This window comes from Macaca thibetana, chromosome 13 (genome assembly GCF_024542745.1).
Source record: "Macaca thibetana thibetana isolate TM-01 chromosome 13, ASM2454274v1, whole genome shotgun sequence".
NCBI classification, from domain to species: Eukaryota; Metazoa; Chordata; class Mammalia; order Primates; family Cercopithecidae; genus Macaca; species Macaca thibetana.
In genome coordinates, this window is record NC_065590.1 from 31,404,854 (window position 1) to 31,549,032 (window position 144,179).

At 41.5% G+C, this 144,179-nt stretch overlaps 1 protein-coding gene and 1 non-coding gene across 6 annotated transcripts; one reads left to right on the forward strand and one right to left on the reverse strand.

The window, feature by feature from the left end:
* Positions 1 to 39,339: 39,339 nt before the first annotated feature.
* On the forward strand, positions 39,340 to 108,000 carry EVA1A (eva-1 homolog A, regulator of programmed cell death). 5 transcript variants are annotated; one of them, XM_050754321.1, is made up of 4 exons: positions 39,340 to 39,427; positions 78,818 to 78,940; positions 83,069 to 83,221; positions 106,712 to 108,000. In XM_050754321.1, the coding sequence occupies exons 1-4, from the start codon at positions 39,394 to 39,396 to the stop codon at positions 107,083 to 107,085; spliced, it is 684 nt and encodes a 227-aa protein (XP_050610278.1). In that variant the 5' UTR covers positions 39,340 to 39,393; the 3' UTR covers positions 107,086 to 108,000. The 5 variants fall into 5 exon arrangements, with proteins under 5 accessions (XP_050610278.1, XP_050610281.1, XP_050610283.1 ...); XM_050754324.1 differs by lacking the exon at positions 39,340 to 39,427 and adding an exon at positions 39,540 to 40,004; XM_050754325.1 differs by lacking the exon at positions 39,340 to 39,427 and adding an exon at positions 67,309 to 67,389.
* A 2,610-nt stretch (positions 108,001 to 110,610) lies between these two features.
* On the reverse strand, positions 110,611 to 110,745 carry LOC126934581 (small nucleolar RNA U109). The gene has a single exon (XR_007719039.1). It is a non-coding gene; the product is annotated as a small nucleolar RNA U109 (small nucleolar RNA).
* Between the last annotated feature and the right edge of the window lie 33,434 nt (positions 110,746 to 144,179).

The window sequence follows — 144,179 nt, forward strand, 5'->3', positions numbered from 1 at the left end:
CAAATGAGGTCACGTTTACAGGTTAGGCTTCAACACATCTTTTGGGGCAATTCGACACCTAATAACAGTTTAGAGTTTGAGTTTGAAGGGACATGGGACCTTTGGGGGAAGATGTTCAGGAGGCCTTGGATAGATGGGGTAGAGGGCTCAAGGGACAGGTCTGGGCTGCATAGCTTTAGGATCTAAAAGCAAGGAGATACAGCATGGGGTACTCACAGCAAGTAGGCGAGTGACCTGAGAAGAGAAGTCTTGAGGAAGGTCGTGGGTAAGAATCCCACACAGGGAGTGACTGAAGGAAGGGTCAGAGTATGTGTGTCTGCCAAGAACCCTGTGTGCATGGCTGTCACTGAGCCAGCCTGCATCCCTCCTTTCCTGAGAGCTGACCTTTGCCCCTTAGAGCCCCAGACGCTGTGTTTTCTGGTTCTTCCACATGTGAATTCCTCCCTTAATATTTGACACTGCTTCTGTTCCTTGTTCAGCAAGCAGTGGAGACCTGCAGCCACCTCTCAGAGTCAGCAGGGCTATTACAAGATGTTGGGGCCAGCCGCCTCCTTAAACTCAGCACTACAGTACAGCATTGATAAAGCAAACAAGGCGAGCTTGTTTGTACTTTGTATTTCTTCAGAAATGAGCTGGCAGTTTTGTAATAACACTGAGGAATTACACTTTAGTGCATTACCAAACTATTCCTGCATGTCCATACAAGTGTTGTCCACAGAGTACACATCTTCCCCGTCCTATCCCATACCCCTGTCCCCAAGATAGTCTGTTAAGCCCGCTTTCAAGTATCAGAGAAAGCCACAGATTCTATCTAGAAGGTGAAATGGGAGGTCAAAGCAGACCAGAATGAGTCAGCCAAAAGCCTCTATACCCATGCCTCTGAAAGGGGTGCCTTTCAAGTAGGGTAGAGCAATGGAACATGTTCTCCCTGAGGGCAGGATGCTTGGCTGGCTAGCTCGCTACTGTAGCCTCAGCACATTCAGCATCTGGTGGACTCATGGTAGACACTCAACAAATCTGTCCAGGCTCTGGGTGGCATAGGATATGAGATGTTTGTCCACACTGGGCTCAGAAAATGACTGACCAGTGATGCCTGGCTAATGTGGGATTCCCACTCTGATGCTTGGAGAGCAGGAGTGAAATGCTAACTCTGTCATCTTTTCTTTTATCTGGGGGTGTGGAGGGGGCAGTGGTCAGTGGCCAGGCCTACTGCAGTATGGCAGTTCTGAGCCTCCTACTGCTTGCTCCCACAAGGTCCACTCTCTCTGCCTCTGGGAAGTGAAGAGCAAACCATGGTCAGGGTGAATGTTGCATTACAGCTTAGTAAAAACAATGGCTAATATTTATCAAGTGCCTGTTAGGGAGTAGGCTCTATGCATCTTATATGCATATCTCAGGTAACCCTTGGTACAACTCTATGAGGTAAATTCTATTTCTATCACCATTTTTAATTTAATTTAATTTTATTTATTTGTTTAATTTTATTTTTTTGAGACAGAGTCTTGCTCTGTTGCCCAGGCTGTAGTGCAGTGGCACAATCTCAGCTCACTACAGCATCTGTCTCTCAGGTTCCAGCAATTCTCCTACCTCAACCTCCCAAGTAGCTGGGACTATAAGCATGTGCCACTGCACTTTGCTAATTTTTGTATTTTTAGTAGAGATAGGGTTTCCCCATGTTAGCCAGATTGGTCTTGAACTCGTGACCTCAGGTGATCTGCCCTCCTCAGCCTCCCAAAGTGCTGGGATTACAGGTGTGAGCCACCGCAGTCAGCTATTTTTATTCTTGAGATGGAGTCTTGCTCTGTCGCCCAGGCTGGAGTGCAGTGGCACCATCTTGGCTCTTTGTAACCTCTGCCTCCCAGGTTCAAGCAATTCTCCTGCCTCAGCCTCCTGAGTAGCTGGGATTACAGGTGCCTGCCACCATGCCCAGCTAATTTTTGTATTTTTAGTAGAGATGGGGTTTCACCATACTGGCCAGGATCTCGAACTCCTGACCTCAAGTGATCTGCCCACCTGGGCCTCCCAAAGTCCTGGGATTACAGGCATGAGTCCCTGTGCCCGACCTTCTATTACCATTTTAAAAATGGAAAAAATGAAATTTAAAAAGGGAAGTCACTCTATACCAGGTTTCACAGCTAGAATGTGATGGTGCAGGTGTTTGAACCCAGATTGTCTGGATCTAGAGCCCACTCATTGAACCCTTTCATTGCGCTTGTGAGCTGTGTTGATCTCTTTTTGAAATCACCTCCACTGGTTACAAGTTTTGCTTATGAGTTATTGCCCATGAGAAAGGGCAAGAATGATGTGGAAGGTTAGGAAACCTCAGGGCAGGTGTTGTCAGGTTCCAGGAATTAGAAGACGACTTTGGCTTCGTGAGGAAAAACAGCAGTGAGTTTGGAGGGAAATGCGGAGGATCCTGGGTACCTAGCGTTGTTGCTGCCCGGGAGCTCTGTGTGTCTGGCTGGCTGAGATCAGCTGTCACCATGTACAAGCCTACAAAGGATGTGGACTCACAGACTGGGCTTGTCAGTCAGCAAATTATACATCAGAACTAGTGATTCACAGCCTTTGAAGATTGGTGGGGACCTCAAAGATAATCCAGTTTGACTCTGATTTCACAGGTGAGAAGCCTGAGGCCCACAGGTCAGAGCAGGGATTACGGTGGATTAAAGATGACAGCCAATTGGCCCAGGCACACAAGGCTGCCCTGTATGGTGGGCGTCCTGTAGCGTCTCGGTTGGCTTGGAGGACCTGGGGCTTATAATTGGGCGCCAGGGTTGGGGCTGGCTGCTTCTGCATGGCGCTGCAGCCTTGGAGAGTTGGCTGGTAATTGGAGGGCAGCGAGCAGGCATTCTGGTGGGCTTAGCGAAAGGAGGGCGGGGGTCATGGAGCGCAGGGCGTTCCTGAAGCCGGCCTGGACGGCTTGCACTGCTAGGAAGAGGGACCCCCCACGACGAGGCCATCTCCTTGGCCCATGGTCCTACTTGTACTTCATGTGCCGGTTCTGGAACCAGATTTTGATGTGGTGCTGGCTGTGGTACAGCAGGTTGGCCATCTCCAGTCGCGAGGCCCGCGCAGGCTGCATGGAAGTGGAACTCGCTGTCCAGCTCCACCCACTGCGCGCTCCTGGAACTCCCTGGAACTCCTGTCTTCCTCGCCGCCGCCGCCCCCTGCTGGATGCAAAGGGCAGGGTTGGGAAGGGGAAAAGTCAAAGAGAATAACTGAGGGAGGGGCGGGAAGACGGGGAAAGGTGACTGGAAAACAAAAAAGGTGACCGAAAATGCCTTGACATTTCTCTCATTTAGTGGTGGGAACTACATCCCTCCCGCACCACTTCGCCCCACCCCACCCCACCCCACTCCGATTCTGGACAGGCTCTGTAATTGCTTGGCCTGCCTAAGTGACACTGTGCCAGTTTCCAGCCTCAGGCCTTACGGGACCAGCGGCTTCCACTTCCTGCTCTGGGAACCTGGACTCTCGGAACCCAAATGCCATACTGCAAGGAAGCTTCAGCAGCCTCAGAGACACACGTGGGAAGGAGTTACGGTCCCTGGTCAGCAGCCTCTGCGGACAGTCAGCATTTTGGAGCCAAATAGGAAGAGGATCCTCCAGCTCCATTCAAGACTTCCTTATTGGAAACACATGGAACAAGAACAGCTGTCTGCTCTGAGTTCTCCCCAATATGCAAATTAATGAGCAAACTAGATGTTTGTTGCTATGTGAAGCCACTGAGTTTTGGGATGGTTTTCTACACAACACTAGGTAACCAGAACAGGGACCGAGTTGTGGGCATTCTGACTCTCAGCCAGCGTTTCTTTCACTCTATTTTGCTGGAGCTCAGTGGTTCCCTGTGAGTCTCCTGGTCACTCATCGCTCTGTGAGGTTGGACATGCTGGTAAATCACCCTGCATGAGGATGGGTGGATGACTCAATGTCTTCAGCAGAAGTCACCAAACCTAATGATCATGAGAATCCCTGGAGTGGGAAGTAAGAGGTGTCCTCTACTCAACCAACTCTCTAACTCATCTACAATGTAATTCAATTTTGACGCTAACCACCTGGAGTGAGCATCAGGCAACACAGGGTTAAGGTCTCAGTCCCACAAGACTGCTCTCACTTAAGGTGCCAGTTACAAGTATCAAGCCCCCAAAGTTATCAAATTGGCCATGAACTTGGGGGTTTTCATAACCTCTCCCCATCCAAGTTTTGATAATTTGTTAGGACAACTCACAGAACTCAGAAAAATGTTATACTTACTATTGAAGTTGATTATAAAGGATACAAATGAACAGCTAGATGAAGAGGTACATAGCACAAGGTTTGGGATGGTCCTAAGTGCGAGAGCCTTTGGGGATGTGTTTGCCAATTTGGAAGCTCTCTGAGCCTCATCTTTTAGGATATTTTTTTTTTTTAATGGAGGTTCTGTTACAAGGGCATAATTGATTAAATTATTGGCCATTTGTAATTTGACTCAATTTCCAGCTCCTCTCCCCTCCCGGGAGGTTCAAGAGTGGAACTGAAAGTTTCAACCCTCCACTCACATGGCTGATCTCCCTGGAACCCAAGAGAAGTTATCTCAGGCCCACCATGAGTCACCTCATTAATATAGACTCAGATATGTTTGAAAAGAGTGTGTCATAAATAATGAGACATCCCTAACGCTTCTATCAGTCAGAAAATTCCAAGTGTATTAGAAGCTCAGTGCCAGAAATGGGGGACAAGGACCGAATAAGCCTTTTTATTTTACTACGGAGGATTAAGTATGTAGATTCTTGGGACCTATTCCAACTGTATATTGAATTAAAATTCTTAGGAGTAAGACTCAGACATCTCTGTTTTTTCTTTCTTTTTTTTTCCCCCTGCTGGTTTGTTGATCTTGGACATTTCTAGTTTCTAAAGCATCCCCAGTGATTCTGATGACCAGCTAGCTTTTAAAACTACTGATCATGAATCATTTGTGAGGAATTTGGAGAAACATCCCAGCATCACCTACATGCACAGATTATTCTAAACTAGACATTACTGGATTTTTCCACTTATGTTAAGTTTCTTGGGCAGGATGAGTTTTTTCTACTTCTTGGTTAAGCCAACCTGAGGCCTCCAGGTTCTCTCCAGACCTGTGCTTCAACTTGGTGTTGGCTTGGGATCCTCAATGTAGATGTCTCTGATGCCCCTGGGCCAGGCTAATGTGAGTTATTAATGTTGTTTGCCAACTATTTATAGCTTTTCCTTCTTCTGGGCACATGGTAGAATTGCACTTTCTTGCATCCTGTGATTAAGTAGGACCATATACCTAGCTCTGGCCAATGATCAGAAGTGATGTGTGTCACTTCTGGGCCAGAACATTTCATTACCAGTGCAAGATCCTCCAGAATTCTCCTTCTTTCTATCTGGATGGTGGGAGTGGCAACTTTCTGAATGGCAGTTGCTCTGTTAGTATGTGTTCATGAGTGACTGTGATGTACAGGACCTCCTTACTGACTTACGATGGACATGCAATAAAGAGATTTTTATTGTTTGAAGCCACTGAGATTTGGGGGATGTTTGTTGTGGTAGTGTAGTCTAGTCTAGCCTGATTGATCTAGGCAGAGATTGCAGGCTTATGCCTCTGAAGTTTTCTCACTCTTTTGTGGCTTTGGGATTAGGATCATGCCTCTTACCCAATTTGAATTGTTTTTTTCTACTTCAAAGACTTATTAATGACAAAATTCTCTCCTTATTAATGCAGGAATTAGCACTTTTACCCCCACTAAACTTGTCAGGAGCCTGTCAGTATTCTCAGAACAGCCAGTAACTGTTGAGAAAATGATGCTATCAGTTGAATGGTGGTGGCTTTTGTTTGCTTATCATATGCAACTCATATTTATGAATGCTGGGACATAAACTAACAAAGAAAATTCTAGTTAACAATGTTTAAAATACTTCATGGAGTATTGTCTTTTTACAGGGCTGTCTTATAGACATGCTTCACAATTTTTCTGAAAAGCCAGTGGTGTGAGATAATCTCTCAGGGAAATTAGTGTCATTTTCCTACACTCAGTAAAGGTGGTATCTATTAAAACTGTTTTTTAGAGATTATTTTTCTCTCTTATTTTAGTACAGAAATCAAGACCCCTGGTAATCAAAGAGAGGAAGCACTGCGTTACCTCCCGAGTCAGCACATAGATGGGGCTGCATCTATGCAGCGGCGACTTGTCATTGATTGCCATTCTTTTCCTTGGGGGAAGAACATAAACTTTCTTTATGGCTGCTTTCTTTCATCTTTTATGCAAAAATAGCCACCAGTGCTTCTTGTGTTGGTATCCTGGGTGGTAAGTTTTCTTTATTCAGTTTATAGGTAATTATTTCTGTATTAGATCAATCATTTAATTTTATTTCTACATTTAGAAGTTTTTACCTTTTGTACAAGTAATATGTGTATACATTCTGTTTATAAATAATTCAAATACGGCAAATAATGCTGAAATCCCGTTTGCCACTTCTCATTTTCCTCTCCAGGGTGAATTGCATATGTGTATCCTTTCAAATTTTTACATACATATTTACATGCACATGTGTACTCGTGAAATTTTAACATTTTTATGTTTTAATTTTTCACACAAATGGAATTGATTGTATGTACTATTCTAAAATGGCTTTATTCAGTTAATAACATATCTTAGAGAGTTTTCCATATCAGTATAAATGAAAAAAACTCATTTTTTCTGTTTATTTTCTATAATATGGATGTGCCATACTATTTAATAATTACCCTACTAACAGACACTAAGGTTGTTTCTAAGATTTTATTATTACAATAATGTGGTCACGAATATTTTTATACACATGACTCTGTGTACATATGTGAATGTTTCTCTAGAATTGATACAGAGCAATGAAATGGCTTTGTCAAAGAATCTAAAACTTTAATTTTAGCAGATATTTTCCAATCTCCCTCCAAATTGTCTGAATCGTTATGTAACAACTATTTCCCCTTATTTTTGCCATCATTTTATATTAAGAAACATTTAACTCAAAGGTAAAAATATTTCATTTCAATTTTCACTTCTTCAGTTAGTAGAGAGGTTAAACTATTTTTATATTTTTATTTCTATTAATTATTTATTTAGAATATTTGTCTATTTTCCTATTGCATTGTTTGTCTCCTCCTCATTCTCCTCCTCTGTCTCCTTCTTCTTGACTTAAATAACAAACTTTTATTTCTCACTGTTCTGGAGGCTGGAATGTTTGAGATTAGAGTGCCAGCATGGTTGGCTTCTGATGAGGGCTCTCTTCCTGACTTACAGATGGCTGTCCTCTCACTGTATTCTAACATGGTGGAGACGGCTTTTTCTTTTTGACTTATTGGAATTATTTTTATATCCTGCATACTATTCCTTTCATATTCATTGCAAATATTTTCTCTGAATATGTCTCCTTTAACTTTGTCTTGTGGTTGTTTTTTCTACTTGACTTATTACCTCTGTTTTCCATTAGTCAGATTCATCTATTCATTGAGTTTGAGAGTGCCTCTTTTTAATGGTGCTAGCTTTTCTCAAATGTTTAATGATTTGTGATTGCAAGTGATTTTTTGTATTTGTTTTTTCCTGTTAATTGCTATTCATTCATTATGTACTCACAAGTGTACATAGGATAGGGTGAGAGGCAGGAGAGAGAGGCATTCTGTGATGCTGCACTGATACTTCATGTGTGTAGTGAGCCTAGGGAAGGGCCAATGACTGCCAGCGATGTTGCTTTGATAGTTAGACTGCTTCTTATCCAAATGCACATACTCAGTGCTCATCTCTAAGGCAAACAGCTCTGTTGCCTAATTGCCTTGGGCAACTGACAACCCTGTAAGTATGAGAAGGAAGGGTGGGAAGGTGGGAAGGTGGGAAGGTGGAAGGAGAGGAGGATTCCATATACCTGGTGGCTCTTTCTGTGGGGCCTTAAATAATCAGCCTGTTAGTGATTCCAGTATACCCTTGTCCTGTGAGTAACTGCTCCTTCCTGGTAGGGTATGCCCAGTAGAGTTATCTCACCTGTTGTATTTGCCTTCTCCTGTGTGCATGTTGCTTGTGGTTTTCTTCTTCATTCTAATTCTATATGTGTTCTATGTTTTAGTGATATTTTTCCTGATTTTTGGTCCACTGAGAGTACATCTTATTTCCCAGAGTAAGTTATCCTTTGTAAGAAGTTGGGGTGAAGAAAGAGGTTGCCACATGTGATCTGTCAGCCATCTTGAACCAGAAGCTCAGAAGTCATCCTACCTGATTTATATTGCACTGTTCAGTCAGATACTTCTGAAATATTAAACACTTCTCTTGGACAAGAAAGAGCAGAAGGAGATTGGAGGGTTTGCCTCATTAATGTAAATATCCTCATCCAGGCCACTTGTCATCAGTCCATCTAGGCTGGACTGATTATTTACTTACACTAAAGGGGGTAAATAAAAGGAGGAAAACCAGACAAAGTAAAAAAAAAAAATCCATCTTCAAATTTATCTCTGACAGTATCGTCTACTGGAATTTCCCTAAGGCCCCCATCCTGCCTTGCTTATAAGCTGCATTTATCTATTGTGTCTGAATATAATTTGCATATTCATGTCTGAGTCAATTTTCAAGTTGCAACACTTCCATAGCCTTCATTCACTAATGATTCCTCTGGGAACAAAACTGTCCTTTAACAAACCTGGCTGTTAAGTGGAAACAAACAAGTCATAAATCACACAGAGCAGGTTTGGCTTGTGGCTTATGGCTCAGGGGCAGTATTTTTGTAAGTTGCTCATGCCCCTGACAAATATGTGCCCTTGCAACGTCTCCTTGACCAGACCTTGCTGCATGGGGGTAGGGTAAATCCTGTTCATGGCTGTGGGCCTTGGCGAGCAGTCCTTAATTTCTCCTTTGTCTTTTACTTACTGTGATGGGGTCCAAGGTCTCTATTTTCTGATCCTGCCTATGAGAATGGGAAAAGATAAACAATATTTACTCTATATCTTGGTCAATGTGTTATTTGATCCTGGGGTAATTTCTAGTGGGCTCCCCTTCTCCCTGATAATATATACAATACCTTGGAAAAACTTAGTTTACATGCCACAGGTGAGCCACACCAAATAAAAGAACCGGCACGTACATTTATATCAACAAAGAATATGAGCGACCCCAACTTCCATTGATCTTCTATTCAGGAATTTTCTCCTGTGGATGTTTATATCTATTTTCTCACATGGTTAGATAAGGTAAGCAAGACTGAATTTTTTTCAGGACTATACTTTCATCGGTGCTAACTTAAGGAATACTTCAATAACTTGAACCAGAAAATAGAAGTTTATTTTATTTAATGTAGTCAGAAGAGGTTTACTTTGTTCTCAGATCAATGATTTCGGAAAATGAATATGCCCGAGAAACCTCATCCATCAGCCTACCAATGACTGAAAGAATTGTATATCTTTAATGGTGTGAAAAAACATCTGAACACATTAACCTTGAAATTATGAGGGAAAAGTAAAAAAGATCTCTAATTTTATTTTCAGCACAAAGACAGAATAGAAAGACCTCTAATTTATTGAAGGAAGTTAAGGTATTTAGATTCAAACTGGGCATATTTTTCTTTATCAAACTGCCCTGAGTTCATTGGAAATACAGATTTGTGGAAATTGTAGATATTTCCTGGAAATGAAGTCACTGTAAAAGAGCATCCCAGAATTTTTTTTAAAAATGTATATGAATCATTCTTTAATTTTGTGTAGCTGCTTTTGGAATGGAAACCTCCGGATATTCAGAACTGCTGAACATTAACTTGAGCAGTGTGGATGTTTGCATTAGAAGTACTTTGTATGCACTCTACTATAAAGACACATGCACACATACGTTTATTGCAGCACTCTTCACAATAACAAAGGCTTGGAACCAACCCAAATGCCCATCAATGATAGACTGGATAAAGAAAATGTGGCACATATATACCACAGAATACTATGCAGCCATAAAAAAGATGAGTTCGTGTCCTTTGCAGGTACATGGATGAAGTTAGAAACCTTCGTTCTCAGCAAACTAGCACAGGAACAGAAATCCAAACACTCCATGTTCTCACTCATAAATGGGAGCTGAACAATGAGAACACGTGGACACAGGGAGGGGAACATCACACACTGGGGCCTGTTGGGGTGTAGCGAGCTAGGGGAGGGATAGCATTAGAAGAAATACCTAATGTAGACGACGGGTTGATGGGTGCAGCAAACCACCATGGCATGTGTATACCTATGTCACAAACCTGCACGTTCTGCACATGTATCCCAGAACTGGAAGTATATATATATATATATGTATATATACTTTGTCTACACCAAGAGCATACACACACACACACACACACACACGTACTTTGTATGCACCGAGAGCTCACATGCCTGAAGTTTTGGGACGAGGATATAGATACTAGACTAAATTGTGCATATATTCCATAGTTTTAATAATGACTTAGCTTGTTGATATCAGTTCTATAATTAACAACACCAAAGCTGAATTGAGACTGGTACCAGGCCTATGAATGTTTTGTAGAAGCAACATTTATTAAAATGTGCTTTGATCTGCTTTGGTATTGGAGCTAACAAATTTATGTTTCTAGCTAGCACACAGACCTCAGTAAAACTTATGAACAGTACACACACACATATGGCCCATCACTGGAAAAACGAAATGCCCAACTGGATAGGGTATCTTTGAAAGGTTTCTGACTCATGGCTGATCTCTGCAGCCATATTAGGATTTCTAAATACCCAGGACCATTTGGAAGATGGGCACAGGTCCTGGTACCATTTGGCCATACCACCCTTTCCCTATCTAAATAAGATAATGCTCTTTCATCTGTGCATGAGGTTCTGTTTTCATCAGCATTCTCTAAGGAACCCTCATGGGGAGGGAGTGACTGGCTCATTCAGGTAAAGCCTCTTCTGGATACAGTTGCAATCCTTGCATACTTTGTGTTCTGTTTTGCCTTTGACATTACAGCTCTCTGACTTGAATTTTCTCTGCTCTGTATTTGACCATTACATGAAGCATTTTTGGTGATGAGACATAAATCTTTATGCTGGATAAATGCCATCTGCCACTATATACTTTTCAGGTTGGATTATTGCCACGCTTCTTTTAGAATATTTGCCTGCCTAAGATATAATTTTGGTTTATTGTCCAAAGTCTGGAACAGATTCTAATCCTTCTCCCTCTGGTTTGTTTTCCATCTTTTTGTGTAGTACACTTATCTCTAGTTGAGATATCTTTGGCATCCTCCTCTATCTTGCCTCTTAAGTCATTGTGACTGCTTAGAAGCACCGAGAGTTTCTTTCCAGGACTAATAGATTTAGCTATATCCTATGTTCTTAAAAAAAATCCTTCTGAGTTATTTTATGTTGTGCAATCTTATGGCTTTCATTCTCAGCCTTTTAACGTTGTATAGTTAGTCAAAGTCTGGGGGAGAGAGGATAGGTTTTGACCCCTAACTATTTACATGATGAAACTAGCTCAAATACTTTTAAGGATTTTTTTTTTTGATTATCAAAGTAATATATGCTTGCTAGAGAAAACTAGAAAATACAGAAAAAGAAAAAAGAGAAAGAAACAAAATCCAGAGATAATACACATTATTTCTGAGTATGTTGTTTTCTTTTTCTTTCTTTCTTTCTTTCTTTCTTTCTTTCTTTCTTTCTTTCTTTCTTTCTTTCTTTCTTTCTTTTTCTTTCTTTCTTTCTTTCTTTCTTTTTTTTTTTTTTTGAGGCGGAGTCTTACTCTGTGACCAGGTTGGAGTGCAGTGGTGTGATCTCAGCTCACTGCAACCTCCGCCTCCCGGGTTCAAGAGATTCTCGTGCCTCAGCCTCCCGAGAGCTGGGACTCCAGGCTCGTGCCACTAATTTTTGTATTTTTATTAGAGACGGGGTTTCACCATGTTGGCCAGGATGGTCTCCATCTCTTGACCTCGTGATCCACTTGATCTTTTTTTTTTTCTATTCATTTAAGTAGTACAGCAATTTGGGCTACATTCAGATTTGTATTCTGCTTTTAAATTTCATATTATATCATAATCATTTCCTCATGTTCATATCAACTTTATAAACATCTGTAATGGCTTTAAGACATTTAATCATAGAGATGTACCATGATATAACTACTCATATATTGTTGAATATTTTGCTTCCAAATTTTTACTAGAGTACATAATGATGTAACATCTTTGTATGTATGGCTTTTTAAAATGTTTTAAAAATTAGTTTCCTAAGTTGGTGATTTGTTGACTAGAACTTGACTAGAAACTTCAGAAGTATCATCAACATAAAGTTCAAATATTTAAAAGATAAAAACAGAAAAATCTGAATAAATGTATTACATAATCATGGCACATTTATCAAAACTAAGAAATTGACATTGGTACCATACACTGACTAAAGTAGAAACTTTTTTCAGATTTCCCAGTTTTTCCCTCATATCATTTTCTTCTCTTCTAGGATGCAATCCATTATACCATATTGCATTTAAGATTCAACTTTTAGAGCCTGGTGACAAATAGTTTATTCAGAAAGGCTGCTGAGTTGTGCATTTTCTGTGTTTTTGCATAGCTAACAATGTCTTTCTCATACCTTATAAATGGCACCCATTTTGTGGGTGGATTCTTGAGTCACAATTTTCCCTCTGTGTTATGTTTTTAAATATTTTAACATCACAATCATGTTCCTTAAACCTTTATTTTTATTCAGTCTAATCATTCTGAGTCCCTTGGATATTTTCTTTATGATTCAGTTCCTCATATAATCTGGATCCTCCTGTGGTATTTGAAACCTTCACAAATCTGCTTGTGCCTGGTGGAATCTCACTGGTGGTTTGTTGCTGAGATCTGGATTCAACACTCCGGAAGTCTCACTAATACAGAGTACATGAGAATTCCCGCTGCCTATTCAATACTTGACTTCCATCATCAACACTTGGATTTTTGACACAACTCATGACTATAGTACCTCCTTAGCAGCTGTATTTCTCTATTGACTCACACTGATGAGTGAAGAAACCTTAGACTTTACAATGGTTTGTGGCTCTCCAAAGCTCAGTCTTACTCAACAAAATCTTATTCCTTGGTACTTAATTTCTGTCAGGTAAAGAGTAAATTAAATTAAAATGTTCTCTTTAGGGGAGGTGATAATGAAAGTTATACAGTTACTGTCTTCCACAGAATACAGATTATCTCAGTCTGACGATATAATTCTATGGAGGTTTAAATGTTTATGTATCTTTATTATGAATTGATCTAAACCATCAATAAAAAATAAACATATTAAACAAAGGAGCACCTTGGTTATAAACAACTCGGCCACCCTTAAGACTGACACAGTGGTAGTGGCTTTATATGATTATTCACAGACTGAAAGATTTCTCCTCATAAACTACAATATCATTCTGAGTATAAAAATGTGATATAATGAGAGATCTGCTAAGGCCTGCCTAATTTGAAAACTCACACACTTAACCACTTGAATAGTATCTCTCATTTACATTTCTATTTCCACATTCACTAATATGTTCTAGGCTCCATCTAATTGGCATGTAATTACTGGGATTCACTTTTTCCTATTTGAAAATTTGGTTATTTTATCAATCTTTACTTTTTCTCGGGAATTACTGACTACTTCCTTAATCACATTCTGCAAGTTCCTTCAGCAAACTGGCATGGTATACATTTGAGCCTGGAAAATTAACTTCACTTAATTGATATCAGCTTACCACTGCCAGCACAATTATAGTTAGAACTTAGTATAGAAAGAATTTGGGAACCATCCAGATTAGGTAATTAAGTCCCTTGGGAGACTGAGCATTTACTGGAGAAATAAACCCCTCCTTACTAATCCTGACTCCGAGGGAATTCAGCCAGGTGGATGCATGCTGTAGTTTAGGAATTAGTATGGCTGCAAATTTTATGCACCACTGGGCTATTTCCTGTATGCATCCCTGGTCGGATTTTCCTAAATTTTGCCCATGGGTTGACCTAGACATGGTTAGCACGTGAGTTAGGAAGACTCTAAAGGAAAGAAGACTCCTTTAAGGCAGCTGATGAAGGCAGGTTGGCAGCATTTGACATTGCTCTTCCAGAGTGGGGGTGTTCTAATCAACTCAAGGCCACTAATTCCATCATGGCTGTTTTCTGAAACCCTGGGACTTCTAGATGGGCTTAGCCTCAGTGTTTGGTGCTATTCTCTTTGACGCGTAGCACATCTCAGACATAAGAAAACATTAAAACATCTTTATGTTTTCACATGTTTTGATAGAAAGGGAAATATCCCTTTGATTTCTTTCTTTTTTTTCTTTTTCTTTTTAATTTCTATTGGTACATACAAGCTGTATATATTTAGGGGTAAATGAGATATTTTAATACAGGTATACAATGCATAATAATCACATCAGGATAAATGAGGTATCCATTACCTCAAGCATCTCTTTCTTTGTGTTACAAACATTCCAATTATACTCTTTTAGTTATTTTTAAATGTACAATACATTATTGTTGACTATAATCACCCTGTTGAGCTATCAAATACTAGATCTTGTCAATTCTATCTAACTATATTTTTGCACAGATTAACTATCCATACTTCCTCCCCAACCCCCACTACCTTTCCCAGCCTCTGATAACCATCATTATACTCTCTATCTCAAGGAGTTAAATTGTTTTCTTTTTTAGCTCCCACAAAGGAGTGAGAACATGTGAAATTTGTCTTTCTGTTCCCAGCTTATTTCACTTAATGTCCTCCCGTTCCATCCATGCGGTTGCAAATGACAAGATCTGATATTTATTATGGCTAATTAGCACACCATTCTGTATGCGTACCACATTTTCTTTATCCGTTCATCTGTTGATGGAGGTTTAGCTTGATTCCAAATCTTGGCTATTGTGAATAGTATTGCAATAACCATGGTAGTGCAGATATCTCTTTGATATAATAATTTTCTTTCTTTTGAGTATATACCTAGTAGCAGAATTGCTGAACCATATGGTAGTTCCATTTTTGAGGAATCTCCATAATGTTCTCCATAGTGGCTGTACCAATTACATTCCCAGCAGCAGTGTATGAGTGTTCCTTCATCCACATTCTCAACAGCATTTGTTATTGCCAGTCTTTGCCATTGGCTTTTTGGATAAAAACCATTTTGACTGGGATGAAATGATATTTCATTGTAGTTTTGATTTGCATTCCTCTGATGATCAATGATGTTGAGCACATTTTCATATATCTGTTTGCCATGTGTATGTCTTCTTTTGAGAAATGTCTATTCAGATCTTTTGCCCATTTTTAATTGGATTATTAGACATTTTTCTATAGAGTTGTTTAACTCCTTATATATTTTGGTTATTAAACACTTGTCAGACAGTTTGCAAATATTTTCTCCCATGCTGTGCGTTATTTCTTCAAATTGTTGTTTTCTTTGCTGTGTGGAAGTGTTTAGATGTATGTGATCCCACTCGTTCATTTTTTATTTGCTTGCCTGTGCTTATGGGTTACTCAAGAAACCGTTGCCCAGGCCAATGTCCTGGAGTATTGCCTCAGTGTTTTCTTTTAGCAGTTTTATTGTTTGAGCTCTTATATTTAAGTCTTTAATTCATTTTGATTTAATTTTTGCATATGACAAAATAGGAGTCTGGTTTTATTCTTCTGCATGGGATATCCAGTTTTCTAGCACCATTTATTGAAGAGATTATCTTTTCCCCAATGTATGTTCTTGAAACCTTTGTCAAAAATGACTTCACTGCAGATGTGTGGATTTATTTCTGGGTTTTCTGTCCTGATGTGTCTGTTTTTATGCCAGCACTATACTGTTTCTGTTACATAGCTCTATAGCGTTATTTGAAGTCTGGTAATGTGATTCCTTCAGTTTGTTCTTTTTGCTCAGGATGGCTTTGGCTATTCTGGGTCTTTCGTGGTTCCACATAAAAATTTTAGGATTACTTTTTCTATTTCTGTGAATAATGTCTTTGGCATTTTGATAGGGATTGCATTGAATCTGTAGATTGCTGTGAGTAGTATGGATATTTAAACAATATTGATTCTTCCAATCAATGCATATTAATATATTTCCATTTTTTGTGTCCTCTTCAACTTCTTGTATCACCATTTCATAGTTTTCATTGTAGAACTATTTTATTTCTTTGGCTAAGTTTATTTCTAGGTATCTTATTTTATTTGCAGCTATTTTAAATGGGATTACTTTCTTGACTTATATTCAGATTGTTTGCTGTTGGCATATAGAAATGCGACTGATTTTTCTATGTTGATTTTGTATCCTGCAACTTTACTGAATTTTGTTTATCAGTTCTAATAGTTGTTTGGTGGAGTCTTTAGGTTTTTTCAAGTATAAGATTGTATCATCTGTAAATAAGGATAATTTGGTTTCTTTCTTTTCAATTTGGGTGCCCTTTATTTCTTTCTCTTGTCTGATTGCTCTAGCTAGGACTTCCAGTATTATGTTGAAAAACAGTGGTGAAAGTAGACATCTTGTCTTGTTCCAGGTCTTAGAGGAAAGGCTTTCAGTTTTTTCCCATGGGTCTGTCATATACATCTTGTCTTGTATTGAGGTATGTTCTTTCTCTACCTATTTTTCGAGGATTGGGTTTTTATCATAAAAGAATGTTGAATTTTATCAAATACCTTTTCAGCATCAATTGAAATGATCATATGATTTTTGTCCTTCATTCTGTTGATATGATGACACTGATTGATTCACATATGTTGAACCTTCCTTGCATACCAGTGATAAATCCAACTTGGTCATGATGAATGATCTTTTTAATGTGTTATTGAATTCAGTTTGTATTTTGTTAAGGATTTCTGCATTCATGTTTATTAGGGATATTGGCCTGTATTTTCTTTTTTCTTTTTTGATATGTCTTTGTCTGTTTTGATATCAGGGTAATACTGGTCTTACAGAATGAGTTTGGAAGTATTCCCTCTTCCTCAGAATAGTTTGAGTCAAATTGATTAATTCTTTAAATGTTTAGTAAAATCCAGCAGTGAAATAATTGAATCCTAGGCTTTTCTTTGCTGGAAAACTTTTTATTATGGCTTGGATTTCATTACTTGCTATCAGTCTATTCAGGTGTTTGACTTCTTCACGGTTCAAGCTTGGTAGGTTGTATGTATCCAGGAATTTATCCATTTCTTCTAGGCTTTCCAATTTATTGGCATATAGTTGCGCATAATAGTCTTTAATGATCCTTTTAATTTCTGTGGTATCAGTTGTAATGTCTCCTTTTTCATCTCTGATTTTATTTATTTGGGTCCTCTTAGTCTGGTTAAAGGTTTGTTGATTTTGTTTATGTTTTGAAGAAACCAACTTTTTGTTTTGTTGCTCTTTTGTATTCTTTTATTTCAATTTCATTTATTTATGCTTTGATCTTTATTATTTCTTTTTATCTACTAATTTGGAGTTTGGTTTGCTCTTGCATTTCTACTTCTTTAGGATGCATCCATTATGTTGTTTGTTTGAAGTTTTTCTACTTTTTTTGATGTAGGTGATTATTGCTATAAACTTTCTTCTTAGTACTGCTTTCGTTGTATCACATAGGTTTTGGTATGTTGTGCTTCTGTTTTCATTTGTTTCAATAAATTTTTAAATTTCCTTCTTAATTTCTTCATTGACCTGCGGGTTATTCAGTAGCACATTGTATAATTTCCATGTGTTTGTATAGTTTCCAAAATTCTTCTTGTTATTGATTTCTAATTTTATTTCATTATGGTCATATATGACTTCAATTTTTTGAATGTTTTAAGACTTGTTTTGTGGCCTAACATATGGACTGTCCTTGAGAATGATTCATGTGCTCAGGAGAAGAATGTGTTTTCTGTAGCCACTGGATGACATGTTCTGTAAATATCTGTTAAGTTCATTTGGTCTATAGTGCAGATAAAATCTGATGTTTCTTTGTTGACTTTCTGTCTGGATGATCCGTCCAGTGCTGAAACTAGGGTGTTGAAGTGTCCAACTATTAGTGTATTGGGGTGTGTGTCTCTCTTTAGCTCTAATAATATTTGTTTTATACATCTGTGTGGTCCAATGTTGAATGCATATATATTTACAATTGTTACTTTTTTTGCTAAATTGACCCCTTTATTATTATATAATGACCTATTTGTCTCTTTTTATCACTTTTTTTCTTGAAACTTATTTTGTATGATGTAGGTATACCTATTCCTGCTTGTTTTGTTTCTATTTGCATAGAATGCCTTTTTCTGTTCCTTTATTTTCAGTCTACGTATGTCTTTATCAGTGAAGTGTGTTTGTTGTAGACAACACATTGTTGGGTATTATTTTTATATCCTTTCAGTCACTCTATGATTTTTGATTGAAGAGTTTAGTCCATTTACATTCAATATGATTACTGATAAGTAGGGACTTACTCATGCCAGTTTATTATTTGCTTTTTTGTTTTTCTGTTGTCTTTTCTTTCCATCCATATTTCTTCCTTCCTGTCTTCCTTTTTGTGAAGGTGATTTTCTCTGGTGGTATGTTCTAATTTCTGCCTTTTACTTTTTTTGTGTATCTATTGTAGGTTTTTTGATTTCAGGTAATCACAGGGCTTGAAAATCACATTTTATAGCCCATTATTTTAAACTGATGACAATTTAACAAAGATTGAAAAACAAATTAAAAAGCAAAGAGAAAACTAATTTAAGAACTCTACACATTAACTTCATCCCCCCACTTTTAAATTTTTGTTTCTATTTGTATCTTATTATATTGTCTATGACTTGAAAAGTTGTTGTAGCTATTATTTTTCATGTTAATCTTTTAGTCTTTCTACTCAAGATATGAGTAGTTTACACACCACAATTACAATGTTATAATATTTGGTGTTTGTCTGTGTACTTACTATTACCAGTGAGTGTTATACCTTCAGATGATTTCTTATTGCTCACTGATGTCATTTTCTTTCTGATTAAAGAACTCCCTTTAGCACTTCTTGCAGGACAGATCTGGTGCTGATGAAATCCCTTAGCTTTCATTTGTCTGAGGAAGTCTTTATTTCACCTTCGTGTTTGAAAAATATTTTCTCTGGATATACTATTTTAGGATAAAAGGTTTTTTTTTTCCCCCTTCAGCACTTTAAATATGTCATAACTCTGTCTCCTGGCCTGTAAAGTTTCCACTGAAAAGTCTACTGCCAGACTTATGGGAGCTCCACTGTATGCTGTTTCTTTCTTTTCTCTTGCTGATTTCAGAATCCTTTATTTATCCTTGACAGTTGGGAGTTTGATTATTAAGTGTCTTGAGGCAGTCTTATTTAGATTAAGTCTGTTAGGTGTTCTATAACCTTCTTGTATTTGAATGCTGATATTTTTCTCTAGGTTTGGAAAGTTGTTATCATCCCTTTGAATAAACTTTCTACCCCAATCTCTCTCTTTACCTCCTCTTTAAGACCAATAAGTCTTAGATTTGCCCCTTGGAGGCTATTTTCTAGACTTTGTAGGCATGCTTTAGTGTTTTTTTTTTTCTTTTTTTTTGTTATCTCTGACGGTGTATTTTCAATTAGTGTGTCTCCAAGCTCTCTAATTCTTTCCTCAATTTGATCAATTTTGTTGTTGAAAGACTTTGATGCATTCTTTTTTTTTTTTTTTTTTTTTTTTTTTTTTTTTTTGGCAGGGTCTCACTCTGTTGCCAGACTGGAGTGCAGTGGTGCAATCTCAGCTCACTGCAACCTCTGCCTCCTGGGTTGAAGCAATTCTCCTTCCTCAGCCTCCCGAGTTGCTGGGACTACAGATGCGTGCCACCATGCCTGGCTAACTTTTTGTATTTTTAGTAGAGACAGGGTTTCAACATGTTAGCCAGGATGGTCTCGATGTCCTGACCTCGTGATCCACCCGCCTCAGCCTCCCAAAGTGCTGGGATTACAGGTGTGAGCCACCGCACCCGGCCGTGATGCACTCTTTAGTATATCAATTGAATTTTTCAGCTCTAGAATTTCTGCTTAACTTTTTTTTAAAAAAATATTTGTTTATTTGTTAAATTTATCTGATAGGATTATGCATTTCTTCTATCTGTTATCTTGAATTTTATCGAGCTTCCTCGAAACAGCAATTTTGAATCATCTGTCTGAAAAGTCACATAGTCACTTATCTCCGTCACTCTGGGATTGGTTACTGTTGCCTCACTGAGTTTGCTTGGTGAGGTCATGTTTTGCTGGATGATCTTGATGTTTGTGGATGTCACCAATGTCTGGGCATTCAAGAGTTAGGTATTTATTGTAGTTTTCAGTCTGGGCTTGTTTGTACCTTTCCTCTTTGTGAAGGCTTTCCAAGTATTCAAAGGGAATTGAATGTTGTGATCTAAATCTTTGGTCACTGCAGCTATATCTGCATCGGGGAGCACCCCAAGTCCAGTAATGCTATGACTCTTGCAGATTCATAGGGGTACCATTTTGGTGGTCTTGGGTAAGATCTGTGAGAACTCCCTGGATTACCAGACAGAAGCTCTTTTTCTCTCCCAAATAGTCTTTGCCTCTATGATGAGCTGCCAGGAGCTTGGGGAGGGGTGACACAAGCACTCCTATAGCCACCACCACTGGGACTGTGCTAGGTCCTATCTGAAGCCATTACAACACTGGGTCTTGCCCAAGGCCTGTGGTGACAACTGCCTAGCTATCACTGATGTTCTCTTGAGGCCCAAGGGCTCTTCAGTCATAAGGTGGTAAATCCAGCCAGGCTTGTGTCCTCCTCTTCAAGGCAGTGAGATCCCCCCTGTCCCAGGGCAGGTCCAGAAATCCAAAAACCAGGCCTAGAGTTGGGAACCATAGCAACCTACTTGGTTCTCTATTCTGCTGTGGTTGAGCTGATACCCAAGCCACAATACAAACTCCTTCCTACTCTTCCATATCATTTTCCCATGTAGGAGACATCTTTCTCTATGGTCACCAGTGTTCCAGGCCCACCATAAGTACTGCCACACTACCGCCAATGTTCACTCAAGTCCCAAGGGCTCTTCAGTCAGCTTATGGTAAATGCTGCCAGCCTGAGTTCTCCCCTCAGGGCAGGAGGCTCCTCTGTGGCTCAGGGTGGGTACAGAAATGGCATCCAGGAGCCAAGGTCTGAAACTGGGGACTCCAGGAGCATGCATGGTGCTCTATACCTTTGTGGCTGCACTGGTGCCCAAGCTTCAAGAGAAAGTTCCCTTTACTCTTCCCTCTTTTTCTCTCAAGCAGAAGGAGCCTCTCCCCTTAGCCACCACAGCCGAGAATGTTCTGGGACACTCCTGAAGCCAGCACATCTCTGAATCTTACCTATGGCCTGCAGTGAGTACTACCTACATGCCACTGATGTTTATTAAAGGCCCAAGGGCTCTTTAGTCAGGAGTTGATGAACCCTGTCAGGACTGGGTCCTTCCCTTCAAGGCAACAGTTTCCTTTGTGGCCAAGGGTGTGTCCAGAAATGTCCAGAAGCTTGGACTTGAATGAGGAACCTCAGGACTCTGCCTGATATCCTAGTCTACTGTGGCTGAGCTGGAATCCAAGTTGCAAGACAAAGTCCTCTTTACTATCCCCTCTCCTCTCCTCTAGTGGAAAGGAGGAGTCTCTCCTGGAGCTGTGAGATGTGCTTCTAGGGGTTGGGGGAGAGGTGACACAAGCACTCCCTTGGCTACTCAGGCTAGTGTCTGACTAGGTTGCATGCATCTCACATCCACTGGCTCTGGGCCCAGCACAGCCCAGCAATTATAGTCCCTGTGGCCTAGACTCCCTTTCAGGTTTATTTAGAACCCCAGAGTGCTTTAACCTGTGGTGCAGGACTCAGGCTCCAACTGCTGGAATGGACAACTTCCCTCTGGCTAGTCTTGGTCTAAGTGCTGCCTCCATGGATTCTAGCTGAATTGTGGCCTGTGTTGTTTCCTGCTGTGACAAGTCAGCACCGAGTTCCAATGCAAAGTCCCACAATCACTGCACTTTCTCTCCCCCAAGCACATAGATACTCTCTCTGCACCATGCAGCCGCTGCTGGGGAATGAGGTTGGCAATTCAAGATTGTTTTTCCTGCCCTCTTCAGTGCCTCTCAGCTTACTATGATTTTAAAACTGGGTACCGTGATTGCTAGCCTGATTTTTGATTTTTACCAAGGTACTCTCTTGTGTGGATAGCTATTTCATTTGGTGTTCCTGTGGAGGGTGTGATCACTGGAGGGAACTATTTGGTCATCTTGTTCTGCCTCCCTCCCTGTGATTTTTTAATAGGAGAAAAATGTAAAATAATTACAAATAATAAAAATCAATATATTCAACTATCCTAGTTTGGGTTGCTATAACAAAATACCATATACTGGGTGCTTATAAAGAACAGAAATCTATTTCTCACAGTTCTGGAGGCTGGGAAGGCCAAGATTATGGTGCCAGTAGATTCAGGCCTGGTGAACGCCCATTTTCTAGTTTTCACTGTGTCCTCAGGTGACAGAAGGGCCAAGGGAGCTCTCTGTGGTCTCTTTTTACTTTTATTATTATTTTAATTAGCATAATAATTGTACATATTTATGAGATATGGTATGATATTTTAATACACAATATGTATTGATAAATCAGGGTAATTAACAAATCCATCACTTCAAATGTTTATTTCTTTGTATTGGATAAATTCAAAATCCTCTCTTCTAACTCTCTGAATAGGAGTTACAATTGTGAATTATAATCACCCTATAGTGCTATACAACACTAAAACTTATTCTTTGTATCTAGCTGTGCTTTTGTTTCCATTAACTAACCTTTGGCTATCCTAGGGTTTCTCTTATAAGGATACTAATCCCACTCATGAAAGTTCTGCCCTCATGACCTAATCCACCTTCTAAGGTCCGTATCTCCCAATACTCTAACATTAGGGATTAGGTTTCAACATATGAATTCCGTGAAAACACAAACATTCAGACTATAACGTCAACTCCAAAAATAAATAAATGCTAGCATTTAATCATATTTGCTTATTTTTAAATAAAACATTGCAATAAAGTTGAATTCTCTTTTGCTCACCTCTCCAACTTCATTCACCTTCTACCTTCCCCAGTAGCAGCAGTATCATGCATTTGTTATATAAAAGTATAAAAACATATGGTAGCCACAAAGAATATAAAATTATTGTTTTGTAAAATATACTTAAATGGTATGATATAGTACACAGTGTTAGGCAGCTTTTTCTACACAACATACTTTGTTGGAATTTATTTTCATTGCTCTATGCAAATTATAGTTCAGTCATCTGAATTGTCTTATGATAGTCTGTCATCGGTAATACACCAATACTTATCTGCTTACTTATCTGGTTTCCTTCTGATGGACATTTGGGATGTTTCAAATATTTTGTGACTCTAAAAAGAGCTGAAATAAATACTACTCTGTCTTCTAGAGTACAGGTACAGGACTTTATCTGATGTGTTAACCTATAACTGAAATTACTGGATTGCCAAATCCTGGGTTCCAGTTATTATGGAACAGGTACCCAAGGTGACTGAACCAAATCATACTTCTATTTGCAGTGTTTGACAATTCTTGTTTGTTTTGTTTTTTATCCTGGCCAACAGGAATATGTCAGACTTTCAGCTTTTGTCCTATTGAGAAATGTTAAATGGAAGCTCAGTGTTGTTTTACATTTCATTTCCCTGTTACTTATGTTTTTATATGCTAATCATCCATTTATGTTCTTTTGTGAACCTAAGAGACGCTTGCCCCTCTTTTTTTATTGCATTGCTTTCCTTTTTCTTATTTTGTAGAAGCAAGTCTTACAGAATAAAAAGCAGAGTTTACTTAACTTTATTATTCCACTTTAGTAATTAAATATGTTGAAATTGTCTTCTATTGTGTCAATTTCTCTTTTTAAAAACACAAACTTTTAAAATAGTGGTCTTCTTGTACTGAACTTTCAGTGTTGATATAGTCAGATTAATTAAACCTTTACCATTTCTGCTTTTTTGTATCTTGTTTGTAAGTTCTTCTTTCCAAGGTCACATAGGTACAATTATTCTTGTAATAGTGTAAAGTGAAGATCTAATGGTATTTTCCAGCTATGGAAATTTCCATATGGAAATAAAGTTCTCCCAATTCCATTTATTAAACACTCTGTCTTTCCCCCAGTGATTTACACTGCCTCATCTACTTTATGCCAAAGACTTTTTTATACTTGGAGTTGTTTCTGGGTTTTTAATTTTGTTCCATTGAGTCACGTGTCTGTTGCTGGTCTGTTCCTGTCTTACTTGCTTACTGTCTTATTACTGTACTTCATAGTAAGCCTGTATCACTTGTAGGTAAAGTTCTTTGTTTCTGTTCTTTTTCAGAAATATCTTGGCTAGATCTTGGCCGTTTGATCTTCTATAAACAATTTAGAATCAATTTGCTCATTTCAATGAAAATGCCTATTGACGTTTTGGTCCGAATTGCATAGAATATATAAATTAATTTGATAATGTTATTGGGTCAAATAGCTTCCATGTCCTCCTTCAGATTCACACTTCTCTATCTTAATCTCTTTTCTAGAAGACTAAATTTTACTCAATAATTTTTCTGTACAGTTTCCTGATCTATAATGTATGGATAATAAAAGTACTACTATAGAATTGATACCAGGAATTAATATGCCTAGCACATAGTAAATGCTACAAAATAGGCTATTAAATTAATGAACACAATATCCCAAAAGTTAAAGGACAGAATAATATCTTTTAAAAAGTACAAGGAATTGTGAAACAAAAACAATTTAGATATGAATCCTGGACATGAAAAATCCTGGCATAGAAAAAGAAAAAAAACAGAATCATCAATCTTGGAAATGTCAATATATCGTCTGAAATTTAAAATATAAATCGATACATGGGATAAAGTCTAGATTGGAAACTCTTTACAGATAATTGGTCAGCTGGGATATAGTATGTTAGGAATCACACAGAACTCTCTAGAGAGCTAAAAAGTTGTTTAAAAAGTGAATAAGGTGGCATGGAAGGCAAGTAAAAGTTTTCAACACAAATTAAATAGGGAATTAAAAAGTACAAAATAAAAGAAATGACACATGGCAGAAAATTGATACTATAAGAAATCATAACAATATGTTAGAACTAAAGTAAAACATGAGCTTTATGAGTATAAGAACACATAGGGTGCTGGGCAGAATGAAATACACCAACAATCAGAAATATCAATTAGTTAATAGAACAAGAAGGATAAAGAGAAATTCTTAAAAGTTAATAGAGATAAAGGAAAGAACAATTAAACTAACAAAAGACATTTCATTAGTAACAACAGATGGCAGGAGATACAGAACAATATCTTCAAAGTTAAGAAGGAATATCACTGTCAACCTAGAATCTTATATCCAAATTATTTTACAAGAGGGGAAAAAATAAAGGTATTTTCAGAAACATAAAAATTATTAGCATTATTACCTTTTCAAACCCTTGAAGGAGTTACTAAAAGATGTACTTTAGCAAGAGGAGATGTAAATTCACAGGGAAGAAATGGGATGTACAACAAGGAGCAAAAATATCAGTAAAATATGTTGATAAGTCTAATAAAAAAATTTGGGGAGAGGGTTAAAAAGATGATGCTAATATAAGGAAGAGGTGGATTTCAGTGAGGAAATGATACACATAAGGCCTTTCTCTTTTTCAGACTAGGGATGGGTGACAATCACTTGGAATAAGGCCATAAGTATGCCATTTGAATAAGCCATAGCCCTAGCCGGTGGCCTCATCTTTTAGTAACCTTCTTTCCAGGACTGAGCTCCACTCTGATCATTTCTCAGGCACAGGGTGCTTTTAAATCCCATCACCCTTCAGGACTTGAACCACTTAAAGGGGTAGAATTCTAAGCATATCTCCCAAGTTTTGGATCTATAGCTTCATAGCTTCATCTCCTGTTCATTACTGTCTTGTTCATGGAAATGCTTTTTTCCATTTTCATATATACATTTATATATTTACAGCTTATTACTATTTTGGAGCAGAGGGAGAATTTCAAGCCAAAATGCATTGCACATACATGCTTCATTGGCTGGAAACTCCCCCAAGTCTGTGCTGGATTACCTGTGTTCAGCTTAGCATCACCACCACCTACTTCCATGGACTCCTTGCATCACCAATAAGAGGCCAGAAGTGACATTTCCTGGAATCTTTTGCTTCTTGTGATCCTAAGTTGATGTCAGTCAATGGGAGGTATTTGCCTGAGAGGGGAAGGCAGAGGAGTGAGAAAGGCCACACTTCTATATGTAGAAAGCATATATAAGGTTCTTAGCAGCTCATTCAGGATACTCTCTTGTCAATGACCCTCTTTGGTGCTGTGGGAACCTGAGATAGCCCAGTGGTGCCCTCTAGAGAATCTCTCACTTCTGAGCTGTTGGCTGAGATAGATGGTAGGAGTGTCCTAAAATGTTCTGATATTTGAAACAGCTTTCAAATGATTGCTTCAGAATTTCTTATGTTGGTAATGCAGTCTGGGGTCATCCCAAGTGACATCTTTAACCTTTGTTCCTTAGCCCTACAGACACATATAAAAGCCTCAACTCTCCTGCTTTAAAGCCAAAGTACTTTGGATAGAGAAGTATGATTGCCAGTCTCTAAGATGGCCCCTAATGATTGCTTTCTCCTTATATTCATGATTTTGTGGAGTCCCCTCCCACACTGAATCAGAGATGACCCTAGATAATCCATAGAATAAGGTGGTAGGGTTGATGTGTAACTTCTGAGGTTACATTCTAAAAGGCACTGTGGCTTCTGCCTTTTGGAAAACTTGCTTGGGGGGAAGCCAGTTGTCAAGCCATGAAGACACTCAAATAACCCTCTGGAGAGGCCCACCTGATGAAGAACTGGGACCTCCCACAAACAACAGGCACCAACCTGCCAGCTGAAGATGTGAGCTGCCTTGGAGTGGACCCTCAATTCCAGGCAAGTCATCAGATGACTTAAACCCCAGCCAACAATGGACTACAACTCCCTGAGAGACCCCAAGCGAAGAGCTTCCTAGTTGAGCCACTCCTAAATTCTGATCCATCAAAACCATGAGAGATAATAAGTGATCATTATTACAAGCTACTGTTTTTGTTTTTGTGGGGGTGATTATACAGAAATAGGTAACTGATACAAGTGGCTTCTATTTTCCTAAATAAACTCATCATTTTTATTCAAATTGTCTTACATACCTATACAGTCACTGAACAACGAGAGTTAAAACTATTGCCATTGTTTTGCATGGAATTATTTGACAAGCCCAGGCAGCTTGTGGTTTTTCAAACCGGTTGACAATTTGCAGCTGGAGAGTTGTTTGTATCTGTCAAGATTATCAGTACGCCCATTGCTTATTCACCTTGTAGAAACAAGATGGCAGATTTGAGAGTGTTCAGAATATAACTGCTTTGAATCTCATCTCTACTATTTTCTGGCTGTAAAATCTGTAAAATCTTGAGCAAATTTCTAAACCTTTCTAAATTTTAGTTTACTTGACTATTAAATATGAATAATAGTACCTACTTATCTGGTGTATAAGCAGGTTAGGTTTTAAAAGTTATAAAAACTTACCTCATAGTGTCTGGCATTTAGTGATCATTTGCTAATAGTTTCTATGATTATGGTGATGAATTTAGACTATGGTGTTTGATGTTCAATGCCTCCCACGAGTCCTTTCCTGTGTCAGTTATTTAGTGTACAATATACCACCGCCAAATTTGTATCTAAGAGCAGGTGACATTTTATTATCTCTCAAATTCCGTGGGTTTACTGGAATCAGTTGGATGGTTCTGCTCCAAATGAGACTTCAGTCATCTGGGGGCTTGATTGGGTTGGAATATACAAGATGGGTCACTCACATGATTTTTCTTATTATTGTCTGTTGGCTGGGAGCTCAGCTGGGCTTTTGATTGAAGAGTCACACGTGGCTTTTCCATTTGGCTTGAGTTTTTCACGTCATGATGGCTAGATTCTAAGAGGCAGTGTCTACAGAGCAGAAGTAGCCAGAAGCAGGAAGCAAAAGCTGCTGATTCTCTCCAAGGCTAGGTCTGAAACTGGCACAGCATCATTCCTGCCACGTCCTATTTGTTAAGCAGCCACTGAATCTGCCCAGATTCAAGAAGAGACATAGACTCTATCTGTCAATGGGGAGAGTGATGGAGAATTTTTCATCATCTTTAACTCACCAGACTTCCCAATTTCCTTTCCAGATATCTCCCCAAAATCCCTTAAGGTGTACCTACTTAAGTCAAATAAGTCTATTGCCTTTTCTTAGCTGTTCCTTGCTGCTCTGTCCAGAGCAAGCCCAGCCCTCGCCACAAAGCTTTACTTAGCTATCTCAATTCTCTGGGGGATTCCTAAGACAGACTGTCAGGACTGGCCATTGATCAGTGTCTCATGTGCAGTTTTATGACATCACATTTGCCTGTTATTTGACACTTTTCAGGCTTGAATCTTCATTTCGAATGTCATTTCTTATTGAGTGGGTTTTATACTTGGCTTCCTGCATAAGCCTGCTATAAGTCTTTCCATGAATCAGTGCTTAGTAAGTGTTTTCTGATTTGAATGATGCTATGGGGAGGCAGTGGTGGAAGAGAATTGACATTTGAACACTCAGAGTCAAGCATGATCCTAAATGTTTACATCCATCATCTCATATATTCTTCATGACCATCCTGTAAGAGAAGTATTATTATTCCCATGTGACAGATGAGGACACTAAGTACTTAACTTGTCATACTTAGTACAACTAGTAAGTGGGAGAACCAAAACTGAATGCAAGTCTATCTGATGGCATGGCTTTCATCTTTCATTGGCATTGCCCTGCCTGCAACTCCCTGGGAATAAAACTATCTGGGAAAAGAAGGGGAAACTATGTGAGTAACTAAGGACTGTGGTTTCTAGAACACTTGAGCCATAAACTCCCCGTGGTGAGGGCATGCTCTTGTCAGCCTCACTGTGTGCAGGCATTTATTTTGCTTGGGACCAAAGCTAAACATTAACCCGCTTGAGCTTTGCCTTTCCTTTCCCATTTTCAAACTCCCATGGCTCCCAGTGGCTTTAGTCAGGTATACCCTATCTATTATTATTCCCTTTTAAACTGCTTCTATGCATGATGACTGCATGTTTGGAAACACTATGGCACATCTGTGGTAATTAAACTTCATGCCGATGTCTGGATCCGGGGCTTCCACAGGCCTCAGGGCTCCAGCATTGCCTGGGAGCCCCTCCAAACGCCTTCATTTAAGGAATCTCAAGTGAGTGCTTGTGGTTCCTTCTCCCCAGCCTCAGAGGGGAGAAAAATTGCTGGCCAGGCATTTCCAGAGGGCTTCAAGAGGATCAAAGAGAGAAAAGCAAACACTGAGGGAAAATGTGCTATTTATTCTTGGAACAAAGTTACATTGGCAGCTTTCTCCTCTCCAGTAATACTTGTTTTCCTGAAAGGATTACACTCGCGTTCACTTCCTCCCACAGGATTTAGCTGCCACTCAGCTCATGACCTGTAACTTCTATCTCCCGCCCCCTCCCAACCACGCTTTCAGTTTTCTCACAGGCTGGGCAAAAATTAAAGAGATTAAAATCATCCATGAGAAAAAGTGGGTTAGTGCAGCAGCTGCAAATACCCTGCGTCAGCAGCCCAAGTCAGCAGCTCAAATAAACTTGGCCATGTGAGTAGTGTTCCCGGGCCACAGACAGGGAATCCCAGGCATTTTAGGGCTTCCTCCTCAGGGAAGGAATGAGAAGGAGGATTAGGCCGAGTGGTGAGGGCTGCCAGGTAGAGGTGTCTTTCTTTGGGAGAGCAATTCCATTTGTGTTTTTCATGGCCATTTATGCTTTTAATTAAGTAATTAAAGAAATTCATGGGTGGTTATATGGCAGAGTAATTTATTGAGATATTTACCTGTGTCTTAGTTTCTTCACTGAGGGTACTCTTTGCCTCAAAAAGGCAGCAAGACCCCGTCATACCCTTGCCTTTGAGAGCTGTTTCATTGCAGGGCTGAAAACAGATTTTCCAGTAGGAGACATCCCTATTTCTGTTTTTGTTTCAGCTCCCTATGCACCTTGAGGAGAATCGTGCTGCTCTGTGATGGGCAGGAGTGGGAGCTTTGTATTTCTGAAGGTGTGCACCCTGACTGGAGACTAAGGGAGTCTCTGAAAATGAGAGAAAGAATAGAGTCACTGGGGTGCCCTTGAAGTATGATCATCTGGACCTTGCTTTCCAACAGCACCAACAACGAGGGCAGCTGAGGGGCTGAAGGTGGCACTGGGGTAGAAGTAACTAAACATTAAGGTCTGTGACCTTGAGAACTTCTGTGAAAAGAATCCCCAAGGCCCAAGCCTTAGAAGAACTTGCCTCGGGGCTCCATGGTGTTTTGGAAAACAAGCCTGGATGTGGTGACTAGGTAGAGTCTCTTTGCATGCTCCGCGTCATGCACCTCTACCTGATTCTGGACTTCCATCTGACTCTGGGGAGGGGACATGCCCCAGTAAAAACTGAAATTAAGACTTTCTATGAAATGAACAGGAAGCTCAGGGCAAATTATATTAAATTAGAGAAGTAAAAGAAGCATGCATTTCTTGCCCTCTAATCATGTGGTAGGTGCAGTGTACAAACTTGAGACAGAGAGATGAACAAGAACCTATTGCCCTCACAGGACTCAGATCTGGGAGACGTAACAGGGTGCAGAGCTCTACAGTGAAAATGTGTCACAGATGCCCAGGACCCAGGTGGGGTTGCTGCCTCTGTTTGGAGACAGACAAAGCTTCCCAGAATTGCTCACCTTTGTCCTCAGTCTTAAAAGATGAGCTGGAATTCCTTAGTGGAGGACGGGGGTGGAGTCAAGAACATTCTGTACAAAGGTACAGAAGTATGAAATAGCATAACCTGTTTGTGAAACTGCAAAAGGGTTGACATGGCTGAAGCAGAAGATGGGTTGGTACTGAATGGTTGGGAGAGAGATGTAGGGGCTGACCCTGAAGGATGTTGCATTCCATGCTAAGGAGACCTGATTTTATCTTGTAAGAGGTGGGCAACCCCTGAAGCATTTTAGTGAAGCAAACAGATGTGTCTGTTACCGAGCAAAGCCAGTTAAAGAAGGGCACAGAGGAGGAATGACCACAAAGGTAGGAGGGGATCTAGGAAATGGAGAAGCACAGAAGTGAAAGGAGGGGGGGGTGTGGCTACAGTGGCAAGTACTGCAGGGAGATGAGGAACATTAGCAGGAGGCAGCCACAGGGGGCTTTAACGTTAGAGGGCAGTTTCAGTGGCGTGTTGGGGACAAAAGCCAGACTACCGTGAGCTGAGGATTGAAGGGGATTAAGAAAGTGAGGCGAGTGAATACCATTTGTTTGAGAAGTTTGGTTATGAAAAAATTAAGTAAAGAAAAATATCTAGAAATAATTTAAAATTATTAAAATATTAAATTATAATTAAATAATTAAAAAGTCAAAAAACAATATATGTTGTCATGGATGTGATGAAAAGGGAACACTTTTACACTGCTGTTGGGAATGTAAATTCATACAACCACTATGGGAAACAGCATGGAGATTCCTTACAGTTCTAAAAGTAGAACTACCATTCGATCCAGCAGTCCCACTACTGGGTATCTACCCAAAGGAAAAGAAGTCATTATGTGAAAAAGACACATGCAATGCAGGTTTATAGCAGCGAAATTTGCAATTGCAAACTATGGTCCCATATCTTTGCATATTTAAGTGCTCATCAACCGACCAGCGGATAAAGAAAATGTGGTGTATATACACCATGGAATACTACTCAGCCATTAAAAAGGAACAGAATAATGTCTTTTTCAGCAACTCGAATGGAGCTGGAGGCCATTATTCTAAGTGAAGTAACTCAGGAATGGAAAACCAAATATTGTATGCTCTCACTTATGAATGAGAGCCAAACTATGAGGCTGCAAAGGCATAGAATGATATAATAAACTTTGGGGACTTGAAGGGGAAGGTCCGAAGGGAGGTGAGGGATAAAAGACTACACATTGAGTACAGTGTCTACTGCCCGGGTGACAGGTGCACTAACATCTCAGAAATCACCACTGAAGAATTTATCTATGTAATCAAAAATCACCTATAACCTCAAAATAATAAAATAAAATTAAAATTAAAAAAGAACAATATCTAGAAATGGGTCCAGAATCTTGAAGGTTTATTTAATAATTATTTATTATTATCTAATAATTATAATTTAATATTAATATTAAATATCATTTAATTATTAAATTTTACTTATTTAATAAGTATTGACTATTTAGTAACAATGATTTATTATTGATTAATAATAATACATTATTAATGTAAACATGGGTGAGCTTCAGGTATGTTCAAGGCAGAGGAAGGAGGCAGTGGGAAGATTAAAGAGAAGGAGAGGGGAAATAAGGATGAGGAGGAAAGGTCTGGCAAGCAGGGGCTTTGGCACAGAGAAAAGCCCCCTAGACCAAACTTCCCATGTGCCCAGGGAGTTTGAAGTCATAGGAAGCTCTGTTGCCCTGGATATCTCATTATAAGTAAACCTTATGCTTCTGGGAAGTATAGTAAGCCATTTAAAATAAATCAAGAGTATTGTATTGTTAATACATTAATCAAACCTGCTAATTTAACAGATTCCCAGTGTGGCCTAAAAATGAAGCAAGTGAATCAACCTTTCATTTATTAGCTCTTCTTCTGTTAGGATCAAAATCTTAGATTCCTCATTTACATCTACAGTAGATCTCAAACTCCATCAGATGCATTCAGACACAGGAGACTAACTGGTTGCTGGTCGCAGACACTGGTTTAAGCAATGGAAATCACTCCAATTTGGGCACTGGGGACATGAACACATTGCCATCCAGTTGGTTTGATTAGATCTAGCATACCTGTGCATAAGGATACAGTGTTCTAGAATTTGCAACCATGAAATCTCTGAATCGAAGAATGGATTAAAAGCATGCACTATGGGGGTTTCAGAAGTTTGGGATCCTCTCAGTAATCTATTCTGGTTAATGTACACTCTTCAGGGAGATTAAGAGCTTGGTATGATTTGTTGTCTGTCCTGTGTTTTGCCCATTTATCTTTCAAACCAAATTACTCTTAATTTCTCAAGTTGACACCTTTCACAGAGTTACAGAAAATAAGTCTTCGAGGAATTTGGAAGAGTTGCAGGCAGCCTTATGACGGAACCCTGACATAGGACTCAGTGTCCAGTTCAGGCATGCTATGAGGTTGAGCTATTTTAACTCAAAACTTATACTTTATTCCAAACTCTTCTGTATCCTTTTTCTCTAAAAAATGTATAGTTTTCTAGACATGCAGGATAATTTTTCAAACAGGTCATGAGATTAAAAGGTAGTAGGATATCTCAATTTTATAATGAAAGTCAATGGTATTTACAATATAAAAATAGACAGATTTATCTTATTTTAAAAATATTTATCTTATTGACAACTTTTTGGGGCCCATGTATATTGTGACTTGGGATCTAACTTGAATTTTCTTAAAGAACAACTATTAGCATTTTCTCTAGGCATGTTTCATAGTTCCATTGTCTCATTTTTTATAATTGAAATCTCTCATTTTTACAGTGGCTTCCTGTTGGTTAGAAAGAGAGTGTTGTGTATGGATGATTTGTTTAAGCTCTGTTTATGCTTATTTAACCTTGTTCGCCAAGATGAAAAATGTAGAGGAGGTGTCAACCTGGGCATAAGAATTTCCCTATAGAAAATGGAAAAAAAAAATAAAGACGCAAACTGTATACTAAGCTATGTTTATGGTTGAAATGGTGAATATGTTTTGAGTAAAAATCTATCATTAATCAGAAGAAATGCTGTATTGGGCAGCAGCAACTGGTTAGAGAAATATTTTGATTTCTACTCTATTACACCAAGCGAGATAAAGTGTTTGATCCAAGAGTATTTAAATCTCTATTCTTCTGACTAGGGCCTGTGAGGAAATAATTCAACGAGATAAACCCCCACTCCACAATAGAACAGATAAAGAGGATACTTAATTGATGATTTTTACTCAATATTTCATCCTTTTCGGGCACATTACACATTTGAAAAGGTGACAGAAGTGATTAGAGCATGTGGAAACTTAGCTGTGTGGCTTATATTCCCTGGAGGTTTTAGTTCCATGAAAAGTTCTTTTGAACAACTGACTTGTGCTCCTGGCATCCTCTCATATTCCTTTGTACAGGTAAAACTTTGCTTTCTGAAAAAAAAAGACAAGGCCTGGAGAACATGGGTTTTTATAATTTGGTTGCCTATATCTGGAATCTAGGATTGCAGAGGGGGTATAACTGTCAACATTGATTTATTTGGCAATTAAATGCATCCATTAGACCTTATAAAAAGTTGGCGAAAGGTTGTACTATAAATAAGGCATACTGCATTCTTTGACCTTTGGTGTCTAGGCGATGTTAGTAGCTAATACTATCAAACGACTTGTTTCATTTTAGCAGGCTGTCGTGGAATGAACGAATGAATGTAAATGCCACTTGGTTAATGACTATCCATGAACCTTAACAGAAGTCCCATTACTTTGCTAGGAAACGTAATAGCAAAAGTGAGACAACAGGAGAAAGAGAGAGATAGAGAGAGAGAAAGAGAAAGAGAGAAAGAGAAAGGTTGTCCTCATTTCCCCAAACTAACATTTTAAACAAGTGTACAGTTTCTTTTCAAGTTCACTTTTGTTAAGATGAATGGATAGGAAATGACCATAGGGCAAAGCATGAAAAAAAAAATTTTCGGCCTCCTGATTTTCCTAAAGTGACATCATTAATGGTGACACATTGGTGTCTCTGTCTGCACATCCATTAGCCTCTCATCAGGCCATGAGGCAATTTCCTTTGTCTTTCATTATTCGCTTTACATGCCTGCCTTGCTCCATCACTCCTGGAGATCATTTACTACTTCTGGAATTAATAAGAGCTGGAAGTTTGAAGGCTTCTTGTAAATAGCAGTGCCATAGTGGAAGCAGGCAAGGATTCTGGTTTCAATCATTTGTACTTTCTTGGGACAAAACCAGATTTCCTACCTTGTGGGATAGGAAAATCCCCATATCCTACCACATGGGGATGATTTCACTCACTTATGGCAGAGAAAAGTCCAAGGATTTTTGTCCATTTGGCGTTGTCTTAATACTCTGCACACAGCAGAGCAGTTTTGATGTTCTCCTTCTCCTGGTGACGTTTGAAGATCATCCATTACTAGACTGAGCTCCTTACTGTTTGAAATTTGTCTCTGCATTTCCTACAGAAGTGGCTTTCAATCCTAATGGCACATTGTAATCATCTGGAAAGGTTTTTTAAAAAAGCCCTACTCCTAGAGATTCTGATTCAATTGGTCTGGTCTGGAGTCCAGCTTGTGATTTCAGAACATGCCCCAGGTGAGAGCTGAGTATATCGTGCAGCAAGGTTGCCTATGGTGTCTAGGACAGTTCTCTGTGCAGGGCAGGCAGTCTCCAGGAAATGACAGGTAAGCTGAACTGCATTGATAGACACATGGGTTACACAGTGCCAGATGATTTTGGGTGAAGACATATCTGGACATACTCTCACTGCAAGCATCTTGTGGTACCTTTAGCAGCTCATCATTTTTGGGTAAACCATAGGAGTCTAAGGGTTTCACCTTCGCTCAACTGGTAACTCAGTTTGTTTTTGTTTTTGGCTGCCTTTTGGTGTTGTGCCTTTGTTCATCAGTAAAATGGGGGTAATCAAAGTCTGAGGTTGTATTTCTGTTTGAAGCAAAAACTAGTAAATATTTGCCACAATGAGCTTTGTGTAAAATCATCAAATTACTGCTATGCAAATGCAGATGGAGTTTTGGAAGCAGAAGCAAGAGGAATGTGGCTAGAGTCTTGTCTAACAGTAGCTGATGGATAGGGCTCAGTGGTGACAGGGGTGGAACATGATCCTCCTATCAAATCTTGTCGTCACGACATTTGTGCCACTGAGGGAATGCCACAGCCTCCACTCACTGAGCGTTAAAACTATCACATCTTCTTTGTATTAGCTGAAGGGGCCCTGGCTTCTAGACTTTTTCCATGAACTGGATGTGCTGTTGGCCACAACACCAGGGTGGGGGGATTGTGGTTCCCTGCTCTGACCACCAGCGCCGTGGGAGCCCTGTGCACTCTGCTGGCATTACCTGCCCACATCTGCAAAAGCTGCTCACACTGCAAGCCCCAGCTCTCAGCCTTGGGCCTGCAACCAGGCATGAAGTGGTTACTTGAGATCCTGGTTTCCTGGGATGACCCCTTTTCTTCCTCTAATTCTTCATCTCTGGTTAGAACTGGAGCTGTACGCTGTGCCTGTGCACATGGACTCCCTACTCCTCTGCCCTTCCTGTATCAGCCTGTGCATTCCAACCTCTCCTGTGTTCCCTGACCACCTCCACCCTGAAGGCCTATCCAGCAGACCCTATGAGACCAGGATAGGCAGCTTCAAAAGGTAGCCATTGAGAATCTGCCTTAGTCTAGCAGAGGTTTAATGCCCTTTTCTCACATCTGACCTAAAGTCTTAATTGATATTTGGCACTGTTCCATAAATATGTCTCCCTAGAAATGGAAAATAGCTATTTCTCTATTTTATAATAATTTTGCCATTAATGAAGCAATGGGCCCTCTCATCTTGGAATAAATCAACCCAGTGTTTTCAGTTTCTGTTAACAGTCTATGGGCTATCTCCCCTCATCGCCTCTCAGCCTAGAGTGTGAAGCCACACACAGTACCTTCAGAAAACAGCAACCAAAGACAATTTATTTTGTGGGTAGGAAAATGAGGCACAGAGAGTTTCAAAGACTTGTAACCATAACAAGTGAATGGGACTTGAAATGAAATTCTCACCTTCATAGAATGGGGGTAGGCAGAGGTGGTGGACATGAACAACGATGCAATAGAATGTACCCCTAAGAAACTTGGGCTACAGAGATGAACAGATCTTCATGTTGTTCCAGTTTTCTTATTTATAAAATAAGAGAACAAGAATTCTTAGCCAATCAAGATGCTGTGCTGATTAAAAGAAATGTATGTGGAAAGGACTGGCATAGCGTTTGGTATCTAAGAGGCTCTCATTAAAAGCATACACACATACATGAACACATGTGTGCATGTAAGCATGAAGTTAGTAGCTTTGAGGGGTTTCTTTCCAAGGTGCAGCCATAACCCATAGGCTCCCTGACATAGCTCCTGGTAGAATCTGCCTCTGTAGGATCCTTAAGTAGTCATTTATCTCAATGTTGGCCTTCATGCAGGGATGCATGTTCTGGAGAATGACCCGCAGGAACCCCAAGAGGGGCTCTCAGGCTAGCAACGGATGCACTTCTGTCCTGCTGCACAACCAGAGGCAGGAGATAATCTAGATGGCAGCTCTACTCTTTCCATACCTGTGATTCCTGAAATCTGTTGAAGTGTAGGGGGTTCAACAGTATCTGCTTCATTTTAATAAAATGAGGCAATGTTTATAAGTGAGACACAGCCCAGTGACTGGCACGTACTAAGTACCAACACATATTAGCAGTTCTTAGTAGTGGTAGTATTTTTAAATCCAAAGCTAGATTGGGTCAGAGTGCTTCCAGTTGTCCTTTCTCCAGCCTGGGGGGCAAATGAATAGGCTCAAGATTAGGGCCCATCTAAAGAAAGTCTATGCATTTGTCTCTGCATTTCCTACAGAAGTGGCTTTCAATCCTAATGGCACGTACTAAGTACCAACACTTGGAGGTCTTGGAGGTCTGCTTTCAAATCTGGGCTCGTCCCAGCAGGGGCATCTGTGCCCTATTTATTTCTTTACTAATTAGTTCATTCAACACACATTTACTGAGCACTGATTGTATGTGTGCTCCTGTGCTCGGCACACAAACCTCTGATCTCTGGTATTCATACAGGGCTGTGCCCTTGGCTAACACACAAAGTATTATATCAGGAAACCCCACTTCTCAACACAGCCTCTCCATATGCCTGCTGGAAAGCTGGAGAGTTAGGGGGAGCTCTGACGATGGCACCTTGCATGCCAGAGTGTGGAATTCGGAGTCAGGCAAGTGTGTATTGTTTTTACAGATAAGGAAACAGAGGTCGGAGAGGGGAGTACTTTGTCAAGTTCAGAGAGTAATTTAGTGCTGTCTGAGGCTAGAACCTTGTTCCCTGATTAGTTTAGGAAACAAGGGCCCTTTCTATCAGACCAGTTGCCTTTGCACTAGAGTGGGATAACCTGTCTTTACATTGTCATCTACAGATAGGCGTTGTTTTCCTTTCTGAACAGCAGCATTTCAAGGTAAAATGAAGTAGCTCTTGAGTAAGTCTAAAACAGTGGCTCTCATCTCTGGCTGTATGAGATAATCTTGAGAGAATTTGAAAAAAACTGATGTGGGAGCTCCACCCCAGACAATTAAAGAAATATTTGTGAGGGTGGAGCTGGGGCCTCCTATTGGTTTTTAAAGCTCCCCAGGTGTTTCTAATATACACCCAGGGCTCCATAGTCTAATATACAGTCAGTCTAATATACAGTATAATATACAGTCAGTGGTCTAGTGGGCAGTGCTTCCAAATTCTAATGCACATTTGAATCATCTAGGGATCTTGTTAGTCTGCAGATACTAATCCAGTGGTTCAAGTGCAGCCCAAGGGTCTTCATTTCCATCAGGCTTCCATGTGGTGTTAGTACTGCCAGTCTGTGGACCACACTTGGAGTAGCAGCTCCAGAAAGTACTCTGAGGTTCTAGTTATCCACTTGGTCACTGGCTACTCTAGCCAGAGGCCTGGGAGTTATCTCTCTCCTTCATCCTCTCCTCATCTTCTCCCTTTCAAGCCCTTGGGCTTCAGATCTTATCAGTTCCATCCCACTGCTTCTAGCAGCTCCTCTCCTTTCCTAAGGGACTGGCACAACATTCACCCCCGCCTCCCGTTCCCCACCATCACTCACTGCCCTGGCCATGTTCTTTGGTAGACCGCCTCCTGAGGGCTTTCTTATTCCGTCTTCCCTCTGTCCATGCTTTTATTCTGATTCTGTAGAAGACTTTCACTCCGTGACCCATCTCTTAAGAGACCACGGCATCCTGGGACCTGCTCTCTCCCTGCAGTCACCCCCTATGACGATTGTCTAGGAACAGGGTGTCCCTCTGGTTGTTTCTGCGTTTCCATCGCGCAGTTCAGCGCCTATCACTCTCAATAAATACTTGTTGATTTTAACAAACAAGACCCTAATCCTGAAAGAGAAAGGCCAAACACAGGCCTCAGCTGCATTTCTTCCGATAAAAATGAACATTCCTTCGAGATTATGCATCAGGCTTTAACTTCCCACTCAGGAAAAAAAAAAAAAAAAAAAAAAAAAAAAAAAAAAAAAAAAAAAGTTGATCAAATTTAACAAAGTAAGTGGTTATTTCCTGTCTGAGTTCAGTGCCTGAATACAGGCTCAGAGCAGGCGACGGGACAGGAATGAGAGAGGATGGATGCTGGCAGGGGCTTGGAGGTCTGCTTTCAAATCTGGGCTCGTCCCAGCAGGAGGAAAGGCTGGAGGACCGGGATAGGGTGGGGACTGCCGATGGGGAACCTCCCCAGCCCTACAGACAGTCCGCAGCGCGGGGAGGCAGGCGGGAGTTGGGAGCGTGAACTAACTTGGCGCGGAGGGAGGTGCCGCACGCTGCAGCCTTTCAGGTTTCGCGTCTTGCGGGCGCCCACATGGGCCGCTGGCTTGCAGAAGGGGGCGGGGGAGAGGGAGGGCAGGTCCGGAGCCAAGCGGGTGGAGGAGGGGGGAGATCGAAGGAAATGAGACAACCTTTTCCTCCCACTGACTCGGGCTCCTCCAGTTTCTGCGGGGCTTGGCGCCGCCGCCCGTGAGCACCCAGGCCGGGACCCCACGTCCCCAGGCCAGCCCTGACCCCGGCGGCCCCTCCGGCAGGATTCCTTTCCGAGGTGCTAGTGCCGGCCCAAGCCCCGGGCAGCGCTTTGTCGCGTCCGCCCCTCGGTGATCAGCTCCGGGTCCCCCTGCTCGGCCCCGCGCGCCCCGAGCGCAGTCCCCGGAAGTGCGCGCCGGGGCCCCAGCGAAGGTAAGCGGCGCCCGAGAGCGCACCCTGGGCTCTGGGGCGCCGGCATCCCCAGCGGGCTCCGGCTTCTCCGGAGCGCCCTCTTTTCGGAAACACCCAGAGCACTTCTGACCTGAAGCCGCTGCTTTGTTCCCAAGCCCCTGCCCAGGTGTTGCAGGCTGGGTTCCACAAGGAACTCTGCTTCCCAGCGCTTTCCTTTTTGCCTCGTCTTCCTCCCACTTTCCTGTTTCTTCTCTCGCCCCACTGCTTCTTTCTGGATAGAACTCTCAGCTCCCTGCCTCTGCAGCCCAGCTTCGGAGAGCAGGTCGTTCCCAAATCTGGCGCTTCTCTCCTGCGCCTGTGGGAGCTGGGCTGAGCCTGACTGGCTTCGATCCCAAACCTGCAGGGGGCGGACCTGCAGAAAGTGCTGCACCGTGGACTATTTACCTGGTCTGTTTCGGGGGCAGCCAACTCGCCGCGCGCATTTGGCGACCCCCAGGACCCCGAAAGCCGAGTGAATTAAGGAGTGAAAGGCTGTTGGCGCCCCCTAAAGTCCCAGTGGGACGCTCTGCTGGTGGAGGGGGGCGCGCAGACAGTCCACGCCGCTCTATCTGGGGGGTCTGCGTGAGGGTCCCCACTCCTACTATTGAGGAGTAAGGGGAGGTGTTGGCACGCAATACAGAGCGCGTTGGGGCACGGAGGAAATAAGGATGCCCTGGAAGGAGAGGAGTGCCAACCACATCGTGCTGGCTTGCCATGTTGCTTTTATTAACTGCCTGAGTTCTCATAACAAGCCTATGCATAGGGACTCTTACCCCTATTTTACAAACAGGCAAAATAAGATGGGGCCACACAGCTAGCCAGGAAAGGGCCCAGCCAGGATTTGGGTCCTAGCTGGTCTATACCACACACACACTTCAAGTCCAGCCCTACAGAAGATTCCTTTCTTCAGTCTGAGCAAGAACGGTCCCTCCAACCCCCCACCTCCTTGCTCATAGTACAAGGGACCAGATTTTTTTTCCGTTTTGACCTAATACACCTTGATTCTATTCAAACCCAAACTACTTATTTAGTATCTACTGTCCTCTGAGTTCAGCGGCAAGCACTGAGGTTTCACCTTTGAACCTTATTAATTCATCCCCTTCTTGGCATCCGGTCTGTCACAAAATGTGTAATACTGTTCAGAAGGCTGGCTTGAATCTCCTTTCCATAAAGGCAGTCAAGCGCAGTAGCTCAGAGCCTAGGCCCTGGAGTGAGACCACCAGCTTGAATCCTGGCTGGGGCCTTTCTGTACCTTTCTGTAGCTGGATTTCCTCATCTGTAAAGCAGGATGCTAGGGCTTATTAAAGTAATGGTTTTCAACTGGAATTTTGATTTTACTTCCCAAGTGACATCTAGCAATGTCTGGAGACATATTTGGCTGTCATCATGTAAGTAGAAGAGGATCTCATTCATCTGGTGGGTAGAGGCCAGGGATGCTGCCAAATATCCTGTATTGCACAAGACATCTTCCCTCTCCCCCACTCTGCTTCCAGGGTTTAAGAATCATCTAGCCTAAAATGTTAACAGTGCTGAGGTTGAGAAGCCCAGGTTTAATGTGTCACTTCATGAAGAGTGCCATTATTTCCAGCTCTCATCCTTTTATCTGCTCTAGTTTGGCTGATTATACCAGTCTTTGTCCCTGTCTTTCCCTCCCTTCCAGTGCCAGAATTCTGTTGCCAAATCCACAGCAGGTCATGCTGCTATCTTGCCTTAATACCCTTGTTGGTTCCCCATTGCTAACAGAAGGGATGGGAATTGGGAATCTGCAGGTGTTTTACAAGCACTGAAGGTAATTCCTCTGCATCTTAAAGTTTGACAATCACTGTCTTTACAGAATAAAATGTAAACCCCGACCTTGTACATATGGCTCTTCACAATTGGCCTCACCTTATGCCACTTCCTCTATGTTTCTGACATTCCCTCAACCCACTATTCTTTTGGTATTCTAGGTCCTGACTTTTTGGAATGCCCTTCTTCCTCCTTGGCTGGCAATCAGTCTTTGAGACTAGAAGTCAAGTTTCCTTTTGGGTGAAGCATCATTCTTCAGTTCCTACAGACAATTTTGTTGCTCTCTGCCCTACCCCAGGTTGCGGGGAAGCCTCAGCCTCAGCCTCCCCTCTCCCCTCCCCTGTCCTGCCTTTTTTTTTTTTTTTTTTTTTTAAATATATCTCTCTTGTAGTATTTTGTTTATCTCTCCCCTAGTCTTACATACTTAGAATCTAACTCAGTACCGTTCATGCTCATGATGATGGCTAAGCTTTCAGGCTTTGGAGTCAGGCTTCTTGAGTTCAAATCTCAGTTCTGCCACTTATTAACTCTGTTAAAAGTTAATTACTTGACCTTGGTCAAGTTGACTCAGTCTCGCAAAGCCTTCTTGGTAAGAAGAAATAGCATACCTTCTCTGCAGACTAGTATGACTAACTAATGGAATAATAATCATTCATCTTAATACTGAGTGCCTACCTAATTGCAGGACATGGTTCAAGTTCAGCATTTTATACGTTTTTACTCATTTAAACCCTGTAATGTCCTTTACAGTTACTACTGGTATTGCCCTATTTTCCAGACAAAGAAACAGAGGCACAGAGAGGCTAAGCAGTTTGCCCAGAGTGATGGAGCTAATGAGTGGTAGGGCCAAGATTCACACAGACATCTGGATTTCAAAACACATACTCTTCACACTATGCAGGTAAAGGGCTTAGCCCAGTGCTTGGCATATAGTAAGTGCTCAGTTAATGTGAGATAAGGTTTGTTAAGTGCATTAATGAGAGCCTAAGTCCACTGGGTTTTCCACCTGCATCATGCTTGTGATTTAAGACTATGCCATTCTTCTTACAACTCTTGTTCCTTTCCTTGCCTCCTTGCTTTGCCCCAAGCCACAGAGGGCAGGACATTGGGGTTACTTCCCAGCACCACTGATCTTTATGCTAAATTGAGCCTAAGTGTACATAGTCAGGGCTAGAAGAGCATTAACTTTTTTTGGGATGGGGGAATGGAGTCAACACACACCTGCCTAGAGGACAGAGGTGCACACTTGGGGTCAAAAACTCCGTGACCCCAGCTTTGTCCTTACCAAGCATGTGCCCTTTGCAGTGTGCACCTAGCATGTAAATATTGATGAAACCAATTGATGAATGAGGGATGGATGAATAAATGCCACCAGCTCAATCTCCCACATTATACTTGATCAGATGCGAAGTACACCTTCTCTCCACGTATTGTAAGGCTCATTTATCCATTGAAGGTAAAACTGGCTAAGGGAATTTAATAACCCATATTATTAAATATTAAATTCTCTGTTGGAGAAGCAGATTTGGAGAAGCAGAAAACATTCACTGACCCTCTGGGTAAGTTGTGTTTTACGCTGGATACTTGGTTACAACTGATCACTAAACTAACTTGGAATCTTTTATTGCTTCTAATGCAGCCTTGGCTTTTAAAGCCGAGCCCACTCCTTGCTAGTCCCTGGGCCACTTGCTCTGTGGGCTAGACTGCCTTACACAAAGACCTGCACATTTGTGTACTCTGGCTTCTTCCACAGCTGTCCTGCACAGCTGTAATCCCCCTGAGTTTGCTTGTTTTGGCAGGTCGTCTCCAAAACTTCAGCGGGATGAGGTCACCTGGCGCGTGTAAAGCCTTGTGGGTTTTTTAGGGGCCAGGGAAACACTCTAGTAAGTGCTGCTTTTGAGGGTTGAGTAGGGTGAGAACTTTCCTGTCCATTGACATCCAAGACTCTTCAGATCCCCACGGCGGGGTCCTCAAACCCCTTGGCTGGTCCCTGGCCTGTTAGGAACAGGCCATCGCCTGAGCTCCGGAGGCCTCCTGTCAGATCAGCAGCTGCATTAGATTCTCTAGGAGCGTGAACCCTATTGCAAACTGCATGTGTGAAGGATCTAGGTTGTGCACTCCTTATGAGAATCTAATGTTTGATGATCTGAGGTGGAACAGTTTCATCCTGAAACCATCTCCCCCTATCCGTGGAAAAATTGTCTTCTAGGAAACTGGTCCCTGGAACCAAAAAGGTTGGGAACCACTGCCCTATAGCACTGCCTTCCCTTTCCCACACCATACTCATACTGTCTCCTGGCATCATCCCCTCTCCTAGGTCACTAGCTGACTGACCTGAGAAACAAATTCCTTTAGGATATGAATGACTTGAGTAAAAGTGCGACCCAAGATGTTTGGGCATCCCTTGTATTTATACTGAGGCTTTTATAGCTTGGCACAGAAGATAAACTAGCCCAGGGTAGAAATGTCAGGCTTGGTGCCAGGTCTTGAGGCCTCTGCTGTCACATCTTGTTGGCTGCCACTTTGGGTAGCACCTCTTAACTGACCTGTGGCAGACTTTCTGATGAAGCTGGCCCCTGCTTTGTGTGTCTAGTTCTAGGGAGATACACTTTGCCCTGTTTACATCTTGCGCTGTATTCTCTGTGAAATGCACTGTGTTGTTTGACTCTGCGTGAAACCCTGTTTAGTGCTGTAAAGGGCATTTGGTGTCAGACTAGAGTGGTGGCAGGATCTTGAGGTATTAGTGTGGACTTGGAATACACGCGCAATAAGTAGCTCTGTGCAGGTGCTGGAGACACAAAGATGAAAAAGACCTGGTTTGTACCATCAAGATTGCAGTCCATGACATATGTTGGCCATGTGAATAGATCATCAGAGTGTGTTATATAGAATAAGATATCTGAGCAGAGAATTGGGAGCTCAAAGGAACCAGCGCCATCTCTGCTAGAAGAGTCAGGAAAGGCATCAGGAAGAAGATGTGTGAGCTCGGCCTTAACATGTAAGCGGGAGCTTGGTGGGTTTGAAGGGACTGGTGATTAAAGAGCATTACAAATAGGAAACAGCATGTGTAAGAGTCAAGAAAGGGCCTGGAAGACATGTAGGCATATGGTGGGGGCTGGGGGGCAGAGATGGGCCTGGGGAAGTGGCTTTGACATTTGACCAGTCCAGGAGTCTGTCTCTGTACTGTTTTGAGACAATGGAGTGGGCATTTAAAGCTCAGGTGTGCTGAGCTCTTTGAATAGTGGCTCTGCCTCTTATCTCTGCTGGCCTTGTTTCGTCCTGGGGCAGTGGGACCAGAGCCCACGGGTCAGGGAGGGACACTGTCTCTAGTAAGCAAAGAAATCACATCAAAAACAAAACTGAGCTGGGAGGTTGTGGATAGTTGTTTTGTTTTCTTTTCAAAGCCCTAGCTGATGAGCTATGTGAGTGGCCCCTCCAGAGTCTGGGTTTTACCTTTAGAGCATTCAAAAGTCTGCATGAATTGCTAAGCAATTGCTAAATTTCTCCAGACTTAGAAAGGGATGGGGAAACAGAGGGAAGGAAGGGGGGAGGCAGTGGGGACAGAGAGGGAGAGAGAGAGAGAGAGAGAGAGAGAGAGAGAGAGAGAGATTGAGTTTTGATGCTAAAGTTTGTTTCATATAAAATCCAACCTGGGATCCAGCAGATCAACAGCTATTAGGATTGACACATTTCCTGGGAATTGCATTCCAATTTGCAGTCTTTCTTTGAGCCCAAAGCCTTTTGCATGTGCTGATTGCATTGTGCTCCCCACAGAGGACGGGTGCATGTGCTTATTGATTAGACAATTGATATAGGTCCTTTTATAGGTTATCCCCAGGCTTTACTCATTTATTCACCACTTAGTGACCCCCTGGCACATAGGAGGCACTTAGTAAGTGATAGATGAGTGAATGAATGCTCTAGCATGGAATTCCCATTCCTGGACCTCAAGATGCTCATGGTCTGAAGGAAGAGATAGACAAGAAAACAGACAACACAGTATGGTGGATTAGTGCCATGACAGAGAAGATGTAAGTACAGAAGAAGACTCAGTCCAGCCAGTGATCAGGGATTAGAGACAGGGAGAAGAATGCTGTCTTCTGGGGACCATCCTTCCTCCAGGGAAGTGGTCCCAGGAGTGGTTCCTAGAGATCAATTATAACCTGGGGTGGGTGCCAGGCACTGTGCTGGGGGCTTTAGCTGCCTTTATTGCATGGATCCTGACAAACACCCTCTGAGGTCTGTATTAGAGGAGGAGTCAGGGTCACACCCACAACTAAAAGGCAGAGCCAGGATCAGGTCCAGGGCACCAAACTCTGAGCCCTTTATCCCGCTCCAGATAGTCTCCAGAGAGCTGTTATCATCAAAGATACTTTTAGAAAATCTGTTTTCGAAAAAGGGGGTGAAAGAGTATGGGCCACTGTGGTTGGGATAGGAATAGCCATTTCCTCCCCACTTTCCCCCTTTCCTTCTCCCCAGCCTGGCATCTGAGGCTGTGCCTGGGGGAAGTGAGACGCTCTTTGTTCTGGGGTTCACAAACTCTCTTCCACCTCTTGCCCTGTCTTTGATCACTAAGGCAGCCTGCACTTTGCCCTCCATGGTGAGAGGAGGGGGAAATGCTGCTTAGTAGAGAAGCAACCATAAACTTGCAAGGAAAAGAAGACTTTTTACAAAACACCTGCTGTAATTTAAGCCTCTCCCCTTTTGCCCTGCCCCCTCCTGCCCTTGTCATTCAGATGGGGCCGGCGGTAGCTGCAGGGAACAGACTTCAGGGGATCTTGTTTCTGCAAGGGGACTTCGATCAAAAGGGCTGCCTAAAGCTGTCTTTCTCTGGGCACCTCCACAAACATGCTCATCTTGTCAAGACAAGACAGGCCATGGCGGCCCATGGGAGGAGGCGGATAGGTCCTCTTACTGGAAGAAGGGTGCATTTCTTTCCTGAGTTCCCCCATCCTGAGTGCCACTTGGCCGAGCAACCTCTGACAGTGGCATCCTTCTTTGCTGCACTGAGATGTGGCTGTGAACCTGAGAGCAGGCAGAATGAGCACTAGAAGAGAGTCAGCAATGCCATTTACTTGCTGTGAGGCCTCGGTCCCTTAATCTCCTAATGGGTCAGTCACACAGGGCAGGAATGGTTAGCCTGGGCATTCGCCAGTGTTAGACCCTGCTGCATGTCAAACGCAGGGTGTACTGCAGGATCTCGTGGAACTTCAGAAGACAATGACTCAGACATTTAGTCTGAAAAAGACACACATGAAAGTAAAAGTGTCCCTTTGGGTGTGCTCATGTGTTCACAGAGACAGCTTGGTGACCTTGGTGTGTCTGCTCAGCTCAAGCTGTCAACACTTACTGACACCCTCGTGTGCCAGGCACAGTTCCAGGCCTTGGAAGCAGAGATGGACAAGATACTCTTTGTGCCCAAGGAGCTCAGCAATCCAGTGTGGAGACAGACAAGGGAATCAGAGATAGTAATGCAATGTTTTGCTGTCCATCTCTCATTACAGTAAGTTCTCTGAAAGCAGGACATATGTCTTGTTGATTCCCAAATCACCAGAGCCTACTGTAAACTCTGGCATATGGTAGATGCTCAGTCAATGAATGTTGTACTACCCTAAAGTGCCATACTAGAGGCAATCACAGGGTGCTACATGCACCCACAGGAGGGACACCTAAACTCAGCTTGGAGAGCAGGTGAGTCCAAGACAACATGCATCGAAGAGGCTGAGATGGAGCATCCAGACTGATGAGAGGAGAAGTGGAGCCTAGGCAGATGGGCCGGTGAGAAGTCCGGCATGTCCAGGTGAGCAGGCCAGGGCTGTTTGAAGAAGGGAAGGCAGATAGGCATGGCTGGGGACAAAGGAAGTCAATCTGTGAAGGGGCAAGGTAACCACATCTGAATTTACTAGAGAATTGGAATTTTACTTTGAAAATTCCAAAATAGTGGGGAGCTACTGCAGGATTTCACACGGAGGAGAGACTGGGTCAAAGTTTTTTTCTAATACTGTTCTGGCAATAGAGTAAATATTGGAGAATAATAATATGAGTGGCAAGAAGACCAGTTAGCATGTTATTGCAGTTTAGGGGATGAAAAAGCCTGGGATTTGGAGTCAGATACATCTCAGCCTCCTTCCTAGCCACACTCCCTGTAACTTGGGCTGTTTAGCAAATGTCTCTGAGCCTCTGTCTTATCTGAAAACAGCAGACTCTACTTCCTCCCTTATGGGTGACATGCATAGCAGTCAGGGTTACATACAATGAAGTATGTGAAATGTCTACTACAGTGGTTTATTTGTAATTGGCATGTCATACTAGTGGCCAGTATTATTTTTAATATTATTGTGACTTAGTACCATCTAGGTGAGAAATAATGAGGTCCTAATAAGACACTGGTAATTAGGGTAGAGAATTGGACAGACTTAAGAAAGCCTTTGGCAATAAAGTTGGCATGACTTGGTGACTGACTGAACGGGGGAGTAAGGGAGGGGCAGGAGTCTAGGATGATTCTGACATTTTGGCCTGGCAGCCAGTGGGAAGGATAGTGGGGCTATTCATTAGGAGAGAGAAGGGACGGGGAGGAGGGAGCAGCATTTATAGGAAGGATGATGAACTCAGTTTCAGATATGCTGAGTTTGAAGTATTATGATAGTCTGGGAGAGATGGCTAGTGGGCAGATGTTTTCTAGGTTTGACATTCAGGAGAAGAGTCTTCAAGATTTACAAGAAAGCTAACTTTTTTTTTTAAGAGACAGAGTCTCACTTTGTGACCAGGCCGGCATGCAGCAGCACAATCATAGCTCACTGCAGTCTTGAACTTGAACCCCTGGGCTCAGGCAATCCTCCTGATTCAGCCTCCTGAGTAGCTGGCACTACAGTCATATGCCACCATGTCCAGCTAATTTGTAAAACTTTTTATAGAGCAGGGTCTCACTATGTTGACCAGGCTGGTTTTGAACTCCTGGCCTCAAGTGATCCTCCTGCCTCAGTCCCCCAAAGTGCTAGAATTACAGGTGTGAGCTGCTGTGCCTGGCCCACAAGCAAACTTTAACCAAAGTAGTGAAGTCATGGTGTGGATCAGTTGGTTACGGAGGGTTATGGAGTATAGCAAGAGGAATTACAATAGCTTATGTTTATTGAGTGTGTACTGTATGTTCTAAACACTTTATGTGTATTAATCCTCTCAACAACCATTGTTAGGAAGTACTACTATTATTTTACCTATATTACAGCTGAGTAAACCTAGGCACAGAGATGGTAAGTAATTTGCCCAAGGTCACATAGCTATAAGTCATGGACCTAGGATTTTAAGTCAGCTATCAGGATGCCAGTCCTGTGCCAGATTGCTTCTGAGAATGGCGGTACTAGGGCACAACACTGACCTCAGGGAAGGAAGGAGAGGATCCAGTGAAGTCAACAGGGAAGGGGATGTGCAGAAAGGCAGGAGGAAATGGGAGACTGGGATGTGGAAGAGGAGAGTTTCCAGGAGAGGGGAATCAACAGCTTCAAATGACATGGAAGAACGAGAGATCTGAAATGTCCATGGATTTGGAAATTCCGAAGCTATTGATGACTTGGTGAGGGGATTCTAACAGATGAGGAGAGCTGATGAACAAATGTGAGGTGAGGAAGCGGACATACCAAACTTTAGCAATTATTTTTAGAAGTTTGGCTATAAAAGTAACAAGAGAGAAAAGACAGCAGCTAGAGGTATTAGGTAGAGACAGTGTTTTAAAGATGGAAAAGACCAGCACTTTTTTTTTTTTTTTTTTTTTTTTTTTTAGACAGAGTCTTGCTCTGCCACCCAGGCTGGAGTACAGTGGCGCAATCTTGGCTCATTGCAACCTCTGCCTCCTGGGTTCAAGTGATTCTCCTGCCTCAGCTTCCCAAGTAGCTGGGATTACAGACACACGCTACTATGCCTGGCTAATTTTTTGTATTTTTAGTAAAGACAGGGTTTCACCATGCTGGTCAGGCTGGTCTTGAACTCCTGACCTCGTGATCTGCCCACCTCGGCCTCCCAAAGTTCTGGGATAACCGGCGTGAGCCACCGCGCCTATTCAACCAGCACATGTTATAGAGTGGCCACAAATGGACTATGCATGCTGGGAGAGGTGTCTCCATCTTCACTTTTTTCCGCACAGATTTCTAATATTTCTCTTCATATTCTGGATGGCTTCCATGTTGATAGTTGGATATCATTATAGAAATTCTGGATAGGTGTTTCAGGTCTTTAGCTTTTATTAGGTGGAGCAGAGAAAATTTCTTTCACAATGCCCAGTGGTGAGCATTAACAACTCACTTATTGTTAAGTCCAGACCATGTCAAATTCAGGTGCATTCAGTATATCATCCACTGAATTTGCCTCAACGTATTCTCCAAGAGAGCATGATGTGCTGAAGCTCCACTTCAGGCATGGGGAATTGGCATCTGCTGTGTAGATACCTGGAGGTAAGGATGGCAGCAGCACCAAGGTTTCAGGAGGAAGGAAGAGGACCTAGAGCATAGTGGGGTTGTGGGGAGGAGACACCAGCTTTGGACTGGAGAAGAGATACCTGCTTCTCTGAGCAACGGGAAAAGTAGTTGGAGATGAAGACGAATATATAAGAGGAGACAGAGTTGTTTAGATCTTGTAGGAAATGAAAGGCCCGTTATGAGATTTACCGGAGTGACAACCCTCTGCTTGGAATGACCCTAGAGGATTTGACCACTGCCATTTAAGGTCTTAATAATGGAAAAATACGGGCATTTCCTATGAATTCTTTGTTAGCAGGCTTAGAGGTTGCGTCCCAGAGCCTCCCAGAAGCCATCCCAGAAGATGTTTTTATCTAGGGGCAAAGACAATCTCTGTTTTCATACTTAAGATTCTTTTGTTCAGACCAGAGGCAGATACCATAGAGGGTTAAAAGCTTGACTTAAACAAGAAATTCAGCTTTGCCTTGGTTCATGTTCATGGTGCTGACATCCCTGAGGCTCAGAGCTGGAATTAGGGTTTGGCTGCCAACTTCATATATTTGCCTTGGTTGAAATGGCATCTTTGCTCTTCTTGGAAACATCTCAGTGAAATGCACACACTTTCACAGAGGGCCTTTATGGAAAGGGCTCTCCCAAAGGGCACCATCGTGAATCCAAAAGGTCACACGGGAAATGGCCTTGGGATATTTTTCTTTCCCCACACAAAGCAGCAGCTCAGCTGAATTATTTGCTTGATCTTGAGCCTTCAGGTGTCAGGAAAAGTAAACAGTGCATCATTCAAGCGTCACATTTCCAGCTTGAACGTTCCCTGGAGGACAGCTTGAAGGTACTGGAGGACACTGTAGGAGGCAAGGAAGGATCAAACCTGCCAGACCCCTCCCCACTCTCCTCCCAGCCAGGTCTCTCACCTGGATGTGGGCATGTGCAGGGTCCCTTTGGCTGGGTGTGGGTGTGATGGACACACAGGGCACTCTCCTTAGGGACCTCTTTCTTCCCTTGGAGAGAAGAAGCTACAGGTATTCTGCCCCACTTTTCCTCAGTAGACAAGGAGTGGCGGAAGTACTTCCCCAGGAAGGTGTAGCTGGGATGCTGTATGACGCCACACAAGTGTGGTTCAGTGAAGTTACATAATCCCGTACTTGGCTTTATTCCTATTCCACAGGGTCTGAATTTTCTGTCATGAAAAAGGCCTATGTACACATTCCACACCGATTCCCACAAATGAGTGCACAGGGCTGTATACATGCGTCAGGTATCTACATCTAAGCTGTCAGTGGTGCTTCTGCCCATCCAATCTTCTGGATTGTGGCAAGGTGCAAAAGGGTTTGGAAGGCAGTACCATGTATGCCCATAAAGCAACAGCTATGGTACCTTAGATTCTCTTTCACCTGCATTTGATTTATTAGTAAAAAAAAAAAAAATATATATATATATATATACACACACACACACACACACACACATATATATATATATATAGTTTGCGTTTAGCCAATCATCAGTTCATTTAATAATTTGAACAACTATATGGCTGGCTCCAGGCTAGGTGATGGTAAAGTGATGGTGATTCTGACAGTCTTAGTTCCTGCCTTCTCGGGGCTCACAGTTATTAGGGGATGGGCATTTAAGACATAAATAGACAGATAAAATACATGATGATTACAAACTGGTAACTGCTATCCTGGACAAGAACAGTGTGCTCCAGGAGGAAATGAGAGGCTTAGGTTGGGGGTGTCCAGCAAAGGAGAAAGATCTGTAGACCCATATTCACTCTCTACAACATGCTGTCTATTGAAGGGATGTCACAGTGTGCTAAGGGAGTTCTAAGGAAGGAGTGCCTGACCCTTGAATAGGGCTGGAAGGCTTCAGAGGGAAGGGACATTTAAAAATAATCTTGAAGAATACGTGAAATTTTTTCATGCGGAAAGGGAGTAGAGATGTTACAGGTGGAAGCAACACGTGGTGTTTGGGGGGACTCTTAATCAGCAAGAGTGGGACATAGGGGAGTGGCAAGAAATGAGCCAGGAGGCCAGGCAGGGTGACTCATGCCTATGATCTCAGCACTGTGGGAGGTCGAGGCAGGCAGATAGCGTGAGCCCAGGAGTTCAACACCAGCCAGGCCAACATGGCAAAACCTCATCTCTACTAAAAGCACAAAAAAATTAGCCAGGCATGGTGGTGTGAGCCTGTAATTCTAGCTGTTTGGGAGGCTGAGGTGGGAGAATTGCTTGAGCACAGGAAGTGGAGCTGGCGGTGAGCCAAGATGGTGCTTCTGCATTGTAGCCTGAGCGACAGAATGAGACCTGTCTCAAAAAATAAATAAAAGAGAAATGAGCCGGGAAGGACAGGCAAGGGCCAACTACTCAATGTAGGTTTTGTATAAGAAGCAAGTCACTGAAGGGAATGGCAAGTTACCAAGGGCCTGGCACACTTTTTCTGTAAAGGATCAGATAGTCGGTATTCTAAGCTTTGTGGACCTACAGTGTGTCAGAGCTACTCAGCTCTGCCACTATAGTGCAAAAGCAGCCACAGACAATATGCAAATGAGTGTGGCTATGTGATAATAAAACTTTATAAACAAAAACAGGCAGTGGGCTGGATTTACCCATGAGCAGCAGTTTACCAGCCCCTGCTCTAGAGTGATAATTCTGGTGGGTGACTCTGTGAATGCTGCACTGGAGGATGGGGAGAGAATGGAGGTAGGGAGCCAGTTAGGAGCTATTGCTTTAATTCAGGGAACTTAAGGAAGGGACGATGGGGAGAAATGGTTTGTGGTGTGCTCCAAAGTAAAAATGACAGGACTGCAGACCAATTTGATGAGAACATGTCTAGTTGTTTCTTTTATGCTCAGTGGACTGATTCTTCCAGAGAAGGAAAAAAATATCTTGGGTATTCTGGGTGTGTGACTCAGAATCATGCGCACATCTGGGAGGTCACCTGCTGGTCACTAGACATCATGCTTGGTACATTACATAGATTATCTCCTTGTTAAGCATAATTCTTAAGAATTCTTTATAATGTTAAGTTGTATTTCCTATTTCAAACTGAAGTTTGAAAATTGCAAGTCATTCGCCTAAAGCCATATAGCTGGTAAATGGAGCTAAGATTTAACCAGGTCTGGTGTCAAAGCCTGTACCATTCCTGAGATGCAGAATCTTTTCCCCTCACCCAGTAGGTGCCAAGAAGCCCCATCCATGAGACTGTGCAGCTCCCTTCTTTTCCCTCTGTTTCTTCTAAGACCCATCCAGCAAGGAGGACAAGGGAATGCACGTAGGGAAGACAAATACCAAAGTCGACTGCAAGTGTTAATCTGTTTTAACTGCCAAACTATATGCATTTCCTAGGGTTCCTATAATAAAATATCACAAAGTGGGTGGCTTAGAATAATAGAAATGTATCGTCTCATGGTTCTGGAGGCCAGAAGGCCAAAATCAAGATGTCAGCAGGGCCACGCCCTCTCTGAAGGCTCTAGGGAAAGATCTGTCTGAGGCTTCTCCCATGGTTTCTGGTAACCTTAAGTGTTTTTTTGCCTATTGATGGCTGTCTTCTGTGTCTTTTCACATCATCTTTGCTGTTTGTGTGTCTGTGATCAAATTTCCTTTTTATAAGAACACCAGTTCTATTGGGTTGAGGCCTGCCTTAATGCCTTTGTCTTAATTTGATTAAATCTGTAAAGACCCTATTTCCAAATAAGGACACATTTTGAGGTGTTGGAAGTTAGGAGTTCCCCATATTTTTAGGGGGAAAGACACAATTCACCCCCTAACATGACCCTTTCCCAAGAAGAATTCAGGAGCTTCCTCTGACCAAGGTCCCTGAGTGGATCTCAATCCAGTTCCTTCTCCAAGGTATCTTCATCTGTGGTCAGTTTTTCCATCCACTTCCTGTATACACTGCTTGGCACATGAAGATTTTGTCTATATTTACATATACTTTTATTACTACATTTCAGATTTCTTTAGCCTGTGTATTTGACAGTGTTCTCTCATCTTCACTCACTACGTTCCCCCCCCCGCCCAGCCTCTTCTTTCCCTACTTAGCACTTTGCTCATTCATTCATTAGTTCATATAACAATAAGTGCTAAGTTCCTGTTGCACTCTGGGGACTATGCTAAGCTCCAAGGACATAAAGGTGAAAAGATGAAAAACTAGTTCCTGCTCTTGGCGAATGCTTATGGGAGGTCACACAAGCAAATAGCGTGGAGAAATTGAATAGGGAAGCGTGAGTGTAGCTTCCGAGCTTAGCATCCTCAGTGGCTCCCTACTGCTGCTAGGAGAGAGTCTGAGCTGCCTTGCAGAACACACCAGGCCTCCCATGACCTGGCCCCAGCCCCCTCAACAGGTTCCTCTCTCACTTTCCCTTCCTTTCACTTTGTGCCTCACTCATTTTCGTCCACTTGCTCTTCCCCAACTATACAATTCTCTCTCTCAAATTGTGTCTTTCTCCAGGAATGCTCTTTGAGTTGAGAGGTGCTCCTCCTCCCCCATTCTCAGCTATTATCTGCTTGATTACCTCCTGCTTCTGCTTTGAGACTGACCTCTGGGGGTACCTCTTCCAGGAAGCTATGACCCCTTCCTCTGCCATCCTTGTAGCTCCTTGGGCTTCTCCTTGGTAACAACCTCTCCTCCTCCTAGGAGACACTGACTGAGGCTTATTCATCTTTGTAACTGCAGTGTCCAATCAAATGCCTGTATTAATAGGAGCTTCATCAATTAATGAGTGAATGAATGATTTCTGTGTCCTGTGCTTTGCTTCTGCCCTCCAGGCTGCACTTTCCCTTTAACCTCCTTCCCCGTAATCACATGTCTGCTCACCACTTTTTCTCTACCACAAGTCCAGAAACCTCACTGCTCAAGGCCTCCTTTCCGTTGTGCTGACACCTCAGTTATGCTGGCCCTAATGATCAGTGGCTACACATGGCTCCCCACTGACCATCATTTCTTTGGTCTGCCCTGCTTCCCACAGAGAAGCCTTCTTATTTGCCTATAGGAAGATGGTTCTCATCGAGAAAGCAAAACTTCCTCTACGACCTTCTCTGTTTCTCCAGTCCCAAAGTTTCCCCTCTCCCAATTCCAGGAGCAAGGGACACACTATTTCTGCTTCATTGATTAATTCAAAAAGCATTTTTTAAAATTCTTAAGCCTGTATCTGGAGTTGTGGTTGAATTACCCTCACCCTTTTCTACTTCTGCTCTTCTAACCAAAAAGATCTGTTTCTTACATCTTTTCCTGCTTCATATTTTGGGTTTTTCCTATATATTAAATGTTACAGTGATTTTTGGAAACTTTTCAGTGTTAAAACTCTTCAATGAAATCTTATGTGGAATATCAATGAGTATAACAGAGCAAACCGACATTTTGTTATTTATATTAGTTTGATAAATTTAGTTTTTAACATACAGTTAATGAAAACAATGAGAATGTTATGAAAATTTGAAATTGAGGTTTTGGGATGAACATTGCAGCCTCATGAGATTCTCACTATCAAGTACACCCCTGTATTTTATATTGGTTGTACAACGTGCAACAACTAGATATTGGAAATTATAGCACTTTTAAACAGGATACCTTACAGATTCAGGCTATTCTGATTTCAATGATCTAGAAACATGAAAAATATAGGAATTGGTTTTAATGTTGACTCACTAACACTATGTAACAATTGTTTAATTATAAGAGGTCTAATGCAAAGGAACAGATTCTTTCACTTAGATTCACCAATTTATATCTTTGGCAGAAAATTCTTCCCAAAATTGTGTCGTATCATCATGAGAAGTTAATTATGTTATTAATTTTTTTTCAGAAACTCCAGTGTTTGTTTCTCTGTAGTAATCACTTAAAGCCTTTAACACAGCAAAACATGTTTAATCTGGCATTTTGAGCTCAAACTTCAGTTGTCAGTTTCATCATTGACAGTATCGGCCACAAGAGAAGCAGTAATAGAATGGCCCTGCATTGCTGTTGGTCTTGTTCAGATTTTTTAATGTCTGCCAATCAGTCTAAGATCAGTCTAAGATCAAAATAAGCGTGCTACTGGTAATACTAATAATAATGCTACTGGCAATACTTACCATGGTACAACATGTTATGTGGCCACATATTACTGTATAGTTTAGTGTTATGTCTTTATAAGAGCATACATTCCAAGGAAGTCCCTGAGTCCTTCCTGGCCTTTAATCGAGCATGGCGTTAGGGGGCCGGGGTGATGGTAGTATACTTGCTCATACAATTTTACAGCATCAGAATACTTGCATGGATCTGAACTGTTGAAAGATCTTTTTGGAACTACAGCTTTCCCAATTAATGACACATCTACATGTGTTCCAACATATTCATGGTTTTGGCAGAAGAACCTTTATTCTGAAGCGGGCATGAGTATATTATAGCCTGTGGCTCATGTGAACCACTGGGGTTCACATGATTGTTCACATTTGGTATCACACACTTGTCTATGTTTACCATTTTAAAAATATTTTTAAAATATAGTTTGAATCAAACATTTCTAGAACCCTTGAAATGAATAAGTTGACCTCCGTTGTATTAGAGTAAGGTGTAAGAAAATTGTGGTCTCAGGTGGGACCTTTATCAGGGCTGGCTTGGGAAGACCTCCCTGTTTTGATCAGGTAAACATCTGCTCAGGTCAGGGCTTTCACCTAAGGGGAGCTCAGCAGTTTGTCTGTGCTGAATTAAATTGAACTGACACAGGGTAAGTCCTATGTGGTTGTGGGACTAGTTCCCCTGGCGAGGAATGATTAGGAAGGTCTCAGGTAGAAGCCGCCCACTTCCTTAAGAAGCCACACAGGTCCCACCCAGGGAGGCTGGCACACTTCCCACTCAGAACTTCTCTCCCCTCCAGCTCCTTGCGGGGTAGGGCAGGGGTGCTGCTCTGGGCTTCCAGACTTCCAGGTCAAGGTTTTTGTTTTGTTTTGTTTTATTTTGCCACTCACTTCCTGCTGACTTTCTCAGGGTCCGTGTGCTTGTTCTCTCGTTTTAATAATTGTAATGACCTTAGAAGTCACTTTTGGGACTGGGAAGCCAACACAGAAACAAATCAGATGACCAGGAATGCTCCTTGTTCCCATTTGTGTGTTCCTTGGTCAGGCCTTACTTCTGCGAGTTCTCCACATTTGTAGATGCCTCTAGTGTACTGGGCTCGGGAGGCCCCACTGATTAGGAATAGAATGTTGGCAAGTGATTGCCTTTTAAAATACCCTGAATTAAGGATCCACAAGTCTGTCAGCATGGTCTTCCCTGTTTGCAATTCTAGAGAAAAAAGCCATACACGATTCGGTCAGAATTATTCAAGTGCATGTATTGTGATTGACCAACAGGGCTGAAATTCTTTTTATGCCCAATGTGGTATGGATGTTGTGATTGACTTCCATTCTATACAGCCATTTCCTGCCAGTCTCTATGTTTTTTTTTATTTTCCAGTGGACACTTGCAGGCTAGTGTTTCCTGTGGTTCCAGGGATGGGCACTTTCCCTTCACATTTGATATTTTTTTCTCAGGATTGCCTCATCTAGCTTCATACTTCTGCAGATGACTCCCAAGCACTTTTAACTATTACCCTGAAGTCACAATATGATTCCAACCTACCTTTCCAAAATTATTCCCCCAAACTTTGTTACATTTCCTATAAACCAGCCAAACTCAAAGTTCTTGGGTCTCCCTACGTCTTCTCCATGAAGGGTGAATCTGATGTAAGGCCCTTATTTTCAAAGAGCTTATCGCCCAATGGAAACATATGAAAAGCACATACTTTTACTCAATGTGAAAGAGTGGCACACAGGGTTGCAGGAGTCCAAAAGAGGGAGTGATTATGCATGCAGGAGAGGATCAGAGAATGTTCTTGCAGGTGGTAATGTGACATGAACTTTGAAGGGTGGGTAAGACTCGGAAATGCAGTGATGCAGGAAAACACATGCCAAGCAGAGCTAAACCCAGAAGTAGAACCAAGTGGGAAATGAACAGAGAAGAGAGTGGTTCTGTTTGCCCAATGTTGGGCTGTGATGGAAAGGTAGGTTGGTAAGAACTCGTGAAGTGCTTTGATTTACAGACTCAACGTTTGAATTTCACTCTAGGCAGTGTGGACCCTTTGGCAATTTTGGAACAGATGAGTGGCATTGTTAGAACACTCAAATGCTCAGCCTGGCACCATGTATTAGTCCGTTTTCACACTGTTGATAAAGACATACTAGAGACTGGGCAATTTACAAAAGGAAGAGGTTCATTGGACTCACAGTTCCACGTGGCTGGGGAGGCCTCACAGTCATGGCAGAAGGCAAGGAGGAGCAAGTCACATCTTACGTGGATGGCAGCAGGCAAAGAGCGGGCTTGTGAAGAGAAACTCCCATTTTTAAAATCATCAGATCTCGTGAGACCCATTCACTATTGCAAGAACAGCATGGGAAAGACCCACCCCCATGATTCAATCATCTCCCACCGGGTCCCTCCCATAACACATGGGGATTATGGGAAATACAAGGTGAGATTTGGGTGGGGACACAGAGCCGAATCATATCACACCACTATATGAGATGGGGTGGAGGGGGGAAGAAAGAAGAGAAATTTCTGAATTAGGGGAGTGACAGTGGGGATGGAGGGTTAGAAAGGATAGGAGGTAGGATTTTCAGGGCAAGGGACAGGAAGGGTCCAGGATGATCCTCAGGTTTGAGCCTGTGTGACTGGAATCCTCAGGATACTATGAACACTGTACAGAAAAGAGGAGGCAGGTAAGCTGGGGGAATGAACTTAGAACATGTTGAACTGGAGGGATCTCTGGGAAGCGCAAGTGGAGACTCCTCCCCCAATAACCTCAGTGTTCTGGACTCCAGGTCAGCACAGTCTAGCTTCCTCCTCCACTCCTCCTAGCTAGGACCAGCCCACCTTGATGCCCAGACTTATCTTACTTGAAGCAGTAAATAACTCAGCAGGTCTCCCTGACCCCCGTGAGGGCATAGAGATTAGGGCATCAATTCTATGGACTGATCATGAGAACCTCCTTGCCCATCTCCATCTCCTATGTCTTACCTCACAGGACTAGCTTTTGATTATCTCTGAAAATTAGTGGTCCCTTTCTGAGGTTCCAACTCGTATAGTCCCTCTTGGGATAGAAACCTCTCCCCCCAGGCTGGTGCTAGGGCCCTAATATTTATGAACAGAACCTAGAGTCTGAAAACCAGTCTTTAAAAATAACTTCTGAGTCTTCTATCTGTTCCATCAGCCAAGGGGACATTTTGTGGCTGCTGGTTGTTGACAGTTTTAAAACCCTGCAGGTTGGCTCAGCTCTACTGTATGCAAGGCCCAGTCCATCCCCATGCCTGTGTTGTCCTCAGGGAGGGGTCCTGGCCCTCTCTGCACTTCCAGATGCTACCTCACGTTCAACATCACACCATGCCAGTGACTCCCAGGAAGTATGAGATGTCCATCAGGTACACAACACACTCTGCATCTTGTACTCACACGGGACCTTTGATGAAAGCGTCTTGCATGCTGCTTCCCAGGTTTTGGACAGTCCTGTGGATTCTCACCTTTCTGTCCCTACCTTGGTTGTAGGGAACCATGAATAGACACCCGCCTTTATGTTACACTGGAGTTCTCTGGACTGCAGGTGTTGGTGTCTTCTGTTTTTACTGCTAGCTGCATCTTGATTCTTACAGTGCCATCATCTGATTCCATGGGAGCTTCCTTTGTATTTATAGTTTGGGGACTGCCCAAATAAACCAAAGTTGGAGAGAGTCTTAGAGCATCCACAGCCTCCATGACTGACTTAGTTAAACATCTTCAATCACTTTCTTCTCATTCTGAAGACTTCACATAATTAAAACCATGCCCAGCCAAACGCTAAATAAATTTTGCACATATTGCTTGAATTACTCTGCAAGCTTACCCCAGTGTGGCTTTCTCCGAGATTAATATTTCATGAAAACTATTCCTCTGTGTAGGCTGAAGCCAGCAGCTGTGGAAACTCAACATTTGCTTTATACAATGAAACTTTAGGACAGGCCTGCTTTTCACATTTCTCAGATGTGCTGCTCATTTGGAAAAAATAAGTACTCTTGGCAAAGTCTACATGGCATGAGCCCCAGCTTGTGCTTCCGTCTATTCAGATATGAAATGATGAGAAAATGTGGCTCTAAATGTCATCATGCAACATTGGCACTGAAAAATAATAATTGCCATTTCTTGAGCACCTATTACTCTGTGCCAGGTATCTTACAAGCCCTGCATCCTCACAAACACCCTGTGAGTGGGCCACACCTAGGTGTGTCTATCTTCTGATTCTTGCTCTGCCTTGATAGCAGTGGCTGACCTGGAAGGCTGCCTTCCCCAGGCTCCATATCTATGGCTTCCTGCTAGAGGAAAGTTGCTGCACCCTTGGAAGTTTGCAAGGTAGTGAAAAGAGGAAACCAGATAATTTCTTCCCTCTCTCCCATCTGAAATCATCCTTGCCAGCAGTGTCTGCATCTCCTCTATGGCTCCACCTCCCACTATTTGTGTCCTCCATGGTTCCAGATTCTTCCTGGTGACTCTGGCTCCTGGGCTCTGGCAACATTGCCTCCTACCTTTATGCCTTCAATTACGCACTGCCTACTATTGCTAATATCTGATTTTTTCATAACCCCATCCCAAGACCTTACTCCAACTAATTTTATCTTTTTAAAGTCAGACAAACTTAATTGTTTTTATTTTTCATTTTTTAAAATTGTTTCATTTTTTACTTTTCACATTTTGCCTGATCCTTAGTAAGTATGCAAGGTTATATGAACTTAAGAAGATCTTTATACTCTTGACTGTTATCTATTGCAATAATCTTCAAATCTCAGCTTTTCTATCACCTATAACCTATATTTCTATCTTCACCACTGCCACCAATTCCCTGCATTAAATTCTTTCTGTTGGAAATACTGAAGCAGTGTCTATTTCTTTACTTAGATGCTGATTGATGGATTGAGGTGGGAATCATTAGCCTTGTTTTAAAGATGAGGAAATGGGAGGTCGGGGAGGTTAACTAACTTGTCTAGTCTTAAAAATAGGGCATGGTGGAGCTTGGGTTTAAACCCATGCTTGGTTAATCCTGAAGCTTGTGCATTTTCTTGTACGTCAGCCTGTGTTCTGTTTACTGGCAGCACACCAAGTTTAATTTCATGTGTGTAATCCCTTCGTATTCTGGAAAAAGAAAACTCTCATAATTTTCTTTAGGATTTCCCAAGATAAAACATTTTCTGTCCCTTCAGCTGTTCCTCATGAGAAAGAGGATATTTCCCCTAATATACTGGTTGAACTTTTAGATCAATATTTCTCAAGATTTAATGGCAGATTATGATTCAGGAGGATGGTTATGCATTAAAATGTATTTTTAATTAGACTTTTTTTGGAGATAATTTTAAATTTATACATAGTCACAAGAAATAATGCAGAGCTCCCATGTTCCATGTAACTAGTTTCCCCATGATGACATCATGCAAAACTGTAGTACAATATCACAACCAGGATGTTGACATTGATAGAGTCAAGATACAGAACATTTGCATCATCACAAGGATTTCTCATGTTGCTATTTTTTAGCTACGATAACTTTCTTTCTCACCCCAGTCCTTCCTTAACCTATGAAAACTACTAATTTATTCCCTATTTCTGTAATTTTGTCATTTCAAGAATATTGTATAAATGAAATCATACAATATGCAACCTTTTGGGATTGGGTTTTTAAATTCAGAATAATCCTCTGGAATTCATCCAGGTTGCCTTGTGTATCAACAGTTTGTTCTTTTTTTGTTGCTGAGTATTATTACATGGTATAGAGGTACTACAGTTTGTTTAAACATTTACTCTTTGAGGGACATATGAATTGTTTCCAGTTTTGGGCTATTGCGAATACAGCTACTATAAATATTCATGTACCCAATCCCAAAAGGTTGCATATTGTGTTCTCATTTATACAACATGGCTGTCATTGACCAAAACTTCATTAATGTGATGCAGGACTGTATTTCATTCTTTAAGCAACAGTAAATGGTGTTATATTTTTTAACTTTAGTGTTCACTCTTAGTGTATGGAAATACAGTTGATTTTTTATAAGTTTGTGTTGCCTGCAACCTTGCTGAACTCACTAGTTTTATTTTATTTTAAATTTTTTTGTGGGGAATTGAGTCTCGCTCTGTCACCCAGGCTGGAGTGCAGTGGTGCGATCTTGGCTCCCAGTGGTGCGATCTTGGCTCCCAGTGGTGCAACCTCCGCCTCCCAGGTTCGAGTAGTTCTCCTGTCTCAGCCTCCAGAGGAGCTGGGACTACAGGCGCATGCCACCATGCCCAACTAACTTTCATATTTTTAGTAGAGACAGGGTTTCACCATATTGGTCAGGCTGGTCTCGAACTCCTGACCTTAGGTGATCCACCTGCCTCAGTCTCCTGAAGTGCTGGGATTACAGGTGTGAGCCACCATGCCCCACTGAACTCACTAGTTTTAAGAGGTGTATTAGTCTGTTTTGCAGAAGGAACATCTGAGGCTGGGTAATATAAAGAAAAGATGTTTATTTGGCCCATCATTCTGCAGACTGTACAAGCATAGCATCAGCATCTGCTTGGCTTCTGGTGAGGCCTCAGGAAGCTTTTACTCATAGCAGAAGACTAAGGGACAGCAGTCATGTTATATCGTAAGAAGGAGCAAGATAGATGCTAGGCTATTTTAAACAGTCAGCTCTTACATAAACTAATAGAATGAGAACTCACTCATTACCACAAGGGCAACACCAAGCCATTCATGAGGGATCCATCTCCATGATCCAAATACCTCCCACTAGGTCCCACCTGTAACATTGGAGAACACATTTTAACATGACATTTGGAAGGAAAAATGTACCTGGAGGTTTTTTGGGTAGATTCCTTGGGATCTCTACAGACAGCCATATCACTTGCAAATGGGGACAGTTTTATTTCTTTCTTTCTCATCTGTGTGTCTTTTAGTTCCTTTTCTTGCCTCAATGTAATGGTTAGAACTTACAGTGCTATGTTGATTTAAGAGTGGGGAGGGTGGGCATCTTTACCTAATTTCTGATCTTGGCGAGTAAACATTGAGTATCTCATCATGAAGTATAATATTAGCTATAGGTCTTTTGTAGATGCTCTTTATCAAGTTGAGGCAATTCTCCTCTATTCATAGTTTTCTGAGAATTTTTTAAAAATCATGAATGGGTGTTGAATTTTTGAAAAAATTTTCTGCATCAAGTAACACGACTTTTCTTCTTTAGCCTATTACTAATGGCAGATTACATCAATTGATTTTTGAATAAGCCTTGCATTTTTTAAATAAGCCCCATATAGTCATGTCATAAAAAGTCACTATGAAAAAAATCCTTTTTATATGTTGCTGAATTCTATTTGCTAATATTGTGCTAAGGATTTTTTTATTGTATCTATGTTCCTGATGGTTCTGAGTTTTCTTTTTTTGCACTATCTTTATCTGGAGTTGGTATCTGTGTAATGCTAGCTTCATGAAATGCATTGGGAAGTATCCCCCTCTTCTCTGATTTTCTGGAAGAGATTGTGTAGAACTCGTGTTAATTCTTCTTTAAACATTTGTTAGAATTTTCTAGTGAAACCATCTAGGCCTGAAGTTTGGGGGGGGGGTATAAGTTTTAAAATTACGAATTCAATTCTTTAATAGCTATGGGGCTATTCAAATTATCTCTGTCATATTGGATGAGTTGTGGTACTTTGTGTTTTTCAAGGAACTGGTTCATTTTGTCTGAATTGTCAAACTTAAGTGTGTAGGAGTTGTTCCTAGTATTTCTTTACTATTTTGTTATCTGCAGGGTCTGTTAGTGATATCTACTGTTTTGTTTTTGACATTGGTAATTTGTAACTTCTTTCTTTTTTGGTCAGTCTTGCTAAAGGTTTGTCGATTTTATAGATTTTTTTTTTTCAAAGACCCTCTGGTAATTTTCTTTGTTCTAAAGTCTATTTCATAAACTTAATACATATCAATTTAGACTCATTTTCTTTTGGTTAATGGTTGCATAATATAAGATTTTGATCCCTTTTCTTTAAACCTGACAATATTGTTTTTGTGTTTTGTTTTATTTTGGGGGGGGCGGTTTTTTTTGCTTTGTTTTGTTTTTAAGACAGGGTCTTGCTCTGTTGCAAGGCTAGAGTGCAGTGGCATGCTCTCAGCTCATTGCAACCTCTACCACCTGGGCTCAAGCCATCCTCCCCGCTCAGCCTCCTGAGTAGCTGGGACTACAGATGTGCATTACCATGCCTGGCTAATTTTTGTATTTTTTGTAGAGACGGGGTTTCACCATGTTGCCCAGGCTGGTCTCTAACTCCTGGGCTCAAGCAATCTGCCCGCCTTGGCTATAAAAACCATGTCCCAACTATACTCTGTAAGAAACTAACTTCATATATAACAATACTGGCAGTGGCTGGGTGTGGTGCCAGTAATCCTAGCACTGAGAAAATAATCAAAGAAAGGTTTTTCATAATTTCTTATAGTGTATAGTTGGGACATCGTTTTAAAAAACATTTTATTTCAATAGCTTTAGAGGTACAAGTATCTTTTGGTTACATGGATGAATCATACAGTGGTAAAGTCTAGGATTTTAGTGTATCCATCACCTGAATAGTGTGTGTTGTACCCAATGGTAGGTTTTCATCTCTCACTCCCTCTACCCTTCCCCATTCTGAGTCTCCACTGTCTATTATACCACTGTATGCCTTTGTGTACCCATAGCTTAGTTCCTACTTGTAAGTGAGAACACATGGTATTTGGTTTTCCATTCTTGAGTTATTTCACTTAGAATAATGGCCTCCAGTTCTATTCAAGTTGCTGCAAAAGACATTATTTTATTCTTTTTATGGCATTCAACTGATGAATGAATTACATACCCACCACACTTTATTTATTCATTGGTTGATGGTACTTAGGTTGATTCCATATCTTGCAATTGTGAATTGTGCTGCAGTAAACATATGTGTGCAAGTGTCTTTTTATATAATGATCTCTTTTCCTCCGGGTAGATACCCAGTAGTGGGATTGCTTCATCAAATGGTAGATCTACTTTTAGTTATTTGAGAAAACTCCATATGGTTTTCCATAGAGGTTGTTCTAATTTACCCTCCCATCAGCAGTGTATAAACAAGTTTCCTTTTTTTTTTTTTTTTTTTTTTTTTGCCATATCTATGCCACCTATTGCTTCTTGACTTTTTAATAATGGCCATTCCAGTGAGGATAAGTGATATCTCATTGTGAGTTTAATTTGCATTTCTCTGATGATAAGTGATGTTGAGCATTTTTTCATATATTTGTTGGCCATTTGTGTATCCTCTTTTGAGAAATTTCTATTTATATCATTTGCTCACTTTTTAATGGGATTTTTTTTCTTGCTGATTTGTTTGACTTGGAGATTCTGGACTGATCTTTGACAAGGCACACAAAAATATAAACTAGGGAAAGGATACCCTATTCAGTGGATGGTGCTGGGAAAATTGGATAGTCACATGTAAAAGAATTAAACTAGATCCCTATCTCTCACCATATACAAAAATTAAGTCAAGATGGATTAAAGACTTAAATATAGTATCTGAAACCATAAGAATACTAGAAGAAAACCTAGGAAAACTCTTTCAGACATTGACTGAGGCAAAGAATCTGTGACTAAGACCCCAAAAGCAGATGCAACAGAAACAAAAGAAATAAATGGGACCCAATTAAACTAAAAAGCTTCCGCAGAGCAAAAGAAGTATTAACAGAGTAACAAACAACCTACAGAATGAGAGAAAATATTTGCAAACTATGCATCCGACAAAGGGTCATTTTTAAAATCCACTTTGCCAATAGCTATCTTTAATTGGTGTGTTCAGATTATTTACACTTAATGTCAGTATTGAGATGTTAGGGCTGACATCTGCCATTTTGTCTTTTGTCTTCTGTTTTTTGTTTGTTTGTTTCTCTGTTTTCTTTTTTTTTTAGTTACTTGAACATTGTTTTAGAATCCCATTTTGATTTGTTTGTAGTTTTTTTTTTTTTTTTTTTTTTTTGAGACGGAGTCTTGCTCTGTCACCCAAGCTGGAGTGCAGTGGCTGGATCTCAGCTCACTGCAAGCTCCACCTCCCGGGTTCACGCCATTCTCCTGCCTCAGCCTCCCGAGTAGCTGGGACTACAGGCGTCCACCACCTCGCCCGGCTAGTTTTTTGTATTTTTTTAGTAGAGACGGGGTTTCACCATGTTAGCCAGGATGGTCTCGATCTACTGACCTTGTGATCCGCCCGTCTCGGCCTCCCAAAGTGCTGGGATTACAGGCTTGAGCCACCGCGCCCGGCTGTTTGTAGTATTTTTAAATATATTTCTTCATACAGTTTTTCTAGTGGTTGTTATATATATATGTGTGTGTGTGTGTGTATATATATATATGGCTATTTACCGTCTGCTGGTGCCATTTCACCAGTTTGAGTGAAACATAAAAACCTTACCCTGCTTTGCTTCCCTTTGCCCTACTCCAAAGTGTGTCTTAAATATTTCCTTTACATACATTAATTTTTCATTTTAACAATTTTATTTTATTTTTGAGACAAGGTCTCTCTCTGCTGCCCAAACTGGAGTGCAGTGGCACAATCATAGCTCACTGCAGGCTGGAATTCCTGGGCTTAAGCAATCTTACTGCCTCGGAGTAGCTGAGACTGTAGGCATTTGCTACCATGCCCTGCTAAGTATTTTTTAAAATTATTGGGAGGCCGAGGCGGGCGGATCATGAGGTCAGGAGATGGAGACCATGGTGGCTAACACGGTGAAACCCCGTCTCTGCTAAAAATACAAAAAAAATTAGCCGGGCGTGGTGGCGGGCGCCTATAGTCCCAGCTACTCAGGAGGCTGAGGCAGGAGAATGGCGTGAACCCGGGAGGTGGAGCTTGCAGTGAGCCGAGATCGCCCCACTGCACTCAGGCCTGGGCGACAGAGTGAGACTCCCATCTCAAAAATAAATAAAATAAAATAAAATAATAATTATTTTTTTTTAGAGATTGGGGTCTCATCATGTTGCCCAGGCTGGTCGAAATTCCTGGTATCAAGTGACCCTCCTGCCTCTGCCTCCTGAATCGCTGGGATTACAGGTGTGAGTAACTGTGCCTGGCCGCCTTTACATACATTCAGAACCACATCAGAAAGTGTCAACATTTTTGCTTCAACTGTTAAATACAATTTAGAAAACTCATGAGGAAAAAGAAAGCCTACTGTATTTACCTATATTTGTGCTTTCTTCTTGATATTTCATGATATCTTTAAAAAATTCTTTCCGTTTAGAGGACTTTAGTAATTCTTTTTGGGTAGGTCTGCTGGTGACAAATTCTCTTAGTTTTCCTTCATTGGAGAATGTCTGGTTTCCCCTACATCTTGAAGGGGAGTTTTGCTGGGTATTGATTCTGGATTCACAGTTCATTTCTTTCAGCCCCTGAAATATATATTGTGCTACTTACTGCCTTTTGACTTCCATGGTTTCCAATGAGAAACCCTCTGTGTTCTGAATTGTTTTTTCCCTGTAGCTAAGACGTCATTTTTCTCAGGCAGCTTTCAATTTTTTTTTTTTTTTTTTGTCTTTGGTTTTCTTTTCTTCTTCTTCTTCTTCTTCTTCTTCCTCTTCCTCTTCCTCTTCCTCTCCTTCTCCTTCTCCTTCTCCTTCTCCTTCTTCTTCTTCTTCTCAAGGTCTCACTCTGTGTCGCTCAGGCTATAGTGCAGTGGGGCAATCTCGGTTTACTGCAGTCTCGACCTCCGAGGCTCAAGTGATCCTCCCACCTCAGCCTCCTGAGTAGCTGGGACCCACAGGTGCATGCCACCATACCCAGCTAATTTTTGTATTTTTAGTAAAGACGGGGTTTTGCCATATTACGTAGGCTGGTCTGAAACACCTGAGCTCAAGTAACCTGCCCACCCTGGCTTCCCAAAGTGCTGGGATTACAGGCTTGAGCCACCACACCCAGCCTCTTTAGTCTTTAGTTTTCAAAAGTTAAATTACAGTGTGTCTTCACATGGATTTCTTTGGATTTATTCCATTTGAGATTTGCTCAGCTTCTTGAATCTATAAGTTTATGTTTCTTGACAAATTTGGTTTTTTAAAAGTCATTATTTCTTTGATTACTTTCTCAGTTCCTCTTCATCCTTCTTTCATTCTGGAGCTCCAATGACACAAATGTTAGGTCTTTTGTAATAATCTCACAGATCCCTAAGACTCTGTTCATTTTTTTTCCAGTCTGTTTTCTCTCTGTAGTTCAACTAAGTAATTTCTATTATTCTGTCTTTCAGATCACTTATTGTTTCCTCTGCCTCCTCCATTTACCATCGAGCCCATCTGTTTATTTTGAGCCTTTTATTTTGGTTATTGTATTTTTTTAGTGTGTGGAATGTACTTAATAAATGTTGGCTTTTATTATTGTTGTTAATAAAAATAAACATGACGTTTTCTTTTAATTACCAGACCTACAATACCAAGTTTTACTCACATAAACACTGGCTGTGTTACAAGTATCTCCTTATTCAGTTCCTTTATTTCTTTAGTTCTTTTCATATGCCAGGTGTCCTAGCCTTTCTTTATTTAAACATTTTTTTTTTTATTTCAATAGTTTTTGGGGAACAGGTGCTGTTTAATTACACGGATAAGCTCTTTTTTTTCTTTTTTTTTTTTTTTTTTTTTTTTGAGGCAGAGTCTCGCTCTGTCGCCCAGACAGGAGTGCAGCTGCCTGATCTCGGCTCACTGCAAGCTCTGCCTCCTGGGTTCACGCCATTCTCCTGCCTCAGCCTCCCGAGTAGCTGGGACTACAGGCGCCCGCCACCACGCCCGGCTAATTTTTTTGTATTTTTAGTAGAGACGGGGTTTCACCGTGTTAGCCAGGATGGTGGCGATCTTGTGACCTCGTGATCTGCCCGCCTCGGCCTCCCAAAGTGCTGGGATTACAGGCGTGAGCTACCATGTGCGGCCATTACATGAATAAGTTTTAGTTTTTTAATGGTGATTTCTGAGATTTTGGTGAAAGTATCACCCAAGCAGTGTACACTGTACCCAATGTATAGTCTTTTACCCCTTACCCTCCTCCCAGCCTTCCCTGAAGTCCCCAAACTGCACTGTATTATTCTTATGCCTTTGCATCCTCATAAGCTTAGCTCTCACTTAAAAGTGAGAACATACAATGTGTGGTTTTCTATTCCTGAGTTACTTCACTTAGAATAATGGTCTCCAACTCGATCCAGGTTGCTAAGAATGTCATTATTTCTTTATGGTTGAATAGTATTCCATCATATATGGAATAGTATTTATATATTTTTATATATATAGCGTGTGTGTGTGTGTATGTATGTGTGTGTGTGTATGTGTGTGTGTGTGTGTATATATATATATAAAACTACATATTCTTTATCCACTCGTTGATTGATGAGCATTTGGGCTGGTTCCATATTTTTGCAGTTACGAATTTTGCTGCTACAAACATTCATGTGCAAGTGTCTTTTCCATATAATGATTTATTTTCCACTGGGTGGATACTCAGTAGTGAGACTGCTGGATCAAATGGCAGATCTGCTTTTCATTCTTTAAGGAATCTCTGTACTGTCGTATAGTGGTTGTACTGGTTTACATTCCCACCAGTAGTGTATAAATGTTCTCTTTTCACCACATCCATGCCAACATCTATTAGTTTTTGATTTTTAAATTATGGCTATTCTTGCAGGAGTAAGGTGAATATTCCTTGTTTAGGTATATTCCTAAGTACTTTATTTTTGTTTTTGCAGCTATTGTAAAGTTGGTTGAGTTCTTGATTTGATTCTCAGCCTAGTCACTGTTGGTGTATAGCAGTGTTATTGATTTGTATACATTGATTTTGTATCCTGAAACCTTACTGAATTCATTTATTAGTTCTAGGATCTTTTTGGATGAGTCCTGAGGGTTTTCCAGGTATATGATAATATCATCATCAAACAGTGACCATTTGACTTCCTCTTTACCAATTTGAATGACCTTTATTTCTTTCTCTTGTCTGATTGCTCTGACTAGGACTTCCAGTACTATGCTTAATTGAAGTGGTGAAAGCGGGCATTTTTGTCTTGTTTCAGTTCTCGGGGGAATGCTTTCAACTTTTCCCCATTCAGTATAATATTGGCTGTGGGTTTGTCATAGATGGCTTTTATTACCTTAAGGTATGTCCCTACCATGCTGATTTTCCTGAGGGTTTTAATCATAAAGGGATGCTAGATTTTGTCAGATGTTTTTTTCTGCACCTATTGAGATGATCATATAATTTCTGTTTTTAATTCTGTTTATGTGATGTTTCACATTTATTGACCTGTGTATGTTAAACTATCCCTGCATCCCTGGTATAAAGCTCACTTGATCGTGGTGTATTATTATTATTATTATTATTATTGATATGCTGTTGGATTCAGTTAGCTAGTATTTTGTTGAGGGTTTTTGCATCTGTGTTCTTCAGGCATATTGGTCTGTAGTTTTCTATTTTGTTATGCCTTTTCCTGGTTTTGGTATTAGGCTGATAGTAGCTTCATAGAATGATTTCAGAAGGATTCTCTCTTTCTCTATCTTTTGGAATAGTTTTAGCAATATTGGTACCAATTCTTTGAACGCCTGGTAGAATTCAGCTGTGAATCCATCTGGTCCTGGATTATTTTTTTTTTTTTTTTTTGGCAACTTTTTTGTTTCTGTTTCAATCTTGCTACTTGTTATTGATCTATTCAGAGTTTCTATTTCTACCTGGTTTAATCCAGGAGGGCTGTATATTTCCAGGAATTTACCCATCCCCTCTAGATTTTCTAGTCTGTGCGCATAAAAGTGTTCATTGTAGCCTTGAATGATCCTTTGTATTTCTGTTGTATCAGTTGTAATATCTTCTGTTTCTTTTCCAATTGAGTTTATGTGGATTGTCTCTCTTTTCTTGGTTAATCTCATGAATGGTCTAACAATTTTGTTTATCTTTTCAAATAACCAGCTTTTTATTTCATTTATATTTTGTATTGTTTTTTGTTTATTTCAATTTCATTTAGTTCTATTGCAATCCTTGTTATTTCTTTTCATCTCCTATGTTTTGGGTTTAGTTTGTTCTTGTTTCTCTAGTTCCTTGAGGTGTGACCTTAGATGGTCTATTTGAGCTCTTTCAGATTTTTTGATGTAGGCATTTAATGCTGTGAAATTTCCTGTTAGCACCACTTTTGCTGTATCCCAGAGGTTGTGATAGATTGTTTCGTTATTATTCAGTTCAGACAATTTTTAAATTTCCATCTTTATTTCATTGTTGACCCAAAGATCATTTAGGAGCTGATTACTTAATTTTCATATACTTGCATGGTTTTGAGGGTTCCTTTTGGAGTTGATTTCCAGTTTTATTCCACTGTGGTCTGAGAGAGTAGTCAATATAATTTTGATTTTCTTAAATTAATTGAGACTTGTTTTGTGGTCTAGTCTATCTTGGAGAATGTTCTGTGTGCTGATGAATAGAATGTATGTTCTGCTGTTGTTGGGCAGAATATTCTGTAAATATCTGTTAAGTTCATTTGTTCTAGGGTATAGTTTAAGCCCATTGTTTCTTTGTTGATATTCTGTCTTGATGACCTGTCTAGTGCTGTCAGTGGGGTATTGAAGTTCCCCACTATTATTATGTTGCTGTCTATCTCATTTCTTAGGTCAAGTGGTAATTGTTTTATAAATTTGAGATCTCCAGTGTTAGGTGCATATATATTTAAGGTTAGGACTAGGGTTAGGGTTTGCTGAGCTGCCGGGCTCCAGGCTGGTACTGGGAAGTGTCTGCAAAGAGTTCTGTGATGTGATCTATCTTCAGGTCTGTCAGCCATGGATACCAGCACCTGTTCTGGTGGAGGTAGCAGGAGAATGAAGTGGATTCTGCGAGAGTCCTTGGTTATTGTTTTGTTTAGTGCATTGGTTTTCTTAAATACTGGTTATGCTTATAACAAAGTTGTCACATAGACAGATTCAAGACCTCTGGTTAGCCAGGATATTATGGATAGTGAAATTAGCTGTTGTTTTCTCCTTTCTTGGAGCAGGGTGGTTCGGTAATGTGTTGCTGTAATGGCTTGAGTTGGTTGTCCTCCAGCCAGGAGGTGACGCTTTCAAGAGAGCATCAGCTGTGGTAATATGGGGGAATGCAAGCTTGCCCTAAGGTCAGTGGGATAACTATTCAGGTTTCTCAGGCACTGGCGGGGGTGGGGGGGCTATAGAGCTCCTGCAAGTTTATGTCTTTTGTCTTCAGCTACCAAGGTGGGTAGAAAAAGACCATCACGTGGGAGTAGGGCTAGGTGTGCCTGAGCTCAGACTCTTCTTGGGTGGTGCCTGCAGAGACCTCTTGCGGGGACGGGGCAGTGGTTCTCAGGCCAATGGAGTTGTGTTCCAAGGAGGATTATGGCTGCTTCCGGTGCTTCGTACAGATTGCCAGGGAAGTGGGGGAAAGCTCACAGTGACAGACCTTACCCAGCTCCCACACAGCCAGCAAGGCCAGTCTTAGTCCTGCCAACAACCAACAGAGCTGAATTTGTTTACAGGCCTCTGGTGCACAGGGCTGAGATCTTGCCCCAGGCTGCAAGCCTCCCTGCTGAGAAAGCAAGCAGAGTGTTCAGGCCTCACCCCTCCCTGACTGCAGCAGCTTCTGTGCTCATATCTGCACTTCCTAGTCCCCCAACAACCAACAGATTCTGCCTTACAGGAAAAATTCATACTTGATCAAAATTATTATACTGTGTTCAGCCGGCAGCAGCTTCAGTATTCAGGCTCCCCCAGTTCCATGGCTGCTAGCCTACCACAGTGACAGACCTTACCCAGCTCCCACACAGCCAGCAAGGCCCTGGGCTGAATGCTCATACTTCTGCACTTCCTATTCGCCCCCACCCCTCAGATTCTGCCTAGGAAAATTCATACTTGATCAAAATTATTATACAGTTCAGCCGGAAGTCTCCTTCTTCCTGTGGCCCTTCCCCAGTTCCACTGGCTGCCCTCCCCAAGGAACCCTGTGAGGTAAAGTCAGAAATGGCTTCGCTGGGCTTCCCTGGGGACCAGGAGTGCCTACAGGGCACTTCCCATGGCTTCTTCTACTTTTGTATTTTGCTCAGCTATCTAAATTCATTTCAGCTCTAGGTACAGTTAAATCCTTCTTCCATGATCTAGAGTTCCAGGTTCCCCAGTGAGGATGTATGTTCAGAGGCAGACTTTCCTCCTCTTACACTTTGGGCACTGGCTGTTTTTTTGGCTGTTTCTTGGAGTTTGCAGTAGCAAGCCACTCCTTTCAAAGGGTCTGTGAATTCTTTCAGTTTCCCTGGTATGTTCCTGTGGTGGTTCTTGGAGCAAAAGTTCACAATGTGAGTCTCCAAATGCTGCTCATTATTGTGTTTTTTTAATTGTAAAATTCTGTTTCTTTATATCTTCTCTTTATTTGCAGAGACTTTTTATTTCTTTGCTGAGGCTTTTAATTTCTTTATTTGTTTTAAGCATGTGCATAATTGCTTGTTGAAGTATTTTTAAAATCATGGTGTTTAAAAATCTTTACCAGATAATTCTATTACCCTTATCATCTTAGTGTTCGCATCAATTGATGGGCTCCTCATTACTGCTGGATGGGGATGGGAGTTCTGGATCCCATGTGGTCTCCATTGATGTGGGGCTTATAACCACTGGTAGTGATAAGAGTCCTGACTAGGCTGCCTCAGATACCCCAGTGGAGAAGGGGAGGATTATCTAGTTATTTCTAGGAGGGGGCAGATGTCCAGGCTTCCCATGTAGTCCTTACTGATATTGCCAGGGAAGGTAGCTCACCAGCTATCTCAGATGAAAGTCTCATCTCTCCCCTTGGGTCTTCTCTGACATCACTCTGGCAAGGGTGTTGGAGTTTCTTGCTATAGTGTTAAGGGTGAAAGTCTAGGCTATCTACTCAGGCTTTGCTGGTATGGGTGTGGGTGTGGATGAGGCCATGGGTTTTTTGTTTTTTAAAATGATGTTTGGCTGAAGTAGAGTGGCTATTGTCCAAGAGTTTTCTGTCGTGCTAGAACACTCCTTTCCTGGTCCTCTGGCTAGAGAGAACAGGCATGTTTTGGGAGTCTGTTTTTTGTGCACCAGTTGTGTTGGGTTTCTGGGTTGCTGGTTTCTTCAGCTACTTTATCTCCTTGGTTTTTGGTGTGCATCATCCTTTACCTGGGCTACTGAGTTAGACCCCCAATAAGTCTTTCAGACCATCTCTGGCTTCTCCAACACATCCTCCACACTTCTGCCAGTGTTTTCTTCCTACAAAGCAGAACTGACCATGTCATTCTCCTGTTAATATTATTTACTGTCCATAAAATAAAGCTCAACTTCTGCAAGGCACTGCAGATCTACCAAAATGCAATTCCAACTTTGCCTTTGCAGCTTTGACTTCTGTTCAGTTTCTCTGCCTATCCCTTTGCTCCCATGCTAAAGATGCGCCATGTACTTTAGCTCCTGCTCTTCCCTCTGTCTCCAGTGCTTTTCTTTACTCTAACAAAGTTAAGAGCACTGGAGTTGGACTGTTTAAATTTGAACTTCATCATTTTCTAGCTAGGTGATCTTGGGCAACTTTACCTCTCCATAGCTCAGTTTTCCCATCTGAAAAATGAGGATAATAGCATCTACCTCATGGGACTGTTATGAAACTTAAATTAAATAGCACTTTGCAAATTGTCGGGTTGAAGAGAAAGGTCTCAATAAATGTGAGCTATTAGTATAATTCATTATTAAATTAATACTCAGTAGTTAAATTAATATGCAGTAGCTCAACATTCAATTTGAATGTTACCTCTCTATGAAGTCTTTATGGGTCCTCTGCATTGCTACCTTATTATTGAAATTAATTATTCTTTTTCCAACTGTCCACTTAATTTACATTGCATTTATACTTGATTCTGTTTGTAGTGTAGGTAGGTAGATTGCTGACCACATTTGCTCATTTCTGGACTTAGTCATTCAAAGGAAGCCCTGTGAGTCAATCACTGGGCATGGAGGTGAGTAACATGTGGACCTTCAGAGAATTCTCAGTTCCTTAATAGCTGCAGATTGCTTGCTAAATAAATGGTTCTAGTGGGGCTTAATAAATATTTATTGATTTAAGACAAGCAAGCTCTGCCTTGGGATAGGAAGGTAGGCAGCCTCCAGGTTAACAGCATCACAGTGTGTTAAAGTTAGAAACTTTTTGTGAACCACCCTCGGTACTGACCTCTGCATAGTGCTAAGTGAAGGCCTCGGGCTCTGTGTTAGAGCCCTGCTGTAACAGCATTGGTATTCCTGTGGTCTGTGGCCACCACCAAGTGAGTCTTGTCGAGGACCATATCATTTCTTAACCCTAGTTCTCTTAGGTTCAAATAAAGACAAAGATTTTTCTTGAGGTCTCAGGAGTTATATCAGTGTCATTGAGGACATTGTTCATTCTGCTTTAAGGCCCATGTCTGACAATCTTAGCCCCACACACCTTGACTCCCATCACTGAGACAGAAATTTGTTTTAATGCATTTATGTGCCGGGAATTGTGTTAGCTACCACAAATGCAGAAGGATGGGACACAAGAGCCCCCTCGACATCCAGGAGCTCATAGTCTCCATGCTGGAGCAATCATTAGAAGCACAGACTTGATTGTTTCACTGTGGCCACCTTACCAACAATGCTTTGGTAGATAGGCTGGATATGAAGCCAGATATTTTAGGCCAAGGATGGACTGATGGAAGAAATGGAAAGAGGAAATATAACCTCCTATGAAGATGTATGTCTGTGAAGGGAAGTAGAATGGGTGATAAGAAACTACAGCAGAGGCTGAGCAAAGGGAAGATTGTTTAAAGGTGGGGGAAATTACTTAAGTTTATAGTAGATAAAAAGAGATAAGGGCAGTAGATCAAAAGATAGATTGACAGAGTGATTGGGAAAGAATGAGCAAGTATTTGAGAAAAAACAATAGATATTCATATACACATACATATATACATGCATGCATACATACATATACACATTGTATATTTATATATGTATGTATATAAGTATAGAATGTATATATGTATGTGTGTTTATATATATGTATTTATATATGGGGCAAGAAGGTGAAGAGAAAGTGAAAGACTAAAATTTTGAGAAAGAGAATTATACAAATATATGTAATCACTCTATATACATCTTATCTATTTATCTACCTGTCTATCTATCAATCCATCTATCTGCCTACCCATTTATATAGAGAGATGGAGATCAGCCAGAAAAGGGAAAGTCAAAGAAGAATCATTCATTAATGGAACCATGTCCTGTAGGAAGAAGGAGGAAATAATTTGAAAGCACAGGTGAAAACTCCTTAGAGACAGAAGGAAGGAAGGTCAGAATGAGATGGAAGGGAGGAAAGTTAGAGTTCATGTAGGGTGCCCTCTATTTCTCTGGAAAGCTGAGAAGATTGAATGAGAAGATTGAAGAATGAGAAAGTGAGAAAGTAAGATGTCAGGGACATACATTCTGGCTTTCCTCGCAGCACTGGGGGCCTCAATTGATTTTGTAAATTCAGCATTTGCAATGCTGCAAATATGAATGATTATACTTTTTCAGAAGCACTAGCCTGTAGGGAGGAGAGAAGGCAGGTGAGGGTTGGAGTGCTTTGGAAGTTAGGCCTGAGGTTGAGGGCAGCAGAAGGGTTCTGGTGAGAGTGGCATGTAGTGTAGTTGTAGTAGCCAGGCTGTGCAGAGAAAAGATGAATCTAAGATGAGAGTGATAAACTGAGTGAGCAGGGAAGGAATGACAAGATAGAAGCCTCAGAGAGCTTGGGGAGCACGTTTACTTTGATTCAGGTATGGAGAGTGCATAGCAGTATTCTCACACTGCTAATAAAGATATACCCGTGACTGGGTAATTTATAAAGGAAAGAGGTTTAATCGACTCACAGTTTTGTGTGGATGGGGAGGCCTTAGGAAACTTACAATCATGGAGAAGTACTGAGCAAAAGGGGGAAACACCCCTTATAAAACCAACAGATCTCGTGAGAACTCACTCACTACTAGGAGAAAAAAAGCATGGGGGTAACTGCCCCATGATTCAATTACCCCCCCCCCCCGACTGGGTCCCTCCTACAACACTTGGGGATTGTGGGAACTATATTTCAAGATGAGATTTCAGTGAGGACACAGCCAAACCACATCAGAGAGGTAGGATAGAGGTTCTGATTGGAGAGTGAGATTTCTCAGTGTGAGCCATTTAAGCAGCAAACAGTCCCTGAGCACTAGCTCTGTGAACTTATTGTAGGAAACTCTGAGAACAAAGATAAGAATTAAGGCATGGTCCCTGCCCTTAAGGAGTTCACAGCCCAGTATTCAGAGGTAAAACCTTTCCAGGTGATGACAAGGTCCAGGATATGTCTCTGGAAATGATTCCTTGTGATGGTTGGGAGGGAAAGATTGATGGGGCAATGGAAACCAAATGGCTGGCAGGCTGGCATGTTAGATGTATCATCCCCAGGTGCTTATCTGCCCTACAAAGAAAATGGGGGTTTCTCTCAGCTCAGTTATTTCTCTGGGGCCATGTGTATCCTCTCCGCAGCTGGTGATATGAGGACTGTTTTTCCATTTGAGCTTTTGCTCTTCAGACAACATGTGACTGTCCTAGGGTCAGTGCCTGATGGTTTTCACAAGTGTAGAGTGGAAGGTCAATGGGCTTCAAAGACCTACTTCTGCACTTTGGTACATGAATCTGTAAACAGTTACCGATCCCATGCTTCCAGTTTTCTTTTCTTTCTCGCCCCTATTTTCTTGACCTGTAAAATTAACATAGGATGGTGCCACCAATCCTTTTTGGGGAAGAAGCAGCTGAGATGTGTCCCTATAAAGTCATCAATAAGCAGAAGTCGGAAGCTGCAGTAGTTGGCAGGGTGCGATGATAATGAATGAATGAGTGTGCACACGTGAAGTGGGGACAGCTCAGTGCTCAGAGCTCCATGAATGATTTCATTCTTCCTGAAAGCTTCTAAGGGTAGCTGGACACAGAGAGGAGATTTCCTACCTGGGCTGAGTAGAGGCCTTGACACTTCAGCATGGAAGGCACAGGGCGTAGGAATCTACATATCAGCATTTCCAGGATTCTAGTGCCTACAGAGCTGTGTGAGACTTCATTTCATGGTCCATCTGGGCATTGCTAGAAGGGAACAGAATTCCCTCCCTTCCTGTTCCAGAGAGGCTAGCCTTCACTGGTGAGAGGCCAGATTAGCACATCCCACACTAGCTGTTTTGTGAATTTTGGCTGACAGGAGTGGAGAGGAAGCATGTTTCTTTGATCTTTTACCTCTTGCATCCTTTCTGCTATGACCTTGGGAGATTGGTTTATCTGGCTGTCTAGTTCAAATTCCAGATTAACCTCTGTCAGTGGGCTTTCTCCTCTCTGGGGATGCTATTCATCCTTCCAAGGATCCAGACCCTAGCCACCAAAGCTTCTCTGCTGGGTTCACACACCAGGTCTAAGGTATGATGTGATCTCCTGGGTATGTGACGGTTTTTGTGTTGCTGCTTTTTTCTTTCAGAGTCTGAGAAGCCAACTGGGGCCAAGCAAGTTTTAGAACCTCTACTGGCTGATGCCAACATCGTCAGAGATGAACTGTTCTTACCAGAAACTTCTCTGCTCTTGACAGCACACCTCTCCCCAGGTAGCTAAAGGGACAATGAGATTATCACCCCCTGAACACTATGTAATGACACAGTCACCTGTATGGGGGTGACATACCAGGGGACACTCAGTTCCAATTGCAATATCATAGTCACAATATTAGAAGAATATCTAGACACTCTTATAGGCAAAGAAAGGCATTTGGAAGATTCATGGGGGTCTTTCCTTTGCTTAAATCATGAATTTTTATTAAATTTTACACAAATGCATTTTTCCATCTATTCATATGATCTTTTTCCTGTTAATCTATAAATATGATAGATTACACTTATTTACAATCCGATTTTAAAAAATAAGTGCAATAACATCTCTTACTTAAAATTAAGCCATATTCATATTGTGATATGAATTAGAATTTTATTGACTTCAAATTTAATACCACTAAAAGGTAACTCTGCCATCATTCTTGTTAACTTAAAACCAAAATTTGATTGCAAGATTCTTTAAATAAAGTAACCTTCAAAATTCACTGTTTTACCTCACCAACACAATTTTTAAATTGTGGTAAAATACATATGACAAAATTCATTATCTTAAATTACTGTTAAGGGTATAGTTCAGTGGCATTAAGTATATTTACATTACTGTGCAACCATCACTGTCATCCTTCCCCAGAACTCTTTTCATCTTGCAAAACAGAAACTTTGTACCCTGTATCCTGTTCAATAATTATCTTTTCCCTGTCTCTGCTCCTGACAACCGCTACTCTACTTTCTGTCTCTATGAATATGACCACTGTTGGTGCTTCATACATGTGGAATCATATAATATCTGTCCTTTTTGACTGGCTTATTTCACTTAGCCTAATGTCCTCAAGTTTCATCCATGTTTATGCCTTCCTTTTTAAGGCTGTGAGTAATATTGTATTGTATGTGTGCACAACATTTTATTTATTCATCCATCTGTGGATGGACATTTGGGTTACTTCCACCTTTTGGCTGTTGTGAATAATGCAGCTCTGAACATTGGTGTACAAATTCTGTTCAAGTCTCTGCTTTAAAATCCTTTGAGTATATATCCAGAGGTGGAATTGCTGGGTCATAGGATAATTCTATTTAAACACTTTTTAAGGAATAGTCGTCCTATTTTCCACAGTGGCTGCACAATTTTACCTTCCCATCAACAGTGTACAAGTTCCAATACTTATTTTCTGATTTTTGATAGTAGTCATCCTAATGGGTATGAGATGATATTTCACTGTGGTTTTGATTTTGATTTCATTAATGCTTGGTTAGGTGGAGCATCTTTTCATGTGCCTATTGACTACTTGTGTATCTTTGGAGAAATATTGCTTCAAGTCTGTTGCCCATTTTTAAATTGAGCTCTTTGTTTTTAGTTGTTGAGTTGTAGGAGTCCTGATATTAGGAATTAGGATAGGTAGCAGTCTGGATATTAACCCTTTATCAGATATATTATTTGCAAATATTTTCTCCCATTGTGTGGGTTGCCTTTTCACTCTGTTGTACCCTGTGATGCACAGAAGTTTTTAATTTTAATAGAGTTCATTTCTTTTTTTGCTTTTGTTGCCTGTGCTTTTGTTGTCACATCCAAGAAATCATTGTCAACCCCAATGTCATGAATCTTTACCCCATATTTTCTTCTAACAGTCTTCTAAAAATTTTTTCTAAAATTTTTAGCTGTTACATTTAGGTCTTTGATACATTTTGAGTTAATTTTTTATATAGTATAAGGTAAGGGTCCAGCTTCATCCTTTTGCATGTGGACATCCAGTTTTTCCAACACTGTTTGCTGAAAAGGCAGTCTTTTCCCATTGAATGGTCTTGGCATGCTTGCAAAAATAATTTGAACATATATGTAAGGGTTTATTTTTGGATGTTCTATTCTATTCCATTATGCTACATGTCTGTTTTTATATGCTAGGCCTATGCTGTTTTGATTACTGTAGATTTATAATAGGTTTTGAAATCAGGAAGGGTGAGATGTCTAACTTTGTTAATTTTCAAGATTGTTTTGACTATTTGGGGTCCCCTGAGATTCCGTATGAATTTCAGTATGGATTTTTTTATTTCTGCAGAAAACGTCATTGAGATTTTGGGACTGCCATAAAACTTCTGAATTATTTCTTATAGGAAACATTTGCCACACAGATGAAGAGAAGGGGGGCATTTAGGCAAAAGGAAGACTGTGACCAAAAGCATGAAGAGAGGAAAGGGCTTGCTCTACTTGGGGAAACTAAAAGTAATCTAGTATTGTTGAAGCTCTAAGCTTTCTTATTATCTGTGTGTATATATGTGTGTGACTGTCAGTTTGGATAGGAGACACATTAGGAGGTAAGGAAGGGGTCAGATATTGTGAAAGTGGATGTGTATTGTGTTAAGAAGGTCAATGGAAATTCATTAGAGTTGGGTGGTGGAGTGATGTGATCCTATTTGTACTATGGAAAAATGACCCTGTTAATAAGCATGGGTGTGCTATACTGAGCAGGAAGGAGTTAACAGCAGAAAGACCAGATAGCAGACTGTTGCAAAACTCCCAGAAATAAAATGATAAGACTTGCACCCTGGTAGCATTAGTGGAGACAGGAAGGAGGGAATGGATTTGAAATAGACATGGCTCACTACACACTCAGACATGTTCCAGTAGCTTCACTCTTTTCCTGGGTCTTGAAGTCCTTAAATCTGGAGAACAGCCTCTGAACTCACCATTCACCTGTGTCATCCAGTTGTCACCTTTTAGGAACACAAATGACTTGAAAGAGGCACTCTGTTCTGGCTCAGAGGCTCAGGCTCAGGGGTCCCTTAACAGCAGCCAGTCTCTTTTCAAAGCCCCTGGAGCTCCCACTCCTTGTGCTGTCACTCTCAGAGCCTCTGGCTGCTCCAAGGACTTTGTGGTTTTTTCTTTGTATCTGTGAGTTGGTTGGTGTTTTCTTGTTTTGGTTTTTCCTGAGGCCTGTTGAAATCTACCAGCCTGAGAATGTTCTGTTGTAGCCCATTCTATTTACCTCGTAGAACTGCCACTCTCCAGGCCTTCTAATTGTGGCCCATGTTACATCTGTGACCCACTGAGAACCCAGGTTCATTCCCCAAGCCTGACACCCCTCTACACTCTGTGACTCAATTCCCTGCCTTCAGTTCATAGCAATGTCGAATGAGCCATTGGGTATTTTCCACCTCTCTCCCACTTCATGCTCAGGATCTCTCTGTAAAGCCTTTGCTGAGTAACTGGATAATGCTAATGCCAGGCTTGAGCTGCAGCAGCTGGGGAGTGGATGTGCTCCTCCAGCCAGAGGCTGAGCACTGAGATTCCAAGTCCCCGTTCTGATCTCTGGAGGGATGGTTCTATGGATGGGCAGTCTGGGCCATGTGTGTGTTCTACTCGCCCATCACAGTCACAGGTGGAGTCATGGAGCTAGAGGCAGGGAGCAGCTCCCGCTCCCAAATTCCTGTAGGTATTTTAGAATGGGAACCGCTTTGGCAGTTCTGGAATAGCCAGCTCTGAACCACTGCCAAAGGCACACATTTAGTGACCTGAGGGATGAGGCAAACTGATCAAGGTGCACAAGTGTCATCACTGCAGGCTCCCGGGAAAGCACAGCAGGAGAGGAGAGGGCTGTGGCTTGTAATTAAAATGCAGTGATTACTGTAATGACGATTTGAACCTGATGGGCTGTGCCTCAAAGGTGAACCAGGGAGAATGAAATAAAGAGTTCTGGAAGAGGTAAGGGGGGATTTTAGTGGGAATTAGGAAGATACGGGGAAGAGAAAGGAGAAAGATCAGGAAAATCAGGGATGTAAGGAGTTTCTACTTCCTTGAAAGCCAGGAAGCTCACTTGAACAAAGAGCACAAGACCCCAAATCTTTGTGACACCCCTGGCTTGGAGAGCTTGCTGGTCTTTCTTTAGGATCCTGGCTAGTTTTCGCGAGCATAGTTTTCACAAGCAATTGAAGGATAATTTCCGTAGATCTATAGTGAAGCTATCCCGCAAATAAAGTGGGGCTGGCCAGAGAGGGTCTGTAGTTTCCAAAGCCCCAAAGGACACCTGCAAATCAGCTGTTGCAAAAATATGTCTTTAGGAGCCCAGGCTACCTGGAACACGGCCTCAGGACAGCAGAATGTGCCTTATCACTCACTTTGTGTTCCCAAACAGAAGAGAAGAAGGAGAGTGGCCACGTTGATTCAGCCAAGCACCTCCAGGAGGTCCCCTCTGGATGTCCCATGAGGCTGCTGCTCAGCCACAACCCGGAGCACGTGGAGATGGCTTTGCTCAGCAACATCCTAGCAGCCTATTCCTTTGTCTCAGGTAGGTTCCTGGTCTCCGCTGGGCCAGGACTGAGGTCTGGGACTGGGTCCAAGGTTGTCTCCTGGTTGGCCATCTCTGGCCTTATTCTCAGGAAAGACACACTACATAATCATAGCTACTGCTCGGCTATGCTGAGTTTTTGAGATGAAAGGTCTCCTGGTTGGGAATTAAGCTTGTCATTCTCTAATTTGAAAAATGAAGGGTTCTAACAGAGCTTTGTCTTGCAGAAAATGTTTAGCTGCTCAAGTGAGTGATTGAAGTGGCCCGGGGCTACTGTTGACTTCTGTCACTATGCATTAACTCTGACCAAGGCGGGGGCTGATGGAGGACCTCAGCCTGATTATTCTATGCAGTTAACCGCACACAGGCTGCCTCTGTATGAGACTGTGTTTGTGGGAGAGAGAATATGTGTTTTTATGTTCTGTGTTTGGGGCCTTTCTGAGGTATTTGATGAAGCTGTAGAAGAGATGAAGACAGAAGGCATCTGGAGTATGGAAGAGTCTGATATTTGTCCCTTCGTTGGTTCAAAGTTGTACTCTAGTAAGATGGTTGATTTTCTCCTCAAGATCATTTCTTGAAAACAGATGTTGTTCATATAAAAGGAGTCATTTTAAAATACATGAAAATGCTCACTGGTTTGAATGACTAAACTGTTCCTCTGCTGCTTGAATGAGTTTTTAATTTCTTGATACTTTGTTTTTGTTTTTGTTTTGTTTTGTTTTGCCCGATGTCTCTGGATATATTGTATAAAAAGGAAGGGACTAGGGTTTCAATTAGATTTCCTTTGGGCAAGGACTGGTTTTACTTTCTAATTCTCTAGCCAGGGTTGACACATGGTGGTCTAAGAGTTGAAATGCAAACCTGACATTATGATTTACAGTGGCAAATCTGAGCCAAGTGGAGAGTTCCATAAGCCAAGGAAGTTCATGGCTTCTCTTTGTGAGAGGATCTTGGATGACGCGCAACCTGATTTCAAAAAAAAAAGGACTGCTCAGGGCCTTGTGCTGGGCGAGCTGCAGCATGTAGTCTGCTTGTGCCTCAGGTCCAGGGCTCTGCCTTCTTGGATCAGTGAAGGCCTAGGTCACCAGTCAGCTCCTCTTTCCCCTTGAGGAAGTCCAGGGCCCCCTTCTCTAGGCACTCACCCATTAGAGGAATCTCATCTTTGCTCTTGCTTCAAGGCAACATTGGAGAAAAAGGACACAAGGGCGGAAAAGAGCTTTGAAATTCAGGCATCATTTTCACAAGCAATTTAAGGATAATTTCCTTAGCTCTATAGTGAAGCTATCCCCTAAATGAATTGGGGCTCGCAGAGAGTGTCTGTAGTTTCCGAAGACCCAAAGGATACCTGTGAATCAGCTGTTGCAAAAATATGTCTCGCGTGAGAGCGAACAGAGCACTGCACTTTGGACCTCTGCTCAGCACAGGAGGTACCTGGCAATTTTCCATTTCAGTCGACATGACCCTGAATTATGACCATTGAAAGTGGTAACTCATTGAATAGTCCTGTGTTTACCAATGAGTCTTGTGATCTTGTCAAGGCTGAAAAGTACATGGCCCTGTTTTTCTCTCCCCTCCAAACTTCCTCCTTCCTGCCCCATACTCTTGAATTAAATACTACTTGGGATGCAGGAAGACAATGCTTCTTTAAGTAAGTATAGGCTGAGATAAAAAGAAAACGCAAGGAAACGGAAAAGCAGTGTGGCTAAAATAAAATTTGGATCCAGTGTGTAGACTCAATGACTGAAAATCAATTCTGAAATGGGGAACATTCCCTGATTATAAGTGAAATTAATAAACAAAATTTAAAATATGTAGGTGAATATTCAAGATACAAATAACCATTGTTTTTAGTGAAGAAAATCAAATAATTGAATTAGAAGCAATGATGAAAAGTATGATGGAAGAAAATTGTGGAAAATGTCCTAATCTTGTAGCTGTCTCATGTCCTCATTCTGCTCTACTAGATCTTCAACCCCACAGGGCCCCAGCCCCTCCTATTTTCTCCCAGTACATCTGTTGCCTCCTCTCCTATCCACGTGGTGCCTTATTTCAGCAACACATTTGCTAATCCACATAACTTCCATATTCCTTTATGTAGCTTCTGAGTAAACCAGTAGGTGAAACCCCAACTGAGTGAATCCTGCTCACTTTCTCTGTGTATCTGTGTGTGTGTGTGTGTGTGTGTGTGTGTGTGTTCTTTGTTAGGTGAGTGTCTAGGGTGTTTGGTAACCTTGTGGGAGAGTTGGAGACAGAAGAAGGCATGTGAGTTGGGAGAGTCTGATATTCACCCCTTTTTTGGTTCAAAGTTGTACTCTTTAGGAAGACGGCTAACTTTCTCCTCAAGATCATTTCTTGAAAACAGATACTGTTTACATAAAAGGAGCCATTTAAAATTACATGAAAATGTTCAGTGGTTTGAATGACCAAACTGCTCCTCTGCTGGTTAAGTGAGTTTGAAAATATTTGATATTTTGTTTTTGTTTTGCCTGATGGTCTCTGGATATTACATTGAAAGAAAGGGACTGAGGTTCTGATTGGATTTCTCTTCAGGCAAGGGCTGGTTTTACTTTCAAGTTCCAATCTAGGCAGAGTTCATATTAGATGACTTAGGAAAAGTGACCCTTTCTCACTCCGCACAAGTTATCAAACACCAGTACAATTTGCCATTTGAAGCCACTAGAAATTCATAGTCTCCAATCTCAGCTGAGCTTTTCACATCATACTTTAATCTCCCTATTTATTTCTGGACACATCTTGTGCCCATTCTTCCCAACAAACATTTCAAACCTTGGCCATTCCAATAATTGTAAATATCTGCTTACTACAATGGGCCCTACAAGTAAATGACAAGTGTCAAACTAGGGGAAAATGAAACATTAATGAAGAAGAGTTAAAGTTTATAACAAATGAAGAGCTCTTACAAATCAATAAAAGTGTCCCAAAAGGAAAGTGGCCAAAAAACAAGAATCAACAGTTTGCAAAAGAAGAGATACAAATTGTCAATAAAACATGAACAGCTCAAATTCTGGCAGAAAAATACAAAATGGAAATTGCAATGAGATTAGCATTTTTATTTTATACATTTCTCAAAGACTTGACTGATTAAGTATATCATTTTAGTCTTGGAGAAAGTCTGGGGAGATGAGTACTTGCACATTGTGCTGATGGGATTGTGAATTTGCTACAACCTCTCTAAAAAATAATTTGGCAATATCCATCAAAGCCCTTAAAAACACATACGCTAGCCAGAAATCCCACTTCTGGAAGTGTCTCCTAAGGAAATAATTAGGGATATAGACAGAAATTTTACTATGAGGATGATTCATCTCAGAATTATTTACAATACATGTAGTAAAAATATTAGGGAAAATTTGTAAGTGTTAATTGAAGTAGAAAGATGTTTATGATATGCTACTAGGTAAATGAAGCCTGTTACCACACATCATATACATTATAATCCCATTTATGTATGTATATTCATATGTATAGGTAACCACATTTTACCACAAATTATAACGAGGTGCCAGAATTGTGTGGGTACAGGTATATGTATTTTTAATTTTATTTTGCTTAGCTGTATTTTTATTAACAATTCATTGATATTCATAATAAGTAATGTTATTTTATTAAAATATTAAATTTTGAATTATACCATACATATATTAGACAATTATCATGCCTCTGTCTTTTCTAACTTCCTGAGCTTCTTATCTAAGTGTCCTGAAAATAGCTATTTGGTTGTGCTATAAGCATTTCAAATTCACTCCAGCCTAGAATAGAGTATTGTCCTTCTCTTTAAATATGCTATTTCTTTTATGTACCTATCTAGGGCATCACCTAATCTAGAAATAGGATTTTTAACCTTTGATGCATCTTCTTCACTGCCCATATCCAACTTGTTTTGGTCAATTCATTTTGCCTGTTAAAATGTATGGCATCCACTTTAGTCCCACCATCGTTGATTGACTGGCTCCAAGCGCCATCATGGTTTTGTCTGCCTTATCATAATGGTATTTGCCATGGTCTTGCCTCTACAATCTTGTTTCACAGTCTGTATTTTGTAGCAAAATGATGTTTCCAAAATGCAGATGTGATGATGCAATTCTTTTTATTTTTTAGCATCCCTCAGTAGATTCTCATTATCTCTGGGATAAAATCCAAATAAGTTTGTGTGGTTTAAGAGTCAGGATTGTTTTCAACTGCAAAAAATGAAAACCTCAACTTGGTGGCCTAAATACATAGACGTTATCTTACCCACATAATAAGAAGTCTGGAGGTAGGTGGTTGCTAGCATTGGCTCATTAGCACAAACACCACGTAGAGGCCTGTCTTTTCCTTTCTCTGTTTGGCTTATTTTACTCAGTATATATATTCCAGCTTTGTCCATGTTGTCACAAGTGGCAGTATCTCCTTCTTTGTTAAGGCTGAATAATATTTCATTTTGTAAATACACCACAGTTTTTAAAATCTATTCATCCATTGATGGACGCTTTGGTTGTTTTTATATCTTGACTATTATGAATAGGGCTACAATAAGTATGGGAGTGCAGATATCTCTATAGATGCTGATTTCATTTTCTTTGGATATATACCCAGTCAGAGACAGAAATAAAAATGCTGTATGATCTCACTTACACATAAAACCTAAAAAAAAAGTTGAATACATAGAAACAGAGAGTAGAATAGTAGTTATCCGGGCATGGAGGAGGAAATGAGAAGTATGTCCAAAGATACAAACTTGCAGTGTTGTGGGATGAATAAGTCTGGAGTTCTAATGTATAGCATGAGGATGATAGTTAAAAATATATGTATACTGAAAATGCGCTAAGAGAATAGATTTTAGGTGCTTTTACCACACAAAAAATGAAAAGAAGGTGATGAACGTGTTTATTCACTTGAGTAATCATTCAACAATGTGTATGTGTAGAAAAACATCAGGTTTTACACCTTAAATATATACAATAAAAAATCTAGGCACCAGTATCTCTGTGATTCTCAAAGCCTTTTTTCTATGTTTGTCATCTCATGGTTGCCAAATGGCTGCTGTTGTTCAGGCTGATTCAAGATCAATAAGGGCAGAAAATGGAAGGAGGTTCCAGTAGATCTCCTCTCAGATTTCATTGGCCAGGACTGTGTCACATGGTCATTTCTAGCTGCAAGGGAGGCTGGAAAAATGAGAATTTTAGCTTTTTCAATCTTTAGATCAGTGGTTCATATCAGGTGTGATTTTGCTCTGCAAGGGAACGTCTGGCAATGTCTGGAGATATTTTTGGGTGTCACAGCTTAGAAGTGCAGGCTGCTACTGGCATCTAATGGGTGGCGAAACATCCTACAATGCACAGGACAATCTCCTGCAACAAAGAATTACTGGGGCAAGACATCAACAGTTCTGAGGTTGAGAAAGTGTGCCCTAGAGCAGAGGCAGGCAAGGAAGAAAGGACTTGATGATAGTTTGAGGCATCCCACTCTGAAAGTCCTTCTGTGGCTTACCAGAGCTTTTAATGTCAACCTTTACTACTCCATGCTTTAATTTAGTCACTACCCTCCCTGACCAAGACCTCTGCTCCAGTTATTCTAAACCACCTGCCAGGTTTTTTCTTACCTCATTTCTTTGGCACAGTCTTTTCCTTTTCCAAGAATTCTCCCTTTTAGTCCTGGACAGGCTGACTCCCTCCCAGTCTCCTGAACTCTTTTAGGGTCATCTCTCCTCAACCTACCCCACCTCGAATCAATGGGCTTAGGCACCCACCCACACTCTCCCACACATGTTTTATTTCCCTCTCTATTAGCACTTGGATTAGAGGACTTAACATTTCTTTTTTAATTGTATGTAAGGAACTCATTGGGACCAGAATATGATAGTTTATAATGAAGATAATCTCATTAATAATACTGACCTCATTAATAACTCCTAACAAGTTTGTTAGAAAAAGTAAATGGAATGATTACTCATTTTAATTTAATGATTTGAATATTTAATATATTTGCCTGGCTCACTCTTCTATTTCCTTTAAGTTTTCTTTGTTTCTCAAAAGTCACCTTTGGGTACCCCATAAATATGTATAGCTTCTATGTACCCATAAAATTTTAAAATAGGCAAATAAATAAATCACCTTCTCAGTAAATTTTGTTCATCACTATCCACTTCTCGCCACAACACACATTCAGCACTTCGTATCCTTCTTGCTTTTTTTCCCATTTTTTCCTCCTTATCACCTTACCATCATCCACCATACTATATATTTTATTTGTTTAGTATCATCGCCTCTGCTGGAACATAAGCTCCTAGGAGAAGAGAGATTTTTGTTTCTTTCATTGACTGCTATGTCCTGCGCATGTAGAATAGTGCCTGTCACCCATCAGATGCTCAGTTAATCAGTGAATGAATATGACTCAATAACCAAATAATTATAAAAAGACATATAGCGAGGCATCTTACCCAAGAGCTGCTTCCTCCATCCAGTTCCCAAACTTGACCCATCATCAGGCCTCTATGCATCCTTCCAGAGTTCTTTATGCAGATATTAAGAAAATACAAGGATACAGTTTTCTGCTCCTCCATTTTATGCACAGGTAGCACACCATGCATACTGTTTTGCCCTTCACGATTTTCACTGAACGATATATTATGGAGATATTTTAGATCAGCATGTGGAGACCTTCCTCATTCTTTTAGACAACTACATATTATTCCATTATATAGATGGACATCCATAGTTTAACCAGTTCAGTGAAAATGGTTTAAATCTTTCCAAACTGAGCAACAAACAGAACTGCAATAAATAACTATGACATGTATGTTCAAGTGCTCTTGTAGAATAAGTGCCCCAAAGAAAAACTGTGGGAAAAAAGTATGTGTAAATTATCAACTGAGAAAAATATTAATAAATTATCATTTAAATAATTTTACCAATTTGCTCTTAAAAGATATATGAGAAGCCCCTGCAACAGTGTTTTCTAACTTTTGAACTTTGACAATCTCATAGATGAAAAATATCTAAATGCTATTTAATTTCTGCTTCTCTAGATCAGAGGTCAGGAAGCTTTTTCTTTAAAGGGTGAGACAGTAAATATTTTCAGCTTTGTGAGCCAGTCTCTGCTGTAACAACTCAACTCTGCATTGTCGCACGAAAGGAGACATAGACAATGCACAAATGAATGGACATCATTGTGTTCAATAAAATTTTATTTACAAAAACTTATGGCTGGGCAGACTTGGCTTGTGAGCCATAGTGTGCCAGTCCCCATTTATCATATGTTAAAGAGCCATTTGTATTTCTTTTTCTGTGAACTGTCCATATCTCTCTTTCATTTTTTATTGATCTTTTTCTTAATACTCTTTCTAGGCACTTTTCCTATATTAGTCCTTTGTGTCTGTTACATATTACAGATATTTTTCCTAATTTGTCACTTGTCTTTTGACTTTGCTTATAGTAATATTTTTCAGAGCAGGAGTTTTGGGTGATTATTTTTCCCTGTTTAACCAATATTCGTTGAATGTGTAACTGCAAGTACAATTATGCTGACTGTTTAGTATTTAACCAGAATTTGAATCACATTTCCCATGACATTGGTATGAGGGAGGCAGCCTCTCAGGAGTGAGGGAGCCTCACCCTCCGCAACTGATAGTCACAAATTTGGGCATTTGAGAAGGTATTGTAGTTCTGGGTTTTCTCATTCCCCTTTATACTGTGAATCCTGTGAGGGCCGAGGGCCTTTGTGTCCTTAGCCTTTAAGCTATGCCCAAGGCATTGAAGACTTGCAGTAAATGTTTATAGAATGAATATAAGTAACCATGTATTAATATATATAATTTGTAAATTTTTTAATATTTAAATTTTTATTGATTTATAACATGCATACAGAAACATATGCACAAAACATTTATGGAAAGCTGATGAATTATTACAAAATAAACTTGTGAAACCAAGAAATAGAATCAGACTTGCTCATTCCCCTGATAATCACATTCTCCTTCTCCTTCCAAAGGTAACCAAAATCTTAAGAACTAAGTATAGATCAACTCTGTCATTTCATGTGTTTTATTACAGAACATTAAAAACATATACAAAATACCAAAAAACATAATAGACCTGTCACCCAGCTTTAACATCTATTAGTCATATGTTGTTTTTGTTTAATCTATACTTCAAACCATTTCCCACCCCCCACTTCATTAGGTTTTCGATTATTTTTTAGATAAAATGCCTACACATTGAAAGGTACAATTTTAAAATTGTACCTTTTTGACAAATCAGTGTACCCATGTAAACTTCCCCTCTTTTAAGAATCGAATTACCCCCCTTAAAAATCATTAATGTGCATAGAAATTACCTCAAAGTATTATTTAAAATCCAGATTTTTATAAAATAGGTGTGAGTTTTGACTGAGAATTTGTATTTTTAAAGAGTGCAGATCTGCAGAGTACATGGTAACTACAATGTTTCTTTTATCTACAGTAAATACAATTTGATGAATAAAATTAAAGAAAATTGACCTAGAGTAAAAGGATGAATCAAAACATCTGTACAATATGCTATCTATAGGAGCATTTGGTTAACAATAACATAAACTAACCGAACAATCTGATCGTTTTAATAACCAAAATTAGCCACAATCTTACTATTGTTTTAATAGAAGTGCTCCCTCAGAATAAAAAAAATTTAGTAACATGAGAGGGTATTGGTTAATTGGTTAACTGGTTAACAGCAAATATTTGAAAGTAAATGTCTGATAAAATTAAGTAATGGATATCTTTTCAAGCCCATCAATGATCTTACATAGTTACCCAAAATTCTGTCATTTACATAGCAAGTGCAGATAATCTTCATAGCTTCCTATTAAAATTATATTGTAATGCCCTTATGCATTTTAACTCAGTTTTCTTATAAAATTCAGCAACTTAAATTTTTGTATGACATATGATAAGTTCCCCTTAAATTCAATTTAAATTTACTGAATTTTATTAGGCAGTGTCTGTGCATCCACCACCCCGTATTATTTGGTGTTCCTCCATTTGCACAGGCATCACAGCTAGGGAAACAGGAATTCACAAGACACGACACAGGCTGTCCTCTGCATCTCTTTCTTCCTCAGGGCATCTGTTCATCAGTCAATCAAGTCATGTGAGAGTAGAGGTTATATATTTTGTGGCACAGAGGGTATCATTCCTCTCCTCAGAGGAGGAAAAGACCAGAAGGTCCTCTTAGGGGGACACTTACTGGGAGGGCTGACCTCCCTAAGGTGTGAGGCTCTGATCAGCAGGTATAGACTTTTCAGGAGGGAGGGATGAGGCAGCCATTCTGAACCTGCAGCTCTACTGTCTCTTGTCCCATCTGAAGACAATTCTGAAGGGCTGTTCTGGGCTGTCTGGATGGTAGAGGTTGAGGAACAGTTTGGGCTTTGATGTGGCTCAGATGAGGTGTGTCATAGGGGGCCCCTATACGCAGTATCTGGGCTGGTGCCTTTGAGGTCAGTAGGTTGCCTTTTTCTGTCCAACTCTATTTTCACTAGGGAGGAGGCTGGAGAGTCTAAATGGCTTCCAGAGGCCCCCTCTGATTATATTTGGAGGATGGGCACTGAAAGGGGCAAAGTCATTATCTTTGGAAATTCTCGAAAGTCTAGTTGGAAACCTGGGAAGACCTCTTGCCTGGTGCCTGAATACTCAGTTGGCAGTCCTAGCCACATAGATGGTTGATAGGCATACAGCTGAGTTTGCATTTATATCAGCACAACCTTGCGTCGGGTTTGAAGAAGTGGCCAGGATTACTGTCTTGGTTACAGGCTGGAGAACATAATGAAAGCAAACTTCAGACCTGCTGCTGACTTTCATCTTGGCAATGATTGTTGGGTCCTAGGCAAAGTGCTTGAATGTAGCATGAGGCCAATCCATAGATCCACCTCCACATGGCAGCTGTCCATAAGGTAAGAGGGGGCCCAGTTTATGTCTTGATGAGACGCTCTGCCAGGTAGAAGAATCACATCTCAGGTTTCCTGATAGCCGGCTGACGTGTTGAAAACAGATCCAGGACAGATCTGCTTTTGGATGTGTGGACAGGCATTAGCCTTTCAGTTTTGCTGATGCTTCAGTTGAAGTCTCCTAGGAAACTTCTGTGCTAGGTTCTTCCTCTGCAGTTCTTGCCTTGCCTTTGCCTTTGTTCTTCCTGTGTCTTGGTAAAGGGCTATCGAGTCTGGAGTTGCTGGGGCTTCCTCAGTCCTAGGTTCTACTTTTCCTTCTTATTTGGTCCAAGGGTTGTGGGACAGGGCCCCACCCCAGCACTTCACTGGGCACCTTCTGGTCCTGGCCATGTGTCCTAAGACTTGATAGTTCTTACACGTTCTCTTGGAAATGATTAAATTTGTTTCTTCCAAATCTCACCGTAAAATTGCTGCTCCAGAAAGATGTATCATGGACATTCTGCTTTTGTGCATCCTCCCTGCATAGGATTGAAGCTGTGCCTACTCTGGTTTCAGAAGCATGCAGTAGAGTACTAAAAGTTAATCTAAAAATGGTTTCAGACACTCATCAGGGAGCTTCCTGCATGGGCTGAGAAATGCCAGGACCCCAGGCCTCCAGTACTACCCCTAAGGAGGGGCTCACAATTTGTAACATTTTTTAACAGTTGGAATATCCTCCGCTAAAGAAGGTTTGGTGAAAGTGGTACTTTCGTACACAGAAGATAGCAAGATAACTTAGTGTACCACTTTTCAAAACCCACTTGGCAATGTGTATCAAGAGCTATAATAATATGTATCCTGTCTGACACAGAGATTCGTTTCCTGAGAATCCATTGCAAGGCAATAAACAACAAGCAAAAAAGGAAGTAGCATTAAGCACAAAAATATTTCTTCTATTATTATTTTTCAAAATATTTCCTCATAACAACCTAAATATCCAAAGGCAGGAAGCAGTTTTTGTAAACTGGCACTTTCACTGGGAAGAATACTATGTAGCCTTTATTAGGCATGATGGAGGGAGACCGTGGAGCAATACTGAACAGTGTTATATGCTGTGTACATGTGAAGTGTACATGTACAGTGTATGCAAAGGAAAAGATACGAATTATATATACATGTCTATATAGATACTCTGGCCATAAGCAGGCAAATATGAATAAATATGTGCATGTTTATATGATAGAGAAAGAACAAAGGAAAATTCACTATACTACACACTGTATAGTTATATTCAGGTTGTGAAATTATGGTGATTTTATAATTTTAAAAATTCCGTATTTTTTTTTTTTTTTTGAGGCAGAGCCTTGCTCTGTCGCTCAGACTGGAGTGCAGTGGTGCAATCTCGGCTCACTGCAACCTCTGCCTTCCAGGTTCAAGTGATTCTCCTGCCTCAGCCTCCCGAATAGGTGGGATTACAGACACATGCCACCATGCCCGGCTAATTCTTTTCGTATTTTTAGTAGAGACAGGGTTTCACTATGTTGGCCAGGTTGGTATTGAACTCCTGACCTCATGATCCACCTGCCTCAGTCTCCCAAAATTTCCCTACTCTTTTAATGTTATACTAGCACATATTTATACACATACCCACATATATACGCATACATATGTATCTACATATAACAAATTTATTAGCTGAACTTTTGGAAATGGTATCTTCATAATTTAGTTCAGTGAATATTGTGAGATATGCACCATGAGCAACACACTGTGCTGAATGCCCAGAGAATCCAAAGTGAATCAATCATATGGATTCTGCCTTCAGAATCCTCACTGTCATGCGGGAAAGATAATGGTTATATAACTAGTTATAACGCAACCACATAAAGTGCTGCCCAGACTGGAGGGGCTAATTAATCACACCCTTCTTCTAAACTCAAGGACCCAGAAAGGCATTCAAATTTTGAAGTTGACCTCATCAGTGTCAATTTCAGCAGTGGTAATGCTGGACGGAATAATGTGTCAGGGCCTTCTACCTAGTCCGTTGAGTTCTAGGGCAGCTATGGGATTGTAGGTCTTTCCCTTGCAGGGGAAGAAAAGTGAGCCAGTGGATTGGGAGGAGGGGCAGGGCAATGGATGCTTCCTTGTGGGGTGTCTATTGCCTGTGGGAGGGGATGAAATGAGTGAATTTTTTCTTTTTTTTAAATTTAACTTTAAGTTCTGGGATACGTGTGCAGAACGTGCAGGTTTGTGACACGGGTATACATGTGCCATGGTGGTTTGCTGCACCTAGCAACCTGTCATCTAGGTTTCAAGCCCCGCATGCATTAGATATTTGTCCTAATGCTCTTCCTCCCCTTGCCCCCCACCCACTGATAGGCCCTGTATGATGTTCCCCTCCCTGTGTCCATGTGTTCTCATTGTTCCATTCCCAGTTATGAGTGAGAACATGTGGTGTTTGGTTTTCCGTTCCTGTGTTAGTTTGCTGAGAATGATGGCTTCCAGCTTCATCTATGTCCCTGCGAAGGACATGAACTGAAATCAGTGAATTCAAAGGAGAATACGTCAGAGCCAGACAGGTAGGAACAGAGATTTCTCAATACTCCTTCCTGGGGAAGAACAGCATTTTAGAGAGGCAGTAGTGTTAGTGGAGGTCTTCCCTCTCCTATGGGGTGGGGCAGAATGCCATAAAGAGATGTTCTTTTTTTTTTTTTTTTTTGGCAGAGTCTCACCCTGTTGCCCAGACTGGAGTACAATGGCATGATCTCGGCTCACTGCAACCTCTGCCTCCTGGGTTCAAACGATTCTCCTGCCTTAGCCTCCCGAGTAGCTGGGATTACAGGCACCCACCACCACGCCCTGCTAATTTTTATATTTTTAGTAGAGATGGGGTTTCACCATGTTGGCCAGGCTGGTCTCCAACTCCTGACCTCATGATCTGCCTGCCTTGACCTCCCAAAGTGCTGGGATTACAGGCATGAGCCACCACGCCTGGCAAGAGATGTTCTTACAGCGCCTAGAGTTTGGAGAGGAGATTTTGCTGAGCACTCCCTGACTACACACAAACCCCATGATTCTCTTTAATACCCACTTTTTTATTTTATTATTTTGAGGAGTTAAGATTGTGTTTTACTAGTACAAATTTATGGGGCGCATGTGAAATTTTGTTACATGTATATAATGTGTAGTGATCTAGTCAGGGCATTTAGGGTGTCTATCAACCCAAGTACAATACATTTGTATTAAGTATAGTCACCCTGCTGTGTTATCAAACATTGAATTTATTCCTTCTATCTAACTGTATGTTTGTACCGTGTAACCTGCTTCTCTTCATCCTCCCTTGCTACCCTCCACTCACCTTTCCCAGCCTGTTATCTGTCTTTCCACTTTCTATCTGTGTATGATCAAATTTTTTAGCTCTCACATTTAAGTGAAAACATGCAATATTTGTCAAAACCAATTTTAAAAGCCTTTCCTTTTCACTCAAGGAATCGGAAGCTTCAGAGCCAAGAAGAAAGCCCAGGCAGAGAGAAGGTTGCCCTTGCATGAGATCAGCTGGCCTGGTCTGGGCTGGCTGCTGCTGCCCTCTCCTGCAAGGAGTCTGTTGGGCATGATCTGACCTCTGAAGGTGCAAATGAGATTAGTTTCAGGACCTCTACATAGGGCCTCTTCCTGCCCATGAAAACAATGACCTGCAGGAAACAAGATACAGCAATACATTTATTTTTATTTATCAAGGGAAAACAACTGACAATAGCCCTCCCCACTCTGCTTCCTGGGTAATTAACAGCTGTCTGGATCTAGTCAAGACCAGGGTGGATCATTGGCGAAGAGGAAGTGACCTGGAGCAGAAAGTATTAGAGGAGAGAAAAAACAATCACCTTAGAGCTTCAGTTTTGAATTTTGTGGGAAAAGGATGAAGAGGCATGACATTCATTGTATCAGCTGTGAAAATCAGACCTGAGTCACCAACTTGGGATCCAGTGAACTCCCTTACCCGGTCTGGTTGCTCTTACTGGGCTTGTCCAGGAATCCACATCTGGATGCTAGAGACAAAAGGGGATGTGTTCTGATCTGGGAGGCAGGACAAGGTGGACTCATTCAGCTACAGAGGGAGCACAGTGGTTTCCAAGATGGAGTTCAGAAACTATCTTTGATGTTAGGCCTATGTAATAGGTGGGGTGAGGGCAGTATGTGAAAGCTAGAATTACTTGTTTTTCTGCCTTTAGTTTCGTTTCTGTTTTGGTCAAAGCATGAACTTTTGAGTATCAGGCAGAATTACATTTGACACCCTCATCTCGGCCTCAGCTTTTAAACAAGAGTAACCCTACTTACCCTGCTGAACAGTGGTAATGGCTGAAGGTATTGCAGATGATCAGCATAAAGGAATTATTCCAGATCTTGGCAAAGAGAAGCATTCAGTGAATGATAGCTCTCTTACTCACTCTATGTATGTATGCATGTATGTATGTATCTATCATCTATCTGATATCTTCCTCCCTCTTTCCCTTTTCCTCTTGCCTTTCTTCCTGTTCTCATCCCTCCCTTTCTTCCCCATGAGTGCATATCTATGTCTCTTTGTGCATGCATGTATGCAATATGTACATCTGTATATACCCTAATATTTTTAAGCATTCTTAGATTCCAGAATAGGTAAAAGGGTGCATGTAGAGGTGCCACTTGTGAAGGGACTGGGAAGTAGAAGGAGTATAACTCAAGCTCTGCTATATCTGTTCAGCATTTATAGGTTTCTCTTGACTTGTATTTCACTGGATTATGTGGCCATTGTTACTATGTTAGAAACCTTCATGGTCTGAAAACCCCTGTAGGGAATATAGGAGTCTCCAAGAAATGGAGATAGATTTATGGAGCTCCAGATTCATACTCCAGGGAGGACAGGGTTATGTTTGCTGCCTTAGTGGATACATGAGCTATCTAGAGGCTTTAAAAGACAGCTTATCCCAAATTTATTTCTAACCTACCAATATGGATTGGTTAAATTAAGTTCTTTTAATGCTACTCACTTTAACAGAAGAGAGGTTGAGTTATTGCATAAGTTGGGCAATAAAGCAAGTGTAACTGATGTACTCTTTCTCTGTCATGTCCTCTTTCTCTCACTCTGGGATCCAGGCAGATTTTCTCTTGGTTGAGGAATTGTCTTCTTTGGGTTGAGGAGACTGAGGGAAGATGCAGTGTTGGTATCTCCTTCTGAATCATGGCTTACCTAGGCAGGTTCTCTTCAAGGCTTCATGGTGTAGGAGACAGAGGACAAGACTTTGGTCTGAAGGATCATCCACAGAAAATGGATGTACAGTGCCAACCACAAGAGCTTTGCCTGCTGATTCCCACTTACTCTGCCTGCAAGGTCCCTTCCTTTACCCATGAGAGCAGAGCCAGCTTCCCATTGTGCGGCTTCTTCAAGGGCATTATAGCAGAATTGGGCCAGTCCCTCTCTTTGGCTCATTTCATTCTAGCTCAGAAAAGCTGTGGCGTAACTATAATTGGCTCAATTTCTTTCGCTTGATTAAAGAGGCGAAGCCAAAGTAAGGCCAGAAATCAAAACCTTTTTTGTTGCCAGGGCATGCAAAGCAGTATAAACTCATTTCTAATTTATATACTCAAAGCCATACCTCCTAAACCAAAGTATATGCAGGATTACTTTAAATTCTTCTTTTCCTAAGGGGAGAATTTTCACAATAACCTTATGTAGAATTTTTATTTCACACTCATAATAAAGTGACCTTTAATAGAACTCTAAGAAAACTCCTTTAGAATGTTTCATACTGTCAAAAGAAGGAATTAAACGTTTGTGAAGTTCAAGGCATGTCACCTGAGCACTACATCAATGTAAGAAAGACTCAGTTTTATTGAAGGTTAATTATCTATTGGAAAAAATTCACTAAGGGGTCCACACTCTGGCATTCCAGCAGTCAGGGATAAACAGGAAGAGGAAGGTGTGTTTGTGGGTCAAGAGTGGACAATGAAGTCTTTGGCTTGTCTGGACTAAAGGCTCCTGTGGAAGAGTTTGTGGGGATATGATTGAAAGGGAGATTGGAACCAGATTTTTGACAGCCTTGAGTGTCCTCTTTTTTTTGTAAAAGTAATAAGGCAAATAATAGGAGTCAGATTTTAAAGTGTTGCTTTGACATCCATGTGCAAAATGAATTGAAGGTGGAAGGAAATGGGATCCAGAGTTAGAAAACTTGCAGGTGCGGGGAAATGGCAGTGAGTAGGCAAGAGATGGAAGAGACATGAGAATGGCTGAGATTAATTAATTTATGGCTAGAAGCCAAAGAGTGAGTCAAAAAGATGACTCTAGGCATTGCGCACAGATGACTGAAGGGAGCCTCAGGCAGAAAGGGGAAGGTTGAAAAGGGGAGGGAGGGAGGAAGGGAGAGAGGGAATGAAAAGAATAGAGAGAGAGGTAAGAGAGATAACTAGATGTTTGAGATAAAAAGAGGATGAGATCAATGTGAGTTACATTCTGTATGAAGTTGGAAGGTACATGGGAGTTTTTAAACATAAAAATTCAAAAAACATACAAATTAAAATTTACAGGAAATGTATCTTTTAAAGAGATGGATGAGTTTCCTCCTTTCCCCTCAATTTGTTTATGTATTTATGTATTCATGAATAAATATCACTTATTGCCAGAAGGAGGCATGATTCAGTGACAGTTCTATTTCTGATTTTTATTTGTATAGTTATGGTTGTTGAGAAAGTTTGTTCATATAAACATGCAGACAAAAACAAAAGAAGTTTTGTTATAATTAAGTCACTCCAGTCTTTGAATTAAGTTTTCATCATATGCCAAAAATCAGAGTGATCCATCATCAGGTTATTTTGATTTATCAGCTGACAACCTGATTAGGCCTTCCTTCAGTTTTGTTGAAAACCAAGAATTGGAAACTGACTTGGAAAAGGATGTGTTACCAGTTGTTAGGGGCTTTTGCCTCCTGTCATTGACATCAATATTTCAATATTTGGAACTGTTATTTTGCTTGGTGGCCATTTTTGCACTCTGGGCAGCGCACCATAGTAAGATGGGATGTGGGGTGGGGGAAAGGTCTGACTTGAGTTTAGTGAAATGGGGGAAGCAGTGGGTGGTGGGTGGTGTAGAACAGGTGAGCCTGTGCTTTCCACCACAGGCACCTTCTCAGGCAGATCTAATATAGGAAAGAATAAAGAAAATGGCTGTGTAAGGTCTAGAAATAGATTTCCTTAAAACCAGCTGTGCCTGTTCACCTCTTAGGCACATGTTCCCACTGTGAAGACTGCTTATCTTGAGTAAGGCTGAGTGGTGAGATGAAACTCAGGCCCTTTTAGACCGACAGGGACTTAGGCATAGTCAGTGGCCTGATGGCTTCATGAGTTTGTGGGCAGAGGCAGCACCTGGGGCTAGCTAACCAGCCGTCACCCTGAGTAGAATGACCTTATTCCTACCTGATGCAACTAGTGGCAGAAAATCAATTCTGTTAGCAATTGGGAGCAGATTTCTGAGGCAGAGTCAAGGCTCTTTCAGAGGAAAAGGGCTCCTAGGGAACTCTGGACAAAGTAGACAGGTCCAAGACCTGACCCTTGGGAGATATTTTATCTTGATAAACAGCAGAACCCATTTCTCCAGCAAATGGGCTTCATTTTGCTTTATCCCAGTGATTTTGACTTTTGAATTATCACTAGAACTAGGTTTTGTAAAGACCACTCTGGACTGACCCTTTATGGCTTTTTTGTTTTCCATTTCCTGTGCCCACTGACTTTTCTCCAATTCTGTACTCTCTGAGACTGCCCCAGTGGTAGGTACCTCATGCCCGCTTCCATTATTTCACTCGGTTGTGCTCAATTCCAGTTATGTTTATTGCATGTCCGTTTCTCCTGTCAGGCTTGAAGGTCTAGTGAGGTTGTGATTGGCTCAAGGTCACTTAACTAATAAATGACAATGCCTTCCTCCCACTTTACAAAAGAAAGGCAAATTATTGGATTTAACCCAATCCAGGGAGGCCAAGTCCAGGGCTTTTATTTGCCCCAAGACATGTTCTCTCTATCTGAGGGCTTAAGAATTTTCTAAGTTGCTCTAGAATCTAGATAAGACTCATGCCCATTCCAGCCTGTCATCAGTTATCATGTTTTTGTACACATTGTGCATGTTAATTATAATCAGGCAGACATGAGCAAATCACAAATCAATGCAGATTGGTGTGGAGTTCATGGACTGTTCTGGTCATTATTTCCTCCGGGAAAAAATCAATCCTAAGATAAAGGTGGGGCCTTTGATGTGATCCCATAGCGCCTGGCATAGGAATATGCTATTTGTAAGCAAATGAGTTCTGAGAAGACCATCTTTAAAAAAAAAAAAAAAAGTGTGTGTGGTGCAAACTTAAATTTATTAAGTCAGTAGTGCTACAACTAGATGTACAGATACATTGACAACGTAACATTTGGTTCACTTTTAAAAGTAAACAGCATCTCCATCTAATGGTGAGACATTAAGCTAATTGTTAAATAATATCTAAAACAGATCTTTTCCTGAAACAGTGTTGCTAGATTTTAAAAAATTAATACACATTGTATACAGCTGTTTTGAATTAACATAAAAATTGAAGAGGTAGCGCAGAAGGTTCTCATATCCCCTCCTTATTGGATTTTTTGTGTTTTTTTTTTTTAACTTTTATTTTAGGTTTGGGGTTACCAGTTTTGTTACATGGGTAAATTGCATGTCACTGAGGTTTGGTGTACGAATGATCCCATCACTTAGGTGGTGAGCATAGTACCCGATAGGTAGTTTTCCAACCCATTACCCCACCCCACCCTCCCCCTCTAATAGTCCCTAATGTCTATTGTTCCCTTCTTTATGTCCATGTTTACCCAGCTTTTAGCTCCCACTTATAAGTGACAACATGCAGTATTTGATTTTCTATTCCTGTGTTAATTTGCTTAAGATAATAGCCTTCAGCTGCATCCATGTTGCTGCAAAACACATGATTTTATTCCTTTTATGGCTGCTTAGTATTCCATGGTGTACCATGGAATACAAATGTGGAAATATGTACCACATTTCCTTTATCCAATCCTCTGTTGATGGGCACCTAGGTTGATTCCATGCTTTTGCTATTGTGAATAGTGCTAGTGCTGCAATACACATACAAGTGCAGGTATCTTTTTTGTAGAAAGATTTATTTTCCTTTAGATATACACCCAGTAGTGGGATTGCTGGGTCAAATCATAGTACTGTTTTAAGTTCTTTGAGAAATCTCCATGCTGCTTTCCACAGGGGCTGAACTAATTTATAATTCCTACTTTTTTTTTTTTTTGAGACAAGATCTCATTTTGTCACCCAGACTGGATTACAGTGGAACAATCTTGGCTCACTGCAGCCTCTACTTCCCTGGCTCAAGCGATCCTCCTGTCTCAGCCCCAGAAGTAGCTGGGACTACAGGTGTGCACCAGCATGCCTGGCTAATTTTTGTGTTTTTTGTAATGATGAGTTTTCCACCATGTTGCCCAGGCTGGTCTCAAGCTCCCTGAACCCAAATGATCTGCCTGCCTCAGCCCCCAAAGTGTTGAGATTATAGGTGTGAGCTACCATGCCCAGCCTGGTGTTCCCTTTTATGCACAACTTTGTCAACACGGTATTTTTTTACTTTTAGTAATAGCCATTTTGACTGATGCAAGATGGTATCTCGTTGTGGTTTTGATATTGATTGTGATTTCTCTGATGATTAGTGATGTTGAGCATTTTTTCCTATATTTGTTGGCCGAATGTGTGTCTTCTTTGCAAAGTGTCTTTTCATGTCCTGTGCTCATTTTTAATGGAGTTGTTTATTTTTTGCTTACTCAATTGTTTAAGTTTTTAAAATAGATTCTAGATATTAGGACTTTGTCAGATGCATAGTTTAGGAATATTTTCTCCCATTCTGTAGGTTGTCTGTTTACTCTGTTGATAGTTTATTTTGCTGTGAAGAGGCTCTTTAGTTTGGTTGGATCCCACTTGTCAGTTTTTCTTTTTGTCACAATTGCATTTGGAGATTTGGCCATAAATTCTTTGCCAAGGCCAGTGTCCAGAATGGTATTTCCTACGTTTTCTTCTAGAGATTTTATAGTTTTAGGTCTTACACATAAGTCTTTAATCCTTCTTGAGTTAATTTTTGTATATGGTAAAAAGAACTAGTCCAGGTTCAATCTTCTGCATATAACTAGCCAGTTATCCTAGAACCATTTATTAAATAGAGAATCTTTTCGCCTTTGCTGTTATTGTTGACTTTGTCAGAGATCAGATGGCTATAGGTGTGCAGCTTTATTTCTGGGTTCTTTATCCTGTTCCATTGGTCCATGTGTTGGTTTTTGTACCACTACCATACTGTTTGCTTACCGCAGCCTTACAATATAGCTTGAAGTTGGGTAGTGTGATGCCTCTGGCTTTTCTTTTTTTCCCCCCACTTAGGATTGCTTTGGCTATTTGAACCCTCTTTTGGTTCCATATGAATTTTAGAATCATTTTTTTTTCTAATTCTGTGAAAAATGATGTTGATAGTTTGATAGGAATAGCACTGAATCTGTAAATTGCTTTGGGCAGTATGGCCATTTTAACAATGTTGATTCTTTCAATCCATGAGCCTGGAGTATTTTTCTATTTGTTTGTGACATTTCTAATTTCTTTCAACAGTGTTTTGTAATTCTTGTTGTAGAGATCCTTCACCTTGGGTAGCTATTTTTTAGGTATTTTATTATTTTTATGGCAATTAAAATGAAATTACCTTTTGATTTGGCTCTCAGCTTGGACATTGTTGGTGTATAGAAATGCTACTGATTTTGTATTGATTTTGCATCCTGAAACTTTGCTGAAGTCAGTTATCTGTTTGAGGAACCTTTTGGCAAAGTTTTTAGGGTTTTCTGGGTATAGAATTGTATTGTCTGCAAAGAGTGATAGTTTGACTTCCTCTCTTGCTATCTGGATGCCTTTTATTTTTTTCTCTTGCTTGATTGCTCTAGCTAGATCTTACAAGACCACCTTTTATTTACCCAGAAAGGGACGTTTACCAAGCACTTTCACATGCATTATCTACACCGATCCTCCCAACAGCCTTGTGTAATATATGGCCCCTCAGCATTGACACTGATGCCATGGAAGCACCAGGAAATGATGAGAAGGGAATAGGCTTTGAAACTGGGCAGACTTGGGTTTGTTTGCTTGGGCCTTTCTACCTTGTCATGTGGCCTAGGGATGTAACAGTACCTCTTTTTACTTCTGCCTTTTATTTCATAAAAGACAACCAACAAAGGAGGAAAGGTGGAGAAGAAAGAAATAAGTGGGCTATTTTAAAGATTGAGGCTGATGATGTCATGGATTTCATGAAATTTTAGGAACATATTTGGACAATAGTTTTTTCTTTTCTTTTTATTTCAATAGTTTTGGGGGTACAGGTGGTTTGTGGTTACATGGATAAGTTCTTCAGTGGTGATTTCTGAGATTTTAGTGTACCCATCACCAGAGCAGTGTACACTGTACCCAATGTGTAGTCAGAGAGATTAATTTAGATGACGACATCAAGATTATAAAAAATCTTAACAATCTGGAACCAGGGTGAAATGAAATGAAGTTTTTGTGTCTGAATTGAAAAGAATCCTAATAAGTAGCACACAGAAATAGAAAACACAACTTAATGCCGTTACCTTTGTGAACGTGACCTGGAACAAGCCACTAGACCAGCATGTAGGTTAGTGTTGACTTGCCATATAAGGGGGAACACATTGGTCTTCAGTAGGCTTGAATTTACCTAATCGTCCTAGCATTTGGTCCAAGTGTCTCCATCTCATCCTCATGCTCACAAAATGCCCCCATGACTCCCTCTCTCCTAGGGCCGGTTGCCCCCACAATGTGCTTCCATCATTAACAGCCCATTATTTTATTTTCTGTCCATTGCTTTCATCTGTCTCCCCAGTAGACTAGGTGCATTCTGAGAGCAAGAACTGAATCTTATTTAAGTCTTTGAATTTCCAGAACCTACAAAAATTGTCCAAATATACGCAAAGGCATAAGAATAATATAATAGACTCTGGGGACTCAGGGGAAATGGGTGGGAGGCAGGTGAGGGATAAAAGACTACCCATTGGGTACAGTGTCCTCAAGGCCAGGCCTGTAGGTACCTAGAAATGAAAGTTGTTCACCTAAAGACTCCCATTCTGTTAAGCACATCTTACAGGGGTCACAACTAGGCTCACTAAGCATACTGATCGTCAACAGAATGACTGTTATCTTCTCTCACCAAGGAAAGAGCTCAAATTTCTCCTCCCCTATCAGTTAACCTGCTGAGGCCACTCCTAATTACCTATACTGGCTTTCAGTGTGTGACTGATTGCAACTATTGCTTTTTACAAAACTACCCCAAAACTTAGTGGCTGAAAACAGAACACATTTATTATCTCCCAGTTTCTGCAGATCAGAAATAGAGTGTGGCTTAGCTGGGATCCTTGGTTCAAGGTTTCTCACAGGCTGCTGCAAGGCCGGGACTGTGGTCCCCTCAAGACTAGATGGAGGGATGATTCACTTCCAAGCTCATTCACATGGCTGTTGGCACCATTCAGTTCCTCAAAGGGTGTTGGCCAGAGGTCACCCTTAGTTCCTTGCCACTTGGATTTCTCCATAAGGCAGCTCACACATGGCAGCTGGCTTCATCAGAACCAGCAAGTAAGAAGAGCCCCAGAGAGGGAGAGAGCAAGAGAACAAGACAAAAATCACAGTCTTATGTAACCTAATCTTAGAATCACCCATTGCTTTTGCCATATCCTACAGTTGACCCTTGGTATATGCAGGGGATTGGTTCCAGCATCCCTGTGTATACCCCAATCCGTGCATGCATACTGAAGTTCTACAGTTGACCCTGCAGAAGCCACATATTTGAAAAGCTGACACTCCTTATGTGTGGATTTCTCATCTCGCAAATAACGTATTTTCGATCCACGTTTGTTTGAAAAAACTCCGTGTATAAGTGTCCTGTGCAGTTCAAACCCATGTTGTTCAAGGGTCAACTGTATTTCTTAGAAGTAAAAGGCGAAAGACTTATTCATTATGAAGAGAAACCAGAGCATGTATTTCTTAGAAGTAAGTCACTAGGTCCACCCCATAAGAGGAGAGGATTTCACAAAGGTGTGAATACTAGGAGATGGGGTTCATCTCAGAAGCTGTCTGCGACTGTGATGAAAGGGTAATTCAGTTGGGGTGCATGAGCAAATTCACAAGTAAAGATGTTTTGGTCTAGGTGATAAGATACATCTCTTAAACAAATGACACCTAAGCAAAACTGCTTGTGTACAGTAGGTGCTAAATAATTACTGTTTCTCTTTCTTTTACCTTTTTATTTGGGAAGAATCTCTAAGTCAAAGTTGCAAGAAGAGTGAAAGAATCTCATATACTTTTACAGATTCACCGTTTGTCAATTATATTTTGAATACATTATAAAATATGTCACATGGGAGGACAATATTTTGTAACCGTCAAAACTTTGGAGCCTGGTGAGAGGTGTAGGCTGGAGTCATATTGGATCTCTGCATGTGGAATTGTCATCTCTCAAATGCTTGCTTTTCCTCTTCTTCCTCCAGAAAATCCTGAGCGAGCAGCTCTGTACTTTGTTTCTGGCGTGTGCATTGGACTGGTGCTGACTCTGGCTGCTTTGGTCATAAGGATCTCTTGCCACACAGACTGCAGGCGGCGTCCCAAGAAGAAGTTCCTGCAGGACAGAGAGAGCAGCAGCGACAGCAGCGACAGCGAGGACGGTAGTGAGGACACCGCGTCCGATCTCTCCGTGCGGAGACACCGCCGCTTCGAGAGGACTTTGAACAAGAACGTGTTCACCTCCGCGGAGGAGCTGGAGCGCGCCCAGCGGCTGGAGGAGCGCGAGCGCATCATCAGGGAGATCTGGATGAATGGCCAGCCTGAGGTGCCCGGGACCAGGAGCCTGAACCGCTACTATTAGGGAGCAGCAGGACCCCGGAAACCACTGGAGGCCGCCTGGAAGGGAGAGGATCTGCAGGGACAGTGGACACAAGGAACTGAACCCAGCTCTGCTAATATTGTGATTTCAGAGAAAAACCAGGACATGCCCCTTTTCTAGCCAGGGGGATTGCTCCTTTTTAGCCAAATGTATGGAGAAGTAGAAAAATCAAAGCAGTTCATCAATCTTCCAGGTCTTGGAATGGTGCTGAAAAACCCTCTCCAACACTGTGGATGGAGATCGGAGAAACGCGACTTTGGTTTCTCTTGATTTCTGAGGATCTCAGAAGTTTCTGCAGACTTCCTTGCTATGTGTTATTCCTTTGCAAAAGGAAAGATCATTATAGCATGAGGGCTTGGAATAGCAGGGTGAACTTAACCCAATAAATGCAATTTCCTAAATGGCTCCATGCTATGGAGGTGATTCGGAGTCAAATAGTGTGATCCATGCTTATTATTTAAGGCTGATTTTTAAAATCTCGTTTTGCAAGGGCAACGCCGTCCATTTTAACTGGCACCTCAGGGATTAAAATCCTATTTTTTAGTATAGTTCCCATCTCATTCATGAAAAATGAATACAACTATTGTATTATGGGAGATGTGTCAGTGAACTAGAAAATGTCAATAACCTCAAAGGATGAAGGGTTTTTATTTTAAATAGTTTATAAAATATATATTGACATGCATATTTGAAAATGCTGCATAAAAATAAAAGTGGTGTGTTTTCCCCCTCTTTGGAGACAAGAAAATTTTATTATGATTCTAGATAATTGTGATTTTAAACACTTTGTTTTTTTAAAAAAAGTTTGAATTTCAAAGAAAAGAATGGAAATGAGAGGTAAGGATTAAAGCCAAAGTTAGGATGGGAATTAAAAAAATAAACATTACATAAAATCTTTTTGGTTTCATGGCTGTCTCTGTGGTTACCCTTACCTTAAATGACAGCTCTTTTATATACATGAGTATGGGCTTTTGCCAGGCCCCCTCAAGGATTAGAGTAGGGAGATGGTTCCTGTGTGATAATGGGCTTTTCACTTTCTGTAGGTTATATGTATGATTGCTATAGTTGTTAAGCAGACAGAGGAATAGAAGACTTACCTAAAGCTAGAAATAAGATGGTAGCCCTTATACGAAAAGAAGTTGGTAGAGAAGGAAGAGAAGCCAGGCTCTGCCACATTTAGAAATAGGTTACAGAGGACAAAACATCCCCTAGGCTGGTAAACAGGAAGAGTGAGACCTGTCTCTCTGTTTACTCCCTTCTTTTGCCATGGAGTGGGTTCCTAGTCAGTCTATCTGGGTGCTCCAGGGCCTTCCTGCTGCGAGAGTCTCCCCTGTTCATTGACTTTGTCACCATGCTTAAGAGGATGGTCAGGAAACTTCCTCCGGTGAGGTCTCTACTGCTTTAGCAACCCACTTTTTGTTGTAAGGACTCTTGGAGGGCTGTCTTAAGAACTGAACAATCATAATCATAATCTCTGCTTGCCAAGGGGGCAATAAAGTTCACTTGAAACACTCAGTCGCTGGCCCAGTTATATAATTTTGGGTGGCTGGCAACGTTGGCTGGCTACTTACAAGTGCCAAAAATCTTGCTGAGTCAGCATTTCTGAATCTGGATCCTTGCCCTTGTGGTTTCAGTCCCTTAGCAACAATTGCAGGAATCATCCAATTCCTCTGGGCCTTAGATTAATGTCATCTATCCTTGTCTCCACCTCTTAGAAAAACAGAACAATTGGGAGCTGATTTCCATCACCAGGGAGCATCAAAGCTGATTATGGGGCAGGATTATGAGCCTTATTGGGTAGGGAATGCAGTAGCTGAGGTGTTGGGGAGGGCTCCGGGGTATATGCCTGTCTCAGTTCTCACTCCCATATCCTTTTGACCAAGTCCATAATGTTCTTGTAATTATGGTGGTGGGGACATTGTCTGAGGCATAAAATACACTAGGTAGCAGCTGCTTCACTTTCATATAACAAGGATTACAGCTTTTCAACCTTCCCTATCTTGATTCAACCAATTCCACATTTTAGGGTTATCACTTCACACCTGGTTTTAGTTTCTGTAATAGAACACTTGCATTTGCAACAGAAAGATATTCCACTTAAGAGCATTTATTGATCCACACAACTGGAAGGTCATGGCTGGATCTGAGGCTTCAGAGATGACTGGATCCAGGATCTTAAATGCTACCAAAAAGTTGTTCTTTCTCAGCTCTCCATTTTGCTTCCTTCTGCCGCTGGTTTCATTGTCTTCTACTGCAGATGAAACTGTAACACACTTGTGCAATATAGTGTGTTCAGGTGCTTGCTTCTGATCAAACCCCCCACACAGCTCACCCACTACATATGTGCATATTTGGCACAGGTTCATGGGTTGTTTAGCTCAGTAGTCAGAAGCAAGACACAATGTGGAAGGGATGCTTTTTTGGTGCAGGTTTCCTGGTCTTTGGAAGTTTCACAAAGAAGCACTAGTGGACAAAATTCTGAGATAACTTTCGAAGTAAAGATGACTTAGGAGCCCAATAAATCCACTTCAGGCATTAATGCTCCCACCAACTTCCCTTAAGAGCCTCTTCCTGAGCTGCAAGGGACAGGTGGTCATTTTCAACTCATGGCATCTCTAAACGCACTCAGCTGAACCTTTGCCATGTGGCAGGGAGCACACCATAGGGACTTTGGGATTTACATAGTTTCAGATAAGGACAGAAGAGGAAAAAAAAAAACACCTTACTCTGTGGCTTAAAATATAAAATCACAGGAAGGACTCTATGGCTTGGCTTGTGTAGGTCGATGGATGAAATCACCAGTCATTGTGGTCAAGAGACTGAGCTTCTCTAAGTGGAAAGTGGAGATAGGATGCTAGGCAGGCACTCGCAATAGCCACTGCACCAGTCTTTTCTGTCTTTCTTGGTTTTCCTACTCTCTCTCACAGTTTTTCTTTTTTATTTTTCTTAATGCTTTATCTTCTTTTCCTCAACCCCTTCAATATGGGTCCATTCTTCTCACCTTGAAGCGCTGGTCTTCTCACCCTACATCCTGAGACATCTCATATATTACAGTGACTCTAAAGACCACCTACACACTGATGACTTGAAAAATCTCTTTCCAGTCCTGGCTAAGTTTCAGACTCATATACCCCACTGACCTCAACCACAGGAGACAGTTGTCCCACAGGATAAATTTGGCAGTGTCAGGGAGACATTTTGGTTGTTACTGCTGGGTGGGTGGGATGCTATTTGTATCCAGTGGCTAGAGGCTAGGAATGCTGCTAGACATTCGATAGTGCCAAAGCCAGCCTTTCAGTCCTCTCCACCAATGCCCCAGCAGTGAGTGAAGAAATCTCCAAGTTATTCCAGCCCCCAGCCATATGACTCTTTCCAACCAAAGCCTTAGACATTGTAGAACAGAGATGAATCACCCCTGCTGAGCCCTGTCCAACTTCCTACTCCACAGAATCCATGAACACAGTAAATTGGTGGTATTTTTATGCCACTAAGTTTATTTTCCCACTTTTATGAAGGAGAAATACACTACCATACAACCTCTACCCTAAGGTTGGCCACCCTGAGGAGTCCTTTTTACATGTAGCATGTTATGAATGTATTACTGTTCCCAAAGGATAGAGGAGCAAACATTTCTATATGCAGTATGCCCCTAAGTTTACAATAAATAGCTGGACAACTTCCCAAAACTGCACTCATCTTCCCCCTACACCTATGTCTCTACCTATATTTTCTGTCAGTTAATGATATGGTTTGGATCTGTGCCCCTGCCCAAATCTCATGTCAATTTGTAATCTCTAATGTTGGAGGGCGGGCCTGGTCAGAGGTGATTGTATCACAGGGGCGAGTTTGCCTCTTTCTGTTTTTGTGATAGTGAGGGAGTTCTCATGAGATCTTGCTGTTTAAAAGTCTGCAGCACCCACCTCTTCTCTCTCTTCCTCCTGGTTCTGCCATGTAGGATATGCCTGCTTCTCCTTCGCCTTCTGCTCTCATTGTAAGTTTCCTGAGGCCTCGCAACCATGCTTCCCATATAGCTTGTGGAATGATGAGCCAATTATTCCTCTTTTCTTTATAAACTACCCAGTCTCAGGTAGTTCTTATAGCAATGTGAGAATGGACTAATACAGTTAATGACAAGGAAAGTTACAAGGTTACCCAAATCAGAAGCCTGGGACCATTTCAGTTTCCTTCTTTTCCTTGAAGTTTCACGTATAACAATTAACAATCTTCCCAATTTTAAGTCATTAATATTTCTTACATTGATTCTTCCTGTACAGCTTAGTTTAAGCCCTTATCATCTCCTGCCTAAACAATTGGAAAAGGCTCCAAACTGTTACCTAAGTCTTGCCACCGGCAAAGCCATACTGAATACAGCTACCAAGGTGACCTCTATTAAATGCATGGCTGCTCATATACCAATCTCTCTTTTAAATCTCCCATTTTTTCCCCATTGCTTATTTAAAATGTGCAAATACTTCTACATAACATACCGGGCTCTCTATAGAAGGCTCCTGCAGCTTCATCACCTGTCCTCCTTGCTCATTCCTTTACATTCTGATAATATCGAATGGCTTATAGTTCTCTTCCACATTTTTTATCCCAATTGTTGCTTCTGTCTAAAATACCTTCCCCTCTTTCTCCCACTTTTCTACCTATCCTCAAGACTCAGCACAAGTGTTTCCTCTACCAGGAAGCCTTCCAAGACTTCTCTAGGCTGGGCTAAGTATTGTCCTCTAAGTTTCCACATATACTGTGCTTGTTATGCCCCTTGTTCCTACCATACTGTTGTGAAATTGTTCACTTGTACCTCAAAGGCAGGGAGTCGCCTTGTTATTGGGTCCCAGCAGGATGCACACATCACATGCTTTCAGCAGATATTTGTTGAACTGTGGTAAAGACTGTATTGTATTCACCAAACCCTGTTCTCTCCACTTTCTGGACACATGGATGGACTATATTTCCAAGACACTATTTTGGGTAGATGTGGCTGTGTGACAGTTTTGCCAATGGAATGTGGCAGGCCTACCTAATTGACATTTGCCATTTCGACGTTGGTTGGCTCATATGATCTTCTATCCTCTCTGCTGGCTGGATGCAGAAGATTCAGCAAAGAATTCTGAGGCTCTAGAGGATGGTGGAGCCACAAAATGGAAGAAGCCTGGGTTTCTGAATGACCACGCAGTGGGCCACTCACTGTCCAGGAACATCCACATTGTATTTTGTATTAGGAGAGAGAGGCTAATGAAATATAACCCTGAATTGAAGGCTGGAAGGGCTCTTGAAGTCTCTGCTTCCAACTTTATCTTTGACAGGCTTATTCCTAACTCATTCTTCATGAGTAAAATTGATCCTAAAACTTCAAAGGGAATTCTGTAGAGCAGAGTAACCCTCTTATTTAGGTAACCATTTCCCTTTACTACTTTTAACTTCTTATGCTTCAATTGGAGTTACCTTATGTTCACAAAGGATATTCATTCATCCCCCCCTTATAATAATTCACAATAATGAACATTCAAAGTTAATGTGTTTCTTGCCTTTTTGCTCCTTGTGCTGAATAGTTTCTAATTTATTTATATGCTTTTAATGGTACTTCTCCCTTTTTATTCTAATATTTTATTTACATATATATACATTCTACTTTGTTGAAGTAAAGCGAGTCAGGCAATACCTTCCACCTATTATCATAGCTGTCACAAAAGCTTCAATATCATGTTTATCAGAGTGACAGTTCTGATAAAGGCAGCTAAACTCACTATTCTAATCAGCTTTGAGCAGAGCAAAATTAGCCTCATTTCCCATGTGTTTCCTTATCTTCTCAAGCAATGTTGAGATTGCACAAATTATAAAATGAACTCCTCTGAAAAATTGTGATCAGATATGGGGTGTCAATCTTTTAATTATTTGCCAACCTGTATTAAAAGAAGTATCCTAAATATCCTAAAAAGAAATACCTGAGACTGGATAATTTATAAAGGAAAGAGGTTTAAGTGACTCATAGTTCCATATGGCTGGGGAAGCTTCAGAAAACTTACAATCATGGTAGAAGGGGAAGCAGGCACATCTTACATGATAGCAGGTGAGAGAGCAAATGTGACCTTTGCTGCAGTTTGCAATAAATTCCTCATCTCCATGTGAGTCCATCTCAGCCTGGATTTCATTATCCACATGACTATCAGCAGTTTGGCCAAAACCATTCAGCAAATCTTTAGGAAGGGCCAAACATTCCTACATCTTCCTATATTCTTCTGAGCTCTCGAAACTGTTCCAACCTCTGCCCATTACTCAGTTCCAAAGTCACTTCCACATTTTCTAGTATCTTCATAGCAGTGCCCCACTCCTGTTACCAATTTACTATATTAGTCCATTTTCACGCTGCTATAAAGAGATACCCAAGAATGGGTAATTTATGAAGGAAAGAGGCTTAATTGACTCATAGTTCTGTATGGCTGGGGAGGTCCCAGGAAACTTACAATCATGGCAGAAGGGGAAGCAGGCAGGTCCTACACAGTGGCAGATGAGAGAGAGCATGTATCAGCACAGGAAAAACTACCATTTATAAAGCCGTCAGATCTCGTGACTATCAGCTCACTATCTTGAGAATAGTATGTGGGGAACTGCCCCCATAATCCAATCACTTCTCTCCCTTGACACATGGGGATTACAGGTACCTCCCTTAACAGGTAGGGATTACAATTCAAGATGAGATTTGGGTGGGGACACACAGCCATACCATATCACAGCCCAAATCAGTATATATCAGGATACATTCCTTGTCCTAAATATTAAACTTAACATTAAAAATAGCACCAAAATATCAGCCTTCAAAGTGACAGTCTTCCCATGTCAACAGCAAATTTGAAACCTCATGGCTTTTTTTTGTAAATTTTGAAGATATGAATTTCTTTTTCACCCTGGAACCAGAATATCTTTCTTTCTTTTTCCAGATAGAGTCAATTCTTCCTTTGCATCCCCACTGCTCCTTGCACACACACACTGTATGTGATTTTTTGGTACCTGTCTTTGTCCCCTAATCTCTAAGCCACTGACAGCTATACTGTATCTTACCTCTGATTTCTCAGTGCACATGCAGGACCTGTTTCATAGTAGTGTCTCCTCAAATGTTTTTTGAGTTAATAAAGTAATGCATAAAGTCTCAGAGAATTTGAAATACAGCCTGTTGCAGCATGCTGTACCACAGATCCCCAAGGCATTGATTGTTTGTGATGAAGATAATTTTCTTAAGTGTGTGAAGGTCTGTTTTATCTGATTTCATTTATTCTTTCCTCTACCATTAATCATTTCCTCGTCTCTTTCAGTTTTAGAGTCTCTCCCATCTCTCCTACATTAACTTAGATGGGGCTGTGTGATAGAGTTTGCAGGGCATTTTTTCAAGTTGGATTTAGCACTCAGAATGTTACCAAATTCTTACAGGTTTTGAAGGCATTGGCGTTTCTTCTTGAACTGCAATGGCCGTTCTTAACTTCATAAAATACAGGTTCTCAGTCTCGCAAGGGTTGAACAAATAAAGGTAAACTTCTAAAACTTAAACATTGGAAGTATGCCTCTTGTGTCTGCAAAATAGTCACATCATATATTCCATTATTTCTGCTTTCAAGACCATCTCAGTCTCATTCATATCGTCTAGACACTTGACCCTCAGACACACTTTATCTCCTGTCTATGGGAAAAACCATCATTTAGTTACTGAGATAGGGAAGTAATATACAAAAATGTCTTGGCTAAGGTGGCTCATGCTTGTAACTCAGCACTTAGGGAGACTCACTTGTGGCCAGGAGATGAGTCTGGGAAACATAGCAAGACCCGGTCTCTACAAAAAAAGTATAAAATTAGCCAGGTGTTATGACGCATGCATGTAGTCCTAGCGACTCAGGAGGCTGAGGTGGGAGGATTACTTTAGCCCAGGAGTTTGAGGCTGCAGTAAGTTATGATCACACCACTGTACTCCAGTGTAGGCAACAGAGCAAGACTCTGTCTCAAAAAGAAAAAAAAAAAAATTCAATTAAAAATAAAATAGAAGAAAAAAAAGGAAACTCTCTTCTCCTAACCATTTATTACCTTTTCATTTTCTTTCTTTCAGTGGTAGGTAGAGATGAGCCTACTGGTGGTGACAGTGAAATTAAAAATAACTTCACTTCTAGCTGTTATTTGAAGAACACAATGAACCGCTGAGGCTCTCAGAAGAAAGGTTTATCTGGGCCTGAGGCCAGGGCCCATATTAGGGATTCCATTCAGAACCAGAATCACACAACTAGCTCCACATCATCAAAAAAGACGAGATGATTAACTAAAAATTTTCCTCTAAAGTCCTGAAAATTTGCGTTTTTAGCCAGTCTCTAGTCTTTTTATGGAAAGTTTCTGAGGCCTTATACCCTGTTACAACACTAAATCTGGCAGATATTTTGGAATAGAAAAACGTGGACATTCAGGGCGATATCTGGGTATTTCCAGGTGAATTTCTTGAATGAGAAAAGTGCATTTCTGAATCAGGAACTTTTTATAGAAAGCTGATACATAAACAAAAATACATTTTCTCCTTATGATGTTACTGTTACTCTGTAGGGTTAGATTTTCCCATATCTGGAACTCAAGAGACTGTTTCTACCTTGTTGGATACTTCTTCCAGTGGCTAATTCCTCAATGTGTATTGAAGGGTGACTAGGATATACATAAGTGACAAAGGTAAGATAAAACATGAGAGATTTATCTGAATGGCATGAGCTTCTAAGAAAGTATTTTACAAAAGATTGCAGAGCAGAATTTAGCAAACTACAGTCCATGGGCCAAATCCCTCCACCACATGTTTGTGTACCACTTGCAAGCCAATAATGGTTTTTCCATTTTTAAATAGTTACATTTTAAATAGTTATGTAAGCACCTATATTATATCCTAGATTTTGCCTCTTGGCCCACAAAGCCTAAAATTATTTACCATATGACCCTTTGTGGAAAAAGTTTGCTGATGCCTATTGTAAAGAAATGATCAGGAGATATCAATAGGCAAAAAGACCAATGCAGAACACAATCTCCCCCTCCCCAACTGTGGTAGAGTTGGCTGAATAATCCCCCCACCATCTGTCCAAATCCTAACCTCTGGAGCCTGTGAATGTGTTACCTTATATGGCAAAAGGAACTTTGCAAATATAATTGAGTTAAGTATCTTGAGATGGAAGATGATCCTGAGTTATCTGGTTAAGCCTGATGTAATCACAGTTCTTATAAGAGGGAGGCGGGAGGGTCAGAGTCACAGAGAAGGAGATGTGATGGCAGAAGTGGAGTTTGGAGTAATGCTGCCACGAGCCAAGGAATACAAGCAGTTTCTGAAAAAGTAAGAAATAGGATTCTCCCGTAGTGTTTCCAGATGTAACACAGCCCTGAGGACATCTTTCTTTAAGCCCCAGAAGATTCATTTCAAACCCCAGCCTCCAGAACTGTAAGATAACACATTGATGTTGTTTTGGGCCACTAAATTTATGGTAATTTGTTGCAGCAGATAATAGATAACAACTTTTTCAGCCCTACACTCCCAGGGTTGTAGAAGAATCACAGGGCTCACCATAATCTCACGATATATAATGAATTCCCATAGGACAGCTGGGTAAGAGGAGAGGTAGAGTTTTAAGAGGAAGTTCAGAGTGTAGAACAGACAGATAATCATAGAATTCTAGTTTTAGACAGCACTTTGAAAAGATACCCGAGGAAGAGCTCAGTTGTAATGTCAGTTGTAAAGAGAAGAACTGCAAAGTGGAATATAGCTAAAAGTCAAGGGGGAGAAGATGATTGCAGGATGTGGGAGAAGAGACATGGTTGTATTAGCTAGCTGCAGGTTCTGTGTGGCCTCTGCCCAGCTGTATAGCTGAAACTAAATGATATCCCCATTGGCAGAAGAGCAGAAAGAAAAGAGCCCTAAAAATTAAAAGAGTGTGTTTTTATGTCAGCCATAAAACCATGTGACTTTCTGTCCAATTAGAATCTTTAGCTCCACCTACCTCTTAAATTCAGATGAGCAGAACCAAGAATCCATCTGCTCATGATAATTTCTGTAATTTGCACACCGTGGCATTCTTGGCAACCACTTATTTATGGCAGATACAGCATTTAGAGTTCAAAATTACATCCTTTTTCCAGAAACTGTTCATTAAACAAACTCGTATCTCTTAAGATAACATTTCTCAAATTATGTTCACCAGTGACCAACCCTTGGAACTAAGGAGTTATAGCGCAAACTTCAGGAAGTGCCTCCTTAAAGCATTTAAATTGAGTGCAGAGCACATATTAAAATTCAAATTTGGAGAGAGTTTCTGCTTGTGTTCCTAGCCTTAAAAGAGACACCAGTACAGAGAATTCCTGAGGCTTTCTCAGAAATTTGGGTCCACAATGGTACAGGGCTTACAATTAAAAATTATTTGTGAATAATATGAACATAAAAGTGTGAAAATCCAAAGCTAGCTTTGGAAGTTCTCTCCAAATCCCTGAGTAGTTTCTGAACTTTCTGAACCAACTTACATGTATATACAATGATCCACAATGTTCCTTTACCCAGGATGTCTTCAACCACCATCACCAGCTCCCTTTAGGTGATGGGGACCACAGACAAGACTTCTTTAGGGACTAGCAAGGGCAGCAGGTGTTGCTAAAGACCTCCTTGACATACAGAATGCCCACTTCTGCTCCTTTGCCTAACGCTGAAAGCATTCAAGAATGCTGGTGTTTCCTGGGTGGAAATAAAACAGAACCCTGAGAACCAACCTGAATCACCCAGTACTTAGAGGATATTTTGTCACGTAATTCCTCATTTGTCTATCTACACTAGTAGATTCTAAGTTTTATGAGGTCAATAAATTTTGTCTTAATATTCCTCATGTGTCCGGAATTGGTGAGTTCTTGGTCTTGCCGACTTCAAGAATGAAGCGTGGACCCTTGTGGTGTTAGAGTTCTTAAAGATGGTGTGTCTGGAGTTTGTTCTTCCCAGTGTTCAGATGTGTCTGGAGTTTCTTCCTTCCAGTGGATTCGTGGTCTTGCTGACTTCAGGAGTGAAGCTGCAGACCTTCACAGTGAGTGTTACAGCTCTTAAAGGCAGAGCATCTGGAGTTGTTTGTTCCTCCCGGTGGGTTCATGGTCTTGCTGGCTTCAGGAGTGAAGATGCAGACCTTCACAGTGAATGTCACAGCTCATAAAGGCAGTGTGGACCCAAAGAGTGAGCAGCAGCAAGATTTATTGTAAAGAGCAACAGAACAAAGCTTCCACAACGTGAAAGGTGACCTCAGCAGCCTGCCACTGCTGGCTCCGGCCTCCGGCTTTGGACTAGCTCTGGCCTCCTGCTTTTATTCCCTTATTTGACCCCATCCACATCCTGCTGATTGGTCCATTTTGACAGGGTGCTCATTGGTGCGTTTACAAACCTTGAGCTAGACACAGAGTGCTGATTGGTGCATTTACAATCCTTTAGCTAGACGCAAAAGTTCTCCAAGGCCTCACCAGATTAGCCAGACACAGAGCGCTGATTGGTGCCTTTACAATCTTTTAGCTAGACACAGAGTGCTGATTGGGGCATTTATAAACCTCTAGCTAGATCACAGAGTGCTGATTGGTGCATTTACAATCCTTCAGCTAGACATAAAAGTTCTCCAAGTCCCCACCTAACTCAGGAGCCCAGCTGACTTTGCCTAGTGGATCCTGTATGAGAGCCATGGGTAGAGCTGCCCGACAGTCCCATGCCACATGCCTGCACTCCTTAGCCCTTGGGCAGTCGATGGGACTCGGTGATGCAGAGCAGGGGGCAGTGCCTGTCAGGGAGGTTCAGGCCATGCAGGAGCTTATTAGTCGGGGAGCTCGAGCATGGTGAGCTGCAGGTCCCCAGCCCTGCCCTGTAGGGAGGCAGCTGAGGCATGGCGAGAATTTGAGTGCGGCATGGGTGGGCCAGCAGTGCTGGGGGACCAGGCACACCCTCTGCAGCTGCTGGCCTGGGTACTTAGCCCCTCACTGCCTGGGGCCAGCAGTGCCAGCTGGCCACTCCAAGTGTGGGGCCTGCCAAGCCTGCACCCACCCGGAACTCACGCTGGCCTGCGAGCACCATGCACAGCCCCGGTTCCCACCCCCGCCTCTCCCTCCACACCTCCCCGCAAGTAGAGGGAGCCAGCTGCAGCCTCGGCCAGCCCAGAGAGGGGCTCCCACAGTGCAGTGGTGGGCTGAAGGGCTCTTCGAGTGAGCCGAGGCTGAGGAGGCACCAAGAGCAAGCGAGGGCTGCTAGTGCATTGTCACCTCTCAATCTCCCCTCTAAACAGGACACCCCAACTGCTGTTGGGAATTTGGCCAATGACCATTCTAGCTACTTCCTGCTGGATGGGGTGAAGAAGGGGCCCTGCAGTTGTAGTGTCCTCCAGATGGGAGCTCTCTGGGCCAGTGAAAGTGCCAGTAGGTCGGTCCAGGGGTCCTTGGTAGAAATTGTTAGTTGAACTCATTTGGGGTTCCATTTGTAAGACCATCTATTGCTTGATGGCCTCAATTCTAGAGGAAACAAATTTAACAAGGAGGTTAAAAATATAGGGTCCAAAGGCGAGTAACAGCAAGATGGCTGCCATGGGACCTAGAAAGGGGAGAAGTCATGTTGCCCAACTCCAGAGGTTGGTATAAGAATTTGAAAGGCATTGCCTGATTTCAGAAGCCTTTCCCTGTAAATGCCAGGTGGCATCTCGTAATATCCCTGACTGGTTAGTGTAAAAACAACACTCTTCCCCCCAAAAGGTACAGAGTCCTCCTTTCTCAGCAGTGAGGAGGTCTAGGCCTTGGCAGTTTTGGAGAGTCACTGCTGCCAAAGAATGTATTTGGGATTGTAGAGTAAGGATAGATTTCGTTATTTCTTGCAAACTGTCTGAAAAATCCTTTGAGAGTGTGTGGTAGTAGGATAATGAAGTAGATAAACTGGTTATTCCGGTTCCTGTAGCAGTAGCCATTCCTAACCCTATAAGTAGGGGTATTAGTTGAATGGCTCTGCACTGACCGACTTGAGCTTTGAGGGGTACTGATAAGGTCTGATGTCCTGGGGCAATGTTAATGTTAGGACTTAGAAAGACTAAGGTGCAGGTGCCTATCCAGTTAGTGGGAAGGCAGATATAGGTTGACGTTCCACATAAGAAGAATATACCTTGGCTGGGTAGACAGAACTTTACCCTGGCTTTTAAAAGAATAGGGTACACTGTTTTTTCTTTACTATTTATACCTCTCTCTTTCTCTTCGACTTCTTCTTTGTCTCTCTCTTTCTCTTTCTGACTCCCTCTTTTTCTCTTCCTCTTTTTCCTTCTTTGACTTTCTGTCTGTTTCTTCCTCTGTCTCCTCTTTGTCTCTGTTTCTTCCTCTCTCTTTCTTTCTCTGACTTCCTGTCTCTTTCTCTCTTTCTTTTCTGCTGCCTCTGCCAGCAGCTTATGCTGCTGTTTTCCCTTCTCCTTCCCCTTTCGATGGCTTCGGCAGTGTAAGTTTGCCACCTCTTTGGGTATTTGCACTGCATGCAATAACTCCATGGTTTCCTTGTGATATTTAATGGGGGCTCCCCCCCGAGGTTAGAAACTCCCTTTTTTTCCATGTTGCAGCAAGGGCATGTAGGATTAGATAAGCATACTTTCTATCTGTATACACATTTATTCTTTTTCCCTTTCCCAGTTCTAAGGCTTGAGTAAGTGCCACTAGTTCCGCTAACTGGGCGCTGGTCCCTGGGGGAAGAGGCTTACTTTCAAGGATGGTTACATCACTCACTATGGCATAACCTGCCCTTCGTATCCCATTTTCCACAAGTAAACTTCCATCAGTATATAGATTAAGGTCAGGATTAGCTAAGGGGACTTCTAAGAGATCATCTTGGGCGGCATAAGTCTGGACTGCAATTTGTTGGCAGTCATGCTCGATTGGTTCCCCATCCTCTGGGAGAAAAGTGACAGGGTTAGGGCCATGCACGTGTGTATTTGAAGCACTGGTCCCTCAAGGAGGGGTGCCTGGCATCTAAGTAGGTGGTTGTCTCATAGCCATAAACTTCTTTGGCACCTAGTATGCCATTTACATCATGAGTAGTCCAGACAGTGAGATCCTTTCCTTGTATTATTTTGATAGCCTCTGACACTAAGACAGCCACCGCCACAACTACCCATAAACAGTGAAGCCAGGCTTTTGCTACTACATCAATTTCCTTACTTAGGTATGCCACTGGTCGTGGGGTTGTCCCACGAGTCTGAGTAAGGACTCCAAGAGCTATCCCTGCTCTCTCTGTGATGTATAAAGATAAGGTTTTTTCCTATCGGAAGGCTTAAAGCTGGAGCTTGTACTAGGGCCTGCTTTAAGGTTGTGAAGGCTGTTTCTGCCCCTTGTTCCCATTCTACTAGATGAGTATTTGCCCTCTGGGTTTCCTTGATAAGAGTATAGAGGGGCCTGGCTATCTCGCTGTATCTGGGGATCCATAGTCGGCAAAAGCCAGTGATTCCAAGGAACTCCCGCAACTATTTTAATGTCTTAGGGCGAGGATAAGCCAGTATAGGCAGTATTCATTCCTTGCTGAGGGCTCTGGTCCCTCTGGCTAAGATTAGGCCTAGATATTTGACCTGCTGTAGGCAAAACTGGGCCTTCGACCTAGACACCTTATACCCTTGATTAGCGAGAAAGTTCAAGAGATCTAGAGTAGCCTGCTGGCATGAGGCTTCTGAACTGGTAGCCAAAAGTAAATCATCCACATGTTTAAGGACCAGAGTGCCTGGACTTAAGAAGTAGCCTTGATCTTGGGCCAGTGCCTGACCAAACAGGTGAGGGCTATCCCTAAACCCTTGGGACAAGACCATCCATGTAAGTTGGGACATGTGGTCTGTGGGATCCTCAAAGCAGGCAAAGAGAAACTGGGAGTCAGAGTGCAGGGGAATACAGAAGAAGGCATCCTTGTGGTCCAGAACTGTGAGCCATTCTGCTTCCTCTGGTATTTGAGACAGCAGGGTATAGGGGTTGGGTACAACTGGATATGGAGGAATTACTGCCTCATTGATGAGTCTAAGATCTTGCACTAGTCTCCACTGACCATTTGGTTTTTGTACTCCTAGAATTGGGGTGTTTCAGGGATGGCTGCATTTCCTTACTAAGCCTTGAGCTTTTAAATGTTTAACAATATCCTGTAATCCTTTATGAGATTCAGGCCTTAAGGGATATTGCCTTTGATAAGGAAAAATGGTGGGGTCTTTTAGCCTGATTTGGACTGGGCGGGCATTTTTTGCCCTTCCAAATTGTCCTTCCAATGCCCAGACTTCAGGGTTGATTCCCTCCTCAAGTAGGGGACAACAAATGGGTAACTTGTTCCCCATATTCATGTAGATAATAGCTCCAGCTTTGGCTAATATATCCCTCCCTAATAAGAGTGTGGGACTTTCAGGCATAACAAAAAAGCATGTGAAAAGAGCAAAGTCTCCCAATTACAACTGAGGAGGTGGGAGAAATACCTGGTTACAGGTTGTCCCAGGATTCCTCAGATGGTAACAGACCTTAAGGACAGTCGTCCAGGACAGGATATTAACACTGAGAAGGCCGTGCCAGTGTCCAGGAGGAAGTCAATTTCCTGGATCTCAATGGTTAAGCATACCTGGGGCTCAGTGAGGGTGATGACATGAGCTGGCACTTGCCCCGGCCACCCTCAGTCCTGTTGTTGGATCATCTGGTTGGGGGCTCCTGACCCAGAGAACCTTTGTCCTCTGGAGCAGTGCACCTTCCAGTGATTGCCTCAGCATAGTGGACATGGACAAGAGGGCGGCTTGTTTCCCATTAGACAATCTTTTCTAAAGTGTCCTTGTGAACCACACTGATAACAAGCCCTGCTGGGTGATTGGCCTGCTCCATTTTCTGTCCTCTCTGAACCACCAAGGTTTGTCTGAGGGCCATGACTAAGGCTGCAGTCTTTCTCTAATCTCACTTTTCCTTTTGGGCCTGTTCCTCTTGGTCCCTATTATAGAACACTGAGGTTGCCGGGTTTAGTAATGCCTCCAAATTTTGTTCAGAACCCAGGGATTGCTTTTGGAGCTCTCTCCTGATATCTGTCACTGATTGGGTAATAAACTTATCTTTTAGAATCAATTGACCCTCGAGTGATTCAGGTGACAGGGGAGTATATTTTCTTAAGGCCTCCCGTAGCCACTCAAGGAAGGTAGATGGATTTTCTCCCTTTCCCTGAGTTATGGTGGACATCATTGAATAATTCATGGGCTTTTTCCTAATTCCCCTTAGTCCTTCTAGAACACAAGTCAACAGATGTTTATGACTCCAGTCCCCATGATCTGAATCAAGGTCCCAGTGGAGATCCATACCGGGGACGGCTTGCTGACCGGTAGGTAATTTATCCCTTTCTTTGACTGTCATTCTATCATTTACTTGAGTAAGAAACAGGTATCTCCAAACTCTCGGGCTGCAGCTAAAGTCTCATTCTTTTCATTAAAGGTCAGGGTCTGATCTAACAGTAGCATGACATCTCTCTAAGTGAGGTCAAAGATTTGCCCTAGACCCTGTAGGACATCTATGTACCTATCAGGATCATCTGAAAACTTCCCAGGTCTGCCTTGATCTGCTTTAAATCAGAGAGGGAGAAAGGGACATGTACCCAGGTTGGGCCAAATTCTCTTCCCCCTACAGCTTGAAGGGGACATAATCGATAGCCTAGGGGTTTTTGTGGTCCTTTGGAGATTTCTTTGCTTATTTCCTTCTGGGCAGCAGAGATTAGAGGAGGCTTATCATTAATAAGAAGGGGAGCTATAGGGAGGCTAGGATATGGGGGTAAGCTGAGAGGTCCTCCTGTGGGATGTAAATTGCAAGCTTTGCATAATTGTGTATTCTCCTTCAATGAAAAGAAAGCTTGGACATAAGGTATTTCACTCCATTTGCCTTCCCTCTTACAGAAAAGGTCAAGCTGCAGGATAGTATTGTAATTTATATTTCCCTTAGGTGGCCATTTTTCCCCATCAGAGAGAGAATATTGGGGCCAAGCAATAGTGCAGAAAAAAATAAGCTGCCTCTTTTTCAGAGTCTGTGGGTCAAATTGGTCCCAATGGCTTAGGATACATTTCAAGAGTGAGCCTGTTGATGCCTGAGTGTTTCCCATCTGAAAGACAAAACTGCCCACAGTTTTGGTTTGTTTGTTTCTACCCCTGCCCAAGAACACACAACGGTCCCTGGATCCTGCTGATCGGAATAGTTGAGCTAACCATTGCAGCAGCAGAAACGCTAGTTTTTCTCTTAGACAACAAAGAGGACCGAGGAAGGTTGGATTTAGTGGCCCTTACCAATGCATTCTTGAAGACTTGTTAGAGTCCCAAGCATTCTCCTGTTAGTATTGGGAGCTTACTCGTATCCTATAAAGATGTTATGCCCCAAAAATGAAGTGGAGGGCCGTACCCTAAGCGGGGGAAGGGATCTCCAGAGTTGGAAGAGTGATGCATTTTGTCCTCACTTATATGAATACGAAGGATACAATTTCTGAGGCTCCCCATATCCTAGCTTCAGGAATAGCTTTTGTTAGGCCTGATTGTCTGAGGAGGGATCCTAAAATTCCAGGTAGTACCCCTACAATGGGGCTTTGGGCATAAAGTATGTCTTTCTGATTGGTGAGCCCGGGTGCCTAAAGAAGGTATCAGAGTCCTGGAGTTTATACTAGAAATCATTCTTATAGGAGAAACTAGAAAAGCATCAGAGACAGGGAGTGACTTTTAGAACCAGGACTAGCCTCAAAGAAGAGAGATGAGAGGAAGTTTGTCTGACAGGCATTAGGACTCAGGAGGCAAGGGTCAGGATAGATAAGCATGTCTGGCTTGGGCAACATGCCTTTGAGAGTTCTGCTCATGGCTGCAGTGTCAACCACTTGTTGTCAGGACTCTGGAGCTCAATGGCTTTCCTTTCTGTCAACCTTCGGCTCAGCCCAGAAGTACAGGAAAAGTGGAAGCTGATTCCAAGCAAACCAACACTCCCAACTCCGAAGAGTCACGGGTTGTTAGAGAGCCCTTTCCCAGAAAGACTGACACCCGTGTCTTTAGTCTGGCAGCCATGCTAGTCACTTTTAACTGGCCGATAGGTCCCGGTATTTAGCCCCCAAATTCTAAGGAAAAATAGGACAGAAGAGCAAGCGAAAGGGGTCCAATGGTACTCACTGCTTGGCGATTTCAAAAGTCTCACTGCGTGGCAACAGGTGAAAGTCCCAACAGAGTCACCAAAATGTGTCTGGAATCGGTGGGTTCTTGGTCTACTGACTTCAAGAATGAAGCTGCGGACCCTCATGGTGAGTGTTACAGTTCTTAAAGATGGTGTGTCTGGAGTTTGTTCCTCCTGGTGTTCAAATGTGTCTGGAGTTTCTTCCTTCTGGTGGGTTCGTGGTCTCACTGACTTCAGGAGTGAAGCTGCAGACCTTTGCGGTGAGTGTTACAGCTCTTAAAGGCAGTGCATCTGGAGTTGTTTGTTCCTCCCAGTCAGAGTTGTTCTTTCTTCCCGGTGGGCTCGTGGTCTTGTTGGCTTCAGAAGTAAAGTTGCAGACCTTCGCGGTGAGTGTTACAGCTCATAAAGGCGGTGTGGACCCAAAGAGTGACCAGCAGCAAGATTTATCGTAAAAAGCGAAAGAACAAAGCTTCCACAGTGTGGAAAGCCATCTGAGCAGGTTTCCGCTGCTGGCTTGGGCCTCCTGCTTTTATTCCCTTATTTGACCCCACCCACATCCTGCTGATTGGTCCATTTCACAGAGCACTGATTGTCCCATTTTACAGATAGCTGATTGGTCCATTTTACAGAGAGCTGATTGGTCCACTTTGACAGGATGCTTATTGGTGCGTTTACAAACCTTGAGCTAGACACAGAGTGCTGGTTGGTGCATTTACAATCCTTTAGCTAGACACAGAGTGCTGGTTGGTGCGTTTACAATCCTTTAGCCAGACACAGAGTGTTGATTGGTGCATTTACAATCCTTTAGCTAGAAACAAAAGTTCTCCAAGTCCCCACCCCACCTTTAGCTAGACAAAACAGTTCTCCAAGTCCCCACCAGATTAGCTAGACACAGAGCACTGATTGGTGCATTTACAAACCTTTAGCTAGACACAGAGTGCTGATTGGGGCATTTACCCTCCTTTAGCTAGACATAAAAGTTCTCCAAGTCCCCACCCAACTCAGGACCCCAACTGGCTTCCTAGTGGATCCTGCACCAGGGCTACGGGAGGAGCTGCCCACCAGTCCCGTGCCACATGCCCACACTCCTCAGCCCTTGGGCAGTCAATGGGACTGGTTGCCATGGAGTAGGGGGCAGCAACTGTCTGGGAGGCTCAGGTCACACAGGAGCCCACCGGTGGGGGTGCTCAGGCATGGCGCGGCTGTGGGTCCCAAGCCCTGCCCCACGGGGAGGCAGTGGAGGCGCAGCGAGAATTCGAGTGCTGTGCAGGCAGGCCAGCAGTGCTGGAGGACCCAGCGCACCCTCTGCAGCTGTTGGCCTGGGTGCTAAGCCCCTCACTGCCCAGGGCCAGCAGTGCTGGCCAGCCGCTCCGAGTGTGGGGCCTGCCGAGCACGCGCCCACCCAGAACTCGCACTGGCCTGCGAGCACCCTGCGCAGCCCCAGTTCCCACCTGGCCTCTCCCTCCACATCTCCTGGCAAGTACAGGGAGCCGGCTCCGGCCTCAGCCAGCCCAGAGAGGGGCTCCCACAGTGCAGCGGCAGGCTGAAGTGCTCCTCAAGTGTGTCAAGGCTGAGGAGGTGCGGAGAGCGAGGGCTGCTAGCATATTGTCACCTCTCACTAGCACAATGCCATACCTTAGAATGTGCTCAGTAAACATGTGCTGCGTGACCGACAGAATGTTAAGTTTTCACATCAAAAAGCTTTTTTTGAAATGCAGAGGAAATTTTGGTGTTGTTGCAATTGTTGTACAAAGTGGTAATACTAAGTGTGTTATTTTGAGTTCTTTTCTGCAAAGCTATTTGAAGTTGCCAAAAGAGAATAAAATGCCTTCTTTTGGTGAAAAATGAACAAATAAATACAATAACTCTTGGTTATGTCTGAAACTTTCTATTATTTAATATGAAAAAAAATCTGTGAAAGGTTAGAATGTTTGTAAATCACACTTTTTTTTTTTTTTTTTTAACCCACCAAGATCCCTTGACATAGATTCTAGAGTTTCTACTGGCACATCACCAAGTGTTTACTGAATAATTTCTATGTTCAGAACATCAAAAGGATTATGTCCCCTGCCTCAGTCTGCCAGAGAAGATAAAAAAGAGCATAATGGCTATTTAGCAAAGGATAATGTGGTACGAATGAGACTGAAAGATACGAAGTGTTAGGACTTCCGAGAATAAAGATAAAACTGGCAGCTGGAGAACACAGCCCTGGAGCTGCCTCCATTTCCCTGAAATGTTCAGTTTTGTGAGAATGAAGACTCAGCACACAAAGAAAGCCAAATAAATACACATTAAAAGTAAACATGTATCCATTAGCCATCTTTCCTCAAAGCTGAACCCTTACACTTCCTATGTCATTTGGCAAACAGCAGGTGGTGAACAGCAGATACTCACCGTATTTGCCTTCTTTTCTCGGAAGGGCGGCCTTATCAGTACATTTGAGTTACCAGCACACTAGATTATTTCTTGTTTACCAAAGCCCTTTGTGGGTAAATAACATATTCTCATATATAAAAGAATCTTCCAAGACTAGAATCTACCATCCTAGATTAATAGAAAATGTCTGTCTGATCCAGGATTTCAGTCCATTTGAAATCATCTTAAATTACTATGTCACTATACCTTTCTGAAATATCCACAGGGATCCTAAAGTTGGGCCCAAAATGTGATGAGAACGCTGACGGAAAAGTGGGGAGTGATGTATTTCATCTCTAGGAAACAGCCAGAGAAAGTTTCAGAGATTGAGTAATTTACAGTCAGTGAGTAGTTCCTGTTGGCTACAGTCAGAGGGCATATTAAGGGGAACGGTGGAGAGTACATCTGGCAAGCTAAGTTGGATCTAGTTCCTGGACTTTGAGAACTAATTGGCTGATATGATTGGCTATTTGTCCTTAGGCAATGGAGAGAATGTAAGGTTTATGAGCCAAAATATTATCAGCACTGTGCTTCAAGAAAAGTTAATCTGGATTGGAAAGGGTAGAGGGTAGAGTCTGGTTGTAAGGGATTTACCAATACTGAAATAGTTTGGTTGCTGAATTAAGAAGCTCTGACAACTGATTAAATGTTGATGAGAGAGGAGGGTGCAGCCAAAGATGGCTCCAAGAGTTCAAGCCTGCATTATGTAAACTTTCAATATTATTAAAATGATACCAGTAGAGGTTGGGTGCTGTGGCTCATGCCTGTAATCTCAGAACTTTGGGAGGCCGAAGTGGGTGGGTCACCTGAGGTCAGGAGTTCAAGACTAGCCTGGCCAACATGGTGAAACCCTGTCTCTACTAAAAATACAAAACATTAGCAGGGCATGGTGGCAGGCGCCTGTAACCCCAGCCACTCAGGAGGCTGAGGTAGGAGAAATGCTTGGACCTGGGAGGCAGAGGTTTCAGTGAGCCGAGATTGCACCATTGCACTCCAGCCTGGGCAACAAGAGTGAAAAAAAATTATACCAGTAGAATTAATAATATTTGAGGAATACTGTTATATTTACATAATGTTTTTACATGCATTATCTTGTTTAACAGAAATAATGGAGTTGATGGGGGTTTTTTGGGGGCAGTGGGTTATAGCTGACATCTGTTGCTTTTGCCTACTTAGCATAGTTTTTGCTTTTACTCATTTTTTTCTATAGATAACTAAGTCTCCCTACTCTGAGTTTATGTGATTGAAGCTTATCGATAACTCCAAAAATCTTATACTTTAATACAGCATATTTCTACATTTGAGTCATGTGATTGGTTACAGGATGGCCAGTGTCCTAGGTTAGCCCAGTGAAATTCAATTGTAGGATTTTTGATGAAACTATTGGGAAAGACAAGTTCTCCCTTTCTATAGGTTTACTAAGCCAGTGAAGGAAACCCTGGTGCTTATAGGAGCTATAATATGGAGACCCTGACCTAGAAAGTCAGTGAACACACACGCACACACACACACATACACACACACATGAGAGAGAGAGAGGGTGGTGGGAAGGAGTGAGAGAAGAGGTGAGGAGAGCAGACTCAATTTCTGATAATACTGTTTGAGTTCCTGGATGTAGCTCAGGAGTCTTTTCGTTGCACAGGAAAATGTATTCCTCTTTTTTCCAATATAAGCCAGTTTAAGTTGTATTTCCATCATTTGCAATCAGAAGGATGCTAGTAAATACAGTGATCATGTGTTTGACTTGAACATATAGAATTTCAGGTCCCAGAATAATATTCCAGTGGACTATAACTCAGAAGAGAAGTTGTAAGCAGGAATACATATTTGAGACTGAGCTGCATGAAAGTAATATTAAATATCTGAGAGTGACTGAAGATCCACAAGAGAAAGAATGCAGAGAAAGATGGAAGAGAATGAAGAACAAGATAATATATAACAACAGGAACTGAGAAAGGCAACTGGAGTAAAGCAGGAAATGGTCCTCAGGACTAAGTAGAAATCAAGTAGAATAAAGATTGCCACTGGATTGGCAACTGTAGGTCATTGGTGATCACTGAGGTTGTGATTTGTAGAGTCATGTATCTTAAAAACAATTATAAGAGGATAAGATATGACTTTCCCCTGTATATGATATTTTATTTTATTCTCCATTGGCATTTATACAAGACTGAGTAAGACACTATGTCTTATTCATCTTTAATACTCTGTGTCTGACAACTAATAGGTACTCTCTAAATGAAAGGATAAAAAGAAAATTGGGAGATATATGTGTAGAGTGTTTTTATTTATGAAAATGGATTTCGTTAAGGAAAACATGCTACTTACAACACGCTTCAAGTTGAAATCTAAGAATACGCCTATGGCATGACAGCATCCACAATTTAAAGCTGATGGTTAGGACTAATAAAGTTAGGTAGCTGCACAGTCCCATGACTATGAGAGGGCCTTAAACCACTGAAGAGTTGAGTTACATACTCAGACATACAAAGTAATCATCACAAAAGGCCAAAAACATCTTTTTGACAAGAGAAGAGGAGATGATACGGTTTCGCTGTCTCACCACCCAAATGTCATCTGGAATTATAGCTCCCATAATTCCCACATGTTGTGGGAGGGATCTGGTGGGAGATAATTGAATCATGGGGGCAGTTTCCTCCCATACTCTTCTCATGGTAGTGAATAGTATCACGAGATCTGATAATTTTATAAGGGCTTTCCCTTTTCACTTGGCTCTCATTCTCTCTTGCCGCCACTATGTAAGAAGTGCCTTTCACCTTTCACCATGATTATGAGGCCTCCCCAGCCACATGGAACTGTGAGTCCATGAAACTCTTTTTTCTTTATAAATTACCCAGCCTCAGGTATGTCTTTATCAGCAGCATGAAAACAGACTCATACAGGAGATAATCCTACATTATTAAGCTCTTAAATAATGATGGGTAAAATCTTGTCCCTAGATCCATTCTCTATTTTAAATTTTCCTCCTTATTTTAGAAAAGAAATGCATTTTTGGAGTAGAATGGAAAATAGGCCCAGTCATGCATGTCAATACCAACCAAATGGCAGTGATGGCCTGGAGTACTGAGTGGAAGACTGTACAGCTCCATGAAAAAGAAATGATGGCTCTGGTTGATTACTGATGTCTGCTATGGTCAAGAGAATTGAAAAGGATCTCTCATTTCATTCAGGTCTCTGCCCAAATAACACCTCATCAAAGGGGTCTTTCCTGGTCATTTTACCCAAAATTATCTTGTTTTTATTTGTAACACTTAACATAATTCAATGTTACATCACTTATGTATGCTTTGATGTCTGTCTTCTCTTCACTGGAATACAAGCTCCACCAAAAGTTCACTGCTGTATCCCCAGCTCCTAAAACACAGACTATATTAGTCTGTTTTCATGCTGCTGATAAAGACATACCCAAGACTGGGTAATTTATACAGGAAAAGGGGTTTAATGGACATACTGTTCCACGTAGCTGGGGAGGTCTCACAATCAGGGAGGAAGGCAAGGAGGAGCAAGTCACGTCTTACGTGAATGGCAGCAAGCGAAGAGAGAGCTTATGCAGGGAAACTTCCATTTTTAAAACCATTACATCTCTTGAGACTTATTTACTATCACCAGAACAGCATGAGAAAGACTCACCCCCATGATTCAATTAGCTCCCACTGGGTGGGAATTCAAGATGAGATTTGGGTGGGGATGCAGCCAAACCATGTCACAGCCCGCCTAACATTTGTTGAATGAATGAATGATATTCATCATCTGTATTAGCCAAACTGGGCTAAGCTAAAGTTCATCTTTAAGATTGTGGGCGTTAGTCCGTTTTCACACTGCTATAAAGACTGGGTAATTTATAAAGGAAAGAGGTTTAATTGACTCACAGTTCTGTATGGCTGGGGAAGCCTCAGGAAACTTACAATCATAATGAAATATGAAGGGGCAGCAAGCATCTTCTAACTCTTTGAGAGAAGTAGAGAGAGAAAGAGAGAAGGAGGAAGAGTTAAACACATATAAAACCATCAGATCTTGTGATAACTCACTCACTATCGCAAGAACAGCATGGAGGAAACAGCCCCCATAACCTAAACACCTCCCACAGGTCCCTCCCTTGACATGCGGGGATTATGAGGATTACAATTCAAGGTGAGATTTGGGTGGGGACACAGAGCCAAACCATATCACTGTAGAACTCAGATGGTGTGGAACACAAACAGTTGTACCTCCCTCAAAAATTTTAAACTATCTATCTTTTACCAGTATTGACTTCCATTGAAAATTAAGTTTTAGGAGCAGACAAACAAGCATGCTTTCCTTTTCTCAGAGGCTATATTTGGAACAAAATAGCGGGACCACCCACAGAGCCGGGGATTGGGGAAGATATATGTGTGTGTTCTGTGTTGGCTCTTTCACCTTAATGGAAGAGCTGTTTAAAAGAAACAACCACAATCTCGAGAAAGAGTGAGAGCAATGAATCATAACATTGTTGTGACGCTAATTTAAGATTCAAAGGGTTTAGGAGGCACAACTGTCAAACAGCAGGATGAGCAATGCTGGGCTGATAAGCCTTCATTATGAATGAGTGAGCACACATTTACCAAGCAGCAGGGCAGAAATGCACAAAGGAAGACCTTGGTTAAGTTTATTTCATTGCTTAGGATTTGGGGGCAGGGTGTAAGAATCTCTGAACTAATTCAGTTTAGTCCCCCATAACTGAATGCTCAATTTCCCTAGGGGAATCTGTTGTGGAAAGAAAGTCAACACTAATTCTCTAGGGGAATGGGTGTTATGTTAGCCAACCTCTAGGAGACAGGGGATGCATCAGAATTAGGGAAGAACAATGAACACTAAATGTTAGGAGTCAGGAAACCACAAGCAAGGCCAGTAGGTGGAAATCAAGGAGAAAAATGAAGAGAACGGGGAGGTCTGGCAGGTGTGTTTGTGCCTGTAGTGAATAATAAAAAAGATTATTATGGAGATTGGGGAAAGACCATAAGAAGAGGTGATTCCACTGCAATGTGACTGCAGTCAGGGAGGGGTAAAGGATTGGTGAGTGGGAGAAAATGGACACATGTGTTTCATTTCACCATAATTTATATCTGAATAAACGTCCAAAAAAGTTAAGACAGCATTCAAGAATAGAAACAAATTGTAGTGCAGCTGTTAAAACAGAAAAAAGAAATTAAAACGGGGGAACAGGAAACAAACTGACTCAATGCTTAGGAATATCTGGTTATTTTAACTAGGCATTGACTTTAGCTCTGACTTTCCTAGTAGCAGAAGGAAAAAAGAAGACAATTTTAATAGCTGGTGGTCCAAGAAAAGAAAGCAGCCAGATGAAATAAAACTTTAAAAGAAATTCAAAATAAAAAGAACTGAATCGGCCTATAGGAAGAGACAGAGTACCAACTTGTAAGGGAAGGTCTGACTATGTGGAAGGCAGTGGGGAAAATTGAGTGTGGACATGTCTAGGGCCACATCACGTGGGCTGCTTGGGTCTTTTTTTTCCTCCTGAAGCTAGCTCCCCATGCACCCTTATTTCTCACTGTAGAACTTTCACTCACTGTCTGTCCTTTCCACCAGCCTAGCTGCTGCCTGCAGCATGGTTTGTAGACCTCTCTACAACCTCTTTTTTGCTAGACTGTATAAAAACCCACCCTCATTTTTACTTTCTGGCTTTTATTGCTTGCTACTCTGGGTGAGGTCACGGATATTGGGAAGTTTTGCATCTCCTGCTGACATTGAAACACAAACCATTTCAGACTTTTGTCCTTAACTCCCCATGCCATGGATGGTATAGAACCCCTCTATACACTGTTTCATCCCTCCTTGTATCCCATGAATAGAACTCAATCTGTCTCTCATCTTTGCCTTTCTCTGGGAGGCTGAATGGGCTCCCACATGTATATACTAGGACCCAGGGGGTGCCATCTGCAGCTGAACCATCAAGGTGGGGGAGACACACTTTCCCCCTCTTTCGTGACCTCCTGAGTCACATTAACAAATTCTGATATTATTCTTGCCATAGTTTATTGTAATGCTCTTTATGCTTTATTATGATTGCTTGTTTAGTCTGCCAACCTTTCTACTATTCCCCTTCCCCTCCCCAAATACCAGAAGCCCTAAACTGAGAAGGCCAGCCTGTGCCTATCTGGTTTGCTGTGGCATCCCCAGCACTCAGCCTGGACTTACATTCTCAGGGGTTTTGATAAGTAAACAACTAAAGGTCATGGAGGTAATAAAAAAAATTAATTAAGACGTAAGGAGAGGGGGCAAGACATTCCAATAGAGGTTCCCAAAGTAGAACGTGCCTGAGAGTGTGCTGGGGAACTTGATAAACACGCAGCACCTGGGCAGGGCCTCTCTCCTGTGGGTGGTCCTCAGACCACACTTGGAGAAACGCTGCACTCAAACCTGCCTGGGATCCTGGTGGAGGAAGCTTGAGAGAATATTGATGAATTGGGTCAGGTTTTACATTAAGGTAAAATAAAAAGGTGACCTATGGAACAGATAAAAAATCAAGCTACGGAACAGATAAAAGAAGAAAAGAAAAGAAAAGCAGGTAAGGCTGTCATTTATCACAAGCAAAAAGACGCTGACTGCTTTCTGTTTAAATAGTCACCAGAACTCCTGCGCTGAGGCCAAAACTTGAACCACACCACCCACCCTGCTGATATAAATTCGTGGGTATCAGACCAGGCTAGGGGAGGACCAAGAAAAAGGTCCTGTGCCATACTTTATTGAGAGACCAGGGTGTGCTTACCAGTTTCTGGCTCAAATCTTCAGCTTTCTACTGTCACATGTATGACAGTGGGGAGAGGGCAATCTGTTTTCCTGCTGTTCATTCTTTGGAACTTGAGGCACGTGATGGATGGCCTAAAGGCACCATTTTCCCCAGGCTTTTTCTACCCCACACAACTTCTGTGCTTCCCTCTCACCCACCTTGCAACTTGTGGAAAGAACATACATAGAAAATCAGGGGAGAAAAACTCATTTGGCCCTAGTTAGCACCCGCCCACCTCAGCCTCTGAAGATCACACACCAACACCCTCAAACCTCAGCCTAACTAGCCAGGAAGTGCCTGTGCTTGAGTCCTGTGGGATCTGTAGGGTGAGCACCCCACACTCCATGCCTCGAATACTGATAATGCAAGCCTTCTTGGTGCCCATTCCTCTCCCGGCCTCCCTATCCCATATACTTTTTGCTTTCCCTATACTTTTTGCCTCCCATACACTTTTTGCTTTCTTTCCTCTCTCACTTCCAAGCTGCTATGGTTTAAATGTGTCTGCTCCAAAATTCAGGTGTTGCCAATGCGATAGTATCAAGTGGTGGGGCCTTTAAGAGGTGATTAGACTATGAGGACTCCTTCCTCATTAATGATATTAAGGCTTTTATAAAAGAGGCTTCACCCAGCATTTTACTGGCTGCCTGGCCCTTTCTCTTTTCACCAAGTTGAGGACAGAGCACTCCTCCCCTCTGGAGGATTTGGCCCTCCCCAGACAACCAAACTTTCCGGTGCGTTGATCTTGGATTTCTTAGTCTCCAAAACTATGAGAAAACAAGTTCTGCTCTTTAAAAATTACCTAGTCTCGGCCAGGTGTGGTGACTCACACCTGTAACCCCAGCACTCTGGGATGCTGAGGGCGGTGGGGGTGGATCACCTGAGATCGGGAGTTCGAAACCAGCCTGGCCAATATTGTGAAACCCCATCTCTACTAAAAATACAAAACATTAGCTGGGCACGGTGATGGGTGCCTGTAATCCCAGCTACTCAGGAGGCTGAAGCAGGAGAATCGCTTAAACATGGGAGGCGGAGGTTGCAGTGAGCCAAGATCATGCCATTGCACTCCAACCTGGGTGACACAGAAAGACTCTGTCTCAAAAAAAACACAAAAAACAAAAACAAAAAAACAAACAAAAAAACACCTAGTCTAGGGTAGTTATCATAGCAGCACGAATGGACTAAGACATAAGGCTTTCTATTAAGCTCTATGTACGCCCCACTATAAGGTAAGAAACAATTACTCACTTCTTTCCTGGGATTTTACTCAACATCTTGTTGTAATGGAAATCTGACTAGGGTGGAGCTTCTCCTTGCAACCCTGTGAGTTGGAGGCTGCCCATTCCCCACGTTACACAAAGCACAGGAGCTGGTGAGATCTGCATTCTACAAGCCCCTCATTGCTGCTTTAAAACCACTCCCCGTCCTAGTATAAAAGCCCCATTTTTGTTGAGATGTACACCATCTGGCTATGTACTGGTCTGGAGAAGCCCAGTTGCTTATCTTCTTTGTCTCAATATATACAGGTCACTGATTGAAAACAAAAATCACCCAAATGTGCAGATTGGTGCTTCTACAAATCCCTACTCTCCAATGCTGCTGCCAACAATATTTTTAACCATTGCTGGCTAGGTCTCTCACCCTCCCCATCTCACCCTTCAGTCATCCCCTTCATTCTCATTATTTCAAGTGTTTACCAGATTGGGCAACCTGCCTCCCTTCACTCTGAGTGGATGAGTTCATGCTCTACTGCTAAGGCTGACACAGGGCCCTGGGGTCTAGCAAGAGCCTGATGAGCTCAGATATCAGGAGCTGCCTGGGTCTGAACTTGGGTCTGAACTTCTCGGCTGTGCCACTGTGGGGATTTTTTCCCCTTCTCTGTGTTTCAGCTTCCTCCTGTAAAGTGGGGGTGATAACATTTATTTTGTACTGCTTTTATGAGAATCAAATGAGTTAATGCATGGGAAAATAGAAACAGTCTAGGATGTAATACAAACTCAAGGAATATTGTTTGTCTCTATCAGTACTTCCAGGACTCCTTTTCTCTCAGGAGTGTGGCCTTCCAAACACAGAACCCTCAAAGCGGAGGACACAGAATGGCTATATTTGAAACAAGGAAGCTTTATCAATTTCTGCACTTACCACGGGATCAGGCCATGTGATATCCAGCTCAAAGGAAATTTACATAAAAGTTTAGTTAGTTTACCCCATTGCCTAATCTCCTCCCAGTTCAGTCCTTTTCTATCATTCTAACAACTCAGATCCTTTAAGTGGAAGGGGCATTTTTAGGAAAACGAAAATGAGTCTACAAATGCATGATTTTGCCTGTTTCATAATTATTTGCCTTGTAGGGTTTAATTTTGACATTTTGTAGCATAAAGAACCTGTTTGTGAGCACTGGGAAATTCACCAGGTTGATCTAGGGGATTCGAACTTCTCCATACCAGGAAGATTCCTTTCCCAAAGCCCAGAAGATACCAATATTAGACAAATATATCCAATTCACAAGAGATGATGTGAATAAGCGAATAAGATCTCATAGAGGCTTTATTCTAAAGGGCAGAGGGCTGTACTCCAAGGCAGGTGTGAGCTGTCTACTGCATGAGCTTCACCTCTAGATTTGGATACCTTGCCTAGCTCACCTTCATCCCAAGTACTTTTGCATTGTATATAAATCTACCTACCATTGGTACAATTAAAAAAATCAGGCGTCCTCTTATATACACCCAAATGTCCTTTACACTGAAGTGCAGTAAGTTCCACACAGTCCAGCTTGGCTTCAGGGAAGACCAAAGTGACTCAGACTAAGGTGCCCAGGCATGGCAACAGTGCTGACTCTACCACATAAACAAGCTGATGTTCCCACTAGCTGCCTGCACAGGACATTATAGGATGTAACACCTGGAAAAAGACAAGCGCTGGCTCTCCCAAGAGGAGGAACACGTGGGTGGATGGGAGCCGGGCGGGGAGGGGCAAAGCATCTGATACTGTAAGGGGTGTCACTAATCTGTTCATAAGGAATAAGAAAAAAATAGAACAAGAAAAATTGACTAATAGGAGAGTGTTGTTTGTGAAATCCCTCCTTATCACCTTTGTTTTCATGTGAGCTCAAAGGTTTTGCCATTGGTCTCTGGTTGCAAGCAGTAGAGCCACTTTCTCTTTTCCATCTTCTTAGGGCAGGTTTGTTGCATCTTCTAACATCTTGCTCATATCATTTTGTTAGGTTACAGTTAACAGTATCAGAAGGTTCCAGGTAACAGTTCTCTTTCCCATCAACAATAGTTATGAATCCCATCAGTGAGAGAGATTGGCAAGGTCTGTACACTGGGTGCAGAGCCCAGAGATTTGTCCCCATTAGGGTGCAGTAAGACACAGCCAGGAAACAATGGTCCTAATGGGAGTCTCACCTCCATTGTGGGTGATTAACTCAACTCCTCAGTTTCAGGCATACTGAATGTTTAGTCACCCTATGCCTAGGAACTTTATAGAAGCAACAGCAAACCACTGATGTCCAGACCCCCTCTCCAGGCATTATATTTTAATTATGCTGGGTGTGGGTGGAACATTAATGTTCTCCTGGGGGAACTTTCAGACATCATCTGATATTCAATGAAGGCTGAAAATTACACATGTAGGAGATCGACAATCAGCTTGATCAGGCCAGTGGCAAAGGATTCTCCTAGGACACAATAAGATATACTTCTGATAGATTTCTGGCCTGACCTCAATTCTCAGAGGTCTTTGGGAGATGAAGGTATTTATGGTTTAACACTCTCCCTATCCCCAAAACCCTCACCCCCAAAAGAGAGTTAAACAAGGGAATGAGAAAATCCAATTAGATGAAATATCTAAAAATTATTACCGAGATATGTCTAACTTTATACTTAGACTATTTCCCAGACGATTTGATGAGAACAATTTCTAGGAGCTCATGTATCTTACACAATATTACCTGGATCCTCAAGAATCCAGTGCCAATGAATTAAAAATTCAAACTGGGCCAGGCATGGTGGCTCATGCTTATAATCCCAGCACTTTCGGAGGCCGAGGCGGGTGGATCACGAGGTCAGGAGATCGAGACCATCCTGGCTAACAGGGTGGTCTCTACTCATCTCTACTAAAAACTCATCTCTACTAAAAACACAAAAAAATTAGCCAGGCATAGTGCCATGCACCTGTAGTCCCAGCTACTCAGGAGACTGAGGCAGGAGAATCGCTTGAACCCGGAAGGTGGAGGTTGCAGTGAGCCGAGATTATGCCACTGCACTCCAGCCTGGGCGACAGAGGAAAAGAAAAAAAATTCTAACTGGCAAGGCCATTACCCAAACTTAGCTAGTGCTCAGTGGTGTATACCCTTTATTGCTGGCTGCAACACACCCAGCCAGTCACATTCTCATTGTATACAGATATTTTTCAGTATATTAAAAAGTAAATCCAGCAACCCCTGGCCAAATCCAAAGATGCTTTTCCAGGAGAGAAAAAAAAAAATGAAACTAAATAAAGAGCAACTAAAACCAAACCAAACAAAAAAATTAAGAGCAGGAAATGCAAAACATTGTTCTTTAGCATTTCTCAGTAAGTTTTACTACAGCTTGAGGCAATTTTCTTTCTCTAATTTTCAGCCCACCCTCTTAGACAAAAACCCAATGGGAACCAGCCTGAGACTTCAGAAAAGGAAGTTCATTTTGGCATGCCTGCTTCAGAAAGCAGGAACCCACTGGCATCTGTTTTATCCACTAACTAACCGAGACTAGAGTTTCTCATGAGGGTGTGGGATCAGCACAATAACTGAACACTCTTTGGTCTGGCATTGTCTTCTATGTCCTTATGGCTGCTAGAAGGGACCATGACAAGCCTGTTCAGATTCTGGGCCCCAGCCTTCTCTTGATCTTAGTCACAGACACCCATCCACTTTCACCCAGCCAAGAGAAAGATTCACTGCAAGCTGTGAATAACGAGGCTAGAAAATCATTAAGGCAAGAGATGAAGACAGGTTATTTCAGGTATATGAGGATTTAAATTTAATGTAAAAAGACTTTAGCTCTCCATAATAAGTTGCTATTTAAAATCACACAACTGCGAGAGCTCCTGTATTTATTACAAAATTCCATGGATCTGTGCACTAGAGTAACTTATAGAGTTTTAAAAATATGTGGATTCTGTGGCCACAACTCTACAGATTTCCAATCAATAATCTGGTATTGGGACCCAAGAATCTCTGTCTTTCAAGGCTCCCCAGGTGATTTTTGTCCACAGCCAGGTCAGTGATCTTAATTCTGCAATTCTTTTTACTCCATCAGGTGTGTCTTTGAGAAGATGAGAAGATCGCAGACCTGTGTTCTAAACTGGCATACTTCTAAAGAAAAGGTGAGACCCCTGAAGTCTTCGGTTTTCAGATAAAAGATCAATTGAAGACTGGCTACTATCCATATTCTTTTTAACTTCTCCCCAGTATAGCTCTTTATTCATCTAATGAGCTCTCTAATGAGCTTGTCTCCTACCAGACAAGCCGCTGAATCCGACACTCATAACCCGCCTCATCAGCCACAGTGCTTTATCATTCAGGAGACCATATCATTGATCTTCCAAAGTGAGCCACCTTTGAAATGGAAAGGGACAATGATTAATAATCACACCAGGCAACATACATGAACCAGGACTGTCTGGGGCAAATTAGGATGTGTTGATCTCATTATAAGTGTCAATCACCTCAGGGCAACTCCTTATTTGTTGAATCTATTGGTTAGTGACAAAATCTGTCTGAAACTTTCTCCACCCCCGTTCACTACTAAAGCTTTGGACATTCTGGTATGTGATTAAAAACTTGTGACCTCCTATCTAACTCTATTCTTTTTTCAAATCCTCTTTATTGCAACAGTTTACTCATACTAAAAAATATACAGAATTACATTACTCAAAGAAAACTCAACCCTATCAGATGTCTAACAGATATAGACAGGACACCTTGTATCCCCTCCTTCTTTCCTATCCCTCCTTCTCTCATCAGAGAACCAATCAGCATCCTGAATTGTTGCTGAATTTATCATCCTTTTGCATGCTTTTACTTTACTACATATGCACACATCCATAAACAATGTCCGGCATTATTATTCCTGTTTTAAAACTGCATGTGTCCTTCTGCAATTTGCCTTTTCTCAGTAACATTATGTTTTTAGATGTTTATCTGTACTAATACGTGTCACTCTGATTCACTCAGTTTAAAAAGTCCTTTCTAATAGACCACAATTTATTCATTCTCCCTTTCATGCACATTTATGTTTATCTGTTTTTTTTTTTCTGTTACAAACAGTGCTGCCATGAAAATTCTTCTATACATCTTCTTTTGGAACATGTATGAGAATTTATCTAGGATATTTATCTAGTTGAATTTGAGGCTGTAGGCTTGTGCCTCTTCAACCTTAACAAGTATTGCTAAATTTCTGTCTGAAATGGTTATACCAGCTTATACTCTCAGCATCTGCATAGAAGGGTTCCCTTATCTCCCAACCTTTGACAGCACATGGTATTATCAGCTGTTTTAAAATAGTCACAATCTGGTATATGACTTGGTATCTTGTTATTTGAACTCACATTTCCCTGATATTAATGATGTTAAACGTCTTTCCCTGTATTTATTGACTTTTTAGCTGTAAGTGCCTCTTCTATGAGTTACCCATTCCCGTTTTCCCTTTCTCCCCACTGGATATTTTTGTTTGTTTGTTTGTTTCTACTATTTGTGGTAATTCTTTACAAATTCTAGCTACAATCTTTTATTGGTTATATACTTTGTAAATCTCCTGCCTCATGGCTTCAATTTTAATTATGTTTGTGATGTTTCTTGTTTAACATAAACATGTTTTTATTTTAGAGGAATCAGATTTATAAGTCCTTCCCCTTATAATTCATGCTTTCTGTGTCTTATTTAAGAATCTTACCTTATTCTGAAACCAAAAAGATATTTTCTTCTGAAAGTTTCATAATTGTATTCTTCATACTTTATTTATCCTATAATTCATTTTTATTGATGAAGTGAATTAGGGATCTATGTTCATTTCTTATTTAGAGATAACCAGTTGCCCCAGTATCATGGATTGAGTAGTCCATCATCTCTTACATGATTATTTTATTCCATTGACCTATTTGTCTATCCCTGCATCATTATGCAATCTTAATTAACATAGCTTTATGATGAGTTTTGAGATCTGGTAGATAAATCTCCTTTTTTCTTCTTCAGAACTGTCTCAGTCATTCTTCGTCCTGGACTTTTTTCTTATGTAGTACACTGAGAGGAAATAGGAGTGAAGGTGCCTCTGCCAGTTCCTCCACCTTGTAGAATTTCCTCGTGTGTTGCTTGTGATCAATGATCGCTGACACACAGACCCAGTGAAGGAGCCAATGTCAATTTGTGTGAGATTTATACAACTTCATTTTCTTCTTGCTTTTTATTGACTAATAATTATATAGAAAGCAGTTCTACTGTTTTCTTCCCATACTTTAGTGGCTATATCTATACTTCCCCAGAGTGTAAACCACGTTTTGAAGACCTCTTGCCTAAATCAATGAGCTGCTTTTAAAATAATAGATTCCTCACCTAACCACATGACTGAATCAGAATTTCTGGAGGTGGAGCCTAAAAATTTGTATTTCTAACAAGCACCCTGGATAATTCTGTTGTGTTTCCATGGTTGGGAACCACAGAAGTGATTTGGCTTTCCAAAACGGTTATCCTGGGAGTAACATTAGATTTTCTGGCCTGTAGATGGCGCTCAGGCTTCTTCCTCCCCATCTGTCACCTCCTCCTTCCTGATTTCCATGAAGGGCAAGGGTATGTGCACCATGGCCCCAGAGCCAAATCATGCCTGCCTGTCTTTGTACAGCCCATGAGCTGAGAATACTTTTGTAACAGATCAAAATTTTTGTAACATATCAAAAATCAAATTAAATGGTTGAAACAAATCAAAAGAAGAATAATATTTTCTAAAACATGAAATTATATGAAACTCAAATTTCAATGTTCATAAAGTTTTCTTGGAACATAGTCATGCCTATCCGTTTATGTATTAGCTGTACACGCTTTAGCACTACAATGACAGAGCTGAGTGATTGCCATAGAGCCTGAATGGTCTGCAAAGCCTACTGGACCTTTGCAGAAATAGTTTGCCAACCCTTGGTCTAGAGTGGCCAGCAAGAATGTTATTGGCCTGTGGAGCAAGAGATGGTGCTTGCACGGAGGCCCTGAGTCTGAGCAGAGAGTTCACCCTTGTGGCTCTCCAGCACCTTCTTCTCAGGTTCTCCAACAAAGCTCTTGCAGCTCTGAGGACCTGGCTTCAGAGCTACTTTAAAACCTTCACAGGACCTAGCCTCTCCTACTTTACTACATCAAACTTTACTAAAAGGTACTACATTGCAAATAAATGTAATTTTTATGTAACTGTAAGAGTCAAGTTGGAGGACAGTTTTCTGGTTGACAGAATGCTACATTTTTTAGACATTTAAATGAAAGATGCACTTATTTAGAGAAATGTCAAAATTCTGGACCTCTCCTGGCTTAGCGATCCAGAATCAAGGACTCAGGAAGCAGACCCTTGGGTTCCAATCTTGACCCTGTCATTTACTAGCAAAATAACTATTTTGTGACTCAGTGTCTTCAACTGTAACATGAAGATGGAAATGACAGTACCACAGGGATGCTGAAGAGCAAATGAGTCAGTATGAGAGAAGCTCTCAGAATAGAGCCTACGGCATAGCAAGTACCATATAGGCATTTGCCAATATTACTACTTTTATTTGTAGTTTTCATTTCATGTGTTAGACCCTATCCAATTTTTGGTTTAGTTCTGAAACACTTTCTTTAAATAAGACTATGAAAAGTCCATTTGTGCTGCGGTGTGGTGGCACCTAGTGGCTTGGACAAACTCTGCCCCATGTTCAGGGAGCAGTGATTTCCCTGCTATTTTGAAGGTGTGTTTTCCGTGGGCTTACTCTTTGTTTGGCTCACCTGTATTGGTCATCAGAGAAGCATGGCACCTAATGGTTGAATTAGAGTTTTATCTTTTGGGGGAAAGAACTAGGAAAGCCATGGGCTTGTTTTGCTCTAAACTTTGGTTTGGAACTCCCCGAAGTGAGCCTAATTATCAGGAGACCATGTTAAAGAAGTCACATGACTACAGCAGTAAAGAGCCTGTGTTTGCTTGGCCTGTTCTTCATATTGAATTCAGGGTTCTGTAGGTTGTGTAGATTCAGAATCCTGGGATCTAGTTGAGATGTTATCAGTCAAAATGTTTATCCACAGGATCACTTGTTATCACTCAAAATGTTTATTCACAGACTGTATTCTATAGCAAAATAATGTGATCAACCATCTCCATCTTGGAAGGTAGAAATCTTCTATATCTCACTAGCTTAAGTGCTCAGGATGGAGACCCCAAGTTTTTCACTAGACTTTCCATGCTCAGACTGGGCCATATATTAATGTCTTTCTATAAACCAGGCAGTCTGGACCAAAGAGAACTTCATAATGACCTCCAAGAGTTTAATTACTATGATCTATTTTCCTTTTCTGTTTGTTATCTTAGGTAGATTTCAAGTCACCAATAACCCTCCTTTGAAGGGGTCAACTTCTCTTCTGTTCCTGCCAGCTGTCTCAATCACTTACAGATCTACCTCTTCCCTATAGGCTTTTAAGATTATAACCCTTTATGTCAGG

Coding starts and splice junctions, on each gene's coding strand:
- EVA1A (XM_050754321.1), top strand. CDS start 39,394: ATGAGAGAGGATGGATGCTGGCAGGGGCTTGGAG. Junction 39,428..78,817: donor ATGCTGGCAGGGGCTTGGAG/GTCTGCTTTCAA, acceptor TTTTTCTTTCAG/AGTCTGAGAAGCCAACTGGG. Junction 78,941..83,068: donor GACAGCACACCTCTCCCCAG/GTAGCTAAAGGG, acceptor GTTCCCAAACAG/AAGAGAAGAAGGAGAGTGGC.